The 121,896-nt window shown below is 38.9% G+C and overlaps 1 protein-coding gene across 1 annotated transcript; it reads left to right on the top strand.

The window, feature by feature from the left end:
• Positions 1-473: 473 nt before the first annotated feature.
• LOC136877222 (thioredoxin-related transmembrane protein 1) lies at positions 474-118,440 on the top strand. Its single transcript, XM_067151072.2, has 6 exons — positions 474-654; positions 999-1,160; positions 68,373-68,547; positions 68,637-68,738; positions 91,577-91,699; positions 113,708-118,440. The coding sequence occupies exons 1-6, from the start codon at positions 506-508 to the stop codon at positions 113,861-113,863; spliced, it is 867 nt and encodes a 288-aa protein (XP_067007173.1). The 5' UTR covers positions 474-505; the 3' UTR covers positions 113,864-118,440.
• Positions 118,441-121,896: the final 3,456 nt, after the last annotated feature.

Genomic DNA, 121,896 nt, shown 5'->3' with positions numbered 1-121,896 from the left:
GAAGGAACTAAACTGATGCTTCGTTCGTGCTCATGTTTACATTCGAATTCACCGATCGGGGCTTCATTTTAGCTAATATCGATAGCTGCATTAAGGTTTAATGAGGATTGGAGTCGGTCTTAGATATATAGTTGGTCTAGGCGTTGCCTACGAGATTTACGTATTACGTATTCGTAGGCAACGGTCTAGGATAGGTTGTAGTTGGTCTTGCTATGGGTGTGGGATTCGAATAATGACATCTGCATCGTCAGGTTGTACCAACTGTGAATGCGTTTAGTTAATTCGTGATGGTTATATCATGAATTATTTTCGTTCCTTGAAAATTACTTGTTCCTGATTTAGGTTTTTTTTGGGGTTCTGTGAAAACAGTAGTGTCCTCTTTCAAATATACCTCTGCGCATGATTATTTTTTTTTTACATCTGTAGACGTAAAGGGATTGTTGGTTTAAGGATGTTATATTCCCCATGTTATGGTAGTTCTGTGTGTGACTACGTAACTGAAAAGATGGCTTCTAACATGTGGCGAAGGGTGTTACGAATTAGTTTGGTTTTGATATTTCTGCAATTGTATTGTGTTGTAGGAAAGGATAATGTAATTAAGTTAAATGAAGACAATTGGGAAGAAATGCTGACTCAAGAATGGATGGTAGAATTGTATGTATATATCTAACCTGACTGATATTGATGTGTAACATTTAAAAAAAATTGTCTTGCATTTGTTATTTCTGCTCTTACAAGGTTTGTCGTATATTATATTACGTTTCCGGTGACATTAACAGTGTTGATTAGTAAATTGCATGACAGTTCCTTCAATGCGTTTTTATATATTAATTGTTACCGGCTCGCTACGGAAGGCTTTTGTCAAATGTCAAATTGCATAACCGATTTTCTAGTCCTTGTTTTTTTTTTTTAAAGTGTGAATTTGTCCCCCCGACTGCAAATCTCTCTTTTCAATATTCAGGGCAACTGTCACAGTCATATTATACTTTTTTTTATAGTTATGCCCCATGGTGTCCTGCTTGTAAAGCTCTTCAACCCATGTGGGAGGACTTTTCAACATGGAGTGATGATTTGGGAATTCGAGTCGGCCAAGTGGATGTCACTACATCGCCTGGGTTGAGTGGCAGGTTTATGGTCACTGCTCTTCCAACTATCTTCCAGTAAGTTACTAAAGACTTGTACATCCTGGCACTATTTTTCATTATTGTAGGGGATGCTGCCCATCCTTTCCAACTCACAGCTTGCATCTTTGTGAAATAGTATTGTGGCTGTACTTCGAAAGCAAAGAATGCCTGCCGTTTTAAAGGATTATTGATGTGATTTTATCCATGAAATCCTAGCTTTATGAAGATTTCAATCCAGAAAAATCTGATTTTGTGTTTAAAAAAATGTATTTGTATTGATTGGGGTGTAGACCTGTAGTTAGTTTTTTTTTTTTTTAGAGTGATTTTCTTACAGTGAAAATTTAATATATGGAGGGGACGGAGATATGGCATACTTTGAATTTCTTTATTGTTTGCTGTTGACCTCAGAATGGAACCAGGTTGTTTCAAGAATTGTAGAAAGTGGCACACAATGTAAAGCAGTTGCAAAAAAATTCATGTATGATTTGGAATAGTAGACCTAGCTTTTTCGTAAACAGTTTCAAAGAACTTGGAACATCTATATATTCAATTTTTTTATGAAAACGAAAGTCAGTCAATCCGGCCATTCTGTCCGGTTGATTTCCTTCAATTTTTTTAAAAATGAAAAGTATTCATGCACAGATTTGTCATCAGGTACTATAAATCACTTAACTTCCGCCTTTCTCAAATTATTTGATTTTTTTCAATTTTTTGTCTTTGAAGCAATCATATCTTTGGTTCTAATTGAGGTACAGAGTTCGTTTTTGCCTAAGAACACTCAGTGAATCAAGCTCTTTCATTTAAGCTCTTAGTTGATTCTGAGGAAAGTTATGAGTGCACATTCAATATGACGTCTCATTTCGTCAACATTTTTTCTCATTGAATCAATCATATCTTTTGTTCTAATTGAGGTATGCAGTTTGTTTTGGTCTAAAAACACTCAGTGGATCAAGCACTTTCTTTTGAGGTAATAACTACTTAAATCGGTACTTTCTGAGAAAAGTTATGAGTACATTTGTCTCCATGAGAAGATCTTTGAAGGACTTTTTAACAGTTTGGCGCGTAGTGTTGTTCCAAGGAACGTTTAATTACTTTGTGTGATGTATTTTCAAGTGTTTTGTTGACATAATATTACACTCTGTTACCACAGCAGATCGTGTGCTTTATTTCATTAACTCGAAACTTTGCAAATAAATCCGTGAGGATAGTAACGAACAACTCGAAACTTTGTTCCCTTATTGGCAGAGCCAGCGGGAAACTGCTAGTTTCCCTTGATAATTTCTTCCAATCCCGTCCTCTTCCTATAAATTAATATTTGCCCCAATTCTTTCTCTTGAATTCTAACTTTTATCTTCCATATTATGATCTTTTCTACTTTTAAGAGTTCCACTCTAGCTTATTTTTGTACTTAGGACCTATGTCATTCCATGCCAACTCTCCACTGACATCTTGTCTCCTTACTCCCAAGTCTTCCCAGCCCAGAGTTTGCAACATTTTTGTAACACTTCTCCTTTGTTGGAAATCACGTGGAACAGATCATACTTTGATTATTTTTTTTCTTGTATCAAGTAGTCCTGGCGAGGGTCCCATACACTGGAACCATACTCTAGCTGTCGTCTTACCAGAGACTTATATGCCCTCTCCTTTACACCCTTACTACAAAATACTGTTGTAACCATTTGAAGAGATGTGTAACTTTTCTTTCCAAACTTCATTAGTATGATCACTCCAATGAAGAAGAATAATAATATGAAGAATCCACAGCCTGTTTCCAGTCATTCAATCAGGTCAGGAATGGAATGAATGAAGCCCTCATCTGGCGGTGAGGATAGGAACTATGCCTGCTGCCGATGCCTGTCTCACTCCTCTGGGGCAGTGATTGACTGACAAATGAAATGATATTGGGAAATGTTGATGGAATGAAAGATGACTGGGAAAACCTGTCCTGCCTGTGCTTTCTCCAGCACTAATCTCACATGGAGTGACCAGGATTTGATCCATGAAAGTTAGTGGCGAAAGGCTGGTGCGCTGCCCGAGCCACGGAGGTTGTCACCCAAGTAAAGATCATTCCTTCTATTAACACACAGGTACTGACAGTGTTCCCCATGAGGCACTATCACCCTATCAACTCAATGATTCAAACCGAAAGGACGTTTCCTCTTGGTGAAACTTGCAACTTGACTTTTCATCCAATTTACATTCGTACCATTGTCTGCTGTCCATCTCACTACATTGTTGTTAAGTCCCCCTGCAGTCACTCACAATCCTGCAACTCATTTATCACTTACCTGCAACTCATTTACTACTCTATACAATATACAAATAGCCTTATCTGTGATTCCAGTTCTTTGGTCATGTCATTTTTATACAACCTGTGACAATAAAGTTCGGTGAATGAAGTCAGAATGGTCGATCCAGCAACACTGGCGACGCACAACGCTTCAACGCTGCACCTGCGTAGCAGTAGGTTTTGACCACCTGCTCCCAACGTTGTTCAGTTGAGCATCTTGTGTGTACTGTGTAAGACCTGTTCGACACAGTGCGTGTTTAGTGCATTGGTTCTGAACTGCGAACAGGAACATGAACGACCAAAAAATCAATGTACGGTTTTGTTCGAAGCTTGGCAAGACCCCGAAAGAAACGCGTGCGATGCTGGTACGTGTATATGAAGATCAAGCACTGTCCTTGAAGTGTGTGTACGAGTGGTTCGCCCGTTTTTGAGGAGGCTAGGAAAGTGTTTCTGACAACCCCCATAGCGGAAGACTGGCGACCGCTGTCAGTGACGAAAACATTGAGAAGGTGAGGACATTAATCACGAATGATCGGCGATTAACTGTGCGCATGATAGCGGATGAACTGCAGATTAACCGTGAATCCGTGCGACAAATCGTTACCCAGAAGTTAGGGAAGAGGAAAACGTGTTCTCGTCTTATGCCACATCACTTGACTGACGATCAGAAGCAGGCATGTTTAGAGGCTTCACAGGATTTTGTCGCAATGGCAGATGCGACACCAAATTTCTTGAACTGTATTGTCACTGAGGATGAAACCTGGTGTCTCGGGTACAACCCTGCAACAAAATGGCAAATCATGGAATGGCGTTTTCTGGGATCCCGCTTGTCGGAAAAAGGGCAGAGCCGAAAAGTCATGCATCAAAACGATGCTCATCACCTTTATCGATAGTCAAGGCATTATCCACAAGGAATTTCTACCTAAGGGAACGATGTTGAATGCTGCACGGTACATTGACATTTTGACCCGTTTCATGAAACTTCTACTCAGGGTATGACCCCAGCACGCACAACAAGGTTCATGGTTTCTTGTCCATGACAATGCTCGCCCACACACAGCCAATATCGTCAAACAGTTCATGGCAAAAAAGGGGGTGGTGCTACTTGAACATCCCCCATACTCGCCAGATCTCAATCCTCCAGACTTCTTCCCATTCCAACGACTCAAACTCGCTTTGAAAGGAAAGAGATTTGGCAATATTCCTGACGTCCATCGAAACGTGATGAGGCTTTTGAACACCATCCCAAAGGAAGCCTTCTTGCAAAGTTTCCAGGACATGTATCGCTGATCTCGGCAGTGCATAGTTATAGGAGGGATCTATTTCGAAGGACAGTAAGGTCATTGTCGTGCATTTTTCATCTATGTTGATAGTACAGGACTATTCACTGAACTTTATTGTCACAGGTTGTATATAAGAAAACATAAAGGTTGAATAAAATTGCCCTGCGGGATCCCCCGGCCCCCCCACAATCGTTACAGGAGCAGCTAACACTTCTATTTTCTAGAGATGTAGCCACCCATTCAACCACTGTAGTTCAGTAGCCCTAATTTTCATCAGTAATCTTCCATGATCTACCCTATCAAAAGCCTTGGATAGGTCAGTAGCAATACAGTCCATCTGACTTCCTGAATCTAAAATATCTGCTATATCTTGCTGAAATCCTACAATTTGAGCCTGCCTCCTATCAAACCAGTTTGTAATTTTCCTAACATTTTTTTCTAATATAATCAGAAAGAATGGAGGTTACAAACAAGACAACAGGCTAACTGGCCTGTAATAATCCATATTGTTTGTCACCCTTTCCCTTGTACACTGCGGCTACCATTGCAACTCCCCAGTCATTTGGTATCACTACTTAATGCAAACAGTAATCAAATAAGTATTTCAGATATTGCAGTATATCTCAACCCATAGCCTTTAATACATCCCCAGAAATCTTATCAGTCCTAGCTGCCTTTCTAGCTTTCAACTTTTGTATCCTTTTATAAATGTTTATTATCATAGGTACATTCAAGTATTTCACCAGTATTAGTCTCCGCCTCTATCTGGACATTATATCCAGCTATATATTGCTGACTGAATACTTCCGCCTTCTGCAAGTCCTCGCATATACACTCGTCTTGTTCAATCCCTGGAATGTCCTTCCTGGAACCTGTTTCTGCCTTAAAGTATCTATACTGTACGTGCACTTTTTAGTGATAGATTTTTGTACTCCATGAGGCGTAAAAAGGGAGCACTGCCGGTTCCGGTAAATACTGCCAACTGAATGGAAATGAAATTGAATTGAATCGATAATATGATCGATATGAATTTTCTAAATCTTTATTATCTTATCGCCAACAACTGTGTCACACACACAATATATAATACTATATAATATTTCCCGATGCGAAAAGTGGTCCTAGCATGAATTCTATAGTTTGGCTTGGCTTTGTAAACAACAACAGTACGAGTATGTAAAGTGTACGCCAGATGTCGCACAGCGATGATAAGCGATTCTTAGTTTGTGTTTCATAGGTTGCCAATATGAATCTCGAAGATAACCTAAGTCGACCGATTCAGCACTAGGGTGTAAATCTATCGCTAAAAAGTGCGCAGATAGTACATATCCTTGCATTGCTCCGTAAAATTCATATGGCTGCTAATTATGTTTGCCATCATATTTGGCAGTCATATTTCGATGATCCTCTATTACTAATTTTACAACTATTGTAACTCTGAAATATTATTGTTGTTTCCTGACAGCTGTATCATCTTCAAACTTTTGCCATGCTTTTCTCCATGGATGATTGCGAACATCGTTCTGGCTGCAGGAAGAAGTAATTTTTACCGAGCCAGTTGCCCATGCGGTTGGGGGCTTGCAGTTGTGAGCTTGCATTTGGGAGATAGTGGGTTCGAACCCCACTGTCGGCAGACTTGAAGATGGTTTTCTGTGGTTTCCCATTTTCACACCATACCTTTTCATACCTTAATTAAGGCCACGGCCACTTCCTTCCCATTCATAGCTCGTTCCTCTTCCATAGTTGCTATAAGACCTATGTGTTGATGTGATGTAAAGGCAATTGTAAAAATTTTTAAACAAAAGGTAATTTCTTCCAGTAATATGCGGCATCATATATTTTGCAATTAAGATTCCTTTAACATATTCAGCCCAGCGGTGAACAACCATTAAGTTCCTAAAATCCAGACGTGCACCGCCACATGTTGCTTTATATTGCAGTCGGCATTTTGTGCAGGGAAATAATAATTATTATTATTGGCCTGGATTCTCCTACAACCTTTTCGTCAACAGTCTATACTAGTCTGCACACTGTTCATGTCACGCCCCCCTTCTGGAACATATTTCTTGCGCCCCACTTTGCTCTTCCTTCCTCCTACAAAGTAACTATTAGGATTGTATACATTATGTACATGATATAACAAAAACTGGTGCACAAAAGCTTGTAAATAACTGTCATTCAGTAAACTCCTTTAATTACAAAAACAGCATTTTATCTATATATACATGTAAGATTACAAATTGACTTTTGTAGGGTAAGAATACACACATTCGACAAAAATAAAATGTTTAAAAAAGCAATTGCAAATCAGAGTTCGGTATACTGTTACGCACATAAGAAAATGAGGCCTAATTGAAAACCATATCTCTCTAAACAACACATAAGAAATGAATGAATGAATGCTCCTTATTAAAACAGTACCACGCAGGCATATATGGGAATGTTTGAGACATAAGAAAGTGCCTGATGACATAGTATGAGTATGACGATTATGTGATGAAACCAAGAGTTGTGTCCAGGTCCAAGATAGGTCAGGTTGGTCTGAAATGAAGAGTGGAGTCCAGAAAGGAAGTGGTCTTTCACCACTCCTCTTCATAATCATAATGGATGAAGTTTTAAAGCAGTGAAATGAAAGTATCCAGCAATTATTGCCCAGGTTTTTTGTTGATGTAAAGGTATGGGATGTGGCAGAAGCTAGACTAGATCTTTGGCATGAAGCTTTTACAATCTTAGGTCTTAAAATCAGCAAAACCAAGACAGTTGGCTTGGTGATGAGTAGAAGTCTCCAATTGTTTATCTAAGAATTGGAGATGAGGAGATGGATATTGTAGACAACTTCCAGTACTTAGGTAGTCTTCTGTCCTCAGACAGTACCTTTCATCAAGAGATTAACAACAGTATACAGAAAGCTTCCACATTCTATCGCACTGTACGTCAAATACTTTGGTATGAAACATTTCCGTTAATTTCCAAGATCAGCTTGTACAAAATATATCTGGTACCTTTATTGACGTATGGTCTGGAAGCAGCAATGCTTACTGGATCAACAAAGAGACGTCTTCAGGCAACAGAAATGAATTTCCTCCGTTCTTGTCTGCAAAAAACAAAAATAGAAAACATAAGGAACGTGGATATCTGACAAGAGCTTGGATTGGAAAGAAGTTGCTGGAGAGCCTTGAAGTGAAAAGATTGCAATGGTATGGTCGCATGAAAAGAATGGATCCCCATAGGACTACTCGAGCATACTTTGACCTCAGTGTTCTGTGAAAGAGACCGAGAGGAAGGCCTCGTGATATTTGGGAGAAGCAGATTTTCAAGGACCTTGATATCAGAGATGTAAATGGGCGTCGCAAATATGAACACAATCTGTGGATTGAGGCTCGTACACAACCACTCCCGGCTTGCTGGAGCGAAGAAATGATAGTTAAAACTATCTAAGCACATTGTTGGTGTACCAATGCATGTGTTGCAGGAGACCCGCTTTGTAAATTTTCGTGTTGTTTCATTTCTAGATAGCAGGAAATTTACCCTTTTTTGGCTTCCCTATAATTTCTTTTTCTTGATGAGCTGGTGGTGTACGTGGGGTTGCCTTCCACCTTCTGGTGTTTGAGCATCATCGGTGTCCATATTCGATCTGGATTGTAACACTTGAGCAATGATTTTTTCTCTGAAGTGGAGCATGTCAATTTTTATTCTGTCCTCCGAACTGTTTATATACAACCAGTGCAATGACAACACAGGTTCCAAGGAGAAACTCTAGAGCGACCTCCTAGTACCAGGCTAATGTTTTTCTTAGCGGAGTGTAGTATACCAACATGTGGTAAGAATAATCAACATCCTTCTTTGCACCATTCTAAGCTATTACACACTGAGGCTTCATGACAGGATCATCTTATTTTTAGTACGTTTTGCAGAATTTATCAGATGCTGACATTCCTCTGGGCGTTTTGAAATCATTAATGTGGCTCTTTTATCCACCCACTTGATTGCTTTTATGCCTCTGCTACTTGTTTTAGCCAAAACCTGACCTTCTGATAGTTTTTGACTAGTTACCTGTTGTGGGTTTTCTTTATGTTCAGACTGCAGAGTCCCACAAAGATAGGTGTTATTGTTGAGTAGAACCTCAGCCACTTTTATAGAAATATAAAAATGATCATGGTTCATGGTGTGGGTTCGTTAGCCATGGGCAACGGCTGAATGGCCTAGTGGTTGGTCCTGAGAGTTTGGGATACCAGTTGCTATGGAATGGTAGTGGGCATGTCGGACATATTATGAGTCATGGCCCTTCTTGTGCTCAGGTGGCTAGGACTGTATAATCCACCGGTGGTCCTTAACCTGTTTGAGGAGAGGTCCTCGACTGTGTAAGTAGGGTAGCATCCTGCTTCATGAATTTACATAGCTCAAAATATTTTAAGCAAGCCTCGGACCTATGGGGGTAACGGAGTCCCACTCCCATTTGACAGGTGAGGGACTCCTTGGAATCAACTTTGCGAACAGAATGGAATTCAATGGGGAGCTCTTAATATTAATGGGGCTTACGGAAGAAAGAAAGTAGAACTGGCTGAGTCAGCAAAGATGATGCATCTGGATGTGCTAGGAGTGATATTCGGGTAAGTTGAGAACGAGGAAGAGATAGGAGATTATAAAGTGTACTTGACGGGTGTTAGAAAGGGAAGGGCATAGTATGGGGTAGGGCTGTTTATCAGGAATACCATTGCACGCAGCATAGTTTCTGTTAGGCACGTAAATTAGTGAATGATGTGGGTAGATTCGGCAGTTGGAGGAATGTGAGGGTCCAGATGAGTATGAAGTTGACAAGTTTTATGAAGCATTGAGTGACATCATTAGTCAGGGTCAACAGCAAGGATAGAATAGTGCTAATGGGTGATTTCAATGCGAGAGTTGGAAATAGAACTGAAGGATACGAAAGGGTGATTGGTAAATGTGGGGAAGATATGGAAGCTAATGGGAATGGGAAGCGTTTGCTGGACTTATGTGCTAGTATAGGTTTAGCAGTTACGAATATATTCTTCAAGCATAAGGCCATTCACCGCTACATATGGGAGGCTAGGGGTACCAGATCTATAATAGAATACTGTATATCTTAACCGACTTCAAATTCAGGAAATCTGTTAAGAATGTACAAGTTTTCCAGGGATTTTTTGATAATACAGACCACTATCTGATCTGTAGTGAACTAAATATCTCTAGGCCTAGGATAGAGAAAGTGTAATCTATCTGCAAACGAATAAGTGTAGAAAATCTCCAGGACAAGGAAATTAGACAGAAGTACATGGGTATGATTAGTGAGAAGTTTCGAGCAGTAGACAGTAAGCAGGTTTAGAATATAGAAAGAGAATGGATGGCATACAGGGATGCTGTATTAGAAACAGCAAGGGAATGCTTAGGAACAACTGTGTGTAAAGATGGGGAAAAGGCAAACTTCTTTGTGGAATGATGAAGTGAGAGCAGCTTGTAAATGTAAAAAGAAGGCTTATCAGAAATGGCTCCAAAAAGGGGCCAAGGCAAAATGTGATTTGTACGTAGATGAAAGAAACAGAGCGAAACAAATAGTTGTTGAATCCAAAAAGTCGTGGGAAGATTTGGGTAATAACCTTGAAAAACTAGGTGAAGCAGCAGGGAAACCTTTCTGGACAGTAATAAAGAATCTTAGGAAGGGAGAGAAAAAGAAAATGAACAGTGTTTTGAGTAATTCAGGTGAACTCGTAATAGATCCTTGGAATCACGGGAGAGAGGGAATATTTTGAACATCTTCTCAATGTAAAAGGAAATCTTCCTGGTGGTGTTGCGAACAGCCAAGCTCGTGGGGAGGAGGAAAATGATGTTGGTGAAATTACGCTTGAGTAAGTGGAAAGGATGGTAAATAAACTCCATGAAGCAGCAGAAATACCTAGATGAAATTGGACCTGAAATGGTGAAGTATATTGGGAAGGCAGGGATGAAATGGCTTCATAGGGTAGTAAAATTAGCATGGAGAGATGGTAAGGTACCTTCAGATTGGACAAAAGCAGTAATTGCACCTATCTATAAGCAAGGGATCAGGAAGGATTGCAACAACTATCGAGTTATCTCATTGATTAGTATACCAGGCAAAGTATTCACTGGCATCTTGGAAGGGAAGGTGCGATCAGTAGTTGAGAGGAAGTTGGATGAAAACCAGTGTGGTTTTAGACCACAGAGGGGCTCTCAAGATCAGATTTTCAGTTTTCGCCAGGTAATTGAAAAATGCTACGAGAGGAATAGGCAGTTGTGTTTGTTTCGTAGATCTAGAGAAAGCATATGACAGGGTACCGAGGGAAAAGATGTTCGCCAGGGGACTATGGAATTAAAGGTAGATTATTAAAATCAATCAGTCATTTATGTTGACAATTGGGCTGTAGTGAGAATTGATGGTAGAATGAGTTCTTGGTTCAGGGTACTTAGAGGGGTTAGACAAGGCTGTAATCTTTCACCTTTGCTGTCCGTAGTTTACATGGATCATCTGCTGAAAGGTATAAAATGACAGGGAGGGATTCAGTTAGGTGGAAATGTAGTAAGCAGTTTGGCCTATGCTGACGACTTGGTCTTAATGGCAGATTGTGCCAAAAGCCTGCAGTCTAATATCTTGGAACTTGAAACTAGGTGCAATGAGTATGGTATGAAAATTAACCTTTCGAAAACTAAATTTTATGTCAGTAGGTAAGAAATTCAATAGAATTGAATGTCAGACTTGTCATACAAAGCTGGAACAGGTAGATAATTTCAAGTATTTAGGTTGTGTGTTCTCCCAGGATGGTATTATAGTACGTGAGATTGAATCAAGGTGTAGTAAAGCTAACGCCGTGAGCTTGTAGGTGCAATCAACAGTGTTCTGTAAGAAGGAAGTCAGCTCCTAGACGAAACTATCATTACATCGGTCTGTTTTCAGACCAACTTTGCTTTACAGGAGCAAAAGCTGGGTGGACTCAGCATATCTTATTCATAAGTTAGAAGTAACAGACATGAAAGTAGCGAGAATGATTGTTGGTACAAACAGATGGGAACAATGGCAGGAGGGTACTTGGAATGAGGAGTTAAAGGCTAATTTAGGAATGAACTCAATGGATGAAGCTGTACGCATAAACCGGCTTCAGTGGTGGGGTCGTGTGAGGCGAATGGAGGAGGATAGGTTACCTAGGAAAATAATGGACTCTGTTATGGAGGGTAAGAGAAGTAGAGGGAGACGAAGACAACAGTGGTTAGACTCAGTTTCTAATGATTTAAAGATAATAGGTATAGAACTAAATGAGGCCACAGCACTACTTGCAAATAGAGGATTGTGGCAAAGTTTAGTATATTCACAGAGGCTTTGCAGACTGAACGTTGAAAGGTATGTCTTTAATGATAAAATATAAAAATGATCTGCGTAAAGTCTATGGCCTTCATTCAAATAGCTCTTCATTAAATCCATGACAACTTTCTCAGTATGACCTTCTTTTGCAGTCATATCTGTCTTGCCAGCATACACTTGTACTCCATATTTGTGGGATTTTCCAGGGAGATATTGCCTAAATATCAGTCATCCTCTCCATGACACCTTCAAGTCGTCAATAATTAGTGATTTATCAAGCACAAGAATATTTTGAACTTTTTGTTAAGTAGTGTAATAAAGTTTTTGATTTTTGCTAGGCTTGGTTCAACAGTGGGTGGTTCCCCGTTATGGAAATGCAAGCATTTCATCAGGGTGTCAGATCGGTCCCTTGTCATTGTTTTCTTTATAATTTCATTTCCGTATGTAGGATTGTCAGACAGTAAATTTTTCTTTGGGGAAGAGCTCAAATGCCCATAATCATAAGAACTACAAGCAGCTTTTTCATTTCTTCTGTAGTCTTCTGGAGTCAGACTATTGCCTTGCATATCTGTCGTTTTCTAAAACAATTACATGTAAGGGTACGTTTATGCTGCAGCTTCGCTGCTGGCTCATGGATGCTCGCCCTAGCACTTCGCTGCTGGCTATAGACTGGCTGCTCGCCATGGAGCTTTTACCCTGCAGCAGCCCCGCGCGCACGCTGCTGGCAGCTCTCAGCTGTAGTCGAAAATTCAAAACAGAGGAACTGATAGTTAAGGCGGTTTGTATTTTGCATAATTTGATTATAGATATAGAGGGCATGAACACTTAGACTACCGAGATCGATAGCGCAGTCGCTTAAGTGCGGCCAGTATCCAGTAATCGGGAGATAGTGGGTTCAAGCCCCACTGTCGGCAACCTTGAAGATGGTTTTTCGTGGTTTCCCATTTTCACACCAGGCAAATGCCGGGGCTGTATCTTAATTAAGGCCACGGCCGCTTCCTTCCAATTCCTAGGCCTTTCCTATCCCACTGTCGCCGTAAGCCATATCTGTGTCGGTGCGACGTAAAGCAAAAAAAAAACCCACCTCTTAGACTACGAAGACGTACTTCCAAGAGCTACCCCGTCGAGGAGAAACAACACAGCTCCAGCTGAAGCTTCTGAAGTGCGGAATAAATTCAGAGATTTTTTTAACGAGTGAGTCGCAGTTCTGTTGGCGAGTGTATCTTACAATAATTTGGTGTACTGAATGTGAAATAAAAAGTGTAAAATGCTTCGCCTGGATTTTTCAGTGCATTTCTACTGCGGGAGTTGATTGAAGAATGAAGCTACAAATGCTTCATTTCGTAATTTAATAGTGTACTTTTAAATAATGTAAAATAGGGGGTTATGGAGTATGTCATTTTGACTTTAGTTAGGTCTCCTTAACAAAATATGTGTACAGTTTGAAAAAGTAACTGTCGAACTTTCCATGAAAAACGAGGTACCTCATATAAATCACCTGCTTGTAAAAATAGAGGTCCCCAAAATGGCAAGATTAAAAGAACAAAGTTGATGTAATCGTTCCGCATTCTTTTGCCACGTCATTCGATAGTTTGATGATGCTTGTTGTTTAAAGTGGGCTAACATGTAGGTCATCGGCCCCTGATGGTACGAGATGAGACGAAATGGATTAAAAGTTATAATTAATCCACTGACTAGGATTAGGAAAATGCTATTTGCTTTACATCGCACCGACACAGATATGTCTTACGGCGAAGATGGGAGAGGAAAGGCCTAGGAATTGGAAGGAAGCGGCCGTGGCCTTAATTAAGGTACAGCCCCGGCATTTGCCTTGGTGTGAAAATGGGAAACCACGAAAAACCATCTTCAGGGCTGCCGACAGTGGGGCTCGAACCCACTATCTCCCGATTACTGGATACTGGCCGCACTTAAGCGACTGCAGCTATCGAACTCGGTAGATTAGAAAAATGATAATGATGAGGAAAATTATTAATTTAAAATAAGCAGTGGATCTAATTCGCAATGCACGGATATTGAAGTAAAATAATATATTTAATTCCAATTAAAAATACACAAAGGTAAACACATAGTTTTTTTTTGCTATTTGTTTTACGTCGCGCCGACACAAATAGGTCTTATGGCGGCGATGGGATAGAAGAGGCCTCTGAATAGGAAGGAAGCAGTCGTGGTCTTAATTAAGGTACAACCCCAGCATTTTCCTGGTGTGAAAATGGGAAACCACGGAGAACCATCTTCAGGGCCGCCGACAGTGGGGTTCGAACCCACTGTCTCCAGGATGCAAGCTCACAGCTGCACGCCCCTAATCGTACGGCCAACTCGCCCGCTAGGGTAAAATAGTAGTTAACAATAAACCAATTAAAACACAAATAGTTACTTTACTTTTAAACAAGATAAAACAAGCCACTCTCTCTCATAAATCGTAGGAAAAGGTCTACTGGCGGCTCGTCATCTCGTCACTCCTTTTATCTCATATGAAACTCGTGTGATGATCCGCATGCCGCTGGCTCCAAATCGCATTGCGTTCGAAGACAGGTTCAGATAGCAAGTGAGCAAGTGATCACTGAACGTGTGTATAGAGTGCGAAGAGAGGAAGGAGTGGGAGAGCGGGTGACCTTGAAAGAACCAATCACAGTCCAAGTTACAAGATTGCCAGCGATGGGCCAGGCTCGAAAATCAAACGTGTTTGAGACCATGGATGTGGCAAGGATAGCAGCCAGCAGCGCAGCTATGAGCCGGGCTCCAGGGTAAATGCACTGATTGAGATTCATTGGTTTGTTTCATCATCGCCTAACATCGAGCAGCGAGGCTTAGCGATGTGCCAGCAGCCAGGCTGCAGCATAAACGTACCCTAAGATTCATCATGAAAGATTTGCCAGGGCTGACCATAAAAAGGAAATTCCCCGCTCGTGGCTTTCACATGCTGTGAATTTTATTGACTTGGGATCAAACCCACAATCTTGGATACCAGAAGGTAGTATGCCAGTCTGTTATTCACCAGGGACGGTTCTCTTGCTGTTATGTAACTGTTACCATTCTTTGGATATATCACTCTTAAAGGTGATTAAATCTTTTGTCATACAAGGAAACTTGACTGGTTATGATGTCCTAGCACATGGTGACTGTTCTGATGGATGGGATTTTGATTTAGGAAAGGGTGGCTGGCTTGCTTTGTACATTTGATTGGTTCTTGTTGAACTGAAGTTGAACTGTAGGCTGTTCGTTATTTTAGAATAACCAAGGTAGGTTACTGGTTATTGAATGAGAGTATAACGATTTGTATGGTCATCTTGTAATTTTTTGGGTTTTAAGTTCTGTACACATGGGACAGGCATGCTGGTGTTGACAGAGTGAGTTGGCTAGGCAGCTTCTGTTGTGTATTTATGAGTTTCCATTTGGGGGATAGTAGGTTTAAATCTCTCTCTCTGCAGCTCTGAGGATGGTTTTCTATGGTTTCCCATTATCACACCAGGCAAATGTATCAATTCTTTCATTAAAGCCATGGCTCCTACTTTTCCAATCCTAGTGGTTTCCCATCTTAGCACGTCTGAAAACCTGTTATGTGTTAGTCTGATGTTGAGCCACAAGCACAACATTGAAAGAAACTGCACTCTCTCTTCACATCCACCATACACATTCATAGCCATGACTATTATAGATGTATTTCTTGCATATACAGTGAAATTGCATTTTACCAATGAAGTCGTGTGGTGTGTTCATTAGCAAGGCCAGGGACCCATCACCATGTTCCTGAAATATATTAAGGCCTACTTTCATAGTAAAATATTATAAAAATGCAACATTTTTCATTCCATTTGAGCCAGCAGTTGCTGCTAATGGCTGAAATTCATAACAGAATGATGCTTCTCCCAGAATTAAACTTGGATGCAATTGTCAAATAATGACAAATTAATTGTTCAAGGCTCTGATCTTCATGATTATGCATACAAATGTGCTGCACTCCCCGTTAGTCACTGGGCAGGGTCTTTTTTATGTATTACTGACTCTTTCCAATAATGGAATGTGTGTATGAGCTAGGTCTGTCTACACTAATGGATCACTAGGAGGCATCTCATGCGCATTAGTGACTGAGCATCAGCAACCACGATGTTCAGTATTAAACGTAGCTTAAGTCACACTAACACAGCATGTAAACTCCGATGTACATAATTATAGTACAAGAAATGCCATTGAAATTCATTGTACAGTTAATCGCTGCTAGAAATATGGTATCAGTTCATTTTTGGTGCTCAACTGTTTTGCTTAACAAATCACTTGATAGAGAAAGCTACCTCCTAGAAATTTTCAAAACTTTAGTAAAGAAATAACTAATGGAGGCTTATTTCCACCTACAGCACCTACCGGGTGGATTGAGTGGCTCAGTAGTTGTTGTTGCTGGTCCCAAGGCCGGGGAAAGGAGGGGGTTGGCTCAATGCCATAAAATAACAGCCAGAGAACATCTTGAGACAAACTCACTTTAGAGAGATGGATGATCCGCCTAGTCAATACTATGTGTTAATTTTTTTAAAAATATTAACATTTCACATTTACATTATATCTAGTACATGTTTCGAGAATGTGCTTAATATTGACTAGGCGGATCATCCATCTCTATTTACTGTGATTAAGTCAATACGGACCCAATACTGTCCATTATGTCAAGATTATTAATAGCAAACTCACTTCACAATCTTATTTTTCATCATATCATATTTCATTTATCACCTTTCCAGATCACATCTAGAATTGCAAACCCTAACCACGGTCAGACTCTTGATCATTGATCAATCAATCTAATATGGGAAGTCTTTTATTGAAAGAATCCACTGGTTTGGATAGCTATATAATCTTCCAAATGAAGACACCGTTTGGTTACGGTGGAGTGTTAGACGATTGTGGCGAGTCTGAGCGCTCAGATTAATCAAACTAAGAATGTATTTAAGTTCAATAAACGAGGAAAGTTCTCGTATTTGGCAACATTAAATATCAATTCATTGGTGAAGGTTGGTAAGTTGAAACATCTAATAGATATTTTGAATCAACATAAAATTGTGACCGCAGCTCTTCAAGAATTACGTAATACTGATCAGAACCCAGTTGAATAAGGAGGGTATCATCTCTAGAAAGGACCTCCAGGTGAAAGTGTCATCAAGATGTTCCTCAATTTGGAGTTGGTTTCTTGATACAGAATAGAATTCTAGATTCCATTATTGATTTTTCCTCAAATTCATCTGGAGTAGCATTATTAACTATTAAAGTAGAAAACAAGATTTATACATTGATAAATGTTCATGCTCCAGCGAATGAAAAGAACAGAACTGACAAAGAGGGAACAGATCAATTTTGGGATGAACTTGGCCAATTGGTAATGGATATACCTGATAGTAACATTAAAATTCTCCTTGGAGATTTTAATGCAAAGATTGGATGTGGGAGAAAATTTTGTTGTGGTGGGATGATGGCCAGTACATAAATTAATGAACAAGAATGGCGAATGGTTAATTGAATTTTGTATTAACCATCGACTAATTTTAGAAACAAGGTTTAAAAGAAAACTGCATAAATGACTTGGAAATTCCAAATTTTAAATTGGGTGAATCCCAAATAGATCATGTGGCCATGGATCGTAAATTTCATAAAGAAATTTATAATGTTAAGGTTCTGCGTGGTGTCTATGTTGATTCAGACCATTACTTGACTTATTTCCTGTATCTCCTAAGTGGAGCATAGGGCATCAACGAACTTCCGCCACCGGACTCTGTTCTGCGCCATCGTCCTGATCTCTGCCCAGGTCTTTCCTCCTTTCTCCATCCCTTCTGCTATTACACTCCCCCTCCATGTGTTTCTTGGTCTGCCTCTTCTCCTGCTACCTTATGGGTTCCATTCCAGAGACCATTACATCTCCAAGATTAAACTTAAATTAATTCCTAAAAGGAACAATAAACTGCATAACCTTAATAGGAAAAGATTGTATGTTCCTAGTTCAGTCATTAATATTCAGACTCGTTGGCTGAATGGCCAATGTACTGGCCTTTGGATCAGAGGGTCCCGGGTTCAATTCCCGGCCAGGTCGGGGATTTTAACCTTCATTGGTTAGTTCCGATCGCCTGGGGGCTGGGTGTTTGTGCTGTCCCCAACACAAACTCACACACCACACACAACACTATCCTCCACCACAATAACACGCAGTTACCTACACATGGCAGATGCCACTCACCCTCATCGGAGGGTCTGCCTAACAAGGGGTGCACTCGGCTAGAAATAGCCACACAAAATTATTATATTAGTCATTAATAATCAAACATACTTAGAGAAATCCACAACACTTTTAAGTGATAGCTTGGGAACCACTATTAACAAACTAAAAGCTATAGCAGAGGAAGTTGCTCCCATTAAAAGAAAAAACCATGCTTGGTGGAATGAAGAGTGATACTCAAAGTGAGCCACATGATGGGAATGCAGCCAGAGAGGGGGGTGGGGCTTTGTTCTTGGCTTGGGAATGTGTAGTGCGCAGTTAATACTTGAGCAGTGGCATAGAGAGATGGAGGTGTCAACACAGCTTCTTCAGGGCTGTTTGGTTTATGATTGTAAGGTAGGCATGTCTGCAGCCGAATGAAGTAGAAACATATGCCAAGCCTTTGGGGAGACTGCAGTACATGAGTGCACTGCTAGGCACTGGTTCGTGAAGTTAGTCGGGCAACTTTGGTCTCTTTGACGATCCCAGTAGCCGCCCCTAGGCGCTGAATGAAGAGGCCTTGTAGGAGGCCATACAAGAGGACAGCAGCCTAGCTTGCCACACACTTCCAAGTGTTTGTAGAAACAGTCAGAACTTCACCTGAACTGCATAAGGAAGTCATGTTGAGCAAGTGGGTACCACGCGCACTGTCGGACACCAACAAGGAGCAGCGAGTGACATCCTGTTTATCACTGCTTTTGTGTTATTGCAACACATCCATACTCGATCGAGTGCTCACCAGTGATGAAACGTGGATCTTGTATGACACACCCAAGCATGGCAGACATCTCTACACCAATGCAAAATCCTGCTCTGTATCTGTTGGACTAGTTGCCAAGTTGTGCACTATAGGCTCGTACGAACAGGCCAAACCATCACCGTGGACCTGTGATGGTGGTGGAATGCCCTGGCGATAATCGCCAGGGCATTCCACAGCTGGAGACATGTTGGCAACAAGTGCTGGTTGGTGATGGAGATTACTTGTAAGGACAAACGGTATGTAACATTTAGTGCGTACCCTCTTGTGTCTGACACTTGAAAAACTGACACAACTCTTTTGGGTACCTTGTATTTCATGATGCTGTTTTTGTCAATACTTGAGCAAATTTAAAATAATATATATATTTTGCAATTCAGATATATTATTCTTAAATTTACTAATTCTCAAACGGCTATTAAAGCAATATAAATGGTACTACACCCTTATTAGCCTGTGCTCAGGTGTGTTGGTAAATAAATAATTGTAATTAATTAATTTGATAGCAACAGCATCAAGCTATGGGAGTCTGCCACAGTGTTGCCAGTGATGTGTATAGTACTGTTCTTTCGTATTTGTCAGAAGTCTCATGAGAGGAAATAGTGATCAGACACACATGTAGGAAGTGACAGCTAGGAAAGAATCAAGCGAGTTGGCCACGTGGTTAGGGTCGCAGAGGTGTGAGCTTGCATTCCAAAGACTGTGGGTTAGAATCCCACCGTTGAAGATGGATTTCTGTGGTTTCCCATTTTCACACATGGCAAATGCTGGAGCTGTAGCTTAATTAAGGCCATGGCTGCTATCTCTCCAATCCTAGCCCTTGTCTATCCTCCTTGCATCGCTGAAAACCTTCAATGGTTTAGTGTGATGTTAAACCAGTAGCAGAAAGGAAATAACAAATACCAGAACAACCAGGAATGACTTACTTTGGTACTCATGCAGTAACTGAAAAATTGGTTTTAAGATTATTGCAACTAATGGATTTGTAACTGCAGGAAGAGGAAGTTTTAAAGCCTATAGTTCAGGTCACATTGCCCTGCAAATTGTTGTCACACTACCATGTTACAAAGATAATTAGAGGCAGAAGCTCTGTCTTTGTGTGCTATGGTAGTTCTTAGCAATAGTGTTGTGATTTATGTAAGAACTAAGAGGGTGGGTCAATTGAAAACCTTGAAATATAATAAAAGTTCAAAACTGTTCTGTTGGAAGTACTGTTACTGAGGCTATAACGAAAATCCAACACTATCAAAGTACCAGTGTAACAATGACCACCTCACTTAAGACCTGCACAAAAGTAGAAAAGCAATCTCTTATTTGGGTTTTTGATTAGTGAAGGTGTGAAATGTATTAAAATTTGACAAATGATGATTCTGTATAGTGATACATGATCGTCACAGCAGCATTGTGAGTGTGCTTGCTTTCATGTTGCCCATGCGTCGGTTGTAACCATCCAAGACCAGCGTTTTAAGTATGTTCCACACCCAGCATATTCATCAGACCTTTGCCCCTGGTGATTGCCATATGTTTCAGGCACTGGGAGGAAGGACATTTCATTCAGATGAAGATGAATGCAATGCACGAGTGGCTGCTGCCTCCAGGAGAGAAGCAGGCATGCTACACCTAGACTGCAGGGCCGGCACGTTAGTGAAAGTATGTGTACCAGTATTTAAATAAATTCGCTCTCATTTGATGTAGGTTTCTCATCAAATAATAACTAGGCCCTAAGAGGTGAGGAAGCCCGAAATACGAGCTGGTTTAAGGCACTTCACTGTTGGATATTCTTTATTTGGGGCATTTTGAAAAATTAGTGTTTCGGTGATGTGATTTATTATAGGTTGCATCACAAGCGATGATAATTGAAATTGTTTGTTGTCTCAAGGGTTACTAGAAACTTGCTGTATGTGATTGTTGAGTTCGCTATTTTCTACCTTTAAATTTATTGGCTTACAGTGATGTGTTCAAACCTGAAAATCATCATTCCTCCCCGTCATGTGTAGAGTCTGTGGGTAGTGAATTCAAATTGTTGAACACATCTGGGCTTTAAGTGTCCTCTCTCCATGCTTCTTTTAGTTGACATTCTCGATATGGTGTGTGTAGCTGGAGAATAAAACAGCCGCTCCTCAACAATGCTTAGTTCTTCTGAATGATGGGTGAATTATTTTTTGAAATTGAACTTCACATTTTCTTACTAAACAAAGAGCACTAGGAAAGTTTTGCAATACGCAAAAATGGTTAGCTAGACATCCCTGTTATGGTGAGGAATGAAAAGAGTGGTGAAAACCGGTCTAGAAGACAGCAAGGCGCAACCTTCACACCAGTTGTTACCAAGCAGTGGGATTGAAAGCATGTTCAGATGTCAGTGTGGTCTAAAGGTGAATAGCGCGCAATTATCCGCTACAATTTTGCTCGTGGATTAACAGTTGACCAGTGCCTGGAGGAAATGACTCCTGTGCTGGGGAAAGACTGTCCACATCGGACAACAATTTTCTGCTGGTACAAAGAGTTTCAGAGGGGAAAATTTGGGGTTGAAGACGATCCTCGTTCTGGGCGACCGTCTGAATCAGTGACTGAGGAAAACATTGAAGCTGTGAGGAAAATGTTACAGCAAGAGAGGCGGTTGACATATCAGCAGGTAGAATAGACCCTCCACATACCTGCACCAGCTATTCATTCAATTCTACACGACCATCTCCATATTAGAAAAGTTTGTTCCCTTTGGGCGCCCCATTCACTTTCAGAGGAACAAAGAGCACATCGAATGAAATGTTGCCGAAAAATGCTAAAACAGTTTGAAAATGGGACTCTCGTAACGTCAATAGCATAATTACAGGTGACGAAACTTGGCTTTATTATTACGATGTCCCAACAAAATCCCAGAACAAGGTGTGGCTGTTTGAAGATAACGGTACTCCTGTGACTGTGTGAAAGTCAAGGTTTCTGTGATGTGATTAACTCTAGATTGCAGTATTCTTCACTAAACGGAGCATCCTGACTCGGGTTGTGCTAGAAACACAAAGGACAGTTACTGCGAAATGGTACAGTGAGACTTGTCTGCCTCAGGTCATCCAGGCTCCCGAGCAGCTTCGTCCAAGGTCACGGCTAACACTTGGCTCTTGCATGACGACAATGCTCCAGTACATCATGCTAATGTAACAATGGATTTTTTGCCAGATCAGGGTTGACTGTGCTTGATCACCCTCCATACAGTCCTGATCTTGCCCCATGTGACTTCTCCCTCTTCCCAGAAGTGAAGATGAAGCTGAAAAGGCGGCGTTTTGCATCCGACGAGGAGCTTATGGCAGCATGGGATCAAGAGAGTGAAAATGTAACTGAAGAAAAGTGGCAGAGTTGGTTCAGCGACTGATATCGACGTATGGAGAAGTGTATTGAGTGTGGTGGAAATTATTTTGAAAACGTCTAAAGCGTTCACTCACATTGCAAAACTTTCCTAGTGCCCTTTGTACATGTTCGTAATCTGCTCAACCTACTCCAGTAGGCTATACGAAAAAACCTATTGGTTTTGTATGATAATGCAGTGCATTCATCATCTGAGGTCATCTGTGGTGGTTACTAAAACTATCAACCAAGGTTAGGTCCAGAAACTGAAACCGTTATTTAACCTGTAACCATTGACTTTGGTTAAAATTTGCATGTGTAGTATAAAGCAGATAGAATCGGCCATCTTATGAGGATCCTATCTACTCTCCTGCCATGTGTAACAATTCTTTAGTACATTTTTCTTTAAAAAATAAAAAAGAATAGAATACCACAGAGAGAGTTGGCTGTGCAGTTAGGGGTGTGTAGCTGTGAGCTTGCATTCAAGAGATAGTGGATTCAAAACCCACTGTCAGCAGCCCTGAAGATGGTTTTCTGTGGTTTCTCATTTCACACCAGGCAAATGCTGGGGCTGTACCTTAAGGCCATGGCTGTTTCCTTTCTATTCCTAGGCCTCTCCTATCCTGTCATTGCCATAAGACCTGTCTGTGTTGGTGTGGCAAAAAGCAGATAGTAAAAAAAAGAGGATATCTTCGATACATCAGTGGTTATCAACAGTTTTTAACTGTTAAAACATGGAAGTGTGCAATGAACTTTCTGGAAGGTGATTGGGGATTTAAATCAGACTATGGAGTGGGTGTGCCTTTGCTGGTGGACCTAGTGTTTACAGTGCACTATGTCTTCTGGTATAGGCTAGAGCAATTTTGTTACTTTCATTGAAATGTCTCTGTCTTATACTTGGCTTTGACAATATGAAAGTGACTAAGGTATGAGCGATGCTAGTAATGCCATTCCTTATGCAGCCAGTCCCTGCTATGAATGGTGTGAAACTATTGCTCATAGGGTCGGTTGGTGCATGCATTTCGGTGGGCTTGGCAGACTGATATGTTATAGCAACTTCTGGCTCAGTGAGGAAAGCAACGGGAAACTACCTCACTCCTTATTTCCCTAGTACGCCTCTTCAGTGATGCCTAGGCCATCTATGACAGCTGATGGTGGAGCTGTTGAGGATCCAACCAGCCTTCGGGCTGATGACTAAACAAACAAACATGGAGTGGGTATGTAGGGAACTGGGAGAGAGATTTCCAGATCCTAATGGGTGGGTAGGAGATAGGGATCTGTGCTTAGATGGCTTTCACTTAACCGCAGTGGTACATATGTTAGGAAATTTTAGAAGAGTTATGGGGAAGAGTATTCACGGAAACAGGGTGGTCTAGGGAGCGGTGATAAGGGTACAGGGATCTTGAAGTCATGTAGGGATGACATAAAAATGTTAGTAATGAACTATAGAAGTATTGTAAAGAAAGGAATAGAATTCAGTAATTTAATAGATATATACTTACAAGATATTACAATAGGAGTTGAATCATGGCTGAGAAATGATGTAATGGATGTAGAAATTTTCTCATGGACCTGGAGTGTGTATCGTAAGGATAGGAATGATAGGAGGGAGAGTATTCATTCTGATGAAAGGAGAATTTGTGAGCTACAAAAAAGTTAGATGAGAAACATGAAATTTTAGGTGTAAGGTTCATTTCTAAAGATAATAGTCAACTATCTATTTGGAGTGTACAGACGGGGAAAAGGTAGCGCTGACACTGATTCAGAATTATTTGATAAGATAATCACTAATCAGCTATGTGGGCAACAACATGGAAAGGAATGTGATCGTAGCGGGGGATCTTAATTTACCAAATGTCAATTGGGAAGGTAATGAGAACAGGAAACATGACTAACAAATGGCAAATAAGTTAATATGGGAAGGACAACTGATTCAGAAAGTGATTGAACCAAATAGAGGGAAGAATATTCTGGACGTGGTGGTGGTAAAATCAGATGAGCTCTATAGAGAAACCAAAGTAATAGATGGAATTAGTGATCACAAAGCTGTTTTTGTGATAGAAAGGAAGGTCTTACAAGTAGGAAGTAATTATGATCAGTGGAAAACAGTAAATAAAAATGTAAACAGACTCTGGGATGGATTTAAAGCAATTGTTGAGGAATGTGAAGACAGGTTTGTACCTTTAAAGGTGGTAAGGAATGGTAAAGATCCACTTCTTTATAACAGAGAAATAAATACTAAGAAGGATGTGCAGATTGGAAAGAAATTGTTAGAAATGGCTGTAGAAGTAAGGAGAAATTGAAGGAACTTACTAGGAAATTTAATCTAGCAAAGAAGTCAGCTAAGGATAGGGTTGCCATATGTCCTGAAAAAGCAGGATTGTCCTGAATTTGAGCATGTGTCTCAACGTCCTGACTGAATTTTTAAAAATCCCTAAATGTCATGAATTTTAATAATCAGAGCAAATTATTTAAAATTTTGCTCAAATGTTTTTGAAAGGGAATGGATGTTTTTTTTGGTTGGTCATCCTGAAGCAGAGTCTGATGTCATTACCTGACATTTTCATGGTAACAGGCTTTACCTATGCTAACGCTATATACTTCCACCTGGGAGGAACGTGTTGAATAATGATGAAAATTAATTTGTATCCATTTTAGCTAGTAAAAAATGCGCTTAGTTTTTAAAGCAATGTAAATCCAGTGAGCAATATTCTGAATTGCTGAAATTGGTTCAGTCCTATTTCTGTTTACCTGACCATAATGCATGTGTGGAAAGATCTTTTCTTTAACCCTGACAATTATACCATACGACTTTCTGACGTGTCATGCGAATGAACGTCATCTATCGCATTTTTTTCTCGTTTGCCTATATCAAATTGACTTTTTACTGTAGTCACTCTTACAACGAAAGTTTTTAAATTGTTCAAGGTCAACTGGTAATATAGATATGCTAGGTGAAATAATTCTTTTACTTTTTCAGTCGTTCCATTTCCTTGTAAATTGAAATGATCAAATTCAATAAAACTTGCAAACTATTTCTAGAGCATAACGCCTACCGAAATGTAGCTTTAAATAATAGGCTTTGAGTGGCACGTCTTCGAGACGTGTGGTGTAACTAAAGCGATATTTATAGACGTGTTACTGTCAGGGTTAATGAATTCACAATGGACAGATGACAGAAATAGACTGCAAGTAGAATCTGTTAAGTCAGTATTATTGCTGCAATACAATTTTAAAGACCTCAACGGCGGTGAAGGCGGAAGTGAAAATCACTGGTACGGCAGATCTGGCGGAAGAGGCAATATCTGATCCCTGAGATCTGACTCAGGGCCTTCTGCCTTGCAGGTTGATAGGGGACTATTAAAGGCTAAGGGAGATAACCCCGACAGAAAAATCTTCGGAAGTGATAGGCCCAGCAAGCCAGCTTCTGAATAATTCTGAATTGCTTTCAAAACTAAACGAGGCCTCGGATGGAAATATTGTAATCACCAGAATAATGACTCTAGTTCCCTCATTGCTCCATCACAACCAAAGAGGAGAACACACAAAAACAAAACTCGATATGAGACTGAAATCAAAATTGCCAAAATTCTGACACTAACTGGCAAAATAGGGGAATGTGTAGACTTAATGAAAACAAGGAACATAAACATACTGGGACTTAGTGAAACCAAGTGGAAGGGAAAAGGATCAAAGGAACTCCGAGAGGGATACCATCTGTTTTGGTCAGGTGGAGATCAAGCAAAAAATGGAGTTGGTGTTGTTATGGATCATCAAATGAAAGATCATGTAGTAGAAGTAAAATATGTTTTTGATCGGATTCTTCACATAATGCTGAAATTGGATTCTTCCCAGAACATCATCATTCAGTGCTATGCACCACGGACTGGTTGTGAAGATGAAGAAAAAGAACATTTTGAAGAAGACATAGAGGAAAGAATAAGAGAAGATGGAACAATTATCTTAGGGGATATGAATGCTCAAGTAGGAACTGTGAGAGATGGATATGAAAGTATTCTAGGAGCACATGGATGGGGTCCACAAAACCCAGAAGGAACTAGACTACTTGACCTCTGCCTAAGGAACAACCTTATAATAGGGAACTCATGGTATCAAAAACAAAAAAGCCATAAGGTCACAAGATAAGGATGGGATGGAAAAAGTGAATCTCTTATAGATTACTTTTTTGATCGAGAAACAACTACAAAATAGACTGTTAGATGTAAAAGTGATTCCTAGTGTCTCCCTGGAAAGTGATCATAGACTCCTCATTGGATACTTAAAGTTTAACAAGTTAAAAGAAGTAAGAACCAGACAGGTAAAGAAACTCAAGACCTGGAAGCTGAAGGACAATGATAGAATAATAGAGTTCCAAGAAAACATCAAAACAGTGATACCAAAGACAGATGAAAGAACAGTTGAGGAGGAATGGAAGGATCTGAAAGAAAATCTAGTAATGATAACTGAGAAGGTTTGTGGACGAACCAGTGGCACAAGAAGATGGAAGGAAACTCCATTTTGGACCGACAGAACAAGAACTGCTGTCCTGAACAAGAACAACATGTTCAGAAAATATTTCAAGAACCGGACTGATCATAATAAGGAACTATACAGGGTTGCTAAAAAACAAGCAAACAAAGTTGTTACAGAAGAACGAGAGAAGTGGTTGAGCAAGTGGAGTGATGAATTGAAAGAGGATGTTAATGGTAATAAGAAAATGTTATATGGGATGATGAAAAATAGAAAAAGAGATAAAGAACACTCCAAATACATAAGAGATGATAATGAGAATTGATCACTGAAGATGAGAAGATCAAAGAGACTTGGAGGACTTACTTTGATGAATTACTAAATGTGAATTGCATGCAGCCTACACAAAAAGGCAATATCGGTACTACCTCTTGCAAGTCTGCCTCTGACAACAGGTTAGAATTAAAATGGAATGATGTAGAATATGCCTGGAAATACATCAAAACTGGAAAATCAGCAGGGGCTGATGAAATTAATGGAGAAATGATCAAGGCAATGGGCATTTCTGGAAAACATTGGATCTGCAGACTATGTTACATGTAATTAATCTCATAATAGAACCGTATTGAAAACAATATATTAAAATTATAAAATCCTTTTAATAACAACCACCTACTCAATACATTATATTACTCATTGAATTATAAAATAATCATGAGGTGTCTTAAATAAAGGAACATGTTTCGTTCGACATAGCGAACATCATCAGCCTTAATTTACAAAGATTAGGTCAGGGCCCTGAGCTGAATGATAAAAATTGTTAAGAGTGACAAAGCCATAATAAAAAGTAAAATGATAACACTAGACTTGAAATTATAACAATATTTACAGATTAACAGCAAGCATTTGTAGAGGAATACTTTGAACGATGGCAGTCTATAAAGTTAAAACAAACATGAGGTTGTTAAAGTAAAAAGATATAGATATAGTGGATCTTAAGATATATGTCAATGCGTGAAGCGTGGATTAATTATTGACTATGGAGTTCTAAAATTGAGCAAAACAAAAGTTGAAGTAGAGTTTATTGAATAGCACGAGTCAAGCTGAGTCAGTTAAAAGGCGCATGGCGACGACACTAAGGTTGAAATGGCGTGAACTTCAGTAGTTAGGAATTCTGTAGGAGAGCCAACACAATGCCAGAAGGAAATACAAGTTTAATTAGTCCGTATTTACACGCTAGCAGTAGAATTAATCTTATACAACGTAGGACACCAATGTAGACTCGTTAAAAAGTAACTATAACTTGAAAGTAGGGAGAGTTCCAGCAAACCAGAGATGGATGGAGCAGATTATGGCACAATTGGAGTTAGAAATCTGGAATGAAAGAAAAGGGAGGAAAAATAAAGTTATGTTATATATATATAAAAAAAGGAGGCTTACCCTTGGGACTAGTGAGGTGTTCGCTAACGTTGGCTGCGTGAATCAAACTGGCGAGTAACCTTATTGCTGCTTCTAGTATTGTATGTATGTATACGTAGAGGCGGGGAGTGAGTCATGTGAGGAGGAGGGGTGATCGATTCCTTAGGCGGGTCGGGTATTCGTGGAGGGGGTGCCGCATGAGAGGGCAGTAGAGTAGTAGTTGTTGTATTATTAACAGTTGTATAATTAAAGATTCTCGTAAAGTTATTATTATTTATATTGAAAAGAGAGAGTAGTTCTGGAATTTTCTCGATTATTGGACTTTTAATTTCTGAAGTATCATTTAAATTTTGATGCCCGTTAAAATGCTGGTCAAGGAATATGTATATGTTCTCAAACTCTGTCATAAGTTTACTTTTATTGACGTATTTCAAGATTTGAAGGTCTTCTTCAATTGTAGTAAAACTGTGGCCAGTCTCTTCCATATGGGTGCTCATGGCGGAATACTTGTTATGTTTCGAAGCGTTGTAGTGTTCAAGGTATCTGGTCAAAAAGCTACGTCCAGTCTGTCCGATGTAGGAGAATCCACAATGGGTGCATTTAAGCCTATAGATACCAGAGTTCGAGAATTTATTGTGATTAATGTTAACTATATTTGAATTGAAGAATATATTACGGTTCGTATATCGGGTTCTATAAGCGATATTAATATCGTATTTCTTTAGAGGGTTAGTAACTTGAAATAGGCCTGGATTTGTGTAGGTGAAGGGAGCATATTGCGTTGACATTGACATATATCTTAAGATCCACTATATCTATATCTTTTTACTTTAACAACCTCATGTTTGTTTTAACTTTATAGACTGCCATCGTTCAAAGTATTCCTCTACAAATGCTTGCTGTTAATCTGTAAATATTGTTGTAATTTCAAGTCTAGTGTTATCATTTCACTTTTTATTATGGCTTTGTCACTCTTTTAACAATTTTTATCATTCAGCTCAAGGCCCTGACCTAATCTTTGTAAATTAAGGCTGATGATGTTCGCTATGTCGAACGAAACATGTTCCTTTATTTAAGACACCTCATGATTATTTTATAATTCAATGAGTAATATAATGTATTGAGTAGGTGGTTGTTATTAAAAGGATTTTATAATTTTAATCTGCAGACTATTTCGTAAGATCTGGAAAGAAGGGGACATACCAGTCGATTGGAAAACAGGCATCATAATTCCAGTCTTCAAGAAAGGAGATAGAAAGAAATGTTCCAACTATAGAGGCATCACTTTAGCATCTCAAGTTGGTAAACTTTATGAAAGAATTATAGAGCGTAAAATCAGACCCCTTATTGAAGAGAACCTCTTCAAAGAACAGTATGGATTCAGGAAGGGGAGATCAACAACTGATTTAATCTTTACAGTCCATCAGTTAATGGAAAAATACTATGAACACAACCGAGATTTGTGGTTAGCCTTTCTGGATATCAAGAAAGCATTTGATGGAGTGAATAGAGAGAAGGTATGGGAAGCACTGAAGAAAATTGGAATACAGGATGACATGATACACCGGATCAAGAATTTGTATGAAGATACCCGAAGTAAAGTCAAAACACCTGTAGGAATGACTGAAACCTTTGATATAAAATCTGGGTTAAGACAGAGTGGTGTTCTGTCTCCTCTTCTTTTCATCACTGTGATGAACGAGATTCAGAGAAAAGTTCACCAAACCATTGGAGGTAAGAAAATTAAAGTTATATTGTTCGCGGATGATATATGCTTGTGGGGAGACTCTAAAGAAGATCTTCAAGGACAAATAAACTCCTGGGCAGAATCTGCTAAAGAATATGGACTCATCTTCAGCCAAGAGAAAAGTGAGGTTATGGTCATGAAGAGATACGGGCAACCAATGGGACACATAGAAATGGAGGGGAAACAGCTACAGATGAACCATCAATTCAAATATCTTGGAAGTGTTATCTCTGATACTAGTTCTATAGATAAGGAAATTTCCCACAGAATTCAGGCAGGTAGCAACTTTACAAAATAGTTGAAGACATAATATGGAAGAAGAAAATACCAACAAAATGTAAGAGAGTCATATATGAAACTTATTACGTACCCTGACCTATGGTTGCAAAACATGGACCATGAGAAACAAAGATGTTAGTAGAATCCAGGCAGCAGAAATGAAATTTGTCCGTAGCATGATCGGCAAAACACGGAGGGACAGAGTCCGTAATGAGGAGATCCGCAAGCAGGATCAAGTTGTAAGACTGCAGGACAAAATAACAGTGCAGCGACTGAGATGGTATGGACATATGCGACGCATGGGTGATAACAGATTACCAAAAAAATGTACGATCTAAAACTTGAAGACAAAAGACCAAGAGGGCGACCAAGACTCAGGTACAAGGACCTGGTGAAGATTGACATTCAACAGAGAGGACATACTTTGGAAAGCATTGAAGAAGGAGAAGCCTCGTTTGCCGACCCATCGCTTAAGATGGAACGACGTGGGATATGTATGTATGTACAATTTTAAAGAAATATCTTGGCAGGTATTTCATGATTACATTAAAAAGATGAGTTGCTAAAAAGTTAGTCAAGTTCAGAAAAGTATGATTGGCATCAGCATCAGGGCACTTCTGTGTCATAAATACCTTTAAGCAAAGGTAAATAAATGCTGTTTTTTAGTTTTCATTTATTTGTGTTATTGAGAAATGAGTAATTCCACATTACTTAAAATTCTATGCGAATAATATTGAATATTCCATAATTTTGAAGTGGTCTGTAAAGTAGGTGTTCTACGTAAAGTACCGTATGATTTCTCATTATTTCTCTATTTGATTTTTAACATTATCATATAACAAGTGTGTGTTTTGGTAACGGAATTAACCAAATACTCTCGTTGGAACCATAGGCGCCGACTTTTGGTCTTGAGCATGGGGCAAGGATGAAAATACCCGATATTCTTACGGGAGCAAAACACGATTGAGTCCCCGTGCCCCCGTATGGGGGCAAGTGCTCCCATGGAGTCGGCGCGTTTGGTTGGAACTTTCATAGTCTATTAGCTTCATCTCCGTATTGATTGCTACTACAACATAAAGATAATTGAGAAGTCTCCACCTTATCAATACATTAATTTATTTACTCTAAAGTAGTAAATTCAGTCAGTACCAGTTTCGATCCCTATGGGATCATCCTCAGCTGACACACAAAGAAATAATTACAAAAACATCACATATGAAAGATTACACCTTGTAAAACTAGTCCAATTAAATAAGATGTTAAAAGTTGTTTGTTAAAATATTAGTAAGTATATCTTTGGTTAAAAGCACCTGCTGTGTGAGGCATATGACCCCACTATGTCTAGACTATTATACATTAAATGGATTTTACATTTGTTTACATTAGTGTTTAGGATATTACACTTAATATAATTGATCCATTTGATTCAAACATTCAGAATTGCTTATTAAAATGATAGATATGTCTATCTTTGGCTTAAAAAGTACTTGTTGTTAAGGCATATCGTCACACTGTGCCTATATTATTGAACATGGAATGAAGTTTGCACTTATACACACTAGTAATTGTAAATTTGTTGTAATGTCTTAAAAATATTTGTTGTTTGAGGCTTATCACTAGTCACCATTTAACTCAGCAACGACACACCTAACTTTTCTCAACGATATCTATAGACCAAGATAACTTTATCACTACCAGCAATTTATGAAAATTGTAATAAATGGAAAAACAATATAAACTTTAATTTAGCATACATATGCTATACACTTACCAATTCACTAGTGCAGAGTGGTAAAAACAACAGTTTGAATAAGAAACTGGACCTATTCCATTAGTTTACTATTTTATCTACTTTTAACCGGCTTGCCATGTCAGATCAAAAATTTTTCATGTATATACTATAGACGATATCAATCTCATAGTACTATTGTTAACAAGTGTAAACCTCATTTTATGCACAATAAAATAGGTGCATGAGGTAACACATATAATATAACAAGCATTTTTTAGCCAAGAAAGTTCTATTTGAATAAGCATTTCATGTTTGCTCCAATTGGACTAGTTATACAAAAATGAAATATCCTAAATATCAGTGCAAAAAGTGTAAATAATCCTATTGACATTTCATAGATCAGATACAATGAAGTGATAAGCCTCAAACAACAAATATTTTTAAGACATTACAACAAATTTACAATTACTAGTGTGTATAAGTGCAAACTTCATTCCATGTTCAATAATATAGGCACAGTGTGATGATATGCCTTAACAACAAGTACTTTTTAAGCCAAAGATAGACATATCTATCATTTTAATAAGCAATTCTGAATGTTTGAATCAAATGGATCAATTATATTAAGTGTAATATCCTAAACACTAATGTAAACAAATGTAAAATCCATTTAATGTATAATAGTCTAGACATAGTGGGGTCATATGCCTCACACAGCAGGTGCTTTTAACCAAAGATATACTTACTAATATTTTAACAAACAACTTTTAACATCTTATTTAATTGGACTAGTTTTACAAGGTGTAATCTTTCATATGTGATGTTTTTGTAATTATTTCTTTGTGTGTCAGCTGAGGATGATCCCATAGGGATCGAAACTGGTACTGACTGAATTTACTACTTTAGAGTAAATAAATTAATGTATTGATAAGGTGGAGACTTCTCAATTATCTTTATGTTGGTTGGAACTTGTCGATGTTGGTGTCCTGAATTTCATCCTGAACCTTACGGCAACCCTAGCTTAGGATAACATGATGGCAAGCATGATTGGCAGTCATACAAATTTCAGGGAAAAATGGAAGTTTATGGATAGGTACTTTAAGGCAGAAATAGGTTCTGAGAAGGATATTCCAGGAATCATTAATGAACAAGGGGAGTTTTTATGCGAGTATTTCAAAAGGCAGAAGTGTTCAGTCAGCAGTATGTAAAGATTGTTGGTTACAAGGATAATGTCCAGATAGAGGAGGTGATTAATGCTAAAGAAGTATTAACATTTACCTATAATAATAATAATAATGACATTTACAATAAGATATAAAACTAGAAAAGCAGCTGGAATTGATAAGATTTCTGGGGATATGCTGAAAATAATTGGTTGGGATATAGTACCGTATCTGAAGTACTTGATTATTGTTTCGATGAAGGAGCTATACCAAATGGATGGAGAGTTACTATAGTAGGCCCTCTGTATAAAGGAAAAGGTGATAGACATAAACCTGAAATTTACAGGTCAGTCAGTTGACATGCATTGCATGTAAGCTTTGGGAGAGCATTCTTTCTGATTATATTAGACATGTTTGCAAAATTAAGAACTGGTTTGATAGAAGGCAGTCTGGGTTTAGGAAAGGTTATTCTACTGAAGCTCAACTTGTAGGATTCCAGCAAGGTATAGCAGATATCTTGGATTCAGGAGGTCAAATGGACTGTATCGCAGTTGACCTATCTGAGGCATTTGATAGGGTGGGTCATGGGAGACTACTGGCAAAAATGAGTGCAATTGGACTAGACAAGAGTAACTGAATTGGTTGCTATATTTCTAGAAAACAATCTCAGAGAATTAGAATAGGTGAAGTTTTATCTGACTCTGTAATAATTAAAGAGGGAAATTCCCCAAGGCTGTATTTTTGGACCTTTGTTTTCTTAAATATATATATAAATGATGAGTAAAGAAGTGGTTCGGATATAAGGCTTTTTGCAGATGTTATTCTGTATAGAGTAATAAATAAGTTACAAGATTGTGAGCAACTGCAAAATGACCTCGATAATGTTGTGAGATGGACAGCAGGCAATGGTATGATGATAAACGGGGTTAAATGTTAGGTTTTGAGTTTCATAAATAGGAGAGGTCCTCTCAGATCTTCATTGGGGTAGTCACATAAATGGGATTGTAAGTAAAGGGTACAGATCTTTCCACATGGTTATGGTTTTAGAAAGGATGTAAAGGAGATGGCATACTAGTCTCCGATAAGACCCCAAATAGAGTATGGTTCCAGTGTATGGGACCCTCACCAGTGTTAATTGATTTAAGAACTGGAAAAAATCCAAAGAAAAGCAGCGCGATTTTTTGGGGGGGTAATTTCCGACAAAAGAGTAGTATTACTAAAATGTTGCAAGTTTGGGCTGGGAAGACTTGGGAGAAAGAAGACAAACTGCAAGAGTAAGTGATATGTAAATATGAAAATATCATATATTTATTTAACAATTCCACCTATTCAATACAATACAATACAATATTTCTTATATTAGGACTTATACCTTACTATTATTCTAATTGGGACATGTTTCGCCCCACACATTGGGCATCATCAGCCAATGTCTCGCACCTCAAAATCAGTTCTAATGTGGATCCTGACTGTGTTAAAAGGTCAATATACTACCTAGATTATAAAGGACCGAGCTCGATTGCTGCAGTCGCTTAAGTGCGGCCAGTGTCCAGTATTCAGGAGATAATGGGTTCAAACCCCACTGTCGGCAGCCCTGAAAATGGTTTTCTGTGGTTTCCCATTTTCACACCAGACAAATGCTGGGGCTGTACCTTAATTAAGGCCATGGCCGCTTCCTTTCCTAGCCCCTTCCTGTCCCATTGTCGCCATAAGACCTATCTGTGTCGGTGTGACGTAAAGCAACTTGCAAAAAAAAAAAAGAAGATTATAAGGGGTTGTGATTAAATTGTCCATTTTTAGTGTTTTTGTTGAACTATTTAAAAATTGCTTACTTGATTATAAAAACTCTAAGATAACTGCTTAACCCTCGCGAAGTGGCGGTCATTTATCCTGTAATGGCAGCGATATTTTACCGGTGTTGCAGACTCTTAGTATAAATTGTGTTAAAAATCGTTGACATGTTATACATACATAAACGGCACACCCTTTTATCCTCAAAAGTACAAGGAATAAGGTGATGATGATACTAAAGCTGTTATTTATCATCCACAAAGTGTAAGACCAAAAATATGTTGAATTTGTTTATATTATATATTTTTGCAAAAGTTTTGCTATATATAAAATGTTTATATTTAGGTAAATTTAAAAAAATGGCATATACAAAAGAAGCACCAGTTCATAGTAAATAGGTGCGTACCAGTATATAATTTATAATACTGTTCTTAGCTGGAAAAATTATACAACAGTGTATATGACAATTGTATGCTACCACTTGTACATTTCACTCAGTCACTTGGGTGGGTCTTTCTTTTTACTCCATGATTGTGAGGCCTCCAGAAGTGCACTAGTTTATAACACCCCTGGTGAATACCACCATTACATCCTCTTCACCAGAATGTAGACTTCTTCTCCTTCTTCCTTTACTTTCAAGCACACAACACATAGGCGATTGTTATTCTGTGGCAATATTTCGAGAGCATGAGAGGGGCCTCCTGCATGACCTGTTGGCCTCGCAACTGGAATTGGGAACTGTTCATTTAGCAATCCCCTAACTATAGTGATCATGAAGTCTCATCTTGCTAAAGGCTTATCAGTGTTTTTTGTGCACAGGACGTATGTGTCAAATAATGTCATATCTAGAAGATTTGAAAAAAACTGCTTCCAGTACCTTCTAGTGGGTCTGGAACAAGTGGCATGGAAAATGCACTTACCTTTATTATCTACACCTCCCATGAAGTTATTGTACTTATGAATCACTAGTGGTTTCAACCCCTCATTTCCCTCAGTGTAACATCCCGTTGTGAGACAATAAACTGGTTTCCTTGTTTTCGTCACTTTATAAGCAACCAGTAGAACGTCACCTTGCCTAAAGTAAACGATTTGCCTAGGTTCAAGTTTTGTACCTAAAACAATCTGAGACAGTCCCTTTGAAGATTTATTCACTGTTCCTGTGAGGAAATGATTCAGTATTGCTGAGATGAGTGCATATCAACACTTCAGATTGATATCAGAAGGAAAACTGGCGACTAAATATAGCTGGCTCAGCTGAGACATTCGTGTGGCCGGCCGCTGAGTATGTAGCAGCTAGCACAAGACAGCGGAATTATGACGCTACTTTGGCAACGATTTACATTAGATTAGTGTAAGATGTTATACAAACTATTTCATGATTATGGCCGAACATTTCTCCTTCAATTGATTCGTAATTAGCACATTTCGATGAATAATATTATCGAAATAAAATAAAGATTATGTTTGCCACTGGGCAAACGCATAAAACGCCTGATATCAGGCGCTTGCCACTTGGAGGGTTAACATATTATAGGCAATTAGTAGAAACTCATTAAAAAGTTCTTAAATTGAAAAATGTTGACAATCTTGTCGAGTTATTATACTTGGTATGATTGTCGACTGGTTGAAACTTCATTCGTGTTTGAACATTTATATAAAACAACCTAAATAAGTTACACATTGTGATTAAGTAGAGAATCCAGTTAAAAACTTCACGATTTTGTTTGCATCATGATATAGAACTGTGGTCTTCTTAAAAATCCATTTAAGTGTTTATTTTGCTACTTATTGATGTTTAAGGGCCATTTATAACAGCCCTCTATTGAGGGTATGTCCCTAATTGTGAAAGTTTGAATACTGGAAGTCGAAGTTTTTAAGATGATGATGATGATGATTATTATTATTATTATTATTATTATTATTATTATTATTATTATTATTATTATTATTATTATTATTATTATTATTATTATTATTATTATTGAAGTGTCAATTCTGGCATCAATCTTTGAATCCGTTTGTTGCCGCGATGGATGAACGTTGTCAGTAATTGTTCGTTTTTGTTAGAAGTTAGGTTTGCTGTCACTTGTTGTATATGCTGATATAATGGGGGGCCTCTCAAACTTAATGTTGGATGATGGAAAATTGTGCTTCTGGTTTGCAGAATGTAGTTTATTGAGATGTCTGCAACGAAAGGACAAAGTATATTATAGTTTTAATATATGTTAATAGATGTTAATAAGGGGGCCGCTTTTGAAACTTCTACTACTTACCCCCTCGTGTCTTGTGTGGCTGACTTGTTTTGTTGGTTGTGCCGGATCGACTAACTGCTGCTGTGCTTGTGCTCCTCTTGTTGTAGCGATGTGAAGGCTGTGGCGGGGCGGGGGGGGGGGGGGTGCATAGGCTAGGAGGGGTGGGCGGTGCATTATATTTGTGTGCTGTATGTGAGGGGGAGTTGGTAGGGGAAGATAGGGAGAGAGTTGTATTTGTTGATTTTGAAGGAGTTGTTAAGGAAGCCAGTTTAAAAATGCTTTTAAAGCTATTTTATTTTATTTTTAATGTTTATAATAATTTGGGTATTAGTTCGTAAAGGGGATTTTTGAAGTTTATCATTTGAATTCTGGTTTTTATTATGTTGTTGGTCTAGAAAAAAATAAAGTTTTCATATTCATTCATTAGTTTACCCTTATTTAACTTTTTAATAATTGTTAGGTCTTGCTCTATTGTTATGTACTGGTATCTGGTCTCTTTCAAGTGTGTGCTCATAGCAGAGAATTTATAATGTTTATTATGTTGAAGTGTTCTAGGTATCGTGTATAAAAACTGCGGCCTGTCTGTCCAATATATGAAACAAGGCATTGTTGGCATGTGGGCCTATAAATTCCAGAACCTGAATAACGATTGTTGAAGTTGACTGTGTTATGGTTGAAGAATATATTTTGATTGGTGTTTTGTGTCTTGAAAGCAATTTTAACGTCCTGTTTCTTTAGTGGGTTTGAAACTTGATTGATCACCAGATTATTGTATGTAAAAGGAGAGAATTTGGTCTTTTCAGGTTTATCAGGGATAAGATTTGTCATTAGTTTGTGTTTAACTTTATTAATTATATATGATTGATCATTTCTATTTTGAAACCATTAAATTTAGCTAAATTCTTGGTATATTTTATTTCTGTTTTAAGATTTTAAGATTTTTGTGTGTTAAGGGATTTTAAAAGCTCTGTAAACTTGGCTGTAGTAAGATGCCTGTTTGTGAGAATTTGGATGTAAAGAGCAGTTTTTTTATTGTTATCGGGGAATAAGTTGGTTTTCTATATACTGTATTCGAAATTCAAAGCTGTAGTGTGTGCGTGTTGTGGTAATATCTAAAAAGTTCATGGAATTGTTAATTTCATCTTTCATGAATTTTATGTTTTGATGAAGGTTGTTTAGTAGACAGTCTAAAATTTTTTTGCTATTGTTAATTTCTTTATCTGTTATGACAAATGTATCGTCTACATATTGTAGCCATAGGCTAAGTCCTTTTATTTTCGTTAATATTTTATTATGTAAATGTCTGCCAGAATGCCTGATATGAGATCTCCCATCGATAGACCTTTTTGATGGTATATTTTGCCATTAAAGGTGAAGTAATTATTATTTAATACAAAGCTTAGTAACTTGATAAATTCTTCTATTTCAAAACTGCTGAGTTTACTATGTTTAATTAGATTCCCTTTAATAATATTGACAGTTTCGTTCGGTGAAATGTTGGAGTAGATGTTGGTGATGTCAAATGAACACATAACCTGTTTGGGTTGTATGGAAATTTTTTTAAATTTCTCACAGAAATCTATTGAGTTTTTTATTGGGGATGTGTTGTTGAATGTGTTTCTTAAGGAAGTTGTGTATGAACTTTGAAGCTTTGTACGTTGGGCTATTTTTACTGTTGATAATTGGTCTTATGGGGATTTTTTTTTTTTTTTAATGGATTTTGGGTAATGCTCTTGCCATGGGGATGTTTGGATTCATATTTATTAATTTTTGTTACTCTTGTTCGTTTAGTAGAAATGTTGAATTTTTAAGTAATAAATAATGTTTTTAAATTATGCTGAATTCTAACTATGGAATCTTTAACTATTGAATATTTATCTGAGAAAAATCTTCAGTTTTTTAATATAATTTTTTTGTTTATGAAGACGGTGGTCCCTCATTTATCTGTTTTCGTGACTATTATGTTGTTCTCTTTTATTTTGGTTTCCAATTCTTGGGTCAATTTTTGATGAGTGGAATCGGAGTTTGTTTTCATTCTATTAGCTAAAATGGGGAGTTTTTTCTTCATCTCATGTCTTGTATAATTTTGTTGCTCTGGTGAGAGTTTCGATAAGTTAGATTCAATTGCTGTGATGTCATTTTCTTTGTGTAGACTGGCCAGTTAAACTTTAAACCTATACTAAGTAGGTTTATTTCATCATCTGAAAAATATGTAATCGACATATTAACCGTAGTTGGAGTATTGTTTATTGGTGGGTTAGATTTTAACACGTTCACTACCTGCTTCTGAGCGGGACACTTGAATGCCTGGACCAGCCACTTTCATGCCCGGCCCTCTTGACGTGCATCACTTAATACGATTTACAATTACTCCTAAACTATAAATGTTAGAAAAATGATACTTTTTGCTTACCTCTATTAAATATTTAGGGTGTGATATCTTGTGTCACAGGTTTCAAAATACGTCTAATTTTGTACAGCCTATCTGTATTTTCGGCATAATGATTACTGTCACCGAAGTGAAGAAATGAAAGAATATGAAGGAAGCGTATTCGGAACATTGTATTAGAAAATATCGGAGTAGAAAATACAGGGTCTTCGGTCCAGTTCATTTTTATATCAGGATTTTGGACTAACCGGTTTCCACGATTGCATGTTTGAATTCTTTGTGAAAGGCCGGGGCACCGCACTTATCACTTGACTCGCATATAGATTGGTCTGCTCACACACATACTGATAAAATTCGTCATTCATGAAAATACTCGTGTAACTCAAAATATCCTGCTTATTTTCTATTTGAACGTTTATACCTGAATTCTCTGTAAATGGTGGAACGGGTGGACAATAACTAGGATGATATGTATCAGGCACTTCACTTTTCTCTATAGGCATATCGGATTCGGGAATCGGAATTTCCTCATCACTCACTTTCGCTATCTGAGTCTATTTCAGGAATAAGTTCATCACCAGAATAATCATTGTGAACATCTAATAATTAATCTTCCGTAAGAAACTTTGTTTTATAAGCCATTATACTACACTCGGTAAGAACGACACGCACTGCATTGGAATCTCAAGTACCATCTTGACACGCTAGGAAGTGCTGAGATATTCCTGCTAAAACAGCTAAGATAAACATGAGCCCACTCAACGCGAGGGTTATCTCAAAAAGGTCGACCAACTTCCTGCTACAACCAGTAACGCTGACGAAGGTGTAAGAATCCATAGATGACGAATATAAACAGCATTGCTTCGCGCGGAACATTAAACGTCTTACGCCATCCACAGCCCGCAGCATAGGAGCAAGCTTAAACGTCTTACACCGTCCACGGTCCGCAATGAGTTAATGTTTCTGTTTTCTGGTTAGTTATTTTCAAATTGGTTTCTTTGAGGCGTGCAAGTTTTTTTTGTCCATTGTATAAGAATCCGACAAGATTGTAATCATTTTTCAATTGAACTTTTTAATGAGTTTCTAATAATTGCCTATACTATGTTAAGCAGTTATCTTAGGAGTTTTTATTTAATCAGATAAGCAATTTTTAAATAGTTACACGAAAACACTAAAAGTGGACCTTTTAATCACAACCCTTTATAATCTAGGTAGTATATTGACCTTTAACACAGCCAGGATTCTGATTAGAAGTGATTGAGGTGTGAGACATTTGGCTGATGATGCCCAATATGTGGGGCGAAACATGTCCCAATTAGGATGTTAATAGTAAGGTATAAGTCCTAATGTAAGAAATATTGTATTGTATTGAGTAGGTGGATTTGTTTAATAAATATGTGATTTGTATGATATTCAATACGGATAAAAAATGAGATTTATTACTTGCAATAAGTGGTATGTTCCGAGCTGTTGGTAGAGATATGGCATGGAATGATATTAGTAGACAAGCAAGTTCGAGTGGTGTTTTTAAAAGTAGGAAAGATCACAATATGAATATAAAGTTGGAATTCAACCTTGTGAATTGGGGCAAATATTTGTTTATAGGAAGGGGCGTTAGGGATTGGAATAACTTACCAAGGGAGATGTTCGATAATTTTCCAATTTCTTTGCGATCATTTAAGAAAAGGCTAGGAAAACAACAGATAGGGAATCTGCCACCTCACCGACTGCCCTAAATGCAGATCAGTAGTGATTCATTCATTTTCAGCCTACAAATGTGTGGTCTCATTAGAGCTTGCTGGTTATAGTTAGAATATGCCTAATTTTTATACTATCCTGATGTCCTGATGATGCCTTTAAAACAAAGTACATTAATCTCTTGATTTCACAAATTATATGAATGAAGGGTTGTCCATAAAATGGAAAGTCCACTAAATCACTACTTTTAGGATTTTCTTTCTTATGGTGTAAGTCCTTTCTTTTTAGTTTCGACTTAATCCACAACAGGTTTTCCAGTGTGTCAGAATTAAGGCAGTTTAAATAAAATGAGAAAATATTTGAAAAAAGACATTTGATTACATACATACATTATCATTATAGACTGTTATGCCTTTCAGCGTTCAGTCTGCAAGCCTCTGAGAATTTACTAAACGTCGCCACAATCCTCGATTTGCAACTAGTGTTGTGGCTTCATTTAGTTCTATACCTCTTATCTTTAAATCGTTAGAAACAGAGTCTAACCATCGTCGTCTTGGTCTCCCTCTACTTCTCTTACCCTCTATAACAGAGTCCATTATTCACCTAGGTAAACTATCCTCCTCCATTCGCCTCACATGACCCCACCACCGAAGCCGGTTTATGCGTACAGCTTCATCCATCGAGTTCATTCCTAAATTAGACTTTATCTCCTCATTCCGAGCTCCCTCCTGCCATTGTTCCCACCTGTTTGTACCAGCAATCATTCTTGCTACTTTCATGTCTGTTACTTCTTATGAATAAGATATCCTGAGTCCACCCAGCTTTCGCTCCCATAAAGCAAAGTTGGTCTGAAAACAGACCGATGTAAAGATAGTTTCGTCTGGGAGCTGACTTCCTTCTTACAGAATACTGCTGATCGCAACTGCGAGCTCACTGCATTAGCTTTACTACACCTTGATTCAATCTCACTATATTACCATCCCGGGAAAACACACAACCTAAATACTTGAAATTATCGACCTGTTCTAGCTTTGTATCACCAATCTGACATTCAATTCTGTTGGATTTCTTACCTACTGACATCAATTTAGTTTTCGAGAGGCTAATTTTCAAACCATACTCATTGCACCTATTTTCAAGTTCCAAGATGTTAGACTGCAGGCTTTCGGCACAGTCTGCCATTAAGACAAAGTCGTCAGCATAGGCCAGGCTGCTTACTACATTTCCACCTAACTGAATCCCTCCCTGCCATTTTATACCTTTCAGCATATGATCCATGTAAACTACAAACAGCAAAGGTGAAAGATTACAGCCTTGTCTAACTCCTGTAAGTACCCTGAACCAAGAACTCATTCTACCATCAATTCTCACTGAAGCCCAATTGTCAACATAAATGCCTTTGATTGATTTTAATAATCTACCTTTAATTCCATAGTCCCCCAGTATAGCGAACATCTTTTCCCTCGGTTACCTGTCATATGCTTTCTCTAGATCTACGAAACATAAACACAACTGCCTATTCCTCTCGTAGCATTTTTCAATTACCTGGTGCATACTGAAAATCTGATCCTGACAGCCTCTCTGTGGTCTGAAACCACACTCGTTTTCATCCAACTTCCTCTCAACGACTGATCGCACCCTCCCTTCCAAGATGCCTGTGAATACTTTGCCTGGTATACTAATCAATGAGATACCTCGATAGTTGTTGCAATCCTTCCTGTTCCCTTGCTTATAGATAGGTGCAATTACTGCTTTTGTCCAATCTGAAGGTACCTTACCAACACTCCACGCTAATTTGACTACTCTATGAAGCCATTTCATCCCTGCCTTCCCACTATACTTCACCATTTCAGGTCTAATTTCATCTATTCCTGCTGCCTTATGACAATGGAGTTTATTTACTATCCTTTCTACTTCCTCAAGCATAATTTCACCAACATCATTTTCCTCCTCCCCATGAGCTTGACTGTTTGCAACACCACCATGATGATTTCCTTTTACATTGAGATGTTCAAAATATTCCCTCCACCTCTCCAGTGATTCCCTGGGATCTGTTATGAGTTCACCTGAATTACTCAAAACACTGTTCATTTCTTTTTTCCCTCCCTTCCTAAGATTCTTTATTACTGTCCAGAAAGGTTTCCCTGCTGCTTGACCTAGCCTTTCCAGGTTATTACCAAAATCTTCCCATGACTTCTTTTTGGATTCAACAACTATTTGTTTCGCTCTGTTTCTTTCATCTACGTACAAATCCCTGTCTGCCTCGGCCCTTGTTTGGAGCCATTTCTGATAAGTAGGGCCCGGATTTGTATGCACTAAAAAACCTGAAAATATGCATGCAAATATGCACTAAAAAGTTAGAATATATGCACGGAAAATAAGGAAATATGCTCTTAAAAACATGCAATTTTATTCACTTACCTATTTACAGGTATTATTTATTGCAAAAAGAAGCATCACAATAGGTAACTAGTAGTCTTTCAATGTTTTCTGGAGACAAGCTATGTCTGTTGTCCGTCAAAATGAGTTTATAGGCTGAAAATGATCATTCTACATCAACTGACTTAATTGGACAGTACTTATACATGGGCACCAACGTTTCGGAGCATACATCTGGCAAGGATACCCTAGTTCCACTCAAGTATTGACTAATTAACTTAATCTTCTTCAGTCCTGGGTTCGAATTCAACACCTTTTCTAACATGCATTTAATCTTCTCTCCATTTCGCCTGGAGCGTAATTCAACGAAGATGCAGCTTTTTCAACGAGATCAAGTGATTCATGGAGGGGAGTACCAGAAAATTCTAAGCTCTCAATGGCTTTTGGAAGTCTAGAAAAATGTGCATGAATGAAATTCACATCTTGATAAACAGTAGCGGTTTCAAACACAACTTTTGCATCACGGACACACGCAATATGTTCATCTTCAAGTTTTGTAACCACTTCTTTCACTTCATTAAAATGTTCCTGATAAAATGATACTGCAGATAACCATGTCCCCCACCTAGTCAGGACAGGTTCAGGTGGCAAAGGAACTTCAGGTAGACAATCTTTGTAGAACTGGACACGAGCTGGTGCTTTCAGAAACAGTTTCTTCCCACATCCAATTAAATTGTTAACAGCTGGAAACTGTGCGCGTATTTCTTCTGCAATGCGGTGTAATCCGTGCGCTAAACAGGTTACGTGTATGAGTTTTGGATAAAATACTTGGAGGGCCTTTGCTGCTTTCAACATATACGAAGCTGCATCTGTGAGCAGTACAAGCACTTTACAACAATTAGTCTCAATTTCAGATGGCCACAATAGTCGCAGAGAATCATTTACACATCTTGCTATTGTGCTATGGTTGGTTTTCTCTAGTACTTTACAAGCAAGAAGATGTGGCTTACCGGGTTCGTCTGGATGTAATTTACCAACCACGAAATTTGCTATGTAACGGCCACACGAATCCGTTGTCTCATCCACCGATATCCAGACACAGTTCCTTCCGATATCAGAACGGATCAGTTCCAGGGTAGATTCATATAGCGGAGGTAGGTAATTGTTCCTAAGAGTTGATTCTTCTGGTATTTTTTGATTTACACAATATTTCTCGAGGAATGATCGCAGAACTGGATTGTTTAATTTATTCCATGGAATGTTGCTGCATACGAAAGCCCTACAAAGATCATTTGAAAATGTGTTAAGACTACAGGACTTGGGCTTTACCTGTGTAAGAAGTAGTTGTGGTGTGCTGTTCTTCTCCTCCTTTGCTTTAATATGTGCAGTTGTTTTTGAATGCTGTTCAAGCTGAAATTTCTTTTCACATTTCACTTCCTTTGAGCAAACTTTACAGTACACGATGACACCATCTGTTGAATAGTCCCTGTTACCCGACACCCACTGATTTAGTAAATCTCTTCTGCTGCTCTTTTCTTTAGGAATTTTTTAAAAACTAACACTTTTAGAAATGAGATGCAGGGCATTAAAATGGAACGTAACTAGTGAACTGAAGATACTTCTGTCCTGACCAAGTGCCCAGCCCCCTGAGATTATTATCTGCTGTGGTAGAGAAAGGAATTCAGGGAAGTCCAGCCTGCCTACCCACACCTAAGCTATCTGTTGCCATTGTCAGTTGTGAAAGTAAAGTGCCGTTACACAGACAGTCGAAAATACCAACTAGCGAGGGATACACATAAAATAGGCAACTAGCATGGGATGTACAAAACAGATTTACTTTAGTAGTTCTTGTAATTGTCCTTAAATTCAGACATTATATACCGGAATATGCTGTTACGTCTACAATATGCACTAACCCTCAAAATATGTCAAAATATGCAATTGCATATGCGCATATGCATTTTTAAAAAATCCGGGCCCTACTGATAAGCCTTCTTTTTACGTTTCCAGGCTGCTCTCACTTCATAATTCCACCAAGATGTTCGCCTTTTCCCATCTTTACACACAGTTGTTCCTAGGCATTCCCTTGCTGTTTCTACTACAGCATCCCTGTATGCCACCCATTCACTTTCTATATCCTGAACCTGCTTACTGTCTACTGTTCGAAACTTCTCACTAATCATATCCATGTACTTCTGTCTAATTTCCTCGTCCTGGAGATTTTCTACCCTTATTCGTTTGCAGACAGATTTCACTTTCTCTACCCTAGGTCTAGAGATACTTAGTTCACTACAGATCAGATAATGGTCTGTATCATCGAAAAATCCCCGAAAAACTCGTACATTCCTAAAAGATTTCCTGAATTCAAAGTCTGTTAAGATATAGTCTATTATGGATCTGGTACCCCTAGCCTCCCATGTGTAGCGGTGAATAGCCTTATGCTTGAAGAATGTATTCGTAACAGCTAAACCCATACTAGCACAGAAGTCCAGCAAATGCTTCCCATTCCCATTAGCTTCCATATCTTCCCCACATTTATCAATAACCTTTTGTATCCTTCAGTTCTATTCCCAACTCTCGCATTGAAATCGCCCATTAGCACCATTCTATCCTTGCTGTTGACCCTGACCACGATGTCACTCAATGCTTCATAAAAGTTGTCAACTTCATCCTCATCTGCACCCTCACATGGTGAATACACGGACACAATTCTTGTCCTAATTCCTCCCACTGACAAATCTACCCACATCATTCGCTCACTTACGTGCCTAACAGAAACTATGTTGCGTGCAATGGTATTCCTGATAAAGAGCCCTACCCCAGACTCTGCCCTTCCCTTTCTAACACCCCTCAAGTACACTTTATAATCTCCTATCTCTTCCTCCTTATCTCCCCTTACCCGAATATCACTTACTCCTAGCACATCCAGATGCATCCCCTTTGCTGACTCAGCAAGTTCTACCTTCTTTCTCCCATAAGCCCCATTAATATTGATAGCTCCCCATCGAATTCCATTTCGTTCGCCAAGTTGTTTCCAAGGAGTCCCTCGCCTGTCAAATGAGAGTGGGCCTCCATTACTCCCATAGGTCCGAGGCTTACTTAAAGTGTTCTGAGCTCGGTAAATTCATGAAGCTGGATGCTGCCCTACTTGCACATAGTCCAAGTGAGGATCTCTCCTCTAACGGGTTATGGACCACCGGTGAATTGTGTAGTCCTAGCCGCCTGAGCACAAGGAGGGCCACGACTCAGAATATGTCCGAGATGCCCACTCCCATTCCATAGCAACTGGTATCCCGACTCTCAGGACCACTTACTAGGCCACTCAGCCGTTGCCCATGGTTCACGAACTAGGACGTGACTACAGTAACCCACAAACATGAACCATGATTACAGATTATACTTGAAAAAATATAATTTAATTAAAAATAGTCAGGCTGAGTGCGTCAGACAGTTGAGGCAGTGACCTTCTGACCGTAACTTGGCAGGTTCGATCCTGGCTCATTCCGATGGTATTTGAAGGTTTTCAAGTACAGTACATCGGCCTCATGTAGATAGATTTACTAGCATGTAAAAGAACTCCTGTGGGACTAAGTTCCGGCACTTTGGTGTCTCCGAAAATTGTAAAGTAGTTAGTGGGCCGTAAAAACAAATAACATTAACATTATTATTAATTAAAAATAGAATTTTTGACTTTGGTTACAGTTTGCATATGTGGGATAAAGCGAATAGAGTGAGCTACCCAATGAGGGTAGTTAACACTTTTATCCTATCTACTCCCGCCATTTGTTGCAATTCCGTAGTATAGCTTTCTTAAACGTGATACCTTTGATGTCTGTGCTTTATTAGGGGCATCATTAGGATAGTATAGGCTATTGGGCTAAATATGTACCCACTGCTTTTTTTTCTCTGCATGCTCAAGTTAACCTTCTGTTCTGTGAGATATTTTTAGTACCGCATAGTTATCGTGGGTGTAATTTTTATCAGACAAGTGTGTTTTTTGACTGCTGGGTTGGTAAATATTGAATCACTGTTCATCTACACTACTTGACAAGGAAAGTTAAGCACCCAGAAGGGGTGGTTGAAAGTGAATGAAACTGTATGCTGAAAGTCCATATGCCTTTATTGAACTAATTTCAATATGGGATGAAAGAAACAAGGCCATTGGCAGTTACACGTGGAATGTTTGTGCCAGGTCAGTAGGGTGTTGCACACCCCTCCCTCCCGACCGCAATGCATGCGGTTTGGAATGGTGTCAAACAGCCGTTGGATCCTCTCCTGAGGCAAGTTCATCCACAGTTGTTGCAGCTGTCCCTCCAGATCCTGCAGGTTGGTACTGGTACGGAGTTCCCTTCCAATGTCATCCCACATGTGGTCAGTGATGGAGAGGTCCGGGGATCTTGCTGAACATGGGAGGACCTCAACATGCTCTAGGCAGTCCATAGATACATGTGCTGTTTGTGGACATGCATTATCTTGTTGGAACACTGTTCCAGGGTGCTGTGCCATAAGGGGTAGGACATGCAGACGCAGAATGTCTGTGACATGTCGCTGTGTCGTCAAAGTCTGCCGAAGCACTGTTAGAGGTGACCTGAACGCATATCCTATGGCTCCCCTCACCATGATGCCAAGGATTACGCCTGTGTGTCTTTCTACAATATGGGCAGGATATGCCCATTGCTCTCAAGGCCGCCAAATCCGCACTCGATGGTCATCGGAGGTTATGGAGAAGCAGGACTTATCACTGAACATGATACGACGCCAGTCATCCTCTGTCCGTGCCTCCCGGGCAGGGCACCACTCCAAACACAGACATTGCTGTTCTCTTGTCTATGGTTAACCAGCACATGGGGCGGTAGGACCCCAATCCGGCGGATGAGTCGTCGAGACACTGTGCGGGATCTCACAGGATGTTCTAGAGTCTCCATTACACGTTCGTGGATGGTGGGTGCCGAAGTTATGGGATCCTGCAATGGTTGGCCCACTATACCTCCTTCAGGGTGGTGTTTCTTGGTCGACCCAAACCTGCATGACGTGATTGAGTCCCCTCATGTACGCATTGAGTCCAACATCTGGCCACTGTGACATCTGAATGGTCCACATGCCTGGCAATTGCATGGTACAACCAAATGACCTCATGCAGTCCCACAAAGCAGCCTCTGTCAAATGCTATCTGTTGGTGGATAGGCTGTCTAAAATGCGTCTGCAAGGCATCGCGGGTGCTTCATACTGTATGTAGTCCTCTCTGTAAGTCTTGCTTAAGTGTCCGACTCGCAGCAGTTGACTGGTAACAACTTATCACACATCAAAACAGAATTACATGAATGGCATACTTCATGACGGTAATGACCATAAAGGGAAAAGGAAAAAGCTGTATTCATGTTGCGTCTTTCCTGCGTCCAGGGCATGTCGTGAAGGAATCCAGACTAGTGTACTCAGGGTTAATTGCCTATCAAAGTTTCCTTTTTAACATGGATTCGTGAAAGTTGTGAAAGCTTTCCGTCTTTATCTTTATCACAACTATTTATTCAAATTCTGAGAAAATTGAGAAAAAGGAAGTATAGTTACAAGAAAATCATCATCTTATTTTAAAATTCATTAATTTTCATTGTAGTGCTTAGGATCCTTAATTGAATTGTAATAATAATGTACAGCAAGAAAAATAAAATAATTATGTAAAACTCAAATACAAAACTCAAGAATACAAACCTCAGCTTTTCCCTTACACGAAACAAAGCAACAACACGCATATTTTCAACCGAGGAAAGGGCACAAACATCAGAGCGTCTGAAAAAGTACTGGGAGGACCGTAAAGCCCGAACAATCCCTTCAAAGAGACCTGAACAATGGACTGACTAAAGTGATCCTATGCGGTCATTAAAGAAGAAGTAAACCAAATTATTTAAATGAAATTGCATATCTTCTCATCATTAAAAAGAAAATGTTCCTAAACTCCAGTCAAGTTTCTCAAATTATTTACAAATCGTCTCGGGAAATATTATATCTCAGCATTGTCTTTTACTCTTCTTTTAATCATTTATTTATTTATTTAGGATGAGTATTAGATTTTCTTTATTCTGGGATTCTGTTTTGGGATGCATCAGGAAAAAGATAAGTATCAAGTCAGTCATAATATGCGCTAATATCTAACATCACTTGTCAGCTGAAATATATCATTCATCTCATTAATTTTACAAATTAGTTTAATCACATAAATGTGTCTGATGAGACATGTTGTCAGATAACTAATTGAATTCCAACACATTACCTTGTCATTTACTAAAATAGGTATAGAATATTATGCATGAAGACTCTTTATCATTTATTTTACCTACTGGAATTATATATGAAGAAATTATAATACTTGTGCATAGGATTCAGTGAGTGCCATTTACTTCAGTGAATAATCAACATTACTGTAGAGATATAGGTTATTTAAAGTTAAAAACTTCATAATTGTTCCATATTGAACTGAGAATCACAAAGAGAGATGTTCCACCTATTCAATACACTGATACATAGTTGCACAAACATGTTGTAACATAAGTTTGTGCAACTGTGTATCTGTGTATTGAATAGGTGGAACCTCTCTCTTTGTGACATAGAGATATAGGTTACAGGGCGAGTTGGCTGTGTGGTTAAGAGCGTGCGGCTGTGAACTTGCAACCGGGAGATAGTGGGTTCGAATCCCACTGTCGGCAGCTCTGAAGATGGTTTTACGTGGTTTCCCATTTTCACACCAGGCAAATTCTGGGGCTGTACCTTAATTAAGGCCACGGCCACTTCCAACTCCTAGGCCTTTCCTATGCCATCGTTGCCATAAGACCTATCTGTGTCAGTGCGACGTTAAGCTACTAACAAAGAAAAATAGAAAGATATAGGTTAATTGTTAATTTTAATCAATATACCACTCAACTTTCCCTACAATTATTTCAATGATTTACTAGTGCCATAACTTATTATAAGCTTCTTCATATGTCTTCATTCATGTTGGATATGGAATACCTGTCAAAGATTACACATTATGGTATCAAGTATATTACTGATCCTGGATTGCATCAATGCTCTTCTTTTTATCTTCAACCGGGCGAGTTGGCCGTGCGGTTAGAGGCGCGCGGCTGTGAGCTTGCATCTGGGAGATTGTGGGTTTGAATCCCACTGTCGGCAGCCCTGAAGATGGTTCACCTGGTTTCCCATTTTCATACTAGGCAAATGCTGGGGCTGTACCTTAAGGCTACGACTGCTTCCTTTCAACTCCTAGGCCTTTCCTATCCCATTGTCGCCATAAGACCTCTCTGTGTCGGTGCTACGTAAAGCCACTAACAAAAAAATATCTGTATCTTCATAATTAATCATTCTCTTCATTATGACGAAACAATACATGTCACATTTAACCTTCCTCATATTCATTTAATATTTCAATATCATTTTCTTCATATATTATCATACCTCTTATTTCTCTTGTAAATAATTCTCAACTATACCTTAATTTGACGCTTGGAATCCTCTTATTTATTCTTTTGATTAATTCATTTCTTCTCAATCTCATTACCACTTCATCTTACTCTCATATCCATATGTAATTCTATTCTGATTTTATATGGCACTGTTTAATCTTCATACTACAAGATATTAACCATCACTCACTTATAACCGTAACTATTCTACCGATATGGACCTCATAATTCATATATAATAACCTCTTCACGTGTTTAAATATCTCTGCAATGGCACTTACGTATTGTTCAGTTCACATGTTCTAGCCAAAGATTGGTTATGTTATTCAGATGACTACCTATTATCCCTGTATTCTGACACAAGTATAATGTTAATTTGGAAGAATATAACATATCTGAGCTAATTTGAAGATTACAACGTTTAACCATCAAATATTTGCGATTATATTACAATTTGCAAGATTTATCTAACTTACTACGCTAAGAAATATGACTTATCTTTTTCCGTCAGCTCCATTGGGATTGAATTAGATCCACCAGGACATCTGTGGTTCGGGTTCGGCAATTACATCCTTTTGCCGTCACCTCAGCTCAGCCTCCTCCGGACATTTCGCCATAGTCTTCTTGGAACGTCATGAGAACCATGTCTTGCGCAAATATAATTGAAATAAACATATATGAAGTTGCATCATAATACAGAATTCCTAGCCTTCTAACATTCTAGCTTCAATGTGAATTCTGTTGTTTTAACTTTAGTCTTAATAGCGTTTGTAGACTACCAAAATGTCTCAGATATCTGTTATTATCTGTTGTTATTTTATGGGTTAATTTAGCTATTTCTCCATATCCTTCAGATTTTCTTCCTTGTAATCTTGTCAAAGGTTATCCCTTGCCGTCTGGATAGCCCAGTGTATGCACTTTTTTCTAATTTTCTTCTTGTTTCGCAGATTTATTTACAGTTACATGCAAAATGGGGCTAGGATGACTAGGCTACTGGCAGAGCTAAATCTGGAACATGCGACATGGAACTGTACGTGTGAGATAGTCCTCTTAAGTCGGGGGGGGGGAAGGTTTCTTCATTTCTAAAGGGGATTCCAAATACCAATTTTCACGTCTGTAACATGTTAAGTTTATGAGATATATTGTAGATATACTCATTTTAAAAACTGCCCCACTCCTTGGCTGAGTGGTCAGCATTGAGGCCTTCGGTTCACAGGGTTCCGGGCTGTCGGGGATTTTAATCGCGCGTGACTAATTCATCTGGCTCGGGGACAGGTTGTTTGCGTTTGTCCCAATACTCTCCTCTTCATATTCACTCATCACACCACATTACAAAGCACAACAGGAACACGCAATAGTAATTACATTCCTACACGTGGGGTTTTCGTCAGGGCGGGCATCCAGCCGTAAAACAGGGTCAATCCACATGTGCGACACAGTTCGCACCTGCGACCCCACAGGCGTGGGAAAAGCGGTAGAAGAAGATACTCATTTTAAAAATTTACCTGCTTTTTTAATTATTTCAGCAGGTAGGGACCCTTTTTGGAGGCAGTCCTACCCAGGGAGTGGCGCCCCTGCCTGTGTGAGTCTCAGGGCACACTGACCTGGTGTGTAACACCTGGTGAGGGTCCCAGCTCAGGGTTACGAGTGAAGACCTCAACGACTTCTACAGTGGAGAAGGTGGACTTCGGTACGGTGGAGATGGCGGAAGAGGCAGCCCTGTATTCAGGGATTAATATGAGTACAACGTGCTGCCTTGTAGGTTGAGGTGACTGGACACGATAGGCTAAGGCAGAAAATCCTGAAAGAAAATCTCAGTCTGTGTTAGGCTCAGCAGGTCAACAGAGGGATTACTGAAGAAGTTGCTTTCAAGAATAATACGAGCCTCAGATGTAGGAATTCACGACGACATCAGTTTGGTGCGAATGACTGTTTACAGCCCGATGTTACACCAGTTACCCAAACCAAACAAAGACAAAGTATCAGAGTGGTAACATTAAACATCCTGATATTGACAAACAAAACTGAAGAGCTGGTCGACCTCTTGGAAAGGAGGAAACTTCTGATCATGGACCTGAGTGAAACAAAGTGGAAGAAAACTGGGAAAATGAATATCAGATTGGACTATAGTCTCTACTGGTCTGGAAACGAAGTAGAGTCTAAGAATGGAGCAGGATTTTTAATACATAGACATAGATGCTTGTAGTGAAATTAGAGTTTGTTAGTGAAAGGATAATAAAGTTATGTGAATTTAGGAGGGAAAAAGTACAATGTGATCCAAGTCTATGCTCCACAGGTAGGATGCTCAAAAGAGGAAAAGGCCAACTTCCTTAATAACTTGGAAGAACACACTTGAGTATGACAATCTAATTGTAATGGGTGATTTTAATTCACATGTTGGCTCACAACGAACAGGATATGAATCTATACTGGGCCCTCATGGAATGGGAAACAGAAATGAAGAGGGAGAATATATGCTAGATCTATGCATGAGAAACAACCTGATAGTGAGTAACACTTGGTTCAAGAAAAGGGACTCCCATAAAATCGCAAGATATAGCTGGGATAATAAAATAGGTACAGTAATAGATTATATTCTGATAGATCAAAATGTATGGAAAAGTGTCAATGATGTTAAGTTCATTCCAAGTGAAGACCTTGGTGGTGACCATAGACGTTGGTTGCAGTTATTGCAGAGGAAAGACCTAGCAAAGTCTGTAACAAAAGAGTCCCAAAAATAAAAACTTGGCGACTAACCGAGCCAAGTGTAAAGGAAGAATTCAGGGAAGGTGTCCGCAAGTTGTTGCCGAGAGATGAACTGAAATTGGTAGATGAAGAATGGGATACTCTAAAGAAGGTTGTGGTTGGTACAGCAGAAAAAGTATGTGGATGACAGAGTCAAATAAGAAAACCTAAAGAAACTGCCTGGTGGAATGATGATATTAAAAAGGCTATCAGAAACCATGCAAGAAGATCCTTATATCAAGCAAGCACATGGGGAAATCAACATGAAATAGAGGGGAAGCTGTCACTTTACAGAAAGAAAAAATTACACTTCAAACAGTTGGTTGTAGCTGAAAAGCAGAATTGCAAGGAAGATCTGGCTACCAAAATAATGCAGGATGGAAATAAAAAAACTGTTATACAGTATTGTTAAGAATAAAAGAACTCAAAATGAATCTATCCAATCTGTAGAACGTCCGAATGATGAGGTGACTAGGGATAAGACCACAATATTACAGGAGTTCCAAAGGCACTTTGAAACTTTGCTGAACTGTTATAGAAATGTCACTCCATTAGACAACGAACCTTATGATTTTGGCAGCACAAATACCACTAGTCTGACATGGTTGGAAGTAGAGACAGCAATATCTAAGCTGAAAAACAACACATCAACTGGATCAGATGAATTAGGTGTTGAGATGATCAAAGCACTAGGAGAGGTAGGACAACAGTGGATGTACAGAGTACTAAATAGAATCTGAAAAGAGAATGTAATACCCAATGACTGGAAGCAAGGAGTCATCATCCCATTGTTGAAAAAAGGTGATAGAAAGAAATGTACCAACTACAGAGGTATAACTCTGCTGCCACGTGGCCTCAAAATCTACGGATCCATCCTTGAGAGCAGGATTAGAAAATATGTTGAACTTACACTTGAGGAGGAACAACATGGAGTTAGACCTCATATATCAACTATAGATCTCATTTTTGCCACTAGAATGCTGTATGAGAAGTATTGGGAGAAAGGTAAAATACTTATAACTGTTTTTCTGGACATTGAGAAAGCATATGACCGTGTACCACGCAGGCATATATGGGAATGTTTGAGACATAAGAAAGTGCCCGATGACATCATAGCACGAGTACAACGATTATATGATGAAACCAAGTGTTGTTTCCAGGTCCAGGATGGAAGGTCAGGTTGGTGTGAAATGAAGAGTGGAGTCCAGGAAAGAAGTTGTCTTTCGCCACTTCTCTTTATAATTGTAATGGATGAAGTTTTAAAAGCGGTAAAGAGAAAGGATCCAACAACTAATGCCCTGGTTTTTGCTGATGATGTAATGGTATGGGGTGAGACAGAAGCGGAAGTACAAATTAGACTAGATCTCTGGCATGAAGCTTTTACAACCTTAGGTCTCAAAATCAGTAAAATGAAGACAGTTGGCTTGGTGATGAGTAGAAACTATCAAACTGTTCATCTAAGAATTGGAGATGAGGAGATGGATATTGCAGACAACTTTGAGTATTTAGGTAGTGTTTTGTCATCAGACAATACCATACATCAAGAGATTAGAAACAGAATACAGAAAGCTTCCAAATTCTATCTCGCTGTACGTCAAATACTTTGGGATGAAACATTTCCGTTAGTTTCCAAGATCAGCTTGTATGAAATATATCTAGTACCTATATTGACGTATGGCCTGGAAACAGCAACACTTACTGGACCAATAAAGAGTAGCCTTCAGGCAACAGAAATGAAGTTCCTCCGTTCTTGTCTACAAAAAACAAAAATGGATAAAATAAGGAATGTGGATATGCGACAACAGCCTGGATTGGAAAGAAGCTTGCTGGAGACTGTAGAAGTGAAGAGATTGCAATGGTATGGTCACATGAAAAGAGTGAATCCTCAGAGGACTCCTCGAACATACTTTGACCACAATGTTCTTGGGAAGAGACCAAGAGGAAGACCTCGTGATGTTTGGGAAAAACAGATAATTAAGAACCTTGAAATTAGGGATGTGAACTGGTGTCGCATATATGAGCAGCATCTGTGGATGGATAGAACAAACTGGAGGAGGCTCGTACACAACCGCACCCGACTTGCTGGAGTGAAGAAATGATGATGATGAAGACCCCCTTAAGTGGATTTTCCGAAAAAGTGTGTGTTCATTTATTTTTAAGAGAGGTCCAAGTACCAGTTTTAATGTCTGTAACATCTTCGGTTTCTGAGATATAATTATGTATTCTCATATAAATAATTCAACTTCTTCCTCCCTTCTTTTCACCCCCCCTCACCCCTTAAGTGGATTTTCTGAAAACAAAAATGAGTGTTCTTTTATTTTTACAGGAGATTCCAAATACCAATTTTCATGTCTGTAACATATTAGGTTTTTGTGATATATTGTAGATAATCTCGCTGCTGTAAGAATACTGGAGCTGATATTACCATGGTTACGGCAGTTCATTTCTTTATCGGATTCCTAGAGCAGGGGTAGTGTGGTGTCAGTATCTCCATAATGGTTGGTGTTAGGACCTGTAGTGCTTACAGAGTTTGTTTCAAAGGGCTTAAATTGAGCTTTATACAGCCCATGTCCCTCAGGGATAATGAATACGAACAAATTTTACCTCTTTATATGTTATTGTAAATAGTATAGATTTCTCTTTGACTATATCATAAATGATAGTGTAATACCAAAGGAATGAAAGGAATCTATAATAATACCAATTTATAAAGGAAAGAGTGATAAAAGGAAACCTGAGAACTAGAGACCAGTCAGCCTGATCAACTGGAGAGTTTAATTTCAAAATATATTAGAGGGGTATGTGAAGATAAAAATTGGTTCAAGAGGAGCCCGTATGGATTTAGAAATAAGTTTTTTTTGTGATGCACCACTGGTGGGATTTCAGCAGGACATAACAGATCAGTTGGATTACATAGCCATAGACCTTTCCAAGGCATTTGACAGAGTGGAACATGGAATATTAAAGAAACTGGGGGGAATAGGAGGGGTTATATGTTGGATAAGCAAATTTCTAAATTCAAGGGTCAAAAAGTCAAAGTAGGAAATCATTTATCACAGGAAGAGAAAGTTTGGAAGGAAATTCCACAGGGTAGTAAAATTGACCCATTACTATTCTTAACATATGCAAATGATTTAGTGAACAATATAACATCAAAAATAAAATTGTATGCAGATGGTATAATTGTTTATAGGGAAATCAATAACTTAGAGGATTGTAAAAGGGACCTTGACAGTATCCAACAATGGGTTGAAGAGAATAATATGAAGATTAATGGAGGCAAATCACTTGTCACAACATTTACAAACAGGAGCTTAAAAACTGAATTTAAATATACTTTGGATGAGTTAATTGTCGCAAAAGATGGCAAGTGGAAATACTTAGGTGTGAGATTTGAAAGTAATTTGCACTGGAAGGGTCATGTTGATGACTAGGGAGCGGATTTTTATGTGCTAAAAATGTGGAAAATATTTATTTTTTATGTGCTGAAAAACTTTAAAATATGTGATAAAAAATTGAAATTATTTTCCTTTAAATATCACATAACTACTCGCACTCAAGAAGTAAATAAGTATAATGTTTTGTATTAGAATATGGTGCTACCAAACGTGCTCCTTAAGGCAAAATGGTGTCTGTGTATGGAAACGTGCTGTATGGTATATTAATTTTTGATATGCCAGAGTAGATATTATGAATGGTTATTTGTTTAAAGGTAAAGTTTTGTTTATATATGGCAAAAGCAACCTATTATCTTTGAGAAAATAGTACCAGTTCGTACTCACTCATCACACGCTGGAATATTAGTTGCTAGAAGTAGTCTCAGAATTGCAGTGAACAACAAAGGTAATCTCCAAATTGTTCATCACAAATGCATGCCGATTATCTCTAAAGAACTCCTTATACTGCGAAAACGATCGCTCCACATCACAGGAAGTCAGGTGAGCATAGTTAAAGAGAAGAATGTCACCAACAATAACGCCATCAATTTCGCCAACATGAGCACCCTCTAATACATTAGAAATTTGGCACATTGTTTGAAATCCTCTGTTTTCCTGAACAAATTTTGATATTTGACCTTCAACAGTCCCTGTACCTGCGAAGCCGGGAGTGAATCTAATTTATTTTCAACAGCGCGCACTTCCTTCACTGTTTCGGACAACAGGTTAGTGGATTTTTCAAGTATGTCTATAATTTTACACAAGAATCTTAGATTGGCAGATATAAACACCAAATCATTTTTCAAAAAGTTGTCTTTTAGTATCTCTTGAAGAATCTCAATTGACGACGCGTCGTTTTTATCTAGCACGTTCACAACGGATGCAAAATTTTCGAAATTGTCTGCGTAATATACCACAGCGCTAAGCCAGGTACCCCACCGCGTAACAATAGGCAGAGGAGGAAGCGCAAGATCCGGGTTTTTCTCATTAAAGAGATCGATTCTTGAGGGTACTTTTACGAAGACCTTTTTGCCATTAGACACTAATTTATCCAGTTGAGGATACTGAGCCCGCACAGTTTCACATAACCTGTGTAGAGCATGAACAACGCAAGTTACGTGTATAATTTTCGGAAAGCTCACAGAAAGGCCTCCGCCTGCCTTTTTCATGTAAGCTGCACTGTCAGTAAGGAAAAGCAATACATGGTCGTATTTTATACCTTTTGGCCAAAGTAAGTGCATGGCTTCATTGAATAACCTAGCTACAGTGACATGGTTTGCAGCAAGCATTTCTTTACACGCTAGCAAATAAGAATGTTCGCAAGCAGTTTTGTCATTCTTCAACACACCAACTACAACATTTCCTACTTTTCTGCCACTTGAATCAGTGGTTTCGTCAATGCTCACCCACAGTTTTTCGCTATCACATACTGCCCGAATTCTCTGTAAAGTTTCTTCGTAACATTTTGGGAGATAGATTTTACTTAATGTGGGTTCGTCTGGAGGCTCAAAATTAATGTACTTTGTTAGGAAATTTCTCAGTCCCGGATTATTTATTTTACTAAGAGGAATGTCGGCGCAAACAAATGCCCTAAATAATACTGGGAATATTTAGATCACCGCTGTCTCGATCCTCCTATAGGAGGATAGAGACGCCTATAGGAGGATAGAGACGACGGTGATTTAGATGGCCCTGCATTTGAAGTAGCTGGTTCAGCTATTAGTAATTGTCGCGAACGCACACGCGAAGCAGCCGCAGTATGCTTATTTCCAGACAAATGCTGGATTACTTGAGAACATTGATTTGCACGTACTGTTTTACCACACGGTTGGCAAAATAATACTTTGCCATCGATAATGAAAATGCTTTTAAATTTCACTACATATTGTTGAAGACGCGATCTTGTACTCGACTTCTCTTTTGGCATTATTTTGCAGGTTACGACACACGCATTTACGGTGAATCACTGTTTCAATAAAAATAGCAGCGGACAATGAAGGAAATATTTCTTATAAATCCATACAAAATCACGCGACCACGAGAATGATATATGGACCCAAACAGCTAACCTTACTCTTAGGAGTGATGAAATTCCACTACCTAATGGTGGGGCAATATTCTTCCGAGTCTCCCATGTCGTAACGGAATTACGTCACCTTATCTCTCCGTGATTACCTTTCGCTGATATTCTATAAACAAAACCCGAGAGGGCTGACTCATAAAGAGTTGGAATGACATCATGCAAGGAAACATCTTGTGCAGCAAATCAAATCGCTGTCTAAATGTAACGACGTAGCCAGTGACCAGAAAGTTTTAGATCTTATGGAGGGAAGTCCATAAAAAGCCGAAACATTCAGATACATTATGTTAAATACACTGTTAAAAACAATACCGTAATCGTAAAATGAAAATATGAGCATTGTTTTATAACACAGAAGCATTTTAAATTTTATTGTCAATAAATATTGCCGATTTATGTGCTTATTATAGATTTTCTTAAAATATGTATTTACATTTAAAAAATGTGAAAATATGTGTTTTTATGTGAAATAAGATTCAATTTTTACACTTGGGGATGCACAATAGGAATAATGAATTTCGTAACTTGCGTTAAAACTTACGCAAAAAAATTATGTAATTACATAAAAATCCGCTCCCTATTGATGACATTGTTGGGAAAGCATACAGATCGTTACATGTCATAATGAGGCTACTTAAAGGATGCAACAAAGAATTAAAAGAGAAAAGTTACTTAAGGATAGTTTGTCCATTATTGGAATATGCAAACAGTGTTTCGGATCCTCACCAAGAATGCCTAATAAAAGAAATAGTGTGCAGAGGAAAGCAGCAAGATTTGTAACCAGGAGATTTCAGGAGAAAAAGTAGTTGATCAGAAATGTTGGAGAAACTTGGGTGGGAAGCTTTAAGTAAGAGAAGGGAGAAAACTAGACTTACAGGATTATATAGAGCTTATACAGGAGAGGAAGCATGGGGAGAGATCCGTGAGAGGCTTCAGTTGGAAAATAATTAGGTTGACAGGGCTGATCACAAGTATAAAATTAGACGGGATTTTAGCAAAAATGATTGGGGTAAATTTTCATTCATTAGGAAGGGGGCGTGAAGGAGTGGAACAGTTTACCTGGGGAAGTGTTTGATCCTTTTCCAAAATCTGTACAGATATTCAAGGAAAGAATAAACGGCAGCAGAGAAAAGATGTTACAGGGCATTTGTCTTGTATAGGTTCTTGTATTTGTGAATAAATTAATTTCATCCTGTTGTCTATGGAGACTGGACAGCTGAAGTAGGGGTGAAGTACAGTGGGGACTTTGAGGGCCTTGGGACCACTACGGTAGCTGTGAAGGCCCTTCAGGGACTCTGAGAAGCAGTGGCAAAAGAGGCTCTGGTCAAGACGCAGCAGGCTGTTATGCATGTTAGGTACCAAAATTGGTTAAAAAAAAAAAAAGCAATGTTCATTTAAAACTTACAGCAATATTGTATAGTATTTTTTGAAGTGATTCTGTATACTGTATATGAGTTGATTATGTGTTTAATAGAAAAAATGTTAATGTAAATTGTATAAAAGTGTATTTTAGGAAAAATGTCTTCTTTTCTTTTTAACTTAAAATGTAGTTTTGAAAATAATGTATTTTTGTGTTATTTGCCACAGAGGTAGAGACCTCATTTGCAAATGAAGTAATTTGATTTGAATAGATCCTTGTAGATCTAATCATTACCTTACACATCAATGGTATGCATGTATAAAAAAATATGATAATATTAGGATCACTCTTCTGGGTGCTACCTTTATTTTTCTCAGGCAGTGTAGGTTCAGTATATGAAAAGTGGTGGGATATATTTTAACATGGTGGGGATTGTAAATAAATACACAACTGGTAGTGTTTGAATTCTGTGATTTAAGCTTTATTTACTGCTTGCGTGCAGACACACACCAGTTTGTGCTCTCTCTACTTACACTGTCACATTCGTTCACTTTATCCCTTACAAATGAATAAAAGTACACATTACACACTGTTCAACTTCTGTCACTTCAATACAATTTCACAATTATGTTTGCTGTACACTAACACAGCCACACCGCTCTTCGATTTTATGTAGTGGCCGAATTTTGTGCACTTGAGTGTTCATTTCAAATTCTAATTGAAATTAAATGTTATAAATTTATATTCTTGAAGATTTTAATAAACCTTTACACAAACTTAATTGCAAGTAATTCTGAGTTACAAGTGGTTCAAACTCTTCCCCTTGAATTGCATATAAACTAGTTTCTATACATCATTTCCCCTTTTCCAGCGGATATCAGATGGTGGGCAAATATGGTTCCTCTCCACCGTTCCTTATCCAACACTGTGTTTCAGTCCAGGTTCTGTTCTATGCTGTCTTTCAGAGTCCATCATCTTGGCCCTCAATCCTCAGTCATCAGTGATCTGCATTTAGGGCGGTCGCCCGGGTTGTTTACCTAGCTTTTTCTTAAATATTTTCATCGAACTTGTAAATGTACCAAAACATTTCCCTTGATACTTTATTCCAATCCCTTACTCCTCGTCCTATAAATGAATATTTGCCCCAATCTGTCCTGTTGAATTCCAACTTTATCTGCATATTATGATCCTTCCTACTTTTAAAAGCTCTGCTCAAGCTTATTCTTCTCGTTATGTCATTCCACGCCAACTCACCAATGACAACTCGAAACATACCACATAGTCAAGCATCTCGTCTCCTTACTCCCAAGTCTTCCCAGCCCAAAGTTTGCAGCATTTTAGTAGCACTACTTTGTCGGAAATCACCCAGAACAAATCGTGCTGCTTTCCTTAGAACTTTTTTCTTGTTCTCGTGTCAAGTAGCCCTGGTGAGGGTCCCGTACACTGGAGGCATACTCTAACTGCGGTCTTACCAGAGACTTATATTCCCTCTCCTTTACATCCTTGCTACAACCCCTAAATACTCTCAAAACCATGTGAAGAGATCTGTAACCTTTCTTAACTACAGCATTAATATGATTACCCCAGTGAAGATCATTCCTTGTATTAACACCGAGGTACTTACATTGTTCCCCATGAGATACTATCACTCCAACACAATAATTAAAATTGAGAGGACATATCCTCTTGGTGAAACTTACAACTTTACTTTTCATCCCATTTACATTCATACCATTGTCTGCTGTCCATCTTACTACATTGTTTAAGTCCCCCTGCAGCCCCCTGCAGCCGCTCACAATCCTACAACTCATTTACTACTCTATACAGTATAACATCATCTGTGATTCCAGATCTTTACTCATATAATTTATATACAGTTAGTTTCTCTCATTGGTTGGCCGGCAGGCGCCCCAGCTTATCAGCCTCTTGTTGACTTATTCCTCCCCGTTCCGCAGAATAGCAATAAGGACAGCACTTCGCTCACTTTATCCGTACATGACATGAGATAACAATTAAAATTAAGAAAATAAGCTTGTACCTTATTGCAGGAGATGTTGGAAATGTTCTCCTCCTGCATCCACAATTTCTGGTATGTGTTAGGGAACTCCAATTTACACGCGTAAGTTAGTCTTCTGTAATTGAGGCTATTTCTATCCAGTTTTAACATTTTCCTAGCCTGCTATGCTGAGCTCTTTGAAACCCCGGCTTCTTGTCTGTTGTCTTATGGATGTTGTAGGCGTATGTTCTAATATTTCTGCAATTTCATTTATTTTTTCCTCGTTAACTACACATTTTTTAGCACCTCACTTCTTCTTATCAAGTAAAGAACCAGTTCCTCACAATTTGTTGATGAGTTTTTGCACAGTCTCTCTATGTGAAGGGTGTACTCTGGAAATGGTGTTAGAAATCGCCTAACAACTTCGCTGCAAGACTGTTTTCACATAATTATCATACAAAAATACCCTTTCCTCTACTATGTACACATGTGGAGGCATTATGAGAAATATACCCTAAAGTAACACTTCACAACTCAAGAACAGTTGGTGCGACAGATCAACACTTAATACACGTTCTAAGCACAGAGCTGAACTACGAAGTGGGGGCATTCCTGTGCTGTTGCTGCGCTGTGTAACGGGAAGTGATGAGTCAGCGGGAGGCAGATAAACTGGGCGCGCCTGCTTGCCAACTGATGAGAGAAACTCACTGTATGTAAAAAAACATAAAGGTCCAATTATACTGCCCTGCGGGACCCCCCCTCTTAATCATTACAGGATCAGATAACGCTTCACCTGCTCTAATTCTCTGAGTTATGTTTTTTAGAAATTTAGCCACCGATTCAACCACTCTTGTCTATAATACCAATATAAATGGTCCATTAGTGGACATTGTAAATTTTCCAGCTAACTCATTCCTGGTTGCCAGTGTTTTGCCCCAGTATGCTAAGTTCGGCTCATCAGTTGGTAAATAGCACACCTACCGAGACGCATGGCTAGTGCATACCGTGGAGGCCACTGCGTAGGTTACTTGGAGCCACCAGCAGTGCCAGTGCACTATGAGAGACTTTCTCATTACCAAAAATTGATGCCTGCCTGGCCATCAAATGATATAGATGTTGATACCCATAGGGAACCTGAAATATTTGTCCCGAATGAGTAGATTTATAATACCAGTATAAATGTTCCATTTACACTCCCCTTTAGTGATGGGACATTCGATTCATTTTACTGAATCGATTCATTTGATTCCCTTCACGTTACTGAATCGATACAGTGATCCGATTCACGGCACATTAGTCACTGCTCCTACTGCATCTGTTTAGTATGTGCTGGTTAGACAGCAGCAACAGCATTCAGTGCTCACAGCTGCCATCTGGTCTTCATACTATGAACTCCTTTCTTAGAAAAAAATGCTAGTCACTCTAATACATCGAAGGTTTACGGCGACGCGGGGTGGGAAAGGTTAGGATTAGGAAGGTAGCGACCATGGCCTGAATGAAGGTACAGTCCCAGCATTTCCTGGTGTGAAAATGGGGAAACTACGGAAAACCATCTTAACGGCTGCTGACGGTGGGATCCGAACCTACCATCCCCCGATTGCAAGCGCATAGCTACGCGATACTAACCGCACGACAACTCGCTCAGTCATTTTTGAAACTGTATTTTTCTATCAGCTGAGGATTTTTTTTAAATCGTCTTATTTTGTATAGGCTAACCGAGATGTACAGTAGCCCACTGGTTTTCTGATTCAGCATACTGTTGGTTAAGTTATTGCGTCTATCCACATATGATTGAAGTCTTGTGCAACGATGTGCCATATGAGCTGAGAGAAACTGAGCTCGATAGCTGCGGTCGCTTAAATGCGGTCAGTATCCAATAATCGGGAGATAGTGGGTTCGAATCCCACTGTCGGCAGCCCTGAAGATGGTTTTCCGTGGTTTCGCATTTTCACACCAGGCAAATGCTGGGGCTGTACTTCAATAAGGCCACGGCCGTTTCCTTCCCATTCCTAGGCCTTTCCTATCCCATCGTCGCCATAAGACATATCTGTGTCGGTGCGACGTAAGGAAAATAGCAACAAAAAAAAAACCCAAAAAAAACCTGAGAGAATACTGAGCCGTTCTTCCCAGTATAAAACTCATAGTCATAGGGCGGTCTAGTGTTGAGCTTAATTGTCAAATGTCAACTAAGTTATAATACTAAGATTCATTAAACTAATAAATAGTATAAACTAATAGCCTACCTACTTGCTAGCTACTTCAGAATTATGTTTTGACTACCTTTTTAACACTGCAAATAAATCCATCTATTATTTATTTAAAGAAGAGGACAGTGAATGCAAATGGGTATTATTTTCAAATGAGCCGAGCTCGAGTCCATTATAGCCTACGATTCTTTCAGTGAATCATGGCTCGCTGTATGTCTCGCTGCAGCGGAAGCTCGGCTCTCCACGTGTCCAGTGAGCCGATAAGGAGCCGTGTGTATCTTGTGTCTCACTGAGCCGTGTTCGTTCACGATTCTTTCGATGTGCCATGATTCACTGTCCCGCTGCAGCGGAAGCTCGGCTCCCTGTCAACGTCCAGTGAGTGCGCCACTCAGCACTGTCCGCTGGGAGTAAGCTGAATCGTGTGCCGTGAGCTCGCTGTTCCTGTGAATCGATTCACTCGGACACTTGAATGAATCGATACACTGCTTCGAATCATGGATTCAGTAGCCAACACTACTCCCCATGCGTAATAATGATCCCAGGAATGTCTTTCCGGGAACTTGTTTCTGCCTTAAAGTATCTGTGCATGTCCTTCCATTGCTCCCCAAAATTGATGTGGCTCCCAATTATGTTTGCAATCATGTTATCCTTAGCTGATTTTTTCGCTGAATTCAATTTCCTAGTGAGCTCCTTCATTCTCTCCTTACTTCTGCAACCATTCCTAACTCTTATTTCTTTTTAATCTGCACTTCACTGTCGGCAGCCCTGAAAATGGTTTTCCATGGTTTCCCATTTTCACACCAGGCAAATGCTGGGGCTGTACCTTAATTAAGGCCACGGCCGCTTCCTTCCCACTCCTAGCCCTTTCCTGTCCTGTCGTCGCCATAAGACCTATCTGTGTCGATGCAACGTAAAGCAAGTAGCAACAAAAAAATTCTTCACTTCCTTCTTAATATAAATGGTCCTTGCTATTCCTTACCACTTTTAAAGGTGTATATCTGTTTTTACACTCCTCAATAATTGCTTTAAACCCACCCCATAGACTGTTTACATCTTTATTTACCATTTTCCATTGATCCGTAATGTCTGACTCGTTGGCTGAATGGTCAGCGTACTGGCCTTCGGTTCAGAGGGTCCCGGGTTCGATTCTTGGCCGCGTCGAGGATTGTAACCTTCATTGGTTAATTCCACTGGTCCGAGGGCTGGGTGCCCCAACATCCCTGCAACTTACACACCACACATAACACTATCCTCCACCACAATAACACGCAGTTACGTACACATGGCAGATGCCACCCACCTTCATTGGAGGGTCTGCCTTACAAAGGCTGCACTCAGCTTGAAATAGCCACACAAAATTATAATTATTATATTGATCATAATTGTTTTTAAAAATTGCCCCATTCCCATCTTATGAGCCATATGGTATTGCCTATTAGTCCTACTTTTATGGCATTTCTTTCTATCACATTTATTTTTAACTCTGACAAAGACATTTATGCCATCTATCACTTCAGTTTCCCTATAGAGCTCGTATGGTTTTATCAGCACCACGTCTAGAACATTTTCCCCTCTAGTTGGTTCCATCACTTTCTGATTCATCTGTCCTTCCCATAATAACTTATTCAACATTTGTTGGTCATGCTTCCTGTCATTCGCATTCCCTTCTCAATTAACATTTGGTATTGCAATTTACAAACTTCATTGTATAGATCCGTACTGATACAGCTTGATTAAGAACTAGTATTAAGTTTAATGGTCTACCCAATCAACACACTTCACTTGTAAAGTTCTTAATTAAGTTCTGATCACCCGCTACAGTAACATTCTCTGTATCATTTCCCAAAAAGCTGATTATCTTATTAAATAATTCTGCATCAGCGTCAGTGCCAGCCTTGCCAGGTGTACACCCCAAAAACATATGGTTGCCTATTGTCTTTAGAGATAAGTCATACACCTAGAATTTCATGTTCCTCATCCTGAACTTTTTTCGTAGCTTACAAATTCTTGTTTCACCAGTATAAATACTCCCCCTACGATCGTACCTAACTTGTCTTTACGATAAACACTCCAGTTCCGTGAGAAAATTTTTGCATCCATAATATCACTTCTCAGCCATGATTCAATTCCTATTACAATATCTAGTAAATATATATCGTATCAAATTACTTAATTCTGTTCCTTTCTCTACAATACGTGTACAGTTTAACACTAACAATTTTATGTCATCCTTACTCTACTTCATGCTTGCTATATTGTCATCGCTCCTGTCCTCCGTTGCAAGTCTAATTATCTCCCTCAAACTCGCTATCTCTTTCCTCATCCTTAATTCCCTCTCACACCCACACTCCTTACACCTACCTCTCTGTGCGTTCTCTCTCTCTCTCAACACTGTCACACTGGTTGTTCAGTGTATCACTTACAAACTAATACACGTACATGTTACACACTGTTCCACTTCTGTCCCTTATTCTTTAATACAGTTTCACACCTCATCTTATCTTCCCTGTCATCTGTCTTTCCAGTGCTTGTCTTGGGAGCCTTTCTTCTAACATCTGCTTGGTATATCCATACCATCTCAATCTGTTCTGTTCTAGTTTGTCATTCAGTTTTTTCACATTTAGCTCTTTTCATATGTCTTCATTTCTCATTCTATCCCTCCTTGTCATCTGTACCATACTCCTCAGGAATTTCTACTCTCATCTCTTTGAGTCAATGTCGAGGTTTCTGTTGCTTGTGTCATTATGCTGCCTTTATGATGTCCGTCACCATTATGAACAGTAAAGATGACAGCACACTCCCTTGTTTTAGCGCATTTTCAATTTCAAACCATTCTGATCTGCCCATTCATACAGCTGCAACAGCTATCAAATTGTTTAAATCGTTCCCCTTGAATTGCATATAAACCATTTTCTACTGTATTGTCATAAAGGAACACATAATAGGAAAAATTCACAGTGACAGGTCAGGGTGGGAGGAGGCAGAAATAGAAAGAAAACACAAAAGTACAAGAACTAACTCAAAATATTCATACACTACCATCTTCAAATAGATTGGCTTTCTCTTCATCAGTCAGAGTTGTTCTATGTCCATTTCTTCTCAGTCCATGATGAGTTTGTTTCTGCTTCCCAGCTTCATTAGGAGGTCAGGCTTCAACACCACTCAAGGGGCCATCTTAAAGACCAGCATTGAATGAAGATGTGGAGATTATCCTTGTCCTTTTGTGATTTCTTTAAATTTCTTCCCTCTTCCCACACTGATCTGTCACTGTGTTTATCCTGTTGTGTGTTCCTGTCATTTTGCCTATCTTCCTCCATATGACTTGTTAACTCAATAGGTATATGGTGTAGAATTTCTGATGAACAGTTAGTAATTTTGATATGTTTTTCTTACATCCACAGTGTTTTGGATGGAGAATTCCGCCAGTACCGTGGCGCGAGAGACAAAGATGCCTTTATTTCATTTATCGAAGAAAAAAAATGGAAGTCCATCGATGCAATTCCAAGCTGGAAAAGTCCAGGTTCATTCCAGATGTCAGTTGTCTCATACTTCTTCAAGCTATCTCAGATCCTTAGGGTTTGTATTTGCAGTGACAATTAGGTCCTGAATGACTTGTGGGAATTGTATTTTCATTAAACCTAACCTGTGTTCTCGTAATTTTACAGGCTGTTCACAATCAGTTGATGGAAGAATATGGCTTACCAACTTGGGGTTCATACCTGATCTTTGCCGTTGCAACAATTTTTATTGGAGCTCTTCTTGGCCTTGTAAGTAGAAATTAATATTTCACTTATTTGTAAGTGCATAGAATATGGGATTAGAAACTGCCATCAGAATACTTCACTGTAGCTTACATATTACCTTCACGAATATAGAATTAAATTTCCCCAGCATTCTCTCATCACACAATCACACAAAAATAAAAGAAAACACACATGTACATTCATTAATGACTATTGTGCCCTTTAGCATTTAATCATTAACTCTGTGAAATAACAGAGTACCTTCAGAATCTTCTGCTTGCATCCCCTACATCGGTGGCAGCATTTAGTTCTACACTTCTTAGCCTACGTATAAATCATGAAAATCTGATCTTTTATATTCGGGAATTGGCTTGTAATGGAAAATGCAGACACACTATTATCTCAGTGCACATGGTGCATACTGCCATGTTTTAAACAGCAAACTTCAGCTTGTGCTCCATAGCCTCCTTGATCATTTCCGACATCCTCCCACCTTTTTTGCAGTGTCAGTTCGTACACTTACAGTTGCAATACAATTTACCTACTGGGCGAGTTGGCCATGCGATTAGGGGGTGCACAGCTTTGAGCTTGCACCCAGGAGATAGTGAGTTTGAACCCCACTGTTGGGAGTCCTGAAGATGGTTTTCCATGGTTTCCCATTTTCACACCAGGCGAATGTTGGGGCTGTATCTTAAGTCCACAGCTGCTTCCTTCCCATTCCTAGCCCTTTCCTATCCTATCGTCGCCATGTGGGTGCGATGTAAAACAAATTGCAATTTACCTAGATCTCTGAAACAGAAGAAATTATATCTCGTGTAAGTGTACGCACCAATAACGGAAGACCCTGATGTAGAAGTGGAGGATGTAGAAGACATTAAGACAAATTCCATCAAAAGAACTTATTTTAGTTATTGGCTACTTCCAACGCCAGAGTAGGGAAAATTGCAGAAGACCATCCGAAAGGCATAGTTGGAATGTTGAGATTTGGACTAAGAAATGAGAGAGAACACCTCATCCAGTTTGCACCACCATGAACCACACAGTGGTCACCAATGGCAATCACACTGTGAAAGGTACTGTTATTGGGTGTGATATGTCCTAAAATTAATAAAAGGAAGATAACAGTAGGCAATGCAGTGCAGAAACAAGAGATAATAGATGAAGAACTGGAAAACAACCCACAAACTAGAAAAGGGTGGAAGCACATGAAAGGAAAAACAGTCAACAGAAATATTGAACACTTCACCAACGAAATAATAAAACGTACTTGCCATGCAGCAAGTCGTGTCTTATTCTACAATGAATAGGAGGGACAGCAAGTGAGGTTGAGAACATAATGAGGATAGGAGGAGAGACCCTGGACCCTGACCATATACAGTAAAACCTCGTTAATTCGGAGTTGTTGGGACTCAAAAATCGGACTTCGAATTACATGATTTTGAATTAACCGCCAGTTCATAATTCAGAAGTGCCAACCCTTGCTGCGTTACAAAATATTCTAAGGCCCGTTACTGCATGCAGTTAACCTTGATTCACAGTTTAATCCTTTCAAATGCCATGGAAAAAAAACACCTATTTCCAAAATGTATGCAAGAAGGTGCATTTATAGTATTCAAATAATGCACTCAGATAACTCAATGACAAACATAACCTCACGCAATGAAGGAAAGAAAAAAGTACGATTCAAAAGCGAGGAGAAATCTATGCTGGCTCCTATGTGCAAGTGCTTTATTCATTGGATTACTGTACTGTATGCATCTTAGTTGCCTTGTACTTACACAGAAAGTACCCAATGCCCTTAAAACATAGTGGCTTATCGAACTTTCCCATGATGAGGGGATAAAGTTTCTTGTTTCCGTGTGCATTGCAACACAGTACAAGCCCCACCCTTGTACGATTCCTCCGGCTGGCACTTTCTCCTTTAAAACCATAAGACCGTTTGGGCTCGACATTAAAAGAAAGCAACGTAGTTTCATCGGCAATGACAATATTGTTGGGTGCCTACGAATTGATTATATGTGCCACGCTTTTTCGTCAACTGTCCGCATCGCCATTGTTCGCGGATTCTGTTTTTCCACACACTGCCTGCTGCGTGATATTACGGCGTTCCTTGAAAGGTTGACCACAAAATAATTCAGATTTCATTCAACTTAGCAATTATGAAGCACACTGTAGACACACTGAAGTGAGTGCAAGTGTGGAAAGCTACCCCTCCATGTTCCGGAACACGCATTCTGTCATGACGCGGATAAATTTTGAATTTAAATTACTCTGTAACGTACTATTGTTTTAAAATGTAAAGGCAGTTTCGAATTAAGTCTGAATTTCGGTAATGGGGCCGACATTGTACTTCGAATTACGAATTATCTGTATTTCGAATCAAACAATTAAAATAACATGCAAAACCGTGTCTCATGTTTCCGGGAACGAGAGCTTGTTCTAATTAGGCGGAATTTTTAATTAACCGATTTCGAATTACAGAAGTTTTTCATTTAGTAATAAATTTTGATGAAGTTCTTACCATTTTAAAAAGTATACAACCCCAAAGAAAAAAAATATTTTGTTACACCACTCATAACGTAAGGTGAAAATAAATTGAAATTCAGTTTAGCTTATAATTTAAATGATGGGGTCATGTGATGAAATATGAACTTGTAATAGTAAAATAAAATAAAATTGTAAGAAAAATAGCAATAACCCCAAAAGAATAAATTGAAATTAAATAAAATCTATAGATGAATTAATGATGATACATTTTCAAAAAATTTGGAAGTGAAAATAAGGTTCTCTTTTACGCTACCTTCATGTAGACATACCTCATTAATGAAGTCCACGTTGTTATTATGTCCATCTGGGCATAATATTCCACAACAAAATTATGGAAATACATATTATAACCACTTTCTCAATATACCAAATCACAGATCCACCCTCTACAATAATTCTTTTGTCGTCAGTACAGTTCGAACATGGAATTCGTTCCCCAGTGACCTAAGGGATACCCGATCTGAACCGGTATTTAAAAAGAAATGTTGACAGCAGTACTCGGACCTATAAAGTTGCGTGTAAATACATGAATTCAGTTTTCTGGTTTATTTTATTCAGTGTGTTACCAAGTTGACTAAGTTTGTTTTTATTTATGTATTTCATATACATTCCTTTTTTTTCCCTTGTGTTTCTACAACTGTGTGTCAAGTTTAGAATGAGATAGTGTGTGTGCATTCATGCGTGCGTTTGTACATTATAAGACACGGTTTGGCAGAATAGCAGTCTTTATAGCCTGAGTCATGCCATGTAAATAAAGGCATAATAATAATAATAATAATAAAGTTACTATGTAGTAAATAAAATTTCAGAACCTATAAATTAATAGCCCATTGCTGAAGAACAATATAGACACATTTTACGCTTTTGTCATTTACATAACAATGAACAGTTGGTTGCTTCCCCAAGATAAGATCAGCTGGGAAACAATGGGCTGTCCAACAATGGACATAGATGTAAGGATGAGACAAAATACTACTTATACCAACTAAATTTACCTGAGATTTAAATTAATAATAATAATAATAATAATAATAATAATGCGACAGGCTTTGGCAGCCGGCACATTTTTCCTATCGCCGCTAGATAGGGGCTTCATTCATTCCATTCCTGACCCAGTTGAATGACCGGAAACAGGCTGTGTATTTTTCAATAATAATAATAATAATAATAATAATGGTTTAGGATATAATTTTATATTGGATCAAACTCCTAAATGAAAATTATAATACCTATTTAGGTTTATGAACATCACTTGTCCATATTTAATTACAGAATTTAATTGAATCCCAAATAAGTCAGAATCAAATAGGCCTTGTGCTTGAAATATACATCTTCGTAACTCAAATAATAGTATACGTATATAAGCAAATGCAGGGCTCGCTTCTACGGTCACTCTTGGTCGACAAAACTAATTTTTAATAATTTTGAGTCAAAAGAACAACTCCCTGGTACGTTTAATATCAGGAAAGACCTTGAAGAATGAGCCTACGGACAGATGACGCGCACAAACAGGACCTTTTCAAAACAAGCATCGTGACTTTTGGGACTTTCCAGGATGTGAAGTTGACATCTTGTGCAAACTGGTTGGAAGAATGCCATGCTCGACACAGTGAGCACAGCACCTACTGGATCAATTTAAAATTGAGTAAGTGCCAGACTGTGTAATGAAACTTATCGTGGTCCCTAGTTGGCCGATTAGGAAATAATGTGTTGAGTCATCAGTCCATAGACTGGTTTGATGCAGCTCTCCATGCCACCCTATCCTGTGCTAAGTTTTTCATTTCTACATACTGTAACTACTGCATCCTACATCTGCTCTAATCTGCTTGTCATATTCATACCTTGGTCTACCCCTACCGTTCTTACCACCTACACTTCCTTCAAAAACCAACTGAACAAGTCCTGGGTGTTTTAAGATACGAGGTGTGTTTTTTAAGTACGGTCCGTTTGAAAATAAGTACACAACAAAAGGTTATTTCAAAAAAGTAAGTTTATTTTCAGAAAGTACATACTTCACTCAATTTTCCGACATAGTTGCCAAGTTTGTTCAAACACTTATCATACCTCGTAACCAATTTTAAAATACCCTCTTCATAGAAACTTGCCGCCTGCTCCGATAACCAAGAGTTCACTGCCGTTTTCACGTTGTAGTCATTGTAATGGTTGCCACTGAGGTGATGATTGAGGTGGAGGAACAGATGGTAATCACTCGGCGCAAGATCGGGACTGTAGGGTGGGTGGTCTAAAACTTCCCAGCCAAAACTGTCCAATAAATCGCGGGTCTGACCTGCAGTGTGAGGTCTTGCATTGTCCTGGAGAAAGACAATTCCTTTTGTCAGCATGCCACGTCTTTTGTTTTGAATCGCTCTGCGTAGCTTTCTCGGGGTTTGGCAGTATGCTTCTGCATTGATAGTGGTTTCTCGTTGCATGAAGTGAGCCAACAAAATACTATGCCTATCCCAAAACACCGACGCCATGATTTTGCGCTGGGGCAGAGTCTGTTTGGCCTTCACCTTTACAGGTGAGGGTGTGTGTGTGTCACCATTCCATGCTCTGTTGCTTCGATTCGGGCGTGATATGCGAAACCCATGTTTCGTCTCCAGTTAAGATCTGAATCAAGAAGCCGTCACCTTCCTCGTCATAACGAGTCAAGAACTTCATCGCACACTCAAATCTTTGGTTTTTGTGGTCCTCTGTTAGGATTTCGGGACCCAACGGTAGCACAGTTTCCTAAAGAGGCCCATAGACGTGCAGTATTATTGCACAATATCAGGGTTTGTGCAATAAAATTGATAGTGTGTATTTAATATTGAAGGATTGTGCAATATATTGTACGAAATCAAGAAAGTTAAAAATATATTGCACAAATCGCAAAGTACTCTGCTGTGTGTTGGCAATATTGTGCAATATCCTGTCCTCCCCCCAGTTGGTATCAACAAGCATTGGAGAAGGTATCGTGATGGCAGGCAAAAAGGAGGAGAAAAAGTTTATTTTGGAGTTTATCGAAGTGTACCATGGCCTTCCGGCTCTGTGGGACGTTAAGAACTAAGCGAGGAGTTCATCATACAATTCACCAGTCATGCGCAGAAAGTTTTGAAAATCATTTGGTTTCCATTTTCTCAGTTCATTGAGTAAATTTTCATAAGTGTACTTTTCTCTGTCTAGAAACCACTGTTTGGCCCTTGTGCTTCTTTTCCGTTTCTGCTTCTTTTTGGCACTTACGCCCACGGCGATCAAAACGCAGCAAAGATCAGTATCACTCAATATAATCACCAAATAAAATAACGGCATGGGCTGACTATATATTGCAACACATATTGTACGTGTATGACCGCTTTGCACAATATATTGCACAACTATCAATATTATCTCCACACGATTCTATTTATTGCACAAACTCGATTTTTGTGCAATAATATTGTACGTCTATAGGCAGCTAACAATATATTGTACAATCCATTTTGAGCAATAATATTGCACGTCTATGGGCCCCTTAAACTTTAGGTGTTCAGAAACAATGTTGTAAAGCACTGATCTCAACACTTCAGGAAATTCGTTTGAGAGACCTGTTATTGTGAAGTGCCTGTTCTCACGAATCTTCGCTTCAACTGAAGCCACCAAATCGTCTGTAATTAAAGAAGGGCATCCGGAGCGGTCCTCATCATGGACGTTGTCATGGCCATCTTTGAATTGTCGTACCCACTTACGCACTTTGCTTTCACTCATGCCAGTATCACCATACACTTCGCAAATCTGTCAATGAATTTCTGCAGCAGACAGGTTCCTTGATGACAAAAACCGTATCATTAATCGAACCTCACACGCGGCGGGCGAGTTGATAGTCTTAAACATTTTGAAAGCACAGAACAGAACTGTACAGGTTAGCTACAGAGCTGAAACTGAGCACAGTTGTTCCAGAGGCATGCCGGTACACGACGCATGCACTCGTAGCGATGTGCGCGTGAACTACTGGTGTCTACAACAAAACGGACCTTACATAAAAAACTCTTCATATGTCTTGTCATTCTATCTCTTCTTCTCGTCAAATTTAGCCAAATCGATCTCCTCTCACCAATTCGATTCAGCATCTCTTCATTTGTGATTCGATCTATCCATCTCACCTTCAGCATTCTTCTGTAACACCACGTTTCAAAAGCTTGTATTCTCTTTCTTTCTGAGCTAGTTATCGTCCATGTTTCACTTCCGTACAATGCCACGCTCCACACGAAAGTGTTCAAAAACATTTTTCTATTTCCTATATCAATGTTTGAAGTGAGCAAATTTCTTTTCCTAAGAAAGCTCTTCCTCGCTTGTGCTAATCTGCATTTTATGTCCTTACTTCTGCCATCGTTAGTTATTTTACTACCCAAGTAACAATATTCAGCTACTTCCTTTAAGACTTAATTTCCTAATTTAATATTTCCTGCATCACCTGCCTTCGTTCGACTGCACTCCATTACTTTTGTTTTGGACTTATTTATTTTAATCTTGTACTCTTTACCCAAGACTTCATCTATACCATTCAGCAGCTTCTCGAGATCTTCTGCAGTCTCAGATAAAATAACAATATCATTGGCAAATCTCAAGGTTTTGATTTCCTCTCCTTGGATTGTGATTCCCTTTCCAAATTCCTCTTTGATTTGCTTTACTGCCTGTTCTATGTAAACATTGAAAAGGAGGGGGGACAAACTGCAGCCTTGCCTTACTTCTTTCTGGATTGCTGCTTCTTTTTCAAAGCTCTTGATTCTTATCACTGCAGACTGATTTTTATACAGATTGTATATAATTCTTCGTTGTCGGTATCTGATCCCTTCTTGATTCGATCCTCTAAGATCAGACGTAAAGTCAGGATTGCTTCACATGTTCCTACATTTCTTCTGAAGCCAAATTGATCTTCTCCCAACTCAGCTTCAACTTGTTTTTCCATTCTTCTATCAACAAAACACGTATTGTTGACAGAAGAATGGAATTTTTGCAGGCATGAGATACTAAAACTAATGGTGTGATAGTTTTCACACCTGTCAGCACTGGCTTTCTTGGGAATAGGTATAACAACATTCTGCTGAAAATCGGATGGGACTTTTCCTGTCTCATACATCTTGCACACTAAATGGAATAACCTTGCCATGCTGGTTTCTCCTAAGGCAGTCGGTAATTCAGAGGGAATGTCATCAATTCCAGGTGCCTTGTTCCTATTTAGGTCGCTCATAGCTCTGTCAAACTCTGACCTCAAAATTGGGTTACCCATTTCATCAGCATTAACAACCTCTTCTTCTTTTTCCATTTACCTTTTAGTAGGTAAACCATTCATAATTGAAATGATGTAGTCCCTTGATGAAAATAGTAAGTTGTGCCCACAAATACCCAGCAATACTTGCATAATGTTAACTTACTTCATACTACAGAATTAATATTATTTTCATGGATCCGTAGCTAGTAAAACTGACCAGAATTACACCTTTCAAGTCAGTCTTCTTCATTTCATCGGGCAAGGTTGGTTGGAATCTTCTCTGTAAATACACCGCCATGGTTTCACACTCTTTCCAGGCGAGCAAGAAGTGCCAGGTACGGAGGGGGGTGGGGGAGAGAAGTTCCACGATTTCGAGCAACGCACAGCGTTCGTTCAACAGGATTTAAGTAGCAGGGAGTTTAAGTAGTCTCTTAGGAAATAATGTCTTAAAAAATTAAGTCACACTGTAGTCAATAAGATGTTGATATTAGTTTGTAGGAGAAAATTGCAATGGACACAGTACTTCACTGTATTTAGGGTATTGAAATAAAATACCGTATTTACGCAAATAATTCCTGCATATTTAAAAAAATTTGAGGTAGTAAATTGGGGTGCGGATTTTATTTGCATCATGGTTGGCAACATGCTCCTGGCTTACCTAGTGTTCGATGTTGGCATTAGTTCGCTGCTAGCAAGGAGATAAAAAATGCCTGGCAATTGAAAGCATGAAATGTACGAACTATTACGAATACAGTAGAACCTCGATAATTCAAAATCGGTTAATTCAAATTCCCGTCTAATTCGAAGAAATTCTCGTTCCCAGAACCATGAGATACGGTTTTGCATGTTATTTTAATTGTTAATTCGAAATACGGATAATTCGTAATTCGAAGTACAATGTTGGCCCCATTACCAAAATTCAGGCATTTAATTTGAAACTGCCTTTACATTTTAAAACAATAGTATGTTACAGAGCAATTTAAATTCAAAATTTATCTGCGTCATGATAGAACACGTCTTCCAGAACGTGTAGGGGTAGCTTTCTGCACTTTCACACACTTCGGTGTGTCTACAGTGGGCTTTATAATTGCTAAGTTCAAATGAAATCGGAATTCTTTTGTATTCAACATTTTTAAGTTAAGCCATAATATCACACCGCAGGCAGTGTGCGGAGGAACAGAATCTTCGAACACTGGCGATGCCGGCAGTTGACGAAAAAGCGTGGCTCATATAATCAATTCGTAGGCACTGAACAATATTGTCATTGCCGATGAAACTGCATTGCTTTCTTTTAATGCCGAGCCCAAATGGTCTTAAGGTTTTAAAGGAGAAAGTGTCAGTCGGGCAATCGTACAAGGGTGGGCGGTGGGGTCATTGTACTGTGTTGCAATGCACACGGAAGCGAGAGGATTCCTCCCCTCATCATAGTAAAGTTCAATAAGCCACACTGTTTTAAGGACGTCGGGCACTTTCCGAGCAAGTTCAGGGCATCTAAAAATGCAAACGGTTGAGTAATCCAAAATATAATGCATTTGCACAGGGAAACCAGCATAATTTATCCTCGTCTTTGAATTTTGTTATTTTTTTCTTTCTTTGCATGAGGTTATGTTTGTCAGTGATTTATCGAAGTGCATTATTTGAACATTGTAAATGCACCTTGTTGGAAACATTTCGGAATTAGTTTTTTCCATGGCATTTGAAAGGTTTAAACTATGAATCAAGGTGATTGCATGCATTAATGGGTCTTAGAATACTTTGTGACGCGGCAAGGGTTTACATTTCTTAAGTACGAGCGAATTGCCATGGCGGGAAATTGTACAAGAGTAGAGTGACTGTAATGTGTTGTCATGTAAAAGGAAGTGAGAGACTTTCTCCCCTCGTCATAGGAAAGTTCGATTAGCCACGATGTTTTAAGGGCATTAGTACAGTAATCCAGTGAATAAAGCACTTGCATATGGGAGCCAGAATAGATTTCTCCTCATCTTTGAATCATGCTTTTTTAAATTTCTTTCTTTCGTTGTGAGAGGTTATGTTTGTCAGTGAGTTATCCAAGTGCATTATTTGAATACTCTAAATGAACTTTCTTGGATGCATTTTGGAAATAGATTTTCCTTTTCATTTCCATGGCATTTGAAAGGTTTAAACAGTGTTGCCAGCTTAGCAGATTTTCCGCTAAATCTGGCAGAATTAGAAGACTGTCGGCGGAGAAATATATCATTTAGCGGACAGCGGATTTTTGGGCGGAATTCTAGATTTATTATAGCAGAATTTAGTGTTTTATCCATTTTACGTTTTTTTTTAAACTTGTACTCCAGTCTGTCTCCGAGCTATTCCGTATTCCTTGTCAGGAGCAAGCAGTCAACGTAACAAGTATTCGGCCATGAGCCAGCATGTGAGTGAAACAGGCCATAAATTCACCTCAATAGAGAATGATTTGATGATCGTTAAAAGCCTAGGTAAGGGGAAATTATTGAAGGAAACGGAAAACTTGTACATTTATTTGGAACAAACTTATAATAAAAATAATAATCTTAATGATGTCATTGACAACAAAAATCTGTTATAAGACAACACGGAGGTTAATCCAGGCCGTAAATCAGAATTAAGTTCCCAGTATGTTAAAATCACAGCACGCATGCGCTCTAATAGCCACGCCTAATGCCGGGCCCGCCCAATCCAATTCGAGTAACACCTCTCAAGCAACAACACGGATGCACAATTCGAAACTCACTCCCCCTACCCCTCCACGCTCCACCCCTCCGTTACAGCATCAATACTACACTAGGAGTAGCAAGCTTTGTCGTTCAGACACAACCGGAACAAGTGGTCCGAGCTAACGTCTACAAGACGAGTAAGTCATGGGATAAACACTTTCACTCTGCAATTATAATCATATTGGGCTCTACATTCATCATTCTAATTCCCCCTTTTTTCTCTTATCCAATCACAGACAACTCATATTCCTCCCAAGGTTGAACAATGCACCAATGGGAAGTTAATCAACAAGAATGACATAATATTCCAAATTTTTATCCAGTGAGCTCTAATGAATGATATCAATATATTTCCAACATACATGCTTCAACCTTAAAACATAACCATGTTTCTTTCTAAAGGAATATTCAAACAGAGTCAAACCCTAACATGATCAACTTAAACCAAGGTTCCGGTTTTGTAACAATTCTTAAGACTTGGGCGACCATAACAGTTGAAGAAATTCCAACTCATGCTGTGATAAATCTCTAGTCAGTACAATTGGAGAAACCCCAATTCACGCTGTGTTCAATCCAATCTACAATTTGGATGTTTTAGTCGTCATAAAATAAATTAATTAATTGTTTATAAATTCTGGCAAAGTTAATGTACATATTGTACATACTGTACATATTGTAAACTATGTAAAAAGCATAAGACCATTGTATTTAGTATTAAGTTAAGTTTACTATTAAATTCCAATGTTTATAGTTTTAATTCTTGACCTTAAGATTAGTATTAGGCTGAAGATGCACATAAATAGGGCGAAACATGTCCCTAACTGGTGTTTATAATTAATGTAGAATTTAATCACTAAAAAATATATTTGAAAAGGTGGGCACAGTAATTTTAATCTTGAAAGAGTTTTACTTAAGTGGTATGTTCCGAGCTGTCAGCGGAGAGATGGCGTGGAATGACATTCATAGACGAATTAGTTTGAGTGGCGTCTTTCAAAGTGGAATTCAAGAGGACAGACTGGGGCAAATATTCATTTATAGGAAGGGGAGTAAGAGATTGGAATAACTTACCAAGGGAGATGTTCAATAAATTTCCAATTTCTTTGAAATCATTTAAGAAAAGGCTAGGAAAACAACAGGTAGGGAATCTGCCACCTGGGCGACTGCCCTAAATGCAGATCAGTATTGATTGATTGAGGAGGTAGGCGGACCCTTTTGCGTCATCGCCGATATAGGAGGGGCGTACTTATGAATGACAGGAGCATGTTTAAAGTTTGTACCCAACAACTTAATCCTTTCCGCTCGTGTGTCGGCCTGAGGTCGACAGCCGTCATTTAGCGTTATAACTCGTGTGTCGACCCTGAGTCTACACAATGTTTCGCCGTTCGTTGCTAGGTTACCTAAGATGCCAGGGCTTTTGTACTTCGTTTCGTAAGTGCTGGTCCCTTCCGGAATCCGAAAGAAACCGAATAGGTGTGTTTTAGTTTCTCTTTGCTTGGCAAAATTGCTCCGATTCCTTGACAACGGAAGGCAGTCACGTGAAGCAACATGGCGGCGCAGTCTGACCGAAGCAGAGATACTTGCCTCTATCGGCTGATTTTGATGATAGTGACCATGAAAGTGATAAAAAATTTTAATCTGCCCATGAAAGTGATATATCCAGTAGTGATTCAAATGACGATATTGATATCAGCATCGCAAGAAATCATGGAGGATGTGATAGTATTGTGACTCGTCCCGGTCCCATTCATACAGTGCTGACTTCAAGCATACCTTGGAGATCGTGGAGAACGGGTTTAGCTAAATTTCCTTACAGATTAGTCGGTGATTCATGATGATTGATGAGTTGTGGCAATAGGCCTGAAATAGAACTCGAGTACTGGTAGCTATTTTTGACTGATCAGTTGATAACGTCTATTATCCATGAGACAAACAAATTTGCCGAAATGAAAATACAGCAAAATACTCCACTTCAGGAGAGCTCTATCTGGTTTTCTTGGAAAGCTGTGACTTTAGAAGAGCTGAAGGCATTTATTGCTGTAATTATCAACATGGGGATGAACAGTAAGGCAGAAATGCAGGATTATTTTAGTGAAGACTGGTTGGATAAGCAAGCAGGGCTCCATCCAAACATTTGCTTGAATGCTTCCACACACTCAAGACATACCATTAAGAAAGTGAAAAACATGATTTTGTGTCATGAAAATACATACATTCATTAATTTTGTAGTTCATTCCTGTATATACTCGTGTTGTTACAACCAGTACTTAATACCAGGTTTTAAAATATGAAGAATGCTGACAGAAATAAAATACAAGTTGAGAGAAATCAGGACTTACAAATAGAGTGGAAAGGGTTAAACATCTGTTGGATTCCTCTCTGACCTGATTTAACTGTATTTAATAATTCAGGTTTTAATTCATGTAATGGACTTCTGACTTCCGTAACATCATTGAGGTTTTTATTTTTATTATAATTCTGGTCCAAGAATATGTACAGGCTTTCTAGTTCATTCAAAAGCTTACCTTTCCCCATACTCCTAATTATCGTCAAATTTTTTTCTATGGAAGTAAAATGGTGTCCTGTCTCCCTCATGCGTATACTCATACTCATTGCTGAGTATTTATGCTTTTCTGCGTTAAAGTATTCCTAAACCTCGTAAAAAAGCTTCTTCCAGTTTGCCCAATATATGAAAATCCACATTCTGAGCACGTTAATCTATAAACTCCTGATCCCAAGTAATGATGGTTTCCCTGATTAACTTTACCATGATTAAAAAATATACTTTGGTTTTGTATTAGTTGTTCTGAAGGCTATGTTCATATCATCTTTTTTGAACATATTTGTAATTTGGTGAATCATCAGGTTATTATACGTAAATGTGGCATATTTGGCTTTTTTTTGTTCCGTCTGGTGTCTGGTTGGTTGACCATCTGAACTTTAAATCCATTCAATTTGGCTAAACTCCTTATGTAGTTTAATTCTCTTATTTACTAGAGGAGGAGGGCCGAAGGGGTAGTATGAGGTCCTGTGGGTTCACTTCTTGCTGGTGGAAGTGTACTAATAAAACACAGGAAATGCCATTTATTCTTACCAAGCCTGATACATGCATGTCAACGCCGTGGCCCCTGGGCAACGGGTACACCGCGTGTACACGGCTAAGTCATGTAAGGGTGAAAAAGCGAGTTCCCGACGCTTCAAAATGGGGACCCACCAGCTAAGGGAGACAACCCCGAAAAAAAAAACATCGGCCCTCCAGGATTGCTGGGGGTTGGTGTTGGGCTGACAACCCAATCTGTAAAAAAAACTCTCGTTATGAAATCTGAAGAAGAAATAGCCGGCCTGACCTTTATACGACAACCTCGCAAACGTGTAAAGGACTTGAGAATTGGTTCGTGGAATGTTTGAACTCTTTACCAAGCTGGAAACCTCAGAAAGTTGCTCGATCAGCTGGATGAGTATAGACTAGATATTACTGCTATTCAAGAAGTGAGATGGATTGGTGAAGGAGTGATACAGAGGAAAAATCACATGGTATTCTATAGTTGCCACATGAAGGATCACATGTTTGGTACTGGTTTTATTGTCAATAAGCAGATAAAACACCTTATCATGGAATTTCGGGCAAAATCGCATAGATTGTGCAGACTTAGAATTAGAGGGAAGTTCTTCAATTACAGCCTTATCTGTGCACATTCTCCAACTGAAGAGAAGAGCGACGAAGATGATTCATTTTATGATGAATTGGATGAAATTTATAATGAGTGCCAAAGAGCAGACTGTAAAATAATCTTCAGTGATTTGAATGCGAAGATAGGAAAGGAAGACTAATACAGACCCTGTATTGGAAAATATAGCTTGCATGATATTTCTAATGATAATGGAATCAGGCTTATACATTTTGCATCCTCGAGAAATATGGTAGTGGGAAGTACAACTTTTAATCAAAAGGACATACATAAAATGACATGGAAGTCTCCAGATGAAAGTACTTTTATTAACCAAATTGACCACCTCCTAATAGATGCAAGACACTTCTCTAACTTGATGGATGTTAGAAGTTGTAGGGGGGCCAATATTGACTCGGACCACTACCTTGTGTTAACAGCTATTAGAAGCCGAATATCTAATGCAAGAAAGTTCAACAGTGCTCGGCTGAAAGAGCCCGAAACTGCTCTCAGATATGCTAGCTTGCTTAATGAGGCCCTGACCGATATGCCTAATAGTGAGAGTATTGATGAAATCTAGAAGAATGTTAAAGAAGCACTGTCAAAAACTGCAAATGAAGTTTTAGGAAGGGAAGAGAAAGTCTGGCACAACGATTGGTTTGATGAAGAGTGTGCACGAGCAACAACCTTAAAAAATGAAGCATACAAGAGAATGCAACAGAGGAACCACACCCGAAAAGCTGTGGAAGAGGATAGAACTTCCAGAAGAGAAGAAAGGAGATTGCACAAGAAGAAAAAGAGACAGTAAGAGAGGAAAGAATTAAAAGAAATGGAATGGTTGAAAGGGATGAATGATGTGATAGCTTTCTATCAGAAGTTAAATAAAAGTCGTAAGGATTTCCAGCCTAGAACAAGTTTGTGTAAAGATAAAGATGGTATAATACTGGGCAGTGAGGAAGCAATACTAGAAAGATGGACCCAATATTTTGACGAACTGTTGAATGAAAGTCCAGGTGATAACCAAGTAACCTTACCTCCTGTAAATACAAGAAAACCAGACATAGAAGTACCGATACCTAGAGGAAGTTAGCTTGGCATTAAGAAGTTAAAGAATAACAAAGCCCCGGGAATGGATTTAATACAATCAGAGCTTGTAAAAAATGCTGGAAAAGAATTTGTTAAACACTTTCACAAACTAGTGGCCAAGATATGGGTAGCTGAAACAATCCCTGATGAATGGAACGTAGGTATCATCTGCCCGATACATAAGGTGATATCATGATGTGTTCTAACTATAGAGGTATCTGCTCATTATCCATTGCTTATAAAATATTTTCCAATATTCTCTTTAGCAGATTGGTGCCTTACGTGGAAAATGCGGTTGGTGACTATCAGTGCGGATTTCGCCAAGGAAGATCTACTATTGATCAGATCTTCACAATTCGCCAGATACTCGAAAAATGTAAAGAATTTGGAATTGATACACACCATCTCTTCGTTGACTTCAGATCAGCCTATGACAGCATTGATAGAAGTAACCTCTATGTAGCAATGGAGGAGTTTGAGATACCTAAGATATTGATCGCCCTTTTGAAAGCTACCATGGAAAGTACTCGGAATCAAATTAAGATCCAAAATCTGTTTTCAAGTGCTGTAACGACCAAGAACGGAGTTAGGCAAGGAGATTCATTATCATGCCTTGTGTTCAATATAGCTCTGGAGAAAGTTGTTAGAGATGCAAGTATCAACACAAGGGGAACCATCTTATATAAATCAGTTCAAATTTTGGCATATGCCGATGATATTGATTTAATCGCAAGAACACCAAGAGCATTGAAAGAAGCTTTCATAAGCCTCGAAAAAGCAGCAAGAAAGATGAATTTACAGATTAATGGAGGGAAAACTAAGTATATGCCCGTAACCAAGAAAGACTACCTGAGTGGGTCTACATTCTTAGAAATTGGCTCGTATAAGTTTGATGTTGTGCATAGCTCTACCTACCTTGGATCAGAAGTTAATTCCAAGAACAATGTTAGTTCTGAAATCCAAAAACGTATACTGTCTGCTAACAAGTGCTATCATGGCCTCAGAAAACATCTGAAGTCTAAGTTGCTGTTTAGGAAAACTAAAGTCCTGATGTATAAAGTTTTAGTAAAGCCTGTATTAACATATGGTGCTGAGACCTGGACACTCTCAAAATCTGATGAAAGACAGCTCAGTATATTTGAAAGAAGGATTTTGAGGCAAATTTTTGGGCCAGTGGAAGAAAACGGTGTCTGGAGAAGAAGATATAATCATGAATTGTATAATTTATATAACGAACCAAACATTGTTAACTGTATAAAGATCAGAAGGTTGGAGTGGGCAGGACATGTGTTGCGTGCTAATGACAGAATGATAAAGAAGATATTTAACGCAGTGCCAGAAGGAATCGGGAAAGTTGGCAGACCAAAGTTAAGGTGGGAAGAAGGAGTGAGAGAGGATGTAAAGATAATTGGAGTCAAGAATTGGAGGAGCTCTGCACTTAACAGGAAAGAATGGGGAAAACTTCTTCAGAAGGTCAAGGCCCACAAAGGGCTGTCATGCCAGTGATGATGATGATGATGATGATTTACTAGAGGAGAGTGGAATTCTCAAGGCTCTATGAATCAAACTGTGGATAGATACCTGTTTTTGTGAACTGAGGTGCAATGACGAATTGTTTATGGTTATTGGAGCCTGTGTAGGTTTCTTATATATATGAAATTCAAAAGTGTTATTTAATCCTTTAACTGTTATGTCTAAAAAATTCAAAGATTTATTAGATTCGTCTTCTTTAGTAAATTTCAAGTTGGTGTCAATCCTATTTAAACTTCCTATCTTCATGAATTCATTCACCTCCAACATGCTGAGGCTGCTGTCGTCATCATCATCATCATCATCATTTCTTCGCTCCAGCAAGCTTGGTGCGGTTGTGTACGAGCCTCCTCCAGTTTGTTCTATCCATCCACAGATGCTGCTGATATATGCAACACCAATTCACATCTCGAATTTCAAGGTCCTTCATTATCTGTTTTTCCCAAACTGAGGCCACTGTGTTTGGAAATATTATTGTAAATGTAAATCATGTAAATGATTTCGACAGTTTCTTTTATGGGAATATTAGGGTACATATTGACTAAATCGAATGAGTACATTACTTGATTGGGTTTCAAGGCAAACTTATTTAGGATGTCGCAAAAATTGATAAGAGTTCTTCAGAGATTGTTTATCATTAAGAATGTAGTGGATTTTTTAAAAAATAGGAAAGTGTGGATGTATTTAGATACCTTATAAGTTGGACTATTATAACAATAATAGGGCAGATTGGAATATCTTTTTTATGTACTTTAGGTAAGGCCCTCACTAATGGTATGTTAGGATTCATATTGATGAGTTATTGATGGTCCTGTTCATTAACCCACTAGTGCATAGCGTCCAAAAAATCGAACGTCGGAAAAAAGTAAAATGTGTGATATTTATGCATGGTTTTAGGCCCGCGATACTTCCAGAAAGGCTGTAGCTAACAATAACCAAGAATACATCATTCTTCATTCTTGCCATTCATTGTTGAATCACACTTATTGTGAGCATGGCGGCAAGACACTACAGAGTTGTGAGCAACAGGCAAGATTTTTATTTATAATTTAACAAATATTTCCAATAATTGTATACTTTGGGATGGATCATATTGTTGACACTCCTATGAATCTACTAACACACAAAGATGTCAATTCTGTCTCATTATTGATGTGACAGAGACTTATAAATGTAGTTGTCCTGAAAATCGGATGCTATGCACAGGGAGTTCTACTGTATCAGACACTTGTATTCCATTACTAGTTTGATGGTGAGTGAAATATTGGAAATTTTGGAGGAAGAACCGACATTTGGAGAGGAGCAGCACGTCAAACCTAATGATGGATGTGAAACAGTTGATGATAATGACAGATGAGTATGAGGGTAATTTAAATTACCCGGTTAGAAACCTACTTCTCGGTGAATGTGAAGAGCAAATTGCTTCAGCAGAATATGAAAAAGGGTAGGCTAGGTCCTGTAGTAGTCAAAATATAACTGAAAGTTCTATAGATGGAACTGAAAAACCAGAAAACCGTGCGAAAGGAAGCTGTCTTATGAAAATAGTCATGCATAAGATTGGGGCAGTACCTCTGTTTCCAATATCCCTGTTAGAAAATTCAAAAGCGTTAGTAGGTCGAATTGTAACACACAGTAAGCAACGCCAAAGTGGACAGCATCAAAATCTACATCTCATTTAGTGACTGTATTCCTGTTTCCTCCTCCTCTCCCTCTCTCCAACCTCCCCCCACCCCCCAACATACACACATCAGATGATGCACAAAATTGTGAAATTCTGCCAGAATTCTCTTCCTGCCAGTGGCTACGGGATATCTTTCCACCTTTCCAAGTGAATACAGCAATATAAGATGATAGGTTAAAATCGCTGACCTGGCAGGGAATCGAACCCTACACACCATTTAGTCAGGGAGCCGGACGGTGGGAAGATGTACTGTATTGGTGGATTGAACTTTTGGGATTTCTTTAGAAGAAATTTTGCCTTTGGTATGCACAGAAACTACAGGTCCTTGTGGAGAAGCTTATGAATTTACTTGTTCAGGACAAATATTTCAGGTTCGCTACAGAAATCATAATGTATATCACGCTGATTTCTTTAGAAGAAATTTTGCCTTAGGTATGCACAGAAACTACAGGTCCTTGTGGAGAAGCTAATGTTGATTGGTAGGAAATGTGGCCTGAAAATTAATAGAAGATAGACAAAGGTGGTGATTGTTGACAGACAGAAAGGGTACCAACGCAGGTCATCTAGAAATTTGTCTACTTGGATTTCTAATACAGGAGGATATTCTGATGAAATCAAGAGAACCCTGGCCAGGGCAGCCACACACAGCTTCTGTTGGTAACTGGTGTACTCTTCTAATTGATGGTCTATTAACAACCTAGTCCTACCACAGCCTTCCTGCTTTGTATGAAACACTCTTGCTGGCCTCTTCTGTTTCCTTAAACCTTTTCATGATTAACATTTCATCAACATCAAGGTACTTTATTAAATTGCACTAGGGTAAGTGACTATCTATTCTCCATGGAATAACACTCACAATGTTGTCACCAAAGAAGCCTTACACAGTCTTGTTAGCAGAGAAGCCTTACAGTGAAAATGTCATTAAACTAATTTGACTCCATTGTCTGAAAAGCAACTTTCATTAAACAAGTTTGTGTGATGCGTCAGTTTCTTTGAATGCAAGACATTGTGGTTCGGATCCACTGATTGTTTTAAATTCATATCCATCCATTCATTTTTCTTCCTCACGGTTTGAATTCTGGTCATTGGAGGATTTTGGACTTTTGTCATTCCATTTAGTCTCATTTCGTACCATTAGGGGCTGATGACCTAGATGTTAGGCCCCTTTAAACAACAAGCATCATCGTCATCAATCATCAGTTTGTGTGATGAGCAGTTTGCTTCCTTATTAGATGAGCAATAATTGAAGTCTGCCAACTTACAATCACCATAATGTGAATAGAACACACAGGAGGGTACACGCATGCAAATACACTAGCGTCCCCAGAGCAAAGGTATAGAATGTCAAGAAACGGAAAGGATTTGGAAAGCGAACAACCAAATATGTGGAAGTATTGTACAATTGTAGCAGCAGTGTCCAGACCCCTTTCGATAGGACAGAATGGTTTCAAAATGGAACCATGACGAATATAAGAACCAAGTGTGATTACTCAACTGTTATAGCGTGGTAGTTTGTGGACCCGCCACTGGGAGCACTGTAAACGTCGGAATCCAACACGTGCTTCAGTAGACCGGCAAACCATGTGTTGGAAAGTGCGGGAGATGTTGTGCGAGATATTTCAAGTCAACAAGTTGAATTTCCTTTGCTTTCAGTTCCTAAACTCAGTTCATTGTGTGTTGTGCACTTAAAGCATGTGTGTTAGTGGTCTGATTAAATTAATAGTTCAACATGCCGTACTGTTTTGTGCCTGGCTGTAAGTCAGGCTATGGTAGAATAGTTAATGGTATAAAATTCTTTTCACCACCTGAATTTGATAGCGCAGTTCGAAACTCTTCGATTGAGAAGTGTTTAGTGTACCATTTGGCTGGGTACGTTGTTAAGCACTCTTCTAAATTTATTAAGTGTTCGTCCTGTGCCCATTCTCTACGTGATAATAATCATAGTACATTTTCAGTTCTCTCCGAAATAAAAGACTACGGTTCAAGCAATAATGAAGTGTGACATTCTTTTCCAGGCCGAGAAAGTAATTAGTGAAAAACTGAACTCAAAATCGATGTGGAGCGAAATATTTTTTGATTGTATCGATTCTATAGACAAAATTTCAGTTGATCCTTCAGGTGCTGGCTGTTGTCTTCAACATATGGATATAATCCCCAGACTTGTTTATCATTATCTGAAATGCAGATTTTTCTTCAGAGTGAAGGAAATCCGGCGAGATTTACAATCTCGAACATCCGCCAAATCTTCACGCAAGCTTTCGAAAGTCCAGTAACCGACAAACTGAGATGGTAAGTAGAGTATTACCTTTAAATAGTTCATGGGTGCTTTTTAATATGCTATGTATACGTATATATACACTCGAGTAACTTGTGCTTTTCGCAACATGTGATGAAAGTCGTAGCTCTTATTTCCGTGTGTGATATTTTTCCATTGTTCTCTGCCGTGGCATTTTAATTGTAATCTCTCATTTTTTTCATAAAAGACAGTGTATATACTTATCAGTTACGGAGTAATACGTTTCCTGTGTCAACATTCCTAAGAACAGCTGATAGGTATTGTGGAGCCAACAAACTAGCGCTGCCTGGCGGGGCGCGCCTGAACTCGATGAGTCATCACACTTGGTTCTTATATTCGTCATGATGGAACTGGACCAAGAGAGGGAAATGTGCTGTTGGCATTGTTGCTCATAACAGTAATTGATGTAATTGTGAAGGAAACAAAGGAAAAATATGAGGAAAGGAAATTGAAGATTACATTGTGGTGTGGGGAGCAAATTAAGATTTTGTACACCGTCAAATGGACATGAATATTGTAAAGGAACAAACAAGTGCCAAATCAAGTCATATATATAGAGGAACAAGAAAAGGAACACACAATAGGACAAACATGGTGCCAGGTCAATGTGGGAGGAGGGTGGATAGAAAGAGGAGCCAAGGACGAACAAAAGGACTAGGACAGTTTCCACATGTTCACAAACTGCCATCTTCAAATAGATAGGCTCTCTCTTCATCAATCCCAGATCTTCTACACCCATCTCTTCACAGTCCCTGACACACTCATTCCTGATGGTGTGAAGAGATGGATGTAAAATTGGGATTGGTTAAGAGAGAGCCTATTTGAAGCTTGATGAAGCTAGGAAGCAAATGAGTTCATCGCCGCATTGTCAACTTGAAAGGAACCCTGGTACATGCTGTTAATAACTGATAAGGGAAACATTAGGGTGTCTTAAGTCTATTTCTTCTGTTTGAAGTAAACACCTATTATCCATATTTCAACAGTAATTTTTGTTGATTATTTATTACCAGGTTTTCTTTGTCAAACAAAGCTCTGTAGATCTTCAGAAGTAGCCTACACAGTGGCCCCCACTGTATTGTCTTGGTAGGTGTGCTAGTTACCAACTGATCAGCCCTAATTGGCTCACTGGGGTGAAAACCTGGCAACCAGGAATGAGTCAGCTGGAAAATTTATAATGTCCATTTATATTGGAATTATGAATTTACTTGCTTAGGACGAATATTTCAGGTTCCCTATGGAAATCATAACATATATCACACGACGATTGTTCCTTGGCTTGACTCCATAGAAAGTCAGCCACTCAGTCAGCATGTGGCCGCTCCGCACATTGGGACTACTCAACACAAACAAACTGTTCCACATATCGATTCCAAGGCAGTCTACAGGCCACAATAGTACATCCACAGTTCTTTTGGGTGGTGCACAGGTAGTACTGTGCTCAGTACATGAGGATAGTCTGACTACAACCAGCATTACTGCCTTCCAGCTCCAGTCACTAAATGTTGGTACACATGCAGAACTCCACTCAGCACGAGACTATACTCTGATTCTGGTGGGACACTGATGACAGCAAGCACTACTGCAGTCACAGTCCAACTACCGACGGACTGTATGCTGCTAGCCTCCTTTTTTTTATATCCTCTTATAGTTGGTGTGGCTAGGGAGGAAAGGGTCTCCTTTCCAGAAGGCCCACAGGGAAGCCAGACGCAAGCACATTACAAGGAGAGGCCAACTGGGAGGTGTCCAGTCTGACTCACTGATCCCTTCCAGGAAGTATCTAAGGGGGCTCTGACAGGGCTGACAACTAACAATATCCATGCCAATTCCAGTTAGGTATTTGTTTGTATTCATTCACTTTCTTGTGAATAACACACTATCCTGCAATAATTTTATACTCAGTATACCAAATGGCCATAATATGTGTATGATGATAAACTTTACATTTTGTAAAATTTGTGTTGACCGAGAAATCTCAGATGTCATTGTGTAGAAGTAGGCTTTAGTTCTTAAGAAATAAATGAAGAACTACATTATTTTCTGAGAGAGAAAATTGAACCTATACTCTAGGTGTAATCCTGAAGATATCCAGTAATTTCTCCATCTTTCTTTCAGGTGCTGGTGTGTGTGATAGATCTCATCTATCCTCCTAAGCCTCACTCAGTCCAGTCTCCTGCAACAGCGTCATCTGAGAAGGATGGGGGTATTGAAGACAGTACCAAAGATAAAAATGAATTGGTAAGATAATTGCTTTTAATGATTACTACAGTACATTTATAGACACTTTGATCTAATGTATGAGATACTGGAAATCTGGCATCCTTACTGCAAAATTTGAAATTGTTTAAAAATTAAAAATGAAAAGGACCTCCAATTTTGTCCTCTACCTCTTATAATTGGATTATTTGCAGCTGGATTAAAAAAAAAGAAGTTTCCAGTCTTGCTCTGGTGCTACATTGAAGCGTTTTAAAAAAATCGTATTTTGGTCATGTATGGTTTCCACTTGAGTAGATGTTCTGTAATACTCGCACTTCCCCATCCAGTTTTACATGGTTTTAAAATCATATGTACCTGAATTGCTCGATTGCAAAAACAAAGTTTGTTTCAAATATGACCAGGCAATGGAATTACTCTGCATCATCTAAAATTCGTAATCATCTGATATTACAAGAATTCTTAACCTACACGTATGCTATCATATTTGGTTCGGTAAGGGGGGAGGAGGTGACAACACATCAGATATTGCACCATTTGTATAATTAATACTCCTGTATACAGGGTATAAATTGAATTTTGGGGTATTCTGGAGAACATCTAGCAGTACTTGACACTGGGTGGCAATGTAGAAAGATGGTAGCAGTGCTTGAGTTAACATTGTTGAACAGCAGAACATGTGTCTGAGAGACCCAACTGTGTTGCGATGAGGATGATGATGATGATTATTATTATTATTATTATTATTATTATTATTATTATTATTATTATGATGGACCGGTTTCATGATTGTGTTAGAGCTTTGCTACTTGTAAAATTACGATGAGAATACCTTGTGTGAATAACTGGCAATGAAGTAGAATACTTTTGAACGTACGTTATCAAAATTATGCATCTACATGTAGATTTTTGTGGAGTAGAACATGAAATTGCTGAACTTTGACATACTTTTATAACAATGCAACTTGCAAAAAAAAAAAATTTAAAAAAAGTAAAGGGTCCTTCCACATATTGGGCTTCCTTGGAGTGACATGAGGTAGCCTGCGAGTCGCTTCCAACCAATCTAATGAAACTTGTACGGGGATACCTTGAGGAGACCAGTGGCTAACATGCATCTTTCTATTATTGTACCAATTGTTTCGATACTGCAGAAAAACTTCAAGACGTTTCTGCATGGGACAAGAAAAAAGAACGTATTAACACTAGAACCACGGCGATCTGTATAACCCGTAGAACCATGGCTGGGTCACTTACGACCCACCTCTTTTTCTTGTGATGATTAATGAATGAATGGCGATTTGGTAACTCAAGAATATAACGGTGCATGTGCTATATAATTTGTTTGAAGTTTAGAATATTAAGAATACAAATAAGGAACATTTAGACAATTGTGTAGCTTAACAGGCAAATGTCAATGATGTACATTATGCTACAAATAGTTTCCTTGCATGAATGGCATTTCACACGGCACACGTTGAGCACACGTAATACTCCTTGGTTGTACACTTGCTGCAAATATTTTTTTTTTCAGGAATGGCACTTCACAAATGATTTGTTTCCTTTGCAGTTGGACACTACCTGACAACACGTGCGCTTTTCCTGTCTTTCAGGAATCTCACCTGGAATAATGGTGCGTGCATTCACAATCCTAGTTGCTGCATATTTCGCGGCTAGCTCTTCACCTAGCTGCAGAATGATGCCTCTGCATTTCAGTTTCTTTTCGTTCAGTGCATTCCTTCCAAATCCAGCAAGTTATAGAACGTATGAACTGGCCAGCGCCTGGATGGTGCCTTAGTTGAGTATTTGCGAGCCATTTGATCGACCACATCTACTCCATATTTTGTGCCGTTGTAAAATGTGACTGTGTCTGGCTTCTTCCTTTTGTTACCAGGCTCTATTTTCACATCAGGGTGCATAGTGCTAAGAATGAGAACATTTTTGTTGCTGTTTCCCTGATAGATTGTCAATGACGTATCATGTTTTTCAGCAGCACTGTGCTTTAGATTTTTTGCCTTTTCACACATACTGGTACTTCCCTGTGAGCCTTGTTCAAGATACCAACAAGACTTGTTGCATTTGATTTCAATGTTTCGGAGAGAGATAAGGAGATAAAAATATTGTCACGTGTGACATTTCTTCCCTTCTTCATATGAGGATCCATCAACTCCTTTGCTATGAAATCACCACGGCGCTCGTTATTTGGCCTAGCATAATCTTTTCCGAGATACGGGAAAGCGTTCACGACATATTTAGAGTCTTTGTCTACTGCCATCCAACACTTCTACCCATACTTGTCTGTTTCAAGACCATAAACTGCATAAATTTACAGCGGCAGTTAGAAGGGAAGAGCTGCTCGTCAGCAGTTACATATGCTCCAGGTATATAGCTACATTGGGCATTTGCAATAAAGGCGTACCAGATTTCTGATACCAATACAAATTTGTCTTCTTTTAGTATTTCTGACCGTGTAGATTTAACGTCAAATCTCAAGAAACGCATTATTTCTCTGAATCTATCATGAGCCATTGTTGATTTTTACAATAGCTATCTGGAGGTACAACTTCTGTACTTGCTGGAAGCTGAATCAGGCTCTCAACACAAAACCTGCCTTGTTTTATTAATGGCGCATTCTTTCTGTTGTCGTCAAATTGTACAATTCCTTGACCATTAGCGATGGCCTCCTCTCTCGAAGAAGGAACAGAATAGTGCTCCCGGCGACTGCGAGAAGTCCTTGGCATTGCAAGACCTGATTAGATACAAAGATAAAGTTTGTCTTAGTTTTTCCACCCGAAAATAATGTTTACAGCAAGTAAAAATGCACCGAGCTGTATAAACCCAACAGCCCGAACATAAATATCACAGTGATAAAGAAACTGTAAATTAAATACTTTTAGGCCTGAAATTTGCAAAGTATCCAAAGTATAGTCCATAAATTATGAAACGAAAGTTTAGAAATGTATACCTGATCTATCAGGATTTGCTACAGCTTCAAATGGCATGACATCATCTTTTGATGAGGAATCTGAAGGTACGAGCTGTGATCCTTCATCAGACGAAAAATCCAAGGGTTCCCTTTCAGATTCCTCATCGGAAATGTCATTTATCGCATCAATAATATTTTTTTCAGCAGTAAGTCGTGGACATGCGGCCATTGTCAACTATTCACGCACTATTTATACACCAATACTGCAAAACTAACAACCAATTGCACAGCAAAGCATGAGTAGTGTCCTCACTGCACGATTGTTCAGATGTAACTAAGCGGTTTCGTTCCTCGCCCTTCCTCCGTGGCCAATGCGATGTTGCCAGCTTGGGCACATTATATATGCTTGGAGAATCCCAGTGACACATAGACTAAAAGTATAAGAAACTAAATTGAAGAACAAATATTAACACGACGGGTCAAATCTGACCCAGCCGCGGTTCTAGTGTTAAGCGAGAAAGTGTACTACTGAATATACGGATAAAAACTCTTCAATGGGGATATGGAAACACTAGATACGATTTTTCCGACATGGGATTATACGTTGTGTATCCATGGATACAGTGAAAATTATGTCTAAAATATCTGAAGTTGAGAGGAAAATATTGAAAGGTGTGAAAAAATACAAGAAAACAAATATGAAAACCTTTTCTGCTGGGACTTATAATAAAATAACAAGTGTACTGAAAGGTGTAATAAACACCAGACAACACATATAAAAACCTGTGCACCAGGGCCAATAAAAATATCGGAAATATTATTGCAGATCACATCATTTCTAAAACAAGGCCGCCATTTTAAAGTTGACAAAACTTTGACCAACTCATGTGATCAAGACGAAACTCGAAGGTGTGAGTTCAACATTCACGACCTCTGTGCGCTTAAAGATATGGACGCCGGTCACCTTTCTGATGGATTTTAATTTTGTGGTGGTGGTGTTGTTGTTTGAGTCATCAGTCCATAGACTGATTTGATACAGCGCTCAATGCCACCCTATCCTGTGCTAACCTTTTCATTTCTACATAACTACTACATCCTACAACTGCTCTATTCTGCTTGTCATATTTGTATCTTCGTCTACCGTTCTTACCACCTACACTTCCCTCAAAAACCAACTCTACAAGTCCTGGGTGTCTTAAGATGTGCCCTATCATTCTATCTCTTCTTCTGGTCAAATTTAGCCAAATCGGTCTCCTCTCACCAATTTGATTCAGTATCTCTTCTTTCGTGATTCTATCTACCCATCTCACCTTCAGCATTCTTTTGTAACACCACATTTCAAAAGCTTCTATTCTCTTTCTTTCTGAGCTAGTTATCATCCATGTTTCACTTCCATACAATGCCACGCTCCAGACAAAAGTCTTCAAAAACATCTAATTCATATATCAATGTTAGAGGTGAACAAGTTACAATATTCATCTACTTCCTTTAAGACTTTATTTCCTAATCTAATATTTCTTGCGTCACCTGACTTTGTTCGACCACACTCCATTAATTTTGTCTTGGACTTATTTATTTTCGTCTTGTATTCCTCCTCCAAGACTCCATACCATTCAGCAGTTTCTCCAGATCTTTTTCATAGTCAGATAAAATAACAGTATCATTGGCAAATCTCAGGGTTTTGATTTCCTCTCCTTAGACTTTGATTCCCTTTCCAAATTACTCTTTGATTTCCTTTATCGCTTGTTCTGTGTAAACATTGAAAAGGAGAGGGGACAAACTGCAGCCTTGCCTCACTTCTTTCTGGATTGCTGCCTCTTTTTCAGAGCCCTTGATTCTTATCACTGGAGACGGATTTTTGTATAGATTATAGATAATTCTCCTTTCTCAGTATCTGATCCGATCACCTTCAGAATCTCAAAACAGCTTGGTCCAATCAAAATTATCAAATGCCTTTTCTAGATCTATGAAAGCCATGTACGTCAGCTTGTCTTTCTCAATTCGGTCCTCTAAGATCAGATGTAAATTCAGGATTGCTTCAGTGTTCCCACATTTCTTCTGAAGCCAAATTGATCTTCTCCCAACTCAGTTTCAACTTGTCTTTCCACTCTTCTGTAAATAATAAGTGTTAAAATTTTGCAGGCAGGAAATACTAAACTAATGGTGCAGTAGTTTTCACACTTGTCAGCACCGGCTTTCTTGGGAGTAGGTATTACAACATTCTGCTGAAAATCAAATAACACTTCTGTATCATACCTCTTACACACTGAGCGGAATAACCTCTCCATGGTGGTTTCTCTTAAGGCAGTCAGTAATTCTGAGGGTATGTCTTAAATTCCTGGTGCCTTATCCCTACTTAGGTCTCTCAAAGCTCTGTCGAATTCTGACCTTAAAGTTGGGTCTCCCATGTCATCAGCATCAACAGCCTGTTCTTGTTCCAGAACCCTATCATCTACTTCTTTACATGATACAGCTGTTGGATATGTTCCTGTCATCTCTCTGACTTGTCTTCTTTCTCTGGAAGTAGTTTTCTATCTGAGCTTTTAATATTCAGACACCTAGTTTTCCTTTCCCCAAAGGTTTCCTTGGTTTTCCTGTATGCAGCATCTACCTTTCCTAGGACCATACAACCTTCAACATCCTTGCACTTCTTTCAGCCATTCTTCCTTAGCTGTCCTGCACTTCCAATCTACTTAATTCTTTATTCGCCTGTATTCTTTTCTGCCTTCCTCATTTTTTGCATTCTTGTACTTTCATCATTCGTCAGTCAGGTCTAGTATCTCTTGAGTTATCCACTGTTTCTTAGTTTATCTTTCCTTTCATCCTAACTTTTCTTCAGCAGCCTTAGTGATCTCATTCTGTATGACTGTCCATTCTTCCTCTACTGTGTGTCCTTCAGCCTTTTCATTTAGTCCTCGTTACATGTTCCTTAAAACAATCCCTCGCACTCTTTTCTTTCAACTTGTCTAGATCCTATCTCTTTGCATTACTTCCTTTCTTCAATTTCACATGGCATTTCATGACCAACAGGTTGTGGTCAGAGTCTACATCTGCTCCTGGGAAAGTCTTGCAATCCAACACCTGGTTTCTGAATCTCTGCCTAATAATCATAATGAAGTCTATTTGATACCTTCCACCAAGCTCGATAGCTGCAATCACTTAAGTGCGGCCAGTATCCAGTAATCGGGGGATAGTGGGTTCGAGCCCCACTGTCGGCAGCCCTGAGAAGATGGTTTTCCGTGGTTTCCCATTTTCACACCAGGCAAACGCCGGGGCTGTACCTTAATTAAGGCCACGGCCGCTTCCTTCCACTTCCTAGGCATTTCCTATCCCATCGTTGCCATAAGACCCATCTGTGTTGGTGCGACGTAAAGCAAAATAGCAATAAATAAAAATTGATGCCTTCCAGTGTCTCCAGGTCTCGTCCATGTATACAGCCGTCGTTTGTGGTGTTTGAACCAAGTGTTAGCAAGGACTAATTTATGATCGGTGCAGAATTCAACCAGCCGGCTTCCTCTTTCATTCCTTTGTCCCAATCCGAATTCTCCTACTGTATTACCTTCTCTTCCTTGGCCTACCGCTGCATTCCAGTCTCCCATTACAATTAGATTTTCATTGCCTTTGGCATATTGCATTATATTGTCTATCTCTTCATGTATTATTTCGATTTCATCATCTGCTGAACTAGTAGGCATATAGACCTGCATTATTGCGGTGGGCATTGGCTTGGTGTATGCTGGTTGTAGTAGCTTCCCCTATTTTCTTATTCGTTATTAAACCAGCTCCTGCATTTCCCCTGTTCGATTTTGTGTTGATAATTCTGTAGTTGCCTGACCAAAAATCCTGTTCTTCCTGCCAGCGTGCTTTACTTATACCAACTACATCTAACTTATCCATCTCCCTTTTCAGATTCTGTAACCTACCACAACGATTCAAACTTCTAACATTCCATGCTCCGACTCACAGAATGTCAGTATCCATCTTCCTGATGATTGCCCCCTCTCGTGTAGTCCCTACCCGGAGATCCAAATGGTGGACTATTTTACCTCCGGAATATTTTACCCGGGAGGAAGCCTTCATCAGCACATCATTCATACAGGGAGAGCTGCATGTCCTTGGGAGGTAGTTACGGCTGTAGTTTCCTGTTGCTTTCAGCCGTGTAGCAGTGTCAACATGGCTGACATGTTATGCTTAAAGTAAATACAAAATTTTTATATTCCACCTTCTCAATACTAAAAAATCATTTGATGTTTTTACAAAACATTACAATGATATTAATATAAATATCATATTAATATCATAAAAATTTTGTATTTACTTTAAGCATAGTCTCAACTCAATACAGAACCTAACAATGAAGTTTATTACTTTGAATAAGACATGTTAAGTAATATTACAAGACCATATCAGTCAGTCCTCTAGACTGCCACCCTTCTAACTTCCGAAAGACTGCTACCCCCCTTTCGATGAACCATTCGTTAGTCTGGTCTCTCAACAGGTGCCCATCCGATATGGTTGCACCCACAGTTCACAGTCTTCATTGGGAGACACAGCCCTCCCCACTGCGGCAAGGTCGTATGGTTCCCAGGGGAGGAGTTAGTAAGGAATTTCTCGACTTTGTATCCATAACTAGGCTATCACAAGATAAGTATGCACCACGCTAGTCGTTTTCACACGATTATGTTCCAAATCCGGATATAGGCTGCCATATCATGCGATAAATATTTGCTACACTTAACTATACCACTCAACACAAGATAAATATTTAACTTCTGAAATACAAGTACAAACAGGCTCACTGTTTTTCAGTAATCTCGCTGCTAACCGGCAAGTGAAACTGAACGTTCCTGAGGCTAATGTGTTGCTCCCCTAAGGTGCAACTTATCCTGTGAAGTTCAGGAATTCAAAGCCTTTTCCCATAATCATGCAACTGTGGCGACAGCTCTTACCAGAGTTGGAGATCACATTTCTTTCACAAGGGATGACAACATTTTCGGGGCTAGGAAAAGTTTGATCATACTAAGCGGTAATAGTGAAAATTCGTGATGCGATAAGAGAGTTATTTTTATATAGATTTAATATGATGAGAATTGGGACTTCGAATTTACGACATGCTAAGCGGGAAAACGTGTTAATGAGGAACACACTAAGAAGGTTACACTGTATTTACAACTTGCTTTTGCTTTGAGATACGTTCCTACGATAATGACTGATCGAGAATTAAACATAAAATTTGTGGAAGAGATTGTGAAACACCCAGTTCTCTAAAATTTCAAGCTACCTGAGTAAGCAATGAATAGTTTGCAGTTTAAATTTCTTTTGGTAGATGGACGGACCCCAAATCTTTCCATTCTACATCATGATAGTATTATAATACCTCTTCCTTATAATTTTAATCACTTGTGGACATTATCACAAAAATATAGAAGGGGACAATAAAATATAATAATAATAATAATAGTAATAATAATAATAATAATAATGTTATTGGTTTTACGTTCCACCAACTACATTGGTGGTTTTTAGATACTCTGAAGTGCCGGAATTTTGTTCTGCAGTTCTTTAACACTAGAATGGTTGAGAATCTTGCATTCCTAGATCAGCGGTAAATGGTCGTTTTGACCCATCATAAGAAATGCTTGGAATCTTCAAGTTAGAACTCGATCAGAGATATATTTTCTTCACCGTGTTTCCACAAATGTAATTTACATGCAAAGACCTAACATTGGTGTATGGACCTTTTATATTACTGGTGGACACATGAATAATCACAAACAACAGTATCATGTTTCTCTAAGGAGTTTACACAAAATTATCCAATTGAATACCTTTTGTTAGTCAGCCATCCACATTGCAACAATTAAAAATGTTCAGAAATATTTTAAGAAAATTTAAAATGACTTGAACACATTTTGCACATGCAACTACATTTTGTACAAATTTTCCACACACTGCTTTGAGTAACTTGCTGGAGGCATAGCTAGACTTGTTGCCTTTACACAGACACACAATTCTTCCGCTGTATAGATAGACACGGTCCTACAGCCTCCTATTGTTGTTGCCCTTGCTCGTCCTATCTTCGCCAGCTGAAGGACGAACTACTACTGCTTTATCTTCCTACCTTTTACTTGCTTGTAAATGACCCGAGCATAGATAGCTGTTATGTCGGGGATATGTAGATACATGCATTGGCCACCCCGTACATGCAGTCTTGGTAGTATATTTGCAAGACATTTGGTCAACCACATATTGTGCCGTTGTAGAAAGATACAGTTTCTGGCTTTCCGTTCAATCTGTGCTTGTTGTTACTTGTGCGTGCCATGTGCTAAGAAGGAGGTTCTTGTTCTTCTTTGGTAGACTGTCAAGGTGCAAGGTGTTTTCCCAGTCTGTTGCAAGATGGTTGTAGAGTATAACTCAGACTTGGTCTTCTTCACCTCAGTAGAGATTTCACGACAAATGGGGTTGATTGTTCTCAGCACCTAAGGTTCCTTTGTTCCTTTTTGGCAAGTTGGAGAGATGTGAAGCTGTCTGTCATTATGTTTCTTGGTTTAGAAACTGCTCCGTGAGGCGAAACACGAGTTACTCTCCCGGTGGCTGCTTATCCGGACACGGTTGACCTTACCAAGGTGTAGAAAGGCATTGCAGATGTATTTTTTGGCTACATCTGCAGCAATCCAAAAGTTTAGTCCATACTTGTTGGGCTTGTTTGTCATAAATTGGGTAAATCTGCCCCTGATTTTGCTGGGAAGTAACTGTTCATCTACTGTTATATTTTTGCTTCGGCGGTAACAGTGAAGACAATTTTCCACAAATTTGTCCCAGATGTCAGAGACAAGAGTGAAATTGTTAGCTGGCAGGCACTCTATTTCTTGTAGAAACAGAGGAATCTGAGGAGCTCTCGAAATCTATCTCTTGACTTGTGTCCTTCATGAATTGCTGTCCACAAAAACATGACCATAGATAATCCAGACACACCTTTCGAACACAGAACACCCCAGGTATACGTGATGACAATCATAGCTTCTAACACCTTGAGCGGCATGGTCCAGTCTGTGTTCTTGAATTTTTTCTGGGCGTTTGATTCTGTGTGTCCTTTCATTGGATGAAATATTGATTCATCAGAGAGGAGACAAAAGGCAGTCTTCAACTCAGTGGTAAGCATGTGTAGAGATACCTCCCTACTCTTTCAGGACGTTCGCTGCATCCTGCCTTCCAGATGCAGAATCAAATCCCCTAGACCTCCCACTCAGTTCCATATTGAGTGACCATCTTCACTGATAAAACACCTAACTGAAAATGACATTTGAGGCAAGTTTGGAGGCAGATTAGCACTTTCAGCTTCTCCTGCTGGTAATTCATCCAGTTGTATTATGATCTTTGTCGTCACTAGTCTTGCTTGACTCGAGCAAAACATTATCTGAAACAGATAGTTCGCTTTCAGATTCAACATCTGAATTTTCTAGCAGTACGAGACACCTCATCAGTCGAAAGATGACCGTAGTACGACATGGATGTAAGAAAAACACTTTCTAAATGATGAGATGAATAGAATAAACCTGCTAAAAGAAACACCTATCTGATGGTATGAGCTCAACAATACTAATAATTTAGGTCTGGTACACACTAATGTGTGACAGTGCAAACTGCTCTGTTGTGATAAAGAATAGTACAGGTGTCAAAATGACCCCTTCTGCTGTCTACAGTATGTCATATCAAAGATCTATGAAAATGTAAATATTCTGCTGGGTATGATAAGTCACCGTAAAGAAGACAAAAATCTTTGAAAAGTAAAGATATTTGAAGAGAAACAATATAAGAGTGCGCACATTATTAAAGAGAAATTGAAGGCGGTTGTCATTTTGACCCCTTCCACTGTTTTATTAACGTGCCATGAATTCTACCAACATGGGGCTGACATGTGAACATCTTCAAATACCACCGGACTGAACCGGGATCGAACCCACCAGCTTGAGCTCAGAAGGCCAGCACTCTACCGCCTGAGCTGAACAATAAAAGAAACTGAATGAGAGATAACGTAGGAGTTACCACTTTTCCTGCTTGAAACATGATTGTCTTTATGAGTAGCTTCTTGTGCGGTGTGCTGGTCTTTTAATGGTATTCAACATAGCTGTTATTGCCAGGAGATCCTGTGGATAGTCTGGCTTCCTGTTTTCCCTGGGTTTGGTGTATTCAAGTGCTGAGTATTGTGCACCTGTTTGGATGAACAGTCATCATACAAGGCTTGTTGACACCCAGCTTAATACCACAATGCGCATCATATCTGGCGCAATCACATCTACACCAGTTCATTGACACTTCCACTGCTAACTGGTATAATGCCCCTGATCTACGCCGATCTAATGCCCTTATGAAGGAATTCCACAAGATCTCAAGAAATCCTAGTCTACCCGTGAATAGTGACCTTCCACTTCTGAATAGACTAAAATCATGCCATCCAACACTGTGTGATGCTGCTAACATGGGTGCTAAGGATTTTAAACCTCTTGAGTGGAAAAGTAGATGGGAAGCATCAATGGATGTGCGCCTTCATACCTTCTTCAGACTTTCCAGTGGATCCCACCTACCACGCAAGACCTGGACTGCCCTGAATAGAATCAGAAGAGGACATGGCCGGTGCAAAGCCGCTCTCCATAAGTGGTAAAAGCTACCTAATCCAGACTGTGACTGCAGAGCTCCACACCAGACTATTCGTCATATCGTCAGGGAATGTAAGATTCGAGCCTATCACGGTGATGAAGATGACTTCCTGCTAGTATCTCCAGATCCTGTACGTTGGATTGAAAAACTTGATATTCAATTGTGAAGCTCAAATTACTTTGTAAGTATACAAATTTTCCTGCTTAAAATTCACTAACAACCAGCCCTGTGGTGCAGGGATAGTGTGCTTGTGAAAAGAGGTTGCTTGGTATCTAGGTCAGTGGTAGGCTACTTTGATGTGTGCCAGGGGATTTCGTTTACAATCCACCAGCACTCTATGCTGTTCATGCTTGATTACTGAACAAGCCAATTCTAGCGTGAAACGTGTCCACACAGTTCACACTCTATGGGAAGGGGGAAGGCGAGGCTGCATCTGACATAGTATGCGTACCTGTCCATTTATCCTCTTCATGCCTGTGACGCTCTTGCTCAAACAGTTCGACAGCAGTAGGGATTGTTTTGCGCTTAAGAGAGTGATCCTTATCAAGTGTGTCCCAGGTGTGATGGGCCGATGTTTGTGACATTCATGGTTTAAGCTGGTCTATTTGACGCTTCAATGGCGCACTATGGGGTCTTGTGCCTGAGGAAATTTTACTGTACAGGAGTTCTAAAGTTAAGAACTTCATGGCCGTTCCGTATTGAACTGAGAATCACAAAAGTAATTTAATATAGTGGAATCCACCTTTTCAATACATGCAAAACTGTTGCACATAAATTATATTACAACATTTTTATTATTATAAAGGTACCGGTCTCGACATGTTTTCAATGTCATCATCAGCCTTACGTAAAACCAAGCAAAAGAATAAATTCACATATAGCAACAATGCACACATGCTAGGTAAAATTTGTATAACGACACATTTGAAACAGTTCATATAAAATATCTGAGAATTGCTACGCGTTGGCGGCGTAATAGTCTTGTATTGTATTGGTACAAGAGGTCAGGCACTTTCTGTAAGTTGTGCTTTGGTATGATAAAACTTATGAACACGTTAAAATCTTGATAAGTATTCTATTCATAGAGAAATACAGCACTAAGGAAAAATCTGAGCACTGTTGGGGGCATGGTTTTCTTATCTTAAAGTTGTACTATGTGCGTCAGAAGGTGGTTTTTACTGCGACAAGGTTCCTGTTCCTCTTGAACTGAGGAACCTGGGTTCTACATATCATCCTAGGACTTACGTACACTAAAACCGCCTTCTGACGCACATAGTACAACTTTAAGATAAGAAAAACATGCCACCAACAGTGCTCAGATTTTTCCTCAGTGCTGTATTTCTCTATGAATAGGATACTTATCAAGATTTTAACGTGTTCATAAAGTTTTATCATACCAAAGCACAACTTACAGAAAGTGCCTCAACTCATGTACCAAAACAATACAAGACTAGCCTATTACGCCGCCAACGTGTAGCAATCCTCAGATATTTTATATGAACTATTTTAAATGTGTCGTCATACGAATTTTACCCAGCATGTGTGTATTGTTGCTATATGTGAATTTATTCTCTTGCTTGGTTTTACGTAAGGCTGATGATGACTTTGAAAACATGTCGAAATTGGTACCTTTATAATAATAAAAATGTTGTAATATAATTTATGTGCAACAGTTTTGTATGTATTGAAAAGGTGGATTCCATTATATTAATTTACTTTTGTGTACGAGAGTTGGTGAAGAAGCCTTGTGTCCCTCATTACACATATGACCAGTCCACTGAAGTCGATGGCCAATGGTAGAAGCTTCTACACTGTTCTTGCAAGTTTTCTCAAGAACTGAAAGATTGGAGACATGGTTCTTCCATTTGATATTTAGGTTTGAAGGAAGTTTTTGCTGATTAACTCTCAAGGTTCTTGATGTCACAGTGGTACAGCTTCTAGGTTTCACATCCATCGAGTAATGTTGTGATAATGATTGCATTATATACCACGAGTTTGGTATGAACTGTTGGGTCTTTATTTCTAAAGACCCGGTCGGGTATGCGACCAAATGCTAAATGAGCAGCACAGTCAGTTTTCCACATCCTCTTCTGATGTGCGTCGTTTACATCAGATGCTCCAAGGTATGAGAAGTGTTCTACCTGTTCCAGAATGATGTCTTGAGACAGAGGTATTGAATTCTGCACCGGGCGAGTTGGCCGTGCGCGTAGAGGCGCGCGGCTGTGAGCTTGCATCCGGGAGATAGTAGGTTCGAATCCCACTATCGGCAGCCCTGAAAATGGTTTTCCGTGGTTTCCCATTTTCACACCAGGCAAATGCTGGGGCTGTACCTTAATTAAGGCCACGCCGCTTCCTTCCAACTCCTAGGCCTTTCCTATCCCATCGTCGCCATAAGACCTATCTGTGTCGGTGCGACGTAAAGCCCCTAGCAAAAAAAAAAAAATTGAATTCTGCAAGGCTAGTTTATGAGGTGGATTGGGCAAGAATCTTCGCTTTTTGTGCCTTGATGGTGGGTCAAAACAGTAGTATGCGCTCAAGAAACTATTGACTGATTGCTGCAGCTCTTAAGGGTTAAGAGCAGGTATCATCAGTTTACTGCAGTTCAGTTATACTGGTCAAACGATTTAAGTGATGTGAGCGAAGTCTTATTGAGTAGAAGAGACTTCCATCAAGATGCTACCTTAAATCATTGCCAGAGGTGTTGTTATGCGATGAATCGCAAAGCATAGCATAGCATAGCAGTGTTGGGACATACCCACCCTTGCTTCAACCTGTGTGATGGGAAAAGCATCACAGATGGGTTTTATGGAGAACATGACCAGACATACTATCATGGAGTGCTCTAACCAGACCAACAAAACATTCAGGCAACCCAAGAGTATCATCACAGCCATCATAGCAGGTTGTGGTAAAGAGTCAGAGGCCTTTCCCAGAGCATAAAGCACTAACTAGAGAGAAGCTTCTGTTGTTCTGCATTTTTTTGATGTTGCCTTGTACAGAAGATCATGTCTATTTGAATATGGTGATGATAGTAACATTCTTCAGGACACTGGTACTTGTTGAGTTTATCCCAGATTAAAAGGATTAGTGTGAAGAGCCTTGCCCTTAAGGATAAGAATGTTGTCTGATTCAGGTGCCTGTCTGGGTTTTAGTTTAAGAGCCGCACAGAATTCCGGGTATCGCGGTGGAGTTGCCGTCCATGGCTGAGGGGTTTCTTGTGACATCATGAAAGAAGTACTCAGCTGTGGTACAGTTACGATTTAAAAGACTGGAGAAGTGTAGTTTCTTGCACTCCAAGATGCCTTTTCTTTCAGTAAAGGTGGTACCATTGTTGGTGAATTCAAACTTCCTATTGAACGAATTGGTCCATCTTTTTCTGTGGTGTTCAATCCAAAGCTTGATTTGTAACGGCTTTCCATGAACTCCGGTCTGTGGCTAATCTCTTCAAGTCCAAGTAATTATCACAACCCTTGTTGTGAATGATTTGATATATCCTAGATATGGTCTACCTCTACAATTCTTTCCTTCCACACAGCCCAATTGGTCCGTAGAGCTCCTTAATCCTTGCATAGAAGTTTTCGTGGCCTCTGGCATCGGCTAACTTTCGACACTTTCTTTTGTCACCAGTTGTTCATTTCCCTGATTAGAGTCTGACATTTCCATTCAAGATCTTGGAAATGGGCTTTAAATTGGAAGATTGATTGTACTGAAGGGATATAAGCGCTTGCCGTTTGGCATCTATGAGGCTCATAATTTGTGCCTTGTTCTCAAACTAGTCTTGCCTCTTTCTTTATCCTCCTGTGGGTGGCGACAGTAGAATAACACCCACGGGATCTCCTGACTGTTGTAAGAGGTGACTAAAAGGGGTCCCAGGGGCTCTCAAGTTGGGAGCTTGGGTTGGCAACCACGGGGCCCGTAGCTGAGTCTCGGCATTGCTTCCACCTAATCGTGCCAGGCTTCTCGCTTTCATCTGTCCTATCTGACCTCCCTTGGTCAAATCTTGTTCTTTTCCGAACCCGACGGTATTGGGTCTTGAGGCCTAGGAAGTCCGTTTTCACGCCCTTCATGGCCCTTGACTTTCTTTGGCAGATACCTTCATTTTTCGAAATGTTGGATCCCTTCCATTTTTTCTCTCTGGTTAGCGGATGGTTGCTCAGTTGTACGTCTTCTTAAAACAATAATCACCACCACCACCACCACTTCTTTTTTTTTTTTTTTTTTTTTTTTTTGAACCAATAGATTCCTTAGCTGACTCAAGGAGAACCATTCTTCACATTTTGTTTGATAGTTGGATTGGATGCAAGCTGCTCAGAGAATGCATTCTGGAACTGTCTAGCAATGGATTGATCTGAAATTTACGAATGTCAAACTTCCTTCTGGACACATTTGAGCGATGCAGAGGCAATTTGTGGTGGTAGGAGTTTGTACATCTTAAAAACAATCCAGCAGTCATCAGTATTTCTTGCCGTCTGTGAACAAAACTTTATCACACTGCCAGGTGATGACATAGTCAAGAATGTGCCAGTGCTTAGAGTGTGGATACATCCACAGGATCTTAAAATGGTTAGGTAGCCAAAACGGAGTATTGGTGCAAAACAGTTCATGTTACAGATTATAAATCTCAATTTGTAACAATAAAAAAAAAGCTCATGCTCAGCATATAGGCCGAGAAGCAACAACCAGAACTTGCCTGGCCACCGAGTAGTGAACTTTTCATATTCTTCTGCAGCCTGCAGCCATTGCGCTCCTCAAGTTATGCATATCTTGTAAATATGAATGACCACACTTAAAGTATGAAAAGTGGGGCTAGCATGGAAATATGCTAACATTTGGCAATTCTTTGAAGGTGGAGCTTCCAATTTCCCATTCACTCAGATTCAATAGATTGTTTTTCAAGGGTAACATTTCAAAATATTGAATCCAAAGCTTCCTGGTAAGGCCATGGTGTATCAGTGTTTGGAGTTTTACATGAATATCTCCAAAAGGCTGGGGGTTCATTGCTCACTAACTTTTCTCTTATTTCATTCTCGTTTTCTTCACATAATGACTAGTTACCTTGCATATTGGTCACATTCATTGACTCTAAATGTTACGTTTATGCGAGAGTAGACAGGAACAAGTCGAACTTCTTCAAAACACAACTGGTTCTACTAAGAGAACTATTAATAGCCTTCGGCGTGTGTTGTGAAAAGATAAGAGAGGATGGCAGATGGTATAACGGTGGGGGGTTAACGGAGCGGGACAATAGATCCCTCCACGTGGAGCCCCACTGACCTTCAACACACTTGCTTGGTGTGTTGAGCTTGAGTGCCGAAATAATATGCTGACTTTAACCTGCGTTTGTGCCTAAACAGTTTGCGTGCCGAAAAAGGCAGTAAGGACCTAAATTATAGGAAAGTTTGTACAGATTAGTATAGAGTAATGTTTTACCCAATATTGATAGTTTTTGAGTTAATAGCAAAACCAGGTCCGGGCTGGGTGGCTCACACAGTTGAGGTGCTGGCCTTCTGACCTGAACTTGGCAGGTTCAATCCTGGCTCAGTCTGGTATACATCAGCCTCAAGTCTGTAGACTTACTGGCATGTAAAAGAACTCCTGCAGGACTAAATTCCGGCACCTTGGCGTCTCCAAAAACCATAAAAAATGTAGTTAGTGGACGGTAAAGCCAATTCTTTCTTTCTTTCTTTCTTTCTTTCTTTCTTTCTTTCTTTCTTTCTTTCTTTCTTTCTTTCTTTGAATCAGAAGTACAATAGAATAATACTACATTTAAGAGAAACAAACTATATACACAAATATATACAAGTAAAAGGTCTACAACGATACATGTCATACAGATTCTGCCCAAAATTTGGCCACTTCAAGGGCATTTGGATTAGCCAGCACCAAGTCTTCCATTGTGCAGTTTGATGGACACAAGGGACAACATAGCAGGTGTTCAGTTGTCTGAAGTTCACCACAGTCACAAAAGGCCGTATCGATGGGGAAGTTCCATTTCTGTAAAGTCGCTCTGGTTCTACCCACTCCAGATCTAAGTCTGTTTAAAGACCTCCATGTCAACCAGTCTTCGGTGTGACCGGGAGGCAACACTTCCCGTGGTTCCATCCATACCAAAAGGCCAGGGGTCTTTTGTTTCCATTTGGTAATCCTGGCTTTGTCCGATGATCCTTCCAGGTGTTCTGAAGATGTTAAAAATGCTTTCCTGGACTTCAATCTTCGTTGGGCAGGTTGGTATCCAAAGAGTGGATGTGAAGGCATTAAATTTGTTTTAAGCCTTTCGTTGTTAGCAGCAACAATAACATTACTATTATTACATCCAAAATAGTATTATTTTTTGTTTTGAAGACTAGTTACAGTTTCTAAAAATATTTAAAGATATACATTAAAAAGAAATAAACAAAAACTTTTCACTTATTTATTTACAAAATGAGAATTCGAACAAGGTTTCCTTGGTGCTTCACTCTGGCTTGTACGTCTAAGATGTAAGATAAAAGACCGTCGGTGGAGCGTTATCCGGAAACTAGCCCATAACGCTGGCAGCATTTCCTCGTTGGATAGCAATTCCTGTCTGCTGCCTCAGGAATTCTGTTGAAGAGGAGTCTCCAGTGATTGCAGATAATTGTTGGCCAATATTTGAAATCAGACTTTTAGCCTGTTGACACCACATACCCATTGTTTCGACTGCGAATACCTCGAAGATGTAGTTGTCCGTTACTGCTCTGTATTTCGCCCTTTTATTGTGCACGGCCAATTTTGCAGTCGAACCAGCAGCCTTGCATGTGTGAGGCAAATGAGATGGTGTTTAAGTATCGACACACATGACATCCCACAGGAGAGATCTGCCTTTGTTCCATGGGACTAAAGTCAAACCATCAGTGCATTTTCAGTCTGTGTGACTAATTCCACTCGGTTCTAGGACAGTAGGGACATCGATAGATGTAAAAGCTCTTTTGGTAATATCATTAATTGAACAGTGTCGTGAAAATCGACCAGCACTCTTAGGGCAACTTAAAGCATGGTGGCCATAAACGTAGACTTCCGCTCCACGTATGCACTTACGTGATTGGCTTATTTTGCAACTAAGACGTAAGCAGATTGCGATTTTAAATGACGTGTTATCCATAAGTGTGCCCGCATTGGCTGACGGAAAAGACTTAAGCCGACAGAATCAAAAAGTTGTTGGGTATTTACCATATCCCAACTTCTTTGTGAATCCAGGGATGCTGGAGGGCTCAAATTATTGGTCATGGCATTCCAGTGATCTTGCATCAGTCATATGGCATATCTTGACATTATCACCGTAATCAGAGAACAGATACTCCATAAGCAGAAGCAAGAAAAGCAGGAATGGAAATATCAGTTAATCTACGAATTCCAAGGCCTCCAAATCGTATTGGTAAACACTCCAGGATCCAGTTATTTTCCTCAAATGGTATATTTAGTAGAGACTCGAGGCAACTTCTTGTCAGATAATCAACTTGAGCAAGGAACGAAGGAAATAACCATAGACATGTGGTCTGCAGAAAGTAATTAAATTTTAAAATAAAAATACAGTTCTTCATTACGAAGTATACCGTGTGAGAATTGATCACTCGTAGACCATCATACAGCCTCATTAATTCTGTTATGTCTTTTCACGAGAGTTTAAACCTGATGTAAACATGGTATGTCCACACCTACGCCAAAGAAAGAGTTGTGATTCGCTGAGCGTGTAGTACCGACCTCCACCTCGCCAACGTCTTGTGTTCGGACGTACAGAGCTGCGCATCCATACGATAACAGTGCGAAGATGTGACTGAATAAACGACTAAACTTGGATTATTTTCACTTAGTTCATTGAATACATTCACAATGCACTGCCTATGGCCACTTCTGAGCGGTTTACCACTTTTGTGCTGCACTACATGTGAAGGTCCATTTATCTCACTATGAATACTGGCACTGACTGCAAGATGCAACACCTTATCTCCAAGCTGTACAGCTTGGGACTTTCCCTCACTACGAGAAGACTTCCTGTATTACACCATGCCTTGTGCCTTCATTTCTCGTTATATAATCACTATTTTATATTTAAAAAACATGTATATACCGGTATATATGGCAACCATTTGATTACGTTCTCTTCCATACTCACTAAATGTAATAAACTAAAATAAAATTAATGCCACGTACTACTTTTCTTCGAGCTCGCATACAGTCGAGTGAGTGTGACGGTTGCTGCTCCAATCAACTACGTCCATGTCCACGTGCAAAGGCAACGTGCTCTGCCTATTTGTTTACATCAGGATTAAACTCTCGTGAAAAGACATATAGCTTTTGCTTCACAATTTCCTCCATGGCCTCAACTCTAAGGGGTGATCCAAGTAAGGATAGACTGGAGTTTGTTATAACGTGAATACCGGGAATGATGTGCTGAAATGCAGAAACTGTTGTCTCATCTCTTGCAGAACAGAAGTAGATTTCACATTTATGCGGATTTACTTCCAAACCAATGTTTTTACAACCAGTGACAATTTTCTTTAGATCCTTAGAACCATATCGGGATCACCGCCGATGATTACATCATCCAAATAAAATAAGTTAAGAGGACTTTTCAAGTCTGCGATGATAGGCTGGAATGCAAGACTAAAAAGTAATGGTCCTGTTGGATCACATAGCTGTACCCCAGACTGTGACAAAATAATGAGATCCAAAATACAAGTTAGAAGGGTATCTATATGCTTGCCAAAGGAAAACATCAAGTTCTGGAACTCAGTCTTGTACTGTCTGTACATAGTATCTCTATCGATGGTGTTAAATGCATTTCTGAAGTCAATTTTTACTAAGATTTTATTCCATGTAGCATTTAAAGGTAGGAAAGTTTGTGCGGAATGGATGAAGGTTTCACAGCCCTTTGAAATACCAAAGCTAAGTTGGTGAGGATAGAAGTACTGGCTAATGGTCCCCTGTACCTACCATGCAAGATAATTTAGCAACCAGCCTTCGAAAGGTGTTCCCAGTAGCGATAGGTTGAACGCCTCCGTCAGGTTTCTGAAGAGCAACTAATACGGCCCAATAAAAGTTCGGACACACTTCAGAACTGAGTTGCCCTCTTAAAATGAAATTTCATAATTTTGTGATAGACTGCAGCTGATTTAGAGGTAAAATATATTAGATGTCAAGTATGGATGCAGTCAATTCCCGAAGCAGAACAATTAGGGAACGACTTTATTCCTTCAAGCACCAATTCCGGTGTCACACTGAGATGACGGAGGATGTTTATCTACTAAAGATTCGAAGGTGGTATGGGTGCATTCTGCTATCCCATATTCAGATGAAAGAACCCTAACCGCTCCTCGAATATCCCCATCTGCTATTCTGTTTTCTATACAACAAACTTTAGAAGGCACAGTATTCTTTTTAGCCACGGGTTGTGGTAGTTGGAATTCTCGTAAATTTTCCTATATTTTAGAAACTAGTGAAGTAGCCTTTCCATTAAATTTCTCGGTCACAAAGGGCAGTGTATGCAAAAGGCATTAGATCCTGCCAGCATTCCAAAGAGTTCTGAGAAATACATCTACCAGTCAACTGTGGTAGTCTATCTGTAGTTATAACTCTCATCCCTTTTGGAACTCATCTTAAAATTCTAATACTGTCTTTACAAATTACTGTCTTTACAAATTCATCGGATAGCCTGTAACGCCTTATTTGGAGATTCAGCATGAATTAAATCACTAACCTGTGTTTTAGGCGTTGAGGTAGATTGATCTGGGTGACGTGAAATTTCACGCTTGTGCTTTTGGTGACTGTTCACACGATGGACTTTTGAACGAGGTCTTCGCCCTGTTTAGGTGTTTGGGTCCACGTTGCTTGTTAATACCATTTCTAGTAAAGGTCTTCCCACAGAATTTACCATCAACATGATCAGCTGGCTCACCAGATGACATAATTGGTTTCTCTTTGTATGAACGCATTAACACCAACAGCAGTACATAGGTGTTATGTACGTTTCAAGGTGTTGTAGAGTTTACTAATCAGCGACGTGAAAAATTTGCTAAGTGATGATAACATCATTGGTTACCAATTGGTGACACCGTAATAGTCTGAAGGGGCAATATCTAATTTAAATCTGGCAGGTAATAAGAGAGTTAAATCCACCTTTTCAATACAAATGAGTGTTTATTAAAACATACGAGCATGTATATTTCCATATTTTTTCGGTCATACAAATTCTAGCTCTAGTAATAAGAAACAGTTGCCTTGCTACTTTACTCAGTCTAAAATTATAATTGTACTGTATGTTGTCATTTGACTTGATCATATGAAGTTTCCCTGTTGTTTATCAATGTGTTTATGTACATTTTTCTTTTTCCCCTAGTGGTTTAACATCGTATATACTCAGTTGTGTTTCTCCTTCACTTGAACTTCAGCTTCCTGTTTTATTTTAGAAAATTAAAACCAACTTACTATTTTAGGAGGAAGAAGAGGATGATTATGTCAAGGATGACCTTGTGGATGAAGAAGGCTCAGCTGAGGTGAGCATGGAGGAGGAAGAAGAGGAAGTGGAAGAACTGGATGGTGGAGAAGGTAGCCCAAATGTGAGGAAACGCAAGCCTCGGAAGGCTGACTGAATTCTATCTGTGTACTGCATACCTCCTTTGTTAGAAGAAACTGTTGTTACCATATAACCGTTCATTACAATACTTCCGTCTGATGGCGGATGTGGATGGTCCAATATCGGTTGCTGAAAAATTGCACAAGAACAAAGACCTTCAAGGTGTTGTAGAGTTTACTAATCAGTGACGTGAAAAATTTGCTAAGTGATAATGAGAACATCATTGGTTACCAATTGGTGACACCGTAATAGTCTGAAGGGGCAATATCTAATTTAAATCTGGCAGGTATCTCACATTTTTTTAGATATGTTTGCTATACTACCTTGCAGTATGGGATTGTTTTCCTTGTGCTGTATGATTGATGGGGGTTCGAAATGTGATTTAGGTATGATTATCATAAACACCTCAAGAGTTAGGAACCTTAACTACAGATGTGAAAAGAAATGCATTTTATCTTTGAGGATGTAATTTGTTGGAATATTAAATTTAAAAGTCTTTCTTTTTTCTTCATAATTTTCTTATAGGATGTGCATATTTAGTGCAACACAATAATACAGAGAAATTGTAGTGGAAATGAGGAAGTCTTACCCCTCTGTTTGAGCTAGTTGTGTGTAAAAAGAATTAAGATAAACTAATTTGAAAAATATATTCTGTTGTGTGGTCAAATTTATGTACAGTGTCCCAAATTGTTTTTGTGTTGAATGATGATTGGAAGTATTAACTTGAGAAGTGTTTCATAATTTTTTGTGAATGTTTTTCGTGGGTTGTTCTCATTGTTTGCGTGTGTTTTTTGCCTTCTTGGACAGTGCTATTTTGCTGTTGAAGTCACAATTAAGAGTTAAATTATAAATACTGTACATTTTGAATTATCTTTCTGGTTGTATTTTCAGTTAGTACTTATAATAACTGTTTGTTACAGGTTGATAATTCATTGTAACAAAAAGTGCAGTTTGGTTGTGTGGAGTAATGTTTGTTAACATGAGCATTACCTTTCAATTTGAGTGGAGTGATAATCTTTTGATACAATATTTTCATGAATAAAAGTGTTCTTACTCATATTTGGCTCTCTTGTGATAGTATAAAATGAGGTTTTGACTGAGTTTTTGTAATTTCATATGTAATTAAAAATTCCAATCAACTTTTGGACTACTATGTTACTGTTAAATTCAAATTTCATTATACAAAATTTTTTATTATCACCTGTCAGTTGCATAATGTGTCCAATATTTATCCATGTGAAACGTCTAGTATATGCTGTTTGTCAATATATACATACATCGCAAATTCAATAAAGATAGATTGTTTGAATAATGTAAATTCAATAAGATATAGAATTACTACTGTTGTGTTTGTGGAGGTAACTTTCAGTGATAGTTTGCTCTTTGGCACCATTTATTTATTTATTTATTCAATCGTGTCAGAAACATACATTATATCTTACAATAATATCAGGACAATAACAAATCTGGTACTATAACCATTAATTATTTCTGATGATGGCAGATAACGATGCGATTGAGCCCGTGGGTTCTTAGCCTATTGTTGTCATACATTATTTTTTTCAGTAGCTGGTGGCACCATTACATTAGACACCAACAATTGCTCACGGATTCTTTTGGTATCCAAGAGCTGTAGTAGCACTAAGAATGGGTTCTGCAATCACAACTATATTGTGAAGTTCTGGCCAACAAAATGAAAACATTACAACATGCACACAGAAATACCATGTGTGATACTGTACTTATGTTAGAGAAGTGTCAGAAGTTGAATTTCCTCTGCATTGATTACTTTGTTGTTGTTTCTTCCATATCTTCCTGAAATATTTCGAAGTTTGGAAGCACGTGGACTGGCATATCTTTCCTGCACATGCTGAAATTTCATTGCTTGTGCATTGTGACGACTGCAATAGTTTCGAGTTATGTCACCTTCACTTCTGTGTTCCCTTCATCATCATCATCTTCAGGCTCATTTTGTACTCCCACTACCTAACATCAACATGAAACTTTTTCTGCTCAGCACTTTCTTCTTCAGGAGAGGTTGCATAATCTTCCTTTGCTGCAGCGGGCAGAAAGTGTTCACTGCCTTCTACAACGCACTAAATGCTTTCCATGGCCTCTGAAATGTTAACATTTAAGTCACAGACTGCTGAGAGATTGGATAAAGTACACTTTATGAGCTGCTATCTTTATACTTCTTTTATAGCATAAATTATACTCTGTTAATTGGTTGCAAAAATAGTGATATGTAAGTGAAACATTACATGGACGTTTTCTAAATGTCACTGTATGTTGTTTTTTACTGAGCAATTGTTGTGAGCAGGAAGACTTATTAAATTTTGTACCATCAACTGATAGAAGCCATTTTTTAAAAATGTGTTGTGTATTGTAATGTCCAATGTGAAGATGGGCAGTTTGCACATTTGTTTGTACGATCTTTGGTTATGGAGTTAGTTACTCCTTAACTCAGTGCGAGTGTGTCTCTGTGTCTATTGTGATGCATGCATGTTACGTTTTCTGTAGTGTGTGTGATGATGGTGATGAGGTAGGGAGGGGATGAAATCTAGTGTCGTTCATAGCTTACTCCTGTTGAATAACACCAAGGGGGTCTGCTCAGGGCTTAAGGTCACCATTAATAGTCGTATGACCTCACTCCATATGAACAATGCAAAGAACTTTGTAATTGAACTTGGGCTCTTGTCATTTAGTCTAGTGGTCAGGAATTGTATACCGCCATCTCTTTTATCCTGGCAGCTAACATTCTGGTGGTCAATTTTTTTCGTGTACTTTCGGGAATCAAACTGGCTACCCTCTGTTATATCATAAAGACACCTTGACAATCATGGCCAGGCAAGTTCATTTTTTAACACATTGGAGACGCCGCTCGTAGAAACTATGGGCGCGCTAATTCATTGCTGCTGACGGAGCTCGGAGAAACTACGGGCACGACTTCACTGTAGCTAAAAAAATTGTAGCAGCCTTTTCAGCGAGCTGTGACTTCACTAGGATACTGTTGAATGCTTCTTTAGGCATAAAATATACTAGTTTTGAGCATAAATCGAGAGCTCTTCTTTCAAGGCATTGATAACACAGCCACGTTCCTACATAACCTAAGGCTGCATCATCGTTGACTCTCAGCTGTGAAATGGGCGGGAAAGTACGTACAGTACATGCGGACAGGAAGAGTGTGTGTTCGAGAGGCAGGCTTGTTTGTGTAATTCTTGTGAATATTTAGCATGTCTAATTCAAGTGTACGAAATTTTGACAACGAATCCGTAATGGATGTGCTTATGGTAGATACGACTTCTGGAAATGAGGATGAGGATAACAATTACACACTAAGTAAACATCATGATTCTGGCGCTTCAGGCTAGTAAATACAGAAAATGAGCTAATTTCGAATTGGTGTGAAGTGTAACGTAGTTTTATATCGCTTCCTTGAAGTGGGTTCAGTAATACTGTTTTATACCGCTTCCTAAAAATGTGGGTTTCCCATGTACCTGCAGCAACTCGATGCAACCCCGTCGTCAAACAAAGAACAGTGGGAATGCAAATTCCTAGTTGTAAACAAGGATATCGGTGCAAATTGACCAATTAGGTTACAATCTGTATTAGTGTGGTTCAGTAGATGTGCCCACAAAGTCAAATTTTGAAATATTAACCGAATTGGCATCCATAGCTGCTTCAGATTTTTTTTCTCGTTTATAAAACATATTATATTCATAAATTTATATTTAAAAATTGCTGCACTACTATGATAATTAAAACTCATTTTTGTGTAGAAGAAAGTGTGATCTTTCTATGCATTCCAAAAGATGTTATCATGGCTTACCCTAGCAATGAAAAATTTTCTAAAACCATTAAAAATCCTGCGATTTCTGGAAGGTAGCACATTCAAATATGGCCGCCTCCAATGTGTTAAAATATTACACCCATTATTTTATAGGCCTTAGAACAATGGTTAGATTTCAACTCTTTTCTTTTCCAGCACAAAGACAAGTTTACAATTTGTAAATGCCTTTTCTGTTATACATATTTCCAAGGTGATTTGATTTTTGTTGAAGGTCTACTTTAAATTGAAAGGGTGGAACATGTCACTCGGTGTTTAATATTTTTGTTTAGTCATTTATGTCTTAACTTTCAGGTAATTTTATTAATTGTGTTTAACCTACTACAGAATATTTTTCACCATGTAATTATGTGAGCTGGAGGGGCTTTAGCTTTGTGGTCACTAGCCTCATCTAAAAATGGCTTGCTAAAGAGAAGCATCTATTTGTGTGATTTTTATTACATAGTATTTAATCCTTCTGTATCAATTGCCATTTCAGGCAAGTACTGATTTATCTATGCAAATAAGGAGGAATATATTTAGTTTCCTTAATTTATTTAATACTATACTGAAAGACTCCATAATTTCTTCCATTTACCTTTCAGATTGGTGGCTGGGTAATTGAATGTGTTCTCTGACCATTGATTTCAAGTTGTGACACTGAAAAGGAGATGAAAAAAACAATTTAGTCAATAGAGTTTTATTTAGATTGATGCTTTCATGGCCCTTCTTAATAGACATGATTATATAGCTTTTGGGCTTTGCCATGTCAAGAAAACTGGGAAAAATTCTTTGTTTCGCGGGGACTTTGCTCTGCGTCTGGAGAAGAAAACTTGTCTGTCCACGAGGAAGACTTCTCTAATAAAGACAGTTTAGATTTGAGAATACTTTACCGTGGGTCTGTTGTGAGTGGCACTCTCGTTTATGCCCGTCAGCACCTCACTGCATGTTATCATGAGCGCTAGTCCGATTGCTTGGACGCCGCACTCTCCTGATTTAAACTGACTGGGTTTCCTGTGACAGTACTTTTGTTACACCCTTCTTTTTTTTTTTTTTTTTTTTTTTTTTTAAGGAATTTCACCTCTCACCCACACTGAAATTATGAGGAGCTTACCGAAGAGAATGAGAAGTGGCTGTGATAAAGAAGTATTTTCAATGTAGCAGTGACACAACCAACATTTTGGCAGTATTGTATTTAAAATGTGTTTTGAAACACTGATCCGATGAGTTTATGATATAGATGTTAATTCCCATAGGGAACCTGAAATATTAGTTCCGGATGAGTAAATGAGTCTATGATAGTCAAGAGGCATTGTCACTGGCTTCTCACCAAGACAGCTGTTGTTCGAATTCTGGTCAATGCCTAAGGGATTTTTGGAAAAAGAAAGTCTCGTCCCTGTGGTTCGGATTCCACATAAAATTGGAGGCCATGATTACGATAGCTACAGCCATGTAAAACAACTAGGTAGCTTGCGTCATTGGTCTGGTAATGTGATGATAATAATCATATGGCGTTGACTACTGTGTTTTGTTGTCATTTAGGCTGCCTGTTTCAACTTGGGCGTTTCATGTTATTCTACTAGATAAGTGTAATGGTTCTTTTTTAGGAAATTCCACCTGTAAAAAACAATTTCCTAAAAAACAAAGAACCATGGCATTCGTTAAGGTTGACAATACGAGCTTAAAAATGAAGTTTGCCAGGCTGAGTGGCTCAGACGTTTAAGGCGCTGGCCTTCTAACCCCAACTTGGCAGGTTTGATCCTGGCTCAGTCTGGTGGTATTTGAAGGTGCTCAAATACGACAGCCCCGTGTCGGTAGATTTACTGGCACGTAAAAGAACTCCTGCAGGACTAAATTCCGGCACCTCAGCGTCTCCGAAGACCGTAAAAGTAGTTAGTGGGACATAAAGCAAATAGCATCATTATTATTTTTAAAATGAAGTTCTTTTTATGTAACTCTACTAGATGACAGAGAAACAGATCGCTGTTGGCGATATATGGCATAGTTTTAACGTGTCACCAATTTTTTAAATGGAATGGAATATGCAGTGTTCTCATTTTAGTGGAAAATATAAAGCTGATATTTTCTTGCTTTAGTTTTTTCATCAGCTGCCTTTACCCAGCCCTCATCTGATACAAATAAAGAACATGTTTTTGTCTGGGTTACTGGTTTGATACAACTCTTCATGCCACCTTAGCTGGACTAGCCTAAATTTTTAAATCCTCTTTGCTTGTGCCTTCATTGGTTATTCTCTTACTCAACTAGTAATATTCATCTACTTACTTCAAGGCTTCATTTTTTTAGATATTACTATAAAACACTATCATAGTCAGTTCAGCAGTAACTTGTAAGTCTAAGTGACCTAGTCATATTTATTATTTTCTAGCCAAAGGGGTGTTTGTTTGGGCTCTACTCACAAATATATAGACTGTAATATATAAAAATTGCATGAATTAACTTAATATAGTTTTAAACATCAGGATGATCCATAATCATCCAAAGATGCCAACCACTATGGAGTTTTCATGTTTTCTACATTTTTCTCACATGAACTGCAGCAATATGGAATTGGTACTGATTATTACAAATTTTATAAATTTGAAATGCTGTTTATAAATGTTCCACTTCTCTGCAAACATAAAAGAAATAGTTTTGTATGTTGGAGACTTGCTGTTATAAAATCGTGAAAAATTACAAAATGGCAATCTTTGACTGCAAGCGTAACATTTTTGCTGAATGCAAATTCCCAGCATGTGTGCTTCATTTCTGTTTTACTTCTGATTTAGTAATGATTTTCCTTCAGTGATTATCCTGTTGCCTGCGTTCATTGCAAAGTGATGTGTAGTGCAGGCGTCTATAATGACGAGTATTTTCGACTAGGACAGGATTCTTGGTATGCTACCGGTGGAAAAAATAAAAAATATTCTCTTGCTCTGAAACATGTTATCAAAAGCAGTTTAATGAGAAGCAACAGTGAAGATGCTGCAATAAAAGTAGGTATGGTATTTTTAAGTAATTTTTTTTTTTTTTTTTTTTTTTTTTTTTTTTTTTTTTTTTTTTTTTTTTTTTTACTCTAGGGAATAAGAAATTGTGTTGATATTATTTGAAGTTGCATATTGTCATTTGCCCCAGATGTTGAGTTCTTCAATGCCTGTTCTTAGATTCACACTACTGACAATCACCTTTGATGGTTGACACCTCTGAGAGTTTCATATTTTTTTATTGCATGGCGTTTAGTGCCAGGAGTTTCTGAGAACACGTTTGGCTCACCTGGTGCAGGTCTTTCTATTTGATGCCCATGAGTGACTCATGCATGTGGATGTGGGATGATGATATAGGGAGAGGGTGAAACCCAGTGTCAGGACGTGGCTTACTCTCGAATAACACCAAGGGGTCTGCTCAAGGCTTTAACGTCCCTATCCGATGGACAAGCGTCGTATACCTCACTGCACATGAACACTGCAGAGATGGTTGGAATTGAATCCAGGCTTTTGGCATGCAGTCCCACCAATGGGACTTGAACCATGGTATCAGACCATATAGGCTTGATGCCATAATAATCATGGCCACCAGATGGGCTATTTCAGTTAGTGTAGTCACTGTATTTTAGGAAGAATTTTAGTATATTCCTTGCCAAATAAATTTGTGTAATCACAAGATCATTGGTGGTTATGAATGCTTTAATGGATTGTCAGATTTAAAAATAATTGTTATAGACAAGAAGATGGAGGAATATGATATTTCACTTTATTTTGCTTTCCCAGGCAACTTATGGTATTTCTATACATTAGGTTAAGCCTGTCCTAGATGTAAGCTCTTGTTCCTCTCTTGAGAAATATACAGTATTAACTGCTTAAACTAGTTATAGCAATGAGAAAAAATGTACAACTTAAAGCAGAGAGGAGGAGACTGAAAGATTTATAGTGATCTGTCCAATGCCTATTTGACTGATTCATAAACCTGATGAAAAGCACTGTGTGGTGCCAGAGTATTAAAGTGTTGCTTATTTGCACTATAAGTTTGAATTTTAGAAAATGTTTGGGTATTTGTATAAGCATGCATCATGAATTTATGTGGTAAGTGTATACTTTTCGTCTGGAGCAAGTAGTTCTCATACAGATTGGAAACTACCATTAATAACCAGTTTTGGAGAACATGAGTGATAAGTGTTGTGACCCTACATCATGTCTGGAGGAATGCTATATTCTCTTTGTAGAGTGTGT

This window comes from Anabrus simplex, chromosome 7 (genome assembly GCF_040414725.1).
Source record: "Anabrus simplex isolate iqAnaSimp1 chromosome 7, ASM4041472v1, whole genome shotgun sequence".
Lineage (NCBI taxonomy): Eukaryota > Metazoa > Arthropoda > Insecta > Orthoptera > Tettigoniidae > Anabrus > Anabrus simplex.
The sequence above is the reverse complement of the archived record's forward strand: the minus strand, read 5'-3'. Positions and strand labels throughout refer to the sequence as shown.

Bases quoted from the DNA above. Each gene is read 5' to 3' on its own strand.
- LOC136877222 (XM_067151072.2), top strand. From the start codon at position 506: ATGGCTTCTAACATGTGGCGAAGGGTGTTACGAATTAGTTTGGTTTTG. The intron at 68,548-68,636 runs GTTTGTATTTGC...GTAATTTTACAG, and splicing joins AGCTATCTCAGATCCTTAGG to GCTGTTCACAATCAGTTGAT. The intron at 91,700-113,707 runs GTAAGATAATTG...TTACTATTTTAG, and splicing joins CCAAAGATAAAAATGAATTG to GAGGAAGAAGAGGATGATTA.